A 112,175-nucleotide genomic window follows, 5' to 3' on the forward strand; every position below is an offset into this window, starting at 1 on the left:
TAAGAATCAGATATCATTCACATGAGTTTTACTTTGAATGAATGGTAATAAATTGTACTCACATGGAACACTGTCACCCTCACTGGTATACACCGATGTTTCGCCTTAAGACACTTGCCCTAAGGCTCTTCAGTACCAAATTGGATAACATAATAGAAAATACACACATGATCTACACATTCATGTATAGAGTTTCAAATTGATTGCTTTCTTCCTTTCTTTGGAAGATTCTCTCATCCCTTTCTTTTTGTATCAGATGGAGTAGTAGAAAGCCAAAAACTTTCTTTCCCAAAAAATTAATCACTCCTAAAAATATAACCCCTTCAATTCAAATGATGATATTGATTATTTAATAATTTCGATTCTAAATTTCATTCATTTGCAACTCCTTCTCGTCTCTTCCAAACTAATATTAAGAAGGGAAAATATTTGTATTATCGTGTTTGTTTGTTACGAATGAACTCAAATATTACTTGATATTTTCCCCAATTTTTTTCATGTATCGAAAGCTACATTTTCAGCGAGAAACATGGGCTGTATTATTTTCCAAACAAATTATAGGTCCCAATAAAAATTACAAAAAAAATGTCTACAAAATGATTACAGATGAGTCAAAATAATTACTTTTTATTCAAACGAGTTGTGGTGACCTTTCATCAGTTCGGACTTCCATTGTCTAATATAATATAAATTGATTTGAAAACCCTGAAAAAACAATTGAAAAATTAATAAGATTAACCGAAAATAACAATTTTATCAAACGAAAAACTGAAATTACAAAGAAATAACATACAAGTAACAACCAAACAAATAAAAATTGAAATATTAATGAAAGCTGAAAAATAAAAATTAAAAATTTTTATTAACAAAAATGAAAAATGAAAATTAAAAGATTTCAAACTAAGTTATGTCATGACGTTTCGATTGTTAGTATCCACAAACGTCTTCGGGTGATAACTGGACTTATTCCTCCGAAATCTGACTATTTATAGGTCATTCGAGTGCTTTCACCTAATCCCTCTTCACTTTTTCCGCTTCATTGGTTTTTAGTGGGAGATGACCGTTTGGCGGGATTTGGTCGTTTTTCGCTTGATTAGAGGTTTCCATATGTTATGTATCTCTACGCTAGCTTGACTAAATGCGTTGTTGGACAAAATATACGCCGCTTCTTTGAGTTTTCTACAAAACCAGTGTTCCTCTTTGTGGATGATTTCAGCTTGAGCCCACTTGATGTTATGTTGATGAATCCAAACATGCTCTGCTATTCCGGATTTGCTGGTTTCTTCTCGCTATGTGTGCTTCTTGTCCGCGTTTGGTGGCCTGGTTTTTGTAAGACTGCTACGGATAGTGTTCCTAGATCTGAAGCAGGTCCTGATGTTGTACTTGGACCCAATCCTTCTTATCCTTTCCGATACTCCTCTGATGTAGGGAAGTACAAATACTGGTTGTGGCGGCTTCTCTTCCTTTTGGAGTTCTTGCTGTCTTCTAGCTAAGGCCTGTTCTACCATCACTCTGGAGTAACCATTCCGTTGTAGGTCATTACAAAAACCAGGCCACCAAACGCGGACTGCGATTCCAAGAATTGCATTTACTGGGTACCCTACGAGTGCGGAGAAACATACATCGGTGAAACTAAGAGGCCATTGAAAGTTCGCATTGCTGAGTACAAGAAACACACACAGCGAGGAGAAACCAGCAAATCCGGAATAGCAGTGCATGTTTGGACTCATCAACATAACATCAAGTGGGCTCAAGCTGAAATCATCCACAAAGAGGAACACTGGTTTAGGAGAAAAATTCAAAGAAGCCTCGTATATTTTGTCCAACAACACATTTAGTCAAGCTAGCATAGAGATACGTAACATATGGAAACCTCTAATCAAGCGAAAAACGACCAAATCCCGCCAACACCAACATTTTTAATAAAATCAAGAAATAATTCCATAATTGGTGCCCCCGATTTTTTTTCCAAAATGGTCAAGATGTTCTTGCAGAATTTGAATAAACAGCAGCTGACGGCACTTTAATCAAGAAACGGGAGGAACTTTAGCTGACCTGAAACTTAAACTAGAATGCTCATAGTTTTAATTTCACTGATCTCCTTAAGGAAATTAAACAGGAAAAAATTAACCGGTGATGCAAACTCAATACGTGAACTTAAAAAAGAACAGAAATGTCCACCCCAATCTACCACTTGGTATGAGGCTGGACATAGCAGATCACCTCGTGATCACCATCAGGAATGTTCCTGCAGTGTTGTTTTTTACAAAGATGAATGACATAAATGAGAAATACTCTGAATATTTCAAAGATAACAAGTCTCTTTGAGAGTTTGCACTCACTTCTTCACCATCAAAGCGGTCTTCTTCCTCAAATTTATTCATTCACTAAGTAAAAGATAACGAGGAAATCCTATATATCCACCTTGAAATAGGGATTTTAATTTCTTTTAAAATTAATTACGGAAGCGGCGTGAACAGGATTCAATGACATCATCGTTTTTGGATGATGTGACTCACCTTGCTACATTTTTTCTGAATATAGATCATTTGATTTCATCGTCATGGAACTAGTTTCATACTTGATTATCAATTCAAATTTTATGAATTCCTTCGTGAACTTACTGTTTCTGGTTTCTCTTGAAGAATTGAAAAGAACGAAAGTTGCAATTACAGAAATTATCATTTATATCAGACTATTATAACAATATTTATTATAAATAATTACTTTGCAAGCGGCCCGCACACTGCTTATACAACATGTAATACAAACGAGTTTTTAATTTGTTGCCTACTAGTGAGTATTTGATGAATTTAATAGTTTCTAATACAGAAGAATTCTTTATGCGAGTTCATGAGAATATTTATTAGTGGTATATTGCAATAAGAGATGGAAATACTTGTTCATTCATCAATCTCCAGCTACTTACTTGAGTAATATACGAACCAGTCAAACTTTTAGCTACCTTCCATTGAATAAAATTTTATTTTTGGTCGCTGGAATTGCAAATGCTGTTTCTCAAAAGTTTGGAACACTCTTCCGAACCAGAAAACTATACACACCTCAGCAACTTCTGATGCTTTATAAAGCTCAGATCAGATCATCTTTGGAGTATTATTTTCATGTATGGAGTTCTGCCCCCAAACATACCCTGAAGCAGAGCCGGATTAACCCTGTATGGGTCTGTAGGCAATACAATATTCGGGCCCCTTTTCTTCACGTACTCTGACTGACTAAATCATGTGATGTATTTTTTTGCTTTCTACCAACATTCCTGAATACAATTCCCGATATAGGCATGGATGACGTCCTAAGGGCGGGTTCAGACATACGCAGGCTCTATGCGTGCTCAACGCCGGTTGGCTGCGTGTTAATACAGAGTCACCCGCGCAGACCACGCGTAGAGTATGCGTACGTTTGATTCCGCCCTGAGTCTAGGTGTTTTCTATGTATACATAAAAAATTAAACGCGACTCAGTTATTTTATATACAGTGTGACCCATTTTTAATGGAAACACCCCCCTAAAATGTGAAGTTGTAAACCGAATTCAATAATTTTTTTTTCTAAATGTCAAGTACTAAAAGGTCTACCTTGGGACAAAATTTGAAATGTTTATTAAAGTTTCATGGCATACTACGATATTTTTTCTTAGTCGAAAATCGGGATTTTATATTAGCGATTTTCTTATTGAAAAAATCACTACGCCACTGGATTCACAGTGCCTCTAAACAGGTGTGACCAAAATTTCATGAAAAAATATTCATTATTAACAAAGTTATGACAACTTAAAAATTCGAAAACTCACACAGCTAACAGTCACAAAAAACACCCTATATCAACAGATAAAGCCATGAGAATATTTTTTTTATGATTTCAACAATAAAGTGCCTCCAGATGAAAAAAAAAACAAATAGCGTAAATATTTTTAATGAAAATAACGGAATTACATTCAAGTTTTCACGCAAATTAACTAAAACTAAGACCTAATATTTCAATTTAAATCTTAGTTGCCATGGAAATGATATAACAGTTTGAAAGATTCAAGTGTACTATTGTCAACAATATTCACCTTATACTTCTTTGAATTATTTTGTGTCATGGCTGCAAGATTGAACGTAAGAGAGAAAATTGAAATTGTACGCCTTTCGGGAGATGACGTTAGAAGTGCTAGAGAGGTTTGTAGAGTATTTAATGAGAGACATCCAGATCGTCCTCGTATTAGCTGCGGTACGGTAAATAAAATAAATAAAATATATTTAATGAAACTGGTGCAGTATCAAAAATGATGTTAAAAAGTAATCCTGTACAAAGACGAAACAGGAATGACAGGAATGATCAAATCATTTTAGATTATTTCGAAAATAATCCTAATGCCAGTATAAGGAATGCCACTTTAGATTTGAATATTGCACGAGAAACTATTCGGAGATGTCTCAAGGCGAAGAATATTAAACCTTTCAAGCCAAAATTTTCACACACACTTCAAGAAGGCGACGAAGCAAGACGCCTGGAATATTGTTTATGGGCCCAAGGTGAATATTTAAACAATAGAAATTTCCTAAAAAATATTTTATATACCGACGAAGCCACTTTCACTACAAGTGGAGTAGTGTCATCACAGAATTGTCGCTATTGGGCAGCGGATAATCCGAACTGGGTAATAAACTGTAAAAGCCAGTATTCCCAAAAAATCAACGTCTGGTGTGGGATATTGAACGAATCAATTATTGGTCCTTTCTTTTTTGAGGAAAACATTAATGCGCAGAGGTTTCTAGAATTTTCAAACACAGAGTTTTGGAATGCTATTCACGAGCTGCCAATCAATGAACGATCAAATTTAATTGTCCAGTTAAATGGGTGTTCAGTTCATTATGCCAGAGCTGTGAGGCAATTGCTTAACGAATATTTTCCAAACTGATGGATAGGCCGTGGTAGTCCGTTTATAGAGTGGCCACCCAGATCTCCAGACCTCACAGTTTTGGACTTTTTTCTCTGGGGACGTCACACAAAAGGTTTACAAAAACCGCTCAAGAGATAGGAATGAACTTTGTGCAAGAATTCGACAGGTATGTGCAGATATTAGCCCTCAAGAACTAAGGAACGTAATCAGAAACATTCGTAAGCGCTACGACACATGTATCGAAATACGTGGTGGATTAGTAAAGGCTACTAGAATATGAGTTAGAATTATTTGTTGCACTGAATCGAAACATTTCAATAATTAGTTATTAGTTACGTTTATTAAAATTTCTTGCTTCATTGTTAGTTGACTTGTGTGAATGTAATTCCGTTATTTTCATTAAAAATATTCACGCTATTTGTTTTTTTTTTCATCAGGCGGCACTTTATTGTTGAAATCATAAAAAAAAGATATATTGTGACTGTTAGCTGTGTGAGTTTTCGAATTTTTGAGTTGTCATAACTTTGTTAATAATGAATATTTTTTCATGAAATTTCGGTCACACCTATTTAGAGGCACTCTGAATCCAGTGGCGTAGTGATTTTTTCAATAAAAAAATCGCTAATAAAAAATCCCGATTTTCGACTAAGAAAAAATGTAGTAGTATGCTCTGAAACTTTAATAAACATTTCAAATTTTGTCCCAAGGTGGACCGTTTAGTACTTGACATTAAAAAAAAATTATTAAAATCGATTTTCAACTTAAAATTTTAGGGGGGTGTTTCCATTGAAAATGGGTCACACTGTATATTCAACCAAACGCAATAAACAAAAGAAAAAGTGAAGTAATTTCAGTACCTTCTGTTAATTTAAATATGGACTTTTCTAACTTTTTTAGAAATAAAATCTTTTACGACTTCTTCAATGTGGACCTTTTCCAATACATTTCCAATGGCATTTTCAATTGCCATTATCGACAGTGAATTTAAGCGATGTTGAGACATTGTTGCTCGAAGAGAAATTTTTAACAATTTCAATTTTGAAAAATTTCGTTCTCCTATCGCCTTTGTTATCATCAAACTTCTATAAATTTGCAATGCTATCATAAAATTTGGGAAAGTTGATTGAACCATATTATTAAGGATCAATTTATACGATTATTCAGCAGCTAGTACCATCTCGTTTATAAATTCATGCTCAATGTCCTCGGAATAATGCTCACAAAATTTTGTACAAGCCTCTTTGATTTGATCCTCCGACTTTATTAAGAAATCTGTTAAAAATCCAAATAGAGAATTAACTTCCTGATAGCTTTCTAGTCGTCGTGTCAATTCTGAATGCAGCACGTCTAGTACTGGTAAATAAGTTTCGATTTTCAACTTCTCTCTTCCCCTGAAAGCAGTTCTTCTGCAGGCCCGTCATCATGATGCCTTTTCCTTCTTCGTACGGGCTGATTTTCATCACTGTTACTAGTATCACTTATCTCAGATGCCTTCAACTCGTAGTCGTCAAATGAATCTCGTTGCGAAAGCAAAAAATCTAAAAGCGATTTTAAAAGATCAACGGCCGTTCTTTCAAGACGAAGATTCAATCTTCCTCTTGAAGATGATTACTTGGTGATCGAAACACGTGTCGAGGTGTTGAAAATAACGATTTGATGTTGGGAAAGAAACTCCAGTAATATTCATTACTACACCAAAGGTTCCAAACAGTACATCATAAGATTTATTCTCTCGTTGAGTTTTCAAGACAGTGTTCATAAAAAGAACGAATACTCTACTCTTATTCAGAGTAAACACAAAGCATAAAGTCTTTTTCAATTCACTGTCGTAAAACGCTCCTGATAGCATCCTACGAATCGGGGATTTCCTCAACGTAAAACGACATAAACAGTCCGCCTACTCGCTGCGTTCCGAATTTTTAATATATTTTTGGTGTATGTGAAAATCGTGAGTCTTCAAACAAGGAGCACACTAAAACTTTTTTTAATTTACCTTACAATCGCAAAACTCACATATTGTAATTAACGTATTTCGAGAGTTTCGGAATTATTACGCTACAAATTATTATCACGCTACGGAAGCTTACCGAACGCACCCAACGTATCGGGGATACCCCCAACGTGAATGAAGTCCAGATGCGTTCCGAAGGATTATATTAGTTCTAATATTAGATACTAGATGGTTCTGTATGTATAAAGTGTAACATGCGTTGAAAAAAAAAGGATAGTATTGTTGATTATCATTGCTGCAGTGGGCCTCTGTCGATCCTGGGCCCCTGTCGCTCCTGGGCTCCTAGGAAGTTGCCTACTCTGCCTTAAGGTTAATCCGGCTCTGCCCTGAAGTTGCTGGATTCCATCCAGAAAAGAGTCATCCGCCTGATTGAAGACGCGAACATCATGTGCAACCTTGATAGCCTGGAATATAGAAGAAAGGTTGGAGATTTGTCTCTATTTCATATGACTTTTACATGAAAGAAGTGTTTTTTACTTATTTCCATTAGTTGTTTAGTTATGGCATGTTTATTTTCAACTGTCCTCTGTAGGATTAGCACATATTATTAGAAAGGAACTCTGCTCCAAAAATATCTCGAGGCTGTTAGATTCTGTGTAAAAAGAGATCCTTTTTCTAAATTGCGTTCAGTTTATCTTCGTTGATTATTCACAATAAGAAAGCTAATAAATCAAAATATCAAGTAACATATGACAAAACGTCGTATATATTCAGATCAGAAAACTGATAAATAATTCAATTGTTGAAAACCAATTAACTCCTCACAACATTGATTTATTGATTCATGAATGCAAACATATGAAAGTGTCTCTACAGTAGTACTTGCTTATATAATTATTGTTCGCGAAGTGGGTGACCCAATTTCAAAATATGTATTTTAGGTGTATTTATAATTTCGCTTCATTGCGTTGTAGATATTCTCATTGAATTATTCTCTCACATTGAAAAATTGGAAAATTCCTGATTCACGAGTATATACTGTGTCCAAGATAAGAATGAACAGCATGGGGATATCGGAAACGCTAAGTGATACGGGGTCGGTTGAATGGGGAATGTTCCTCAATTTGGGTTATTACAGCAAATGCAAGTTTGAACAAAATGAAGTTGAGTTTGATTCATGAGGTTTTCAAATTCACTTCGAAAAGTATTCAAATTTATGATTCAAATGTTGTGTTTTAATTTTTAAAGGAATTTGTTTCCAATTCACATATTGGCAACAGCGCCTATATCAAGTTGAAATAATTTATACGTACCTAGATATTCTAGTTTAAAAAAGGAAAATTATCTTTATAAATCAACAATTATGGCAAATATAAATTATAGATCAAAACCACTCCACAAGCCACATAAACAACACTTTTGTTTTTATTTATATAGAGGAAGATAGGTTAGGTGCACGAAATGTCATATGTCACAGAATGTCTCGGAACTCGGAACATAAGTAAACAGAACAGCACGCCTCTGAAATATGTCATCTTTGTTTGTCTCATACAGGTAACAGATTCATTGTCCTTTATTAGCTATAACCGATGTTGCCAAATGGTGAAATAGAAACGAATCCCTTCAAATGTTGAATGCATTATTTCATTTCTCTTTTTCGAGTATTTAAATGATTTTTTAAAGAAAAAGGTTGAAATGATAAGTTTAAAATGCGTTGTTTTAGAGCTCTTTTATGAAAACTACTTGATTTTCGTCGGGAGGAACATTTCCCATTGGAGAACAGTAGCACATTTATGTGCCTAATAATATGCCATTTAGAAAGTTTCGAGTAGTTCCGGAGATATCCGAGAAAAACCGAAATTTGAGAATTTCATTTAATTGTTAAAAAAAAGCACTCTGCCATGGCCACTTTTTCAAGACTACACGATAACGTAAGCAGAATTTTCCTGCATCGTTTCGTCTTTTAGAAAACATCGACACCTTTGTATTTTTATATGGGCCGCAACTACAGTTTACGACTCCATTTTTCATTGTGAATACAGCAACGTATCACATACTATGATTTCATAACCATTTCTTGAGCAAAATGAAAAGTGATTACTTAACCTGCTTTTTTCAATTTTAGATAGTTCGCGCTGGAAAACATTACATAATTCATTTATAGATTTATTGAGAAAATACATCCAACAGGTCATGAGACCCAATTACAGGAGTACATGATACAAAATGAAAAGCTATATTCTGTTGTCATAAAAATACTGTTAGTCGGTAGAATTTTTGACATATTACCGTTCCTGCTTTTACATCTCATTACCTACCTGATTTGTGTTAAAAATGAAAAACGGCGGCTTTTCGAGTACTGAAAAATTTGATATGTGGTCAAGTTACATTTTGTGCCAAAGAAATTGTGTTGATGCTGTTATATTAGCAATATATCCACACTCCAAATAACAGAATATTCTTGAATAACAGAAAAGAAAAATATTCCACAGTTTTGAAAATCTTGGATTAAGAATCGTCGAAGTTTCAAATATAGCCATTCCTAAAAATTACTTATCACAAATTTGAAAAGACACGGTGGCTGGAAGTCTACCAATGTCGCCGAAGGATATATAGACATTTTATTTACGAACAAAATCTAAATTGACAAGACCATTCAAAAATTATCAGATGAAAACGGTCCTCGTTCTAACTTCGAAAAAAGGCATTTAAAATCACCAGACATTTCAAACGAATTGAATCCCTTCATTTTTAGCTATTATTGAATTTTCATATAAATAATAATCTAAATAAGAATTAGAATGTTTCTGTTGGCACCTATCTTCTGTGTGAATTTCAATATTCAATGCAAATACGAATTAGATTGTTCAAAATTGTGTTCAAAGAAATATAATTGAAAATGAATGGATGAATGAATGAATGAATGAATGAATGAATGAAGACATGTGTCTCATTGATTTTTGAATATACACGTTTGTCGAAAAAATGGTGTACGCAACACGTCCAAAAAAAGTATTTTCCGGACTTGTGATGTAAATTACTATACTTTTTGTAAGTGAAATTACAGTCTTCAAATTCATTTTGATGTATCATTGTTCTTAAGGAATTTAAATTCTTGAAGGCATTCGTTATCCTATTTCAACGACATTGTGTAGACATGTTGAAATATGATAATTTGCGGATAAACTTGCATAAGTCGAATTCTAAACTTGCCCTATTAGAAAATGATAAATGCGATGGGATAAAAACATGCATTCAATTAACACTGAACGCCGTCGAAGTGAACCCGTAAAGTATAATAAATGTGTTAATTAACGGAAATGGCGTTACTACCGAACAAAACACATCGACAAATGTTATGATCGGTTGGGAATTTGAACTTCAGAAATAATTGAATACAAAATAGAGAGATACTGAAAATATTCTAAGAATTATTACACTCTCGAACATTAATATAGGAGCAGAAAAAACCCCTTCTATAAAGAGTCTGCAGTACACTGGTGCAAAAGCTGAATGGTGCATTTTTGAAAACGATGACATTTACCTCATCATGACCAGAATCTTGGGCAATGCTTCAGTATTCGTCCAATGATACACTCTCGAACATTAATTCAGGAGCAGAAAAATCCTCTTTAAAGAGTCTACAGTACAGTTGTGCAAGATGAATGGTGCATTTTTGAGATCGATGACATTCACCTCATCATGAGCAGCATCTTGGAAAATGCTTCAGTATTCGTCCACTGATATACCCTCAAGAATTGATTCAGAGGCAGAAAAACCCTCTTTAAAGTATCTACAGAGCACTTGTGCGAGACGAATATGGTGCAATTTTGAGAACGATAACATTTACCTCATCATACCAGAATCTTGGGCAACGATGCACTCTCGAAAATCAATACAGGAGTAGGAATAACCCCTTTTTTGAATAGTCCATAGTACAGTGGTGCTTGGTGTCCAGAATCTTTGGCAATGCTTCAGAATTCGTCTAATAATACATTCTCAAAAATGAATTCAGTTGGAAGAAAACTCCCTTCCATAAAAGAGTCTGCAGTACACTGGTGCAAAGTGACTGGTACATTTTCCAGTACGATGATAGATATTTCATACACTTCACAAAATTGATTTCTCGTATTGTGGATTGTAGAGTTGAGAGAGTGGATAATATTTTTTCCTGAAGGTGAACTAAGAACTGAGATAAACGTTGTGCTACAAGTAAATTAGCTTTGTCTATCGCTGATATTGCTTTTGAACCATCTTCGTGTGTTGATGAGGATAATGTAGGTCGTGTTCAGTCACTTTCCACCCAAAACTGTTGGGAACTGGTTGACAAACCTAATACTAATTCTTGACACTGTTATTTTTGTGCCACTATCGGCAGACGACATATTGAGAGGCTGAAAAGTTTGTCGTTAGAAGTTTGCATGTACGCATCAATGCCCCACTGGTTGAAAACAGAGAGAAAAATTGTCCTGAGGATAATTTTATTCAACAGATCAGCAGCCCAACCTTGTCTCTTTTTGAAATTTACTGAAATAAGTTGTGATGAAATGACCCTAAAGAAAATTTTACGGCGAATACGTGAAGTTCAGGAATGGTTCGAAGCTGTTGAACTGTCTGAAATATAAAATTGAATACTCAGTCTTTATATTCTCGAACATAGATTAGAACTCAGCTCTAATGGAAATTGGTGGTCATACAGGAATCGAAGTTATCTGCATTCTCAGTTTGGTGGCAATGGATGGTGCAACTTCTGCTTGATAAATTCATTTCAATCCATGAATAAGTACTCATCAGCCCCTATTTCATTTTTCTGGTATTGATGTGGAATTTTGATGGTTCAAATGGTATTTTCACTTGCCTCTATCATGTTGATACTTGCTTAAAACGTTGCAACACTCCAAATGTATTGATCTTTTCGTCTTAGGAGTATTCCTTTTATGAGTGAGCATCACCTTTTGTTAAGTAATACCGATAATACCAAAACTGTCATTGTGAAAGTGTTCAATATCAAAGATGAAGTAGTTACTTGCAACTCGAAGGACTTATGTATCGGATCAATATCGAGGTTCAAAACAACTGAACAATTGAAATATTCTAATTGGTAGGCAATCAAGATTTTATTGCCAATAAATATTTAATGTTCAATAAACATACTTTTTACCGAAGGAAATGCATAATGCAAACTTTTGTCGACGCGTATGTTATTGGTACAGTATCTGCGAATGCCGGAATGTTTGCCCCGCGAAGTGGTCAGCATTGAACTGGGCGCGCCGGTATATAAAGATTGTCTATACTTGGTGTTATTTTAGTTGTCGCCTACTCACTTGGGGTTGGCTAAAAAGTGGCTAGACAGTGATCTACTGACACATCGCAGAGATGTCTTCTTCAACTACAATTTTAATGGCAAGTTCAAAATTTTTACTCCTTTTGTCATACCATCATTTTTTTATGAATCGATAGTGAATCTACATATACGGAATATATTGTTGATTTGTCTTTTCAAAATAAGGAACATTTTTCATCAACGGCTCTGAATCTTGTGTTTTTCTTCAATTTTTACTATAAAAGCAAGGTTTTCATGAAATTTCATTATTATTACAGTAAACCCCTTTTTGTCAAACGAGTCGAATTCATCACATTCAATACTGATGACTTGTTTATTCAGAGCAGTTTGGGAATAATACAAAATAAATATTTAGGAATTTTTTGAATTATAGTACCTATCTGAATTATTTCCATCAATTTATTTTGTCTTTCAACAACAAAAATTGAAAGCAAGGTGCTGATTGTCCATGTCAAAGGTACTGAGGCAACTCGTGTAGAATTTACCATACAATATCATCAAATATTTTTCGGGTAAAATTCATCATAAGAATTCCAAATTTATTTTTTCAAATTATGAAACTACTATTTATTACTTATACACACATTCATTTCTGTTTCTTCGTCTTGGTTAGTCCTAGGAAGCTAGAATTTGGTATTTAGGTGCTTCTTATGACTTAGAATCTCACTAAGAGTTGGCAAAAAACAAACATAAATTCAAAGAATAAAATAAAAAATGCATCTGCGGCTGAATACCTGAATTTAAAAAAAAAATATTAATTTTATTACAGAAGTGTATAATGGCTGTATATAATGTCAAAAAATAGTTCAAACAAAAATTAAAGCATATCTAATGTTTATTCTAGTACAAATACACTGAGTACGCAATTATTTCAGAAAGTTTCATCCATGTGGATTTTTCTACGGAGAAATTTTGGTATCAACCTTTTGACATAATCTGTCAGTTATGATTGCAAATTACATATACCAAGACTTTTTGCTGCATGATTTCGTGTAACATGTACATAGCTTCAAAATGAAAATATGTATTTAAAACTGAAGAAACTGATTACAGGTTTGAAAAATATCTATCTATCTCTTTTCATCATATTGAAAATCAAAGCACTTCGTTTACAGTTTTAATTTTCTCAGTAACGAATTGAATCGAATCAAACTGAAAACAATAAATCAATTTCTGAATTAGGACATGACATGAATAATCAGGATATTTCATCAAGGCTTGGCAATAAATTTGGATATTGATTCATCGAAATAGTGAAGAGAAATGATTCAAGAAAGTTTTCAATGTTACTACCGAAAATAAGTTGATCAAGGTTAATTGCCCATCTATCAATGAAACCAGATAAAATTTATTATATTACCAAATCTGGTATACAATAAACTTCAGTTCAGAAAATAAACATGGTTCACTGAATAGAAAGAACTTTTGTTATTATCATTTGAAACAATTATAGAAGTGCACTTTTCTTCTAGTTCCTAACGTATTTTTATAATTCTCAGATTTAGCAAACCGGCGTTTCTATTTTTGATCAAACAACAACCAGAATTAATTCCAGCAGCTCAAAACAGTCATACTGTAGTTTTTCACAACCTAATATTCAAAAGAGTAGGTACTGACATAAAATGTCTTGCTTGCTTCCTTTCTTGGCATATTTCCCACATTTTTTTCAACGATAGACAAGTGGAAAGCTAAAATATTTTTTTTCCAAAAAACTGTACTTTAAAAATATTGCCTCTTCAATTCAAATTTTACTTCTGTTGTGGAAAAAAGATAATTCATTTCATAATGGAGATCTAGGAGCCTTCACTGAAAAGTGAAGTGACCTCTCCAAGAAAAAACAGTCAGCCACGGATGCTCGCAAAAATGTTTGGTGATATTAACAGGAGAACCAAAATTACCCAATTTCTTGGTGTAGATCAGCAATATTTCACTGTGAGACGTTAGAAATATCACCCAGGCAACATCATGCAATATTTTTTTTATATTTCACTTGTGATTATGCTGATTCATGTGAGGAGGATGCCGCCAAATATACCTACTTTAAGGTGTTCTGATTCCACCAGGAGAAGACCAAATCGTTTGATTGGTAAACCATTCATTGACAATGGTTGAATAATTGCTGCTCAGAAATGCTTCGCCAATGATAGTATGATCATAGCCCTTTCAATAGGGGAGTTTTATTTGGAGAGCAAATAATTTGCTTGAATGATCCTTAGGGAACCTCGTTCATCATTTACATTCGGGGTTAGTCTATCCGTTAGATGGCATGTATGGAAAAACGCCAAATGGGAAGATAGTCGCAATGTCCTACTCGTTTATGTTGAGGTTGATATGAAAATGCTGGGCTCCGATATCATCTAGTTGTGTGCTTATAATGAAAACTGCAGAGTTAAACAGAAGAAAAATCTCGTTCAACGGTCAATAAGAAAGATGTAGAGTTTTCCATCTGTAGAAGAGATACAGTTTTTGTAAGTTAAAATGCTATTGCCTTTTCCTACTCAGAGTTGTTTTTGTTAAAAACCCACTGATGGGTTTTTAACCCATTAGTACCACTGATGAGAACTATAGTACGATACGCATAGAAAGGAAGTACTATTGAAAAGTTCAAAATTTTTTTTTTGGGTCTTTGATATAATTACCAACATCAAGTAATATGATATCCACTTTTGTTCCGCTCGAACCCCTATTAAACAATGTATTCACAATCTGCTATGTAGTTTTTGTTGGCTTCTCTGAATTATCGATTTGATTCTGAAAGAATTATTTTTTTGTTGAGATGCTTGATTTGGCATGTTTTTGTTCAGAGAATACATATAATTCACTCAGAGATGAGTACATTTCATCCTATACAAGTGTTAATAAACTCATATATTCATAATTCTAATAACGTTTATTTCGCCATCTTTTCTTGATACAACAATTCTTCTTCTCTTTTTCTATATACGTTTTTCATCCTCACCGACCAAACTGATCGGGAGCGTTCCAAAGAGAGCACGATATAAATGTACAGTATTCCAACAACAAGTCTTTGAGGTTTCGACTTGATCTCCTAAACTCATCTGTAAACCAGTTCTTTTATTTTCAGAATAATTCTTGTACTTTGTGAGAAAATGGAATCTAAAATGATGAGAAAATATTTTCCATTATTTCTCATGCCTCATTTATGACGATGAAACGTTATCATTCGTAAATGATATGAAGAAAATACAAGGAAGTTGTGTATAGGATCTTCTCAGAGTCTTGCAATGAGATTAGAAATATAGAGATAGATCTGACCAAGAATATTACATAATATATCAAACGTATAGAATCAAAAAATGAAAACCATAAACACGGGATGAAGAAATTATTAAAAATAAGAAGAAATCAAATGTATACATCACCGAAAAGTTCAGGGACCACTGATTTACTATCATAGTGTACCATACAAGCAAACAAATGTCAAAGTGATGTCAATTCAATATGTAAACTATTTGTTAAAATTTGTTTTTCCATCAACTAATTGTTGCCCCATACGAACAACAACTCTCAGAAGTTGAAACTTGTGCGAGGTCTTACTTTTCAACGTGTGATTCCTAACACGGTACACATTGTAACCCTACTGGAAAACCTCATTTCCAAATCTCCTGATTTCAAATACTTAAATTCAATACATTCGTCTGTGAGATGGGGAAGGACAAGATATTTATGGTCAATCACGAAAAAAAATCGCCTCGCGAGATCTATTCAAAGCAGTCGTGCCTGAACGGTGAACTTTGCGTGCAGATTTTTTTCTACAATTGAGAAATGGCATTTGTTTGTGTGCCAAGAATAATAATAAGCCACGATTTCCTTATTGGGTGTATAATTTATAAGGTTCCCAGACGGTAATCAATGTATACGTGTTGTCTGAGTTATGTACGATCAGCGATGAAAAATTATAACTTGTTTCGAAGTAGTTTTCGACTTTTTTCTATGTTCAAGAACAAGGAATCAACCTGATGAAAAATAACGATAATTTATGATGTTGATATTTATGTTGTTATGATTTCAATGATGATAGTGATCTGTTTTTCCACAAATGAAAAATGATGATAGTAATCAGGAATCACCAAGTAATTGATTACACATATCTGTGTTTCCACAAAACAGTAAAACGTGTTTCACTATACAGTACCTACTATAAATAAATAGGATTTTTTTGAATTTCCGGAACAGATAGAAATTTGATTTGGATTTTTTTAAAAATAATAATTCGATATACATGGTAACTTATCTTTGAATAAATACGTCATCATTGATCTTTTCGAATCTAATACTTTATTTGTTTTCAATTTTCTGAAGTTATTTTGCTGAGTTGATGTCAAAAATCTGTCATGAGTATATAAATATAAATATCAGAGTAAGAATGAACCTTTATGTATGATGGAATTGGCCTATAATTGATGAAAATCCATAATTAAAGTATTTAAAAAACACTTTATTGTGAGATTTTCACAGAACAATTTTACAAAAATGCATCACTTGTTTCGTCAAACAAGGGTTCTTCCGGGTTTATCTTTACTGACTATATTCTACATATTCAATGCTTTATATACCTTATTTTACAATTTGAAGTACCAAAGTTTGTAATGAATTACCTGATCTAATATGCCGCTTTCCACATTTGAAAAAATATTTAGTAACGGGGAGTTATTCAATTCTAATTGATCATTCTATAAATCACCCAAATTCTTGAATCTACTGATTTCTAAACATTCTAGAAGATTGAGTTTCAAACTCTTCTCTTCTAAATGTAACACATCGTATTCATGATTGAACTCATGCCCTTCTGCTAAAAGGTAGTATGTAACTGTGGAATTGGTCTCTCTATTTACAAAACTACTTCAATTATCTTTAATTCTTTGGGAAAATGTCCCTGTTTGGCTAATATACAGTTTTGGACAGGTGCCATAAGTCAGCTTATATACTCTTGATCTTTTAGTACGTAATTCACTACAAAAACTACAAAAAAACTACTGTGTTAATGAAACATGTGATTTTTTTTTTATAAAAAGATCTGTCTAGAATCTGTTTCTCTGTCGAAACTTGTGCGAGCTGAGGATTACCGAGGTCTCACTTTTTGACGTGAGATTTCTAAATAAAGCTTGTGTGAAATTAAATAGTAATGTGTAGTCTATGAAATTACTATGGATCTTCATCAAGTACCGGCCGTGTCAATTAGAAAAAAAAGATAAATGATTATTAATATGATAACTTCAATTATTTATTTACTTTTCAGCAAGTTTTTGAAACTCTGGTTGATAAAAATATTGTTTATTGCTGAAGATGTTTGTATTAGATTTTTTTTTATATTTCTTTGAAGTTCCCTCATGTCGACCCTGATTATATTGTAGTAATATTTCTGTATACTTTATTCACACATACAATAATTTATACTCCATTTATCTACCGTATTGAAGAGATTATTTTTGAGCTGATAACATGTCAATCTACAGTAATGAAGTCGATAAAATAATGCTGTGATTCAGCTCAATTACTTATATCGTGATCCTGTTGAGAAACGTCTATTAAGTCATATTTCATAATATTCATTGTGGAAAATGAATAATGATGCACGTTTCCATTTTACCGCTAGATATGAATAACTGCATATATTGCATATGAATAGCCTCTCAATAACTACTCAGCATACCTCATAATAAAGAACGAGCTCGCTGTTTAATGGAATAATAATTCAAAACACATTATTTTGCTTCATTAACTCTGAAAGAATTTTAGTTATAGTATTATGAAATATGTTTAATATTTAGAAAAATACGAATAATTTCTATGAAAGGGCGATAATGTGGCTACAAGTAATGTCCTCGTCAAGGATATTGCTTTTTGCGTTTATGTTTCGAGTAATTGAATTTCTTCATCAACTGTTTGCTGAATTTATATCAGTCTGTATTAGTTTGATTATCGAAATCAGATTACCAGTTAATACTTGACTTCGGGTTGTCTCAAGGTTCAGTTTTGAGACCTCTTCCGTTTCCCATCTATTTTTTAGATTTTCATGTTTATGTGTTTGTTGAGGTTTTCCCTGAATTTCATCAGTTCGGACTTCCATTGTCTGATATTATATAAAATGATAAGAAATCCCTGAAAGAACTATTCATTTTTAATTCTATTTTTTATTTTTTTTTGGTTCTTTCAGGGATTTAAAATTATTTTATATAATATCAGGCATTGGTAGTCCGAACTAATGGAATTCATCACGAAACATTGTATATCATCTTCAAACAAACGAGGTTTTCCCTGTTTATGAAAGTATATGTGGTCAACTTCATTAGGTATATACATGTAACCGTGGAAATATTATTTTTAAAGGTGTCTCTGCAGGAGGTTTGGTAGAAAAGATTGTAAACGCGCCGTATGATTCTGTTTTGGAAAATGAAATTCACCTTTTCTTGTTCGCGGGAAATTTAAGAATCATTTGATTTTCAAATCTGTTGAAAACAAATCTTTTTTCCGCTAACGATAAGTTTTAGAAGTGGAAACTTGTACAAGCTAAGAATAACGGGGTCATACTTTTTAACGTACAATACCTAACACGGTTTTCAAAATTTCCCAATAAGATTCCAAAACCAATTTGGGAATTGAGTGAAAAAAGCAAAGATTGTTTTCAAAGTATCAAACACATAGTCTTTTATAACTCCATAGTCAGTAATATATGAGAGGACTCTTTAAAAGCCAGTATAGTTAGAAAAGTTTAGAAAGTACCGAAGATTTTGTTTCTCAGTTGCTCAATTCAACCAACTTAGTTCAACATCAACTTTTGATATTCAATTTCTGACAGGAATCAAACAATTGTCAAAGAAAAACCAGTCATCTTAACAGCTCAGCCAATCTAAGAAACCTGACTTAATTTCCCGTTTTGAAACAAATGATAATTATATGCTTTTAAAAAGCCGCTAATCGCTCAAATTGAGACCCCCTTGAGAAAAAACTTCAACTAATGGAGCATTAAGATATAAATAACGTTAATTGGCTGATAGAAGTGATATGTTCTCGCTGCATATTGCAACAGTGACCTTGCCTAGGCCCCTGTAAATGTTAACGCATGAGAGATTAATGATACAGTTTCTTCTTGTATTTTTCAGGCGTTTGCATGGACTGTATTCAGCGTTCAACTTGTAGCATCTCAACATCCCCCACAGTCCAGACATAATTCGTACGCTAGTATTCTACAGGATTCCAGGAATGAACCTACTCCCGATGGTATTTGAAATTTTTTTGGTAGCCCATATTTTCATTTCTTTTCTCCTTTTTAATAATTGATTCAATAATAATTTCCAGTTGCTAGTTGTAACTAGTTTATAAGTTCTAAGCAAAATATATTCAAGTGTGCAAGTGTGTCCGTTCCAATAATTGAAAATCGATTCAGGCATTTGTATCGCAGGAATTACTTCTGTGAAGAATCCTGCACTGACACCTGTCCGATATAATCCAACGCCTTTCGTGGTATTAGGCAGGGGAGTGGTTGATGTCTGATAGGTTTCTGTACATCAAGCTGTTACGTTTTCCACGTAGGTTTGACATTAATTGAGTACACTGTAGACTTGAACTCAACATTATTTCACTAGCAACACTAACAACACAACACAAACACTTTAACTGAAATTTCAGATCTCTAGTGCCTCATTAGAACACTTTGTATCGCATTTCCAACCTAAACTTCCCGATCTGCGTATTGGTAGTGTTCATACATTGCAATGGAAGTCTCTGGAAGCCGATAGGAAGGTTGGTGGAAGTCTTTCGAAGCGTCTTTCGATCGCGAAGCGCAAGTCGAGTTATGGCACGACCTTGGTCAAGGTAAAATCGACAGACGACGACCAGCGGCGCCAGCGTTGGTTTTTCGGGGGATGATTTACAACTCTACCTCCTTTTCTGGACTGCTGGTACATTGGTGATCCTTATGTTGGAAATGAGGTGAGATTTAGGTTTCTCAGGAATTCTGTCGAGTTGTGGCGCGACCTTGGCCAAGTCACAATCGACTGACGACGACCAGCGGCGCCGGTGTTATATTTTTCGAGGGATGATTTACAACTCTATTCCTTTTTCCGGACAACTGGTGCATTGGCGATCCTAGTGTTGGAAATGAGGTGGAGTTTGGGTTTCTCAGGATTTCTGTTATGTAACACTGAGAATGAAACCACGAAACATGTGAAAACAAAAACACTTTTGATGTTATGATGAAACTATTGTGAGACGTCAGCCAGACCCGTTTGTAGTTTTCCCGTTTCAGGGTTGATGCGAATTCCGAAAGCTGTACCAAATAAGGAATTTCCTAATAGTAACTCTTGTATCTGTAGAGTAGGGGGAGAGTGAGTGTAGGTCCACAGAATTTAGGCCTTATGTGACCCATTGTACATCCTCCCAAGGAGTTGTCCTCCTAGGCTATCGTCTATCCTGTCCTTTCCAGGAAGGTGGACAGGATTCTGGGAGACATCTCCTTTATATCAGCAGTTGTAGCCAAAACTCGCCAAACACACACTCTCTCAGACGATAATTCCGGACATTTGCCTAGGACATACCTGACAGATTCATCTTCCTGTTCACACATCCTGCATAGAGGTGTGTCCACTAGCCCCATATCGTGGAGGTGTTTCCTCAGTTGACAGTGGCCAGTCAGAAATCCTACTGTTAGGCGTAGATTTTTCGTAGATCATCCACATATATTTCTTCGGCGCCAGCTTTCCAAGGGTGATCCTGGCAAGATTGCATACTTTGATCTCATCCCATCTCTTCTGGGATTAAGCATGGGTGTGACGTTCGGCTAGTTCCGCAATTGTCGAAGTCATCAGGCCATAAGTATTTAGTCCAACCGCTTCCTTGGCTAAAGAGTCGGCGATTACCTTTACTATGATCGTGCCCTTTAATCCACTTCAGGATAATGTTACTATCTATCGAGGCTTTGGCTAAATCTTGGTGGCACTCTATTACTAGCTCTGAGGTAACACAGTGTCTGTTCAAGGCCAATAGGGCTACTCTCGGTGCAGATTGTTATGTTTTTGCCAGAAATTATATTCCTGGTTATTTCGTTTGTGTCGATTGAGATAACAGCCAGTTCTTTTTGAAACACGCGGGTATTTTTTCCCATTCTCCACTTAATCCTTAGGCTTAGTGATCTGGAGTACACTCCTAATTTCGAGCCTTCTTTGGTTTTCGAACCGTCTGTATGAATGCGTATTGCATTTGTAGCATCTGACTCTGTGTTCTATTTTATTTGTATTTTGTAGGGTTTATTAAACACAAACCTGGGTTCAATTGCATGGCGCTTCTCGCCATAGTGACTCTTGCATATGCTTATGCACCTCATCACCTCCACTTACCATCGTAGATGCTTCTGAGTCTGGAGTTGTTTTGGAGATGACATCGTTTCCATAAGGAAAGCATCTTTGGTGTTATTTCCCTCTACCCCTGCTCAGATTCTTCGATTTCAAGTTGAGGTGTATTTATAACTATAGCCAATGTATTAAACTCATAACATAATTTTTGAATGTCAGGTACTTTCGGTTACCACTACAAGACAGAAGATGGCATCACAAGTGTGGCTCGCGGAGATCCCAGCGGGGTTATTCACGGTACTTTCTCATATACGGATCCAACCGGACTGAAAGTCAATTACAATTACAACGCTGGTGCCAGGAATACTCCTGCTTCAGCTCCTGCATCAGGTCCAGCTCCTGCTCGCGCTGCAGCCCCAGCTCCAAAATATTACAACAACCCAGCACCAGTCCCAAGAGGAAGAGCTTCGCAACCAGTCTACAGGGAGGAACCACAGTACTACAGGTATACAGACTATTATATTTGGTTGAGAAAAAGTATTGTGTTTATTCTTCCAAGTCTTAGAACTGGTAAACCATTAAAATCCACAATGAAACAGATACAATATACCCTTCAGTGGACACTTCTGATGAACAGTTTGCTTGGTGTTCTTTACGGAAGGGAGACAAAACTGTAAGCTTATGCAGACAACCTTGTTATTTTGGTGAAGACCATGCCAGGGAGGGGTTTGCAAGCCTCAAAAGCATTGTGCTAGTTTCCTGTACCAGGTGGAGGAACCAAGATGATTCAACTCCACTTTCCTGAAATAATGAGGTTGTTTCACTTGATTAATGTTCTACACAATGCATTACAATATTTATGCTGAAGGATCTGTAGAAAATCTGTTTTCGAGATCAATGATTGGTATAGAGCAAATGTTTGGTGGCCGAAATCATTACGGCAAACAGTGCATATGAAGTTTCCTATCATACAAAATCAGGTTTGCCCGGCTACCTCTGGTGCCTTCAGCAAACCTATCTCCTGGTGAAAACTAACCTTAAAAAGTAATCCTTTGAAATATGTTTGCCAAGCAAATAACTCTGGAAGACTATGGAAGTGCTTGGCTTCTACCAGGTGGGTATTGATTTGTAAAAACTCTTTAATGAGGAGACTTAACAACTTGTTTTTTCCTGGCTATACTGTTCCAGAAAGCAATGAATCTGCTGACTCCCATGAGAGAGCACTGCAAACGGTTTCATTGAATCGAAATCTGCCAGAATATTTGCTTCAGCTCCTGTCAAATACTAGGAACTACATTGTTCGAAAAATTTTGGACTTATGGCTCACCAACTTATTAATGCATTTTATTCAGAAACTCAAAACACAACTCATTTCTGTCTTTCAATAGTAGACATACTTTTTTCTAGATATTTCCGTTGATACTTATATTTCCCTTTAAAACAATTGACTGCAGGGTGGTGGATATGTCGGTGTATTAGGTCTTTCGACCTAATGAAAATATGCTCACTAGTATATACTATTTTTTAGTGAACCTTCTCAAGATCAGTATGATGAACCAGTTCCACAGTACAGATCAAGAGCAAGACCTGTCTACAGCGAACCTGAGGATGCTTATCAATCAAGAAGAGGAAGACCTATTGCCAGGGAAAATGATATTTATGATGACTATAACTACAGGGGATAGATAATAATTAAAAGGGGTTTTCTATAAGTATGTTCATTGTGCCAAATTCTGACAGTGGAAACTAGTTTTGATTTTTAATGTACTTCATATTCATAAAAGGATGATTTTTTAGGACTTGACAATGTTCTGATTCCAAATGGAATTCAGTATATAGTGTTGAATGTATATTTGTATATTATACTGTTTTGAAATATTTTTGTACAGTTTTTGGATTTGTTTTCGAGTTCACGAAGATTGAACTCCATTAGTATGTAGAATGATTATATACTTCACTTTGTTAGGTCAGGTTTCCACTCTTTGTATAGAATTGAAAATAGTTTGAATATATTTCAAATTATCTATATAATTTTTTTTGTTTACCTTCAAAATGTGTTCATCAATTTGTAAGAGGCACTTTCTTCATTTGTGAATTTATGAAATGAAGTCAAACTTGACAAAAAAGTGTACCCCATCCAAAATACTCATTTCGAATTCAAGTTAAATCAGGAAATGAAATGTCCAGAAAAAAAATGTGTTTTGATCTGAACATCGCATTTCAAATATGAAATGACTGGAAAAAATGTTTCAATTCTTCGTTTTTCTATAAGTAATATTGGGATATCGCGTGTATATCTTACTTCTTCTATTTATGAAAAAAATCGTTGCCCAAAATTAGTTAACGAAATTCATAATACACTCAACAACCCGTTTTGTGAACTTCATCAGGAAGTTTCAAAGACAACGAAAAAATATAAAAGAAGGTGATCATTCCAAACGGTAAAAATTTTAAATTTCCAGGATATTTGAAACAGAGTAATTATGGATTTAATCTCATACCGATAATTGAATGTTAAAAACTCAAATATGAGACTCTTTCAAAACTGTTTCATATAATAGGTACTAACAAAAAACAGTCAGAACTCTAGCTATTTCTCAGTCCAGCTGTAATTCAATATATGCCGCGGTATTAGCCACAGAAATACTTGTTTTGATAAACATTCAATAATTCAATTTCTGTATGACTTTCATGTACGTGTACATATGATTAAAATTTTGAATGTAATTCGTAATATAGTCCTTTATGGTGTATAATTTTTTAAATGAATATTTTCATTGTCAAAAAATGGAGTGTGATAAAAACATCGTTTATTGGGGTATTAATTCCATCAATGGTAGGCAAAAAAATAATTTCGAATATTCCATACCAAACAAGCAAGGCTTTTTGCACAAAGAAGGTAAAATTCTGTATATAATTTGGTTACGATATTTTTTCTTATTTGTGTATCAATCAGTGTATGTCATATTTGAGAATTTAACTTTCTTTTATCCTTATTTCCAACTGCTCGAAAAGCTGTTAATATATCCAACCCATTCAACCATGCGTTTACATTTCCGAAATTTTTGGCTTATTGCAAAATCTTTTCAATACTGGGTAGAATATTCAACGTACCATAAAATCACTGTTATCTCTCGAAATCACATTTCTCAAAAATGAAAAAAGGGTGTTTGCTAAGTTTAAATACAGATATAAACACAGGAGGTGACAATTCAGGTTTGACTTTTGAGTATAATTCAAAAGAACTCAAACAGGTAGATTCTTTATGCTTTATTCAAATCAATACATCGTTATTACTTTCAGCAACAGAACACCCCTTGTTAGTGGGTGGTAAATAAGCAGATTACACAGTCGAAGAGATATTAGAAGATATTGACAAATATAAAAAATAATGAGAGATTAGAGAATAACTGAAAAGTTCGTTATTGAAGGCCACAGAAAAAAGTATATTGTTTTTAATATTATAAGATACTGTGATATTTTTTTAAACAATGTTGAATATCCTCAATTTTGAATTAGAGAAAATTTTCTCCTTACAAATGGCGAAGATGAAAAAAACTGGTTAGAATTGATATCACAGAAACATTAAAATATCTGTAATTTAAAAAGTTTTGTCCGTTTTTGTGGATCAAATTAATTCCTGCTGTGACAAAACTCTTCAGAATTGGATAAAGAAACTGGGATTGAAATTTAAAATAATAAACAAACGTCAAGCAGTTATGGAGGGCAGAAGAATAGTGGAATTGTGTAACAAATACTTAAAACAAATAACTAAATATGGACAAGAACAACGGCAAATTTTCTATCTGGACGAAACTTGGTATAACACTCCTGACACAGTTACGGAACGGTGAACTGATGGTTCGAAAATTTGTACGCCTAACATACCTGCTAACAAAGAATCGCGACTAATCATTGGGCATTGCGAAAGAAGTGAAGGATTGGTTCCGAATTCTTTGAAATCATGGGAAAAAACTTGGGGACTATCATAGGAACATGGAAGCTAGTCTAATGTAGTAGTTTCAATTATCATCCTGTTGTTTGAAGCCCTATTTTCCCAATCACATGAATAAACGAAATATTCATTGTATGTATTATTATATATATTTTTAGTATACATATAAGTATATACTGGGTGTTCCTTAAACATATGCTAATATTTAAGGCGGTAATTCTTAGACCCATTTTAAGGAAAAAACGTCCTATGGACGTATGTCCTAAACGCCTTGATTTTTGAGATACAGGGTGGCAAAGTTTTCAAAAATAATCAGTTTTTTAATAATAACTGAGATAATTTTGTAGACATCTTTGGCATATTTGGTACATATGTTCCATGTCTCAAGGCGCATTTTCTGAAGTACAATTTTCTTAATTTTCTCTGCCAGTGGCGTACGTACGAGTTTTGAAATGTATATTTTTGGCGAAAAAAATACTACGCCACTGCTTTATCTTGAATTTTTGAGCACATTTGAGTTGCTGGGTTTTCTTTGTCCGACGCATGGTTTTCGCTCAAAAAATTAAAAATCGCTTTACTTAAGGATAAATTCCTTAAAAATCTGATGCGGTATCGTGCATCGACTGAAAGCAAAGTGAGAGATCAGATTTGTTGCAAAATAATTGAGGATCTAAAAGGTATTTGTTTGTTGTCAGATGCACTGTTCTCAATTAAAATTACGTCATAACGCAGCACCGCCTAATAATTTTTGAAAACATAAATTTAGTTATCCTGGAATAAATGACGTGTAGCAGAATTTATTGGAAATATGGAGTTTGTCGATATGTGATTTCTTTTAAAGATTAAAAGCAGAAAAGACAGCGTACCCACCATAGCAATAAAAAACGAATTATCTGTATGTACAAACGTCAGTGGCTAATATATTGATGTTGGTTTAAAGTAAGGTGTTGGTGTTAAAAACTGTCACAGCGCGTTTTGATTGATTTTGAAGTGTTATTGAAGTTATTTTGGTAGTCTGCTGTTTTTCTGAATATCAGTAAATATGGTAAATTATACGAATGCGGAAATAGCGCAAATGCATTACGTATATGGCCTTGCCGATGGTAATGCAACAGAAGTCAGGCGCATTTATCAGGAAAGATATCCTAATCGTTCCTTACCAGATAGCCGAACCTTTTCAGATATTCATCGTCGACTTGGGGAAACTGGTAGTTTCAAGAAAGGGACTCCGGAAGGTAGACCTCGTGTAGTAAGAACTCCTGAAATTGAGGAAGCGGTGCTGCAAGAAATTGAGGAACATCCTGAGACGAGTACGAGGAAGATCGCTAGAACTCTGGATATCTGTCATCAAATAGTTTGGCGTATTTTGGTTGATTTTTTTGTTATACCCATACCAAATTTCAAGAGTGCAGGCATTATTCCCCAGAGATTTTCCACAGCGTGTGAACTTCAGTCAGAGGTATCTACAAAGTATTGCACTAAATCCGCAGTTTGAGACACAAATTTTGTTCACAGACGAAGCAAATTTTCCCGCAATGCCATTCAAAATTTCCATAACAATCATGTGTGAGCTGAAGAAAATCCCCATGCAATAACCGAAACCCATTTCCAACACCAATTTTCGGTTAATGTAAGGGCAGGAATTATAGGTGATCATCTAATAGGCCCATTTTTTCTATCAGGACGCCTTGATGGTCGTTCTTATTTACACTTTCTCGAAGAAGACTTACCTGGGTTATTGGAAGATGTGCCACTTTCGTTAAGGAATCGAATATGGTACATGCACGATGGCGCCCCTGCTCATTTCAGTGTAATTGTCCGAAACCATTTAAATACAGTTTATCCTAATCGTTGGATAGGTCGCGGAGGACCTCAGCAATGGCCAACAAAATCCCCCGATCTCAACAGTTTAGATTTTTTTATGGGGTCACCTTAAAACTCTTGTGTATAAAACTCCCGTTAATACTTTAGAAGATTTAAGAGAGCGAATAGTTGCCTCGTGTGAAACTATACGAAATACGCCGGGAATATTTGAACGGGTGCGTAATTCCATGCGTAGAAGGGCGGAAGCATGCATACTAAGTGCAGGTGGCCATTTCCAACAATTTTTATAATCAGTTTTGGTATTATTACTAATTAACAAATTTGTGCTATTCGTTTAGACTTACTGTCACAAAATAAAATAAAACTCGTTTTTGTGAAAAATTTATTTTTTTGCAGATGTTTTCAAATATTATTAGGGAATTGGTAATGCGTTATGAAGCAATTTTCAGATTCTCATTCATTTTAGAATTGATCTAATTTCTTAATTTGCTTTCTGTCGATTTTTATTTTTTTTGAGTGAAAATCATGCGTCGGACAAAGAAATACCAAGAGATCAAATTTTCTCAAAAATAAATGAGGATTTTAAAAATGATTTTATTATGAATAGAAAGCATTGGCGTAGTACCTTTTCCCCAAAAATATTCAATGCGTAACCCGTAGGGATGCCACTGTTTGAAAAAATACAAATTTGTGTACATCAGAAAATGCGCCTTGAGGCATGGAACATATGTGACAAATATGCCAAAGATGTCTACAAAATTATCTCAGTTATCATTAAAAAACTGATTATTTTTGAAAACTTTGCCACCCTGTATCTCAAAAGTTAAGGCGTTTAGGACATACGTCCATAGAAAGTTTTTTGTAGGTATATTATACAGTTAATGTGATTTTTATATAATCAAAAATGATAATTGAATAACGAAATTAGTTATCTCCCTAACTATATTATTGAAGGAGAGCTGTTGAAAGGTAGGTTGCACTATATCGGTTACTTGATAGTTCAAGTTAATTAAGGTTAATTGGCTTCTCATTCTACTCGAAACGTTATATGCTAATAAAGACAAGAATGATATGATTCTCCGCGGCCGAGCTCGCAAAATACGTATTTCCCGGACCAGGCCAAAAAACCAATGGTGAGTTACAGAAACACTTTTCTAGTATTTGTTTATTTTTCCGGCACGTTGCAAAATCACAATTTCACACATCAATTAGCAAAAATAATAATTTCTACCACCGCTCGACCAACCCTCGAGCAAACCCCTTCGATTAAACCATCAAAGACCCGAATTGGAAACAAATTAAAACAAAGGCTTCGAGTGTTCTTCGAAGTTGGTAACATTGAGAGCCGCAATGATTATTTTAAACGGGGTTGACGATCAAGAGATCATTGTGGTGTGGCAAAAGTTTTGCATTGTTTGGAGGTAACAAAGCGAAAAATTCATAACGTATGGGTCGCAGTTATCCAAGTCTCTATAGTCAATTGTTTGTGTCGGGTAATGGTACTTGTCTGCGAACTCATGAGGACAGCTGATTTTCTGAGAGGTTTTCTAAATATCGATATTGAAGTAGGCAAATTTGCATGAGGATATTGTGGGAAAATAGTGTGACAAGTTTATTGCAATGCGTTGTCACAAACGTTCACGAGGCGAATTTATCTTCATGAAAATTGATTTTTTAAGAAAAACTATACAAAAAAAAGTTTTTCTAGGTGATCAAAAAAGTGGGGTATTTCATTAAGCCCTTTCTTTGTTTAAATGTGAATAAAACAAAGTTTACTGCTACCAGACTGAGTCATGGTCGGTGGGAGAAGTCGTGAATTTCAATAATTCCGACTTCCATATTGTCTAATATTATATAAAATGATTTGAAATCTCTGAAAGGAGCAATAAAAAAAATAAGAAAATAATAGGTAAGTAGCTGAAAATAACAATTATATCAAGCAACAAAAACCTGAAATGAAATTCAAGTAATAATAAAAGAATTGAACAAAACATAAAAATAGAAAAATTAGGAGATTCCATTGTGCTCGCCGTTGTCGGTGATATCCTGACGCCGACAGTACACATTCAATTCAAGAAAATTATAAACAGAGAGACTTGTTATCAAAGCTTTTTGCACTTTTCACTCACGTATAGTCCGGTCAAATTAGACCAAAAAATAAGAGTAAAGCTTTCTAAACTCCCACCAAGCTGAAAATCAGTAAAATCTTTTAAAATATGATTGAAAATGAAATTTGAAAGTTCCCCATCTTTTCCTTGTATAGAAAAAATGTTATTCAAGGTCAAAGGTCAAAAAAATTAGTTTATCGCGGTTTTCAGCAAAACGGTGAGTTTTATCATAAAAATACTTCGGAGAAAAATTGTAGATCATAAAATTATCTTCAGTTCAATTCAATTCAATTCATTCTTTGGTTTTACAGAATACAGTAACAGTCACAAATTACATATTGACATTTCACATTTGAAACTGACAATTCCAAAAGTAGAGTAAGTAAATTAAAATAAATTATTGAATGAAAGTATCCAATTAGCTGGAATAAAATTCTTCAATATTATAAAACATTTTTGACAACAGAAAAGTTTTGAGATACTTTCTGAATTTGAATTTAGTAGTTTCCTTTTTAATGGATTCCGGGAGCTTACTGTAAATTCTTACGCCATCGGAGATATATAGGTCCCCTGAGAGTTACATTCAAATTATTTCGAGGTCTTTCAAGATGTTGGTTAAATCTAGTTGAATAACTGTGATCATTACTATGAGTGCTAATGCTTTTTTTATTTTAAAAAATGTAGCAAAATATTTCTAGAATATTCAAGCAAGAAAGAGGAAGTATTTTCATATTGGCAAATAATGGTCTGCATGCTTCCCTCTGACTTTTATTTAATAAAGTTCTAAGGCATTTTTTCTGCAGTACAAATAATTTCTGAGCTGCTGATTATGAATCCCATAATAAGATTCCGTATGTGAGTCGTGACTGAATTTCAGCATAATAATTTTTTTTTAGTACGGACAAGTTGAGAACTCTTCTTTTCAGTTGGTATATTTTGCTGTTAAGTTTGTACATTTTTTCTCTGATATGGAATTTCTAATCTAATTGTATCTGAGATTTTATGTTTCCGCATTGTTTTGATTTTACTCCTCCCATTTTAATTTCTATGTTTTCAATCCTCTTTTGTCTAGAGTGAAATATTGAAAAATTTGTTTTACCAGAATTGACATAAAATTTGTTTGTTGAGAACCAAAGTATAATTCTTGTCATTAAATAATTACAGTTTTGTTTGATGGCTTCTAAGGATCTCTACTGCTACTAGGATCGACAGATCATCTGAGAAAAGTGTTAGTTTGTATTCATCTAGGTATTTAACAATAGCTGCTATATATAAAGAGAAAAATATATGTGCAAGGAGACTTCCCTGCGATACCCCTACACTAATTGATGTCATATCTGAGCAGTGTATGCTGTTTTGCTCATCATCCTCAAAGTGAGATATCTGTACATATTGTTTTCTACCATCAAGATAAGACCGAAACCATTGATGTGTATTTCCTCTGATCCCATAAATCCAAAGCTTTTTTAACAATTGATCATGTGGAACACAATCAAACGCTTTGCTCAGATCGCAGTATATTCCAATTGGACATATTTTTTTGTCTTATTCTTTTAATATGTCTATATTTGTTTCTGTTGTTGCTGTTGTGGTTGATTTGGATTTTATGAATCCATGTTGTTCATCTGGTATCACATTAAATCTCACAATGAAGGAGGTCAACCTCTCTAACATACAATACTCAAACAGTTCCGCAAACACTGATATAAGAGACAATGGTCTATAGTTCAACTATAGTAGTTCAACTCGACGAGAAATTATCACTAACGGCATTCGCTTTATTCTTTCTGTGTATGGAGCTCCTGAAAAAACTACCTGCTTAGTTTCGTTTCGCATGTTTCGTTAAAAGTACCTAAAATAAAAAACAAGTACAATTACCTGGTCTTCCTTCAACCTCAGTTGCTGCTCATCAACATCTTTTTCGGGTATAGTACCAAGTTGTCGCGACATGCGATACATCGCTATTCACTCAGTTGAAATGTACTCAAGATGAAGACTAAGAAGAACAAGAAGAAGAAGAAGAACAAGGAGATCAAGAAGAAGAAGAAAAAGAAGAAGAATTGAAAGAAGAAATGAAAGTTACGACTCGGACGATTCAATTTCACTACTTTCTAACTGAAATTCCTTTAATCTTTTCAATCTCTGCTAATATTCATCATTTTGCAATAGTTTCTAAACAAACAAGATCACAACTGGCTCGTGAAATAGACATATTGGGGAAACCACGTTAAAAAAACGCGCTTAATGCACTACCTCATAGATGGCGTGGAAACGTGTGCATATTATGATGACTACAACTTTTTGAATCGTTATATCTCAGAAATGGTGGCTCGTAGAAAAAAAGTTTAGATGAATATTTTACAGATAATTTTATGATCTACAATTTTTGGCTGAAGTATTTTTAAAATAAAACCTGCCATTTTGCTGAAAATCGCGATTTTTTCCATACAGAGAAAAGATGGTGAACCTCCGAATTTTATTTTTAATCATGTTTTAAACAATCATACTGGTTTTCAGCTTGGTGGGAATGTAGGTAGCTTGGAATGTCTAAATTGACCGGACTAGTATAGGATATTTTAATGGGTGGTTCTCGTTAAATAAAAGCGCTTCATCAGAAGTGTATTTGGCCTGCGATTATTATCGTCATTCCTTTAGGGCTATCGAAAATGATAGATAAAAAATCAATCAAATTATATATTTCTAATGCTCCCCTCACTCAGATGAGAAAGGGTGAATCTTAATCACACAGAAATTATACAACCACCAACTTGATCAAGTCGTCATTCAAAAATCGTGTTTTAACAACAATGTAAATTACTGGAAGAAAAAAGCCGCTACTTCCTCGAGGAATATTTTGAGGATCAACTCCATTTTCCACTCCATTTTTATTTCATTAAAACTATTGTAATGTAATTGCGTCTTCTACTACGTCTTTTATTTCATCTCTCATTTATATGTCAACTGCATTAGTATAGTTTTGGGTAAATTGAAAAAATCAATACCTGTTAACGCAAGTTTAAAGATGATTTGATTTGAAAAAACCTAAAATTTGTGGAAAAGAGTACGCTAATGGTATTGAAAGAGAGTGTTCAATTTGAAAAAAATTATCGAGAAAATTAAGAAGAATATTGCCAGAGAAAGCCGACACAAGTTGTAGCTGCAACAGAATTGGAAGCAAACAAAAGTATATGGGATATATAGAGGCAGCCGTTCAACTCACAATATTTTTTAAGAAGGAAACATAATCCTCTCGGCTGGATTGAGCTTTTCAAAAAAGGCAATGAAGGAGTGGACTTCTGCCTTTGCGGCAGAGTTTGAAGAACGCTATTTTCGCTTAAGCGACTTTTAAGTGTAACTCATTTCAAAGAGATATTGTTTGCCGCAAAAGAGATATATCTGCGGGGAAATCGTTCGATAATTTATTGGTAATTGTCGGTAACAATGTGGTTGGTTGTACTGTATCGGTTTAAAGTGGAAAGGTGCGTGGTTTTATATTATTGCGATGTATCGATATGCTGCTTCCTTCCTGTGGAATTACTTCAAAGTCGGCGAATACCTGAAATAATAGCTAGGGTTGATTCCTTGAACAAGCAGCGTTTATTCATAGATGAAATGAGACAATATAAAAATATCTTGAAGCTACCATGGTGGGATATAATCTAGTGGAATTGTATATACACTGAACAATCAAACGAAATTATAATGTATTGTTTCTAACACGGAACATTTTTGAAATTGACGAAAATATACCAAGAGGACCTGAGTTTCATTTTTTGACTGCCTGTTGACACCATTTGTGAAAATTATATTTTTTTCAGGTGTGGAAAACTGATGAAACCTCGAAATAATAACGGGTCTTTCATTAACAAATGATAAAATAGTAATTTTATCATAGGTAAGTAACCATCTACCTAAAGACAACACAGAACAAAAATGCAACCATAACTTTTGAAGTGATCCACTACGTGAAACAAAACCAACGCAATTGCTACCTTTCTTCGTCACTCGATCGATAGGTTCAATTTCTGAATATTTTGAATTCAAACGGATTTATTTCACATATCAACGAACCTACAAGAATGAGTTCAACTAGTAAGTCAGCTATTGATCATATATTTATTAGACAAAAAAAAATAGTTTTTCAGAAAATATTATTGAACCCATTCTTTTTAGAACACATATAACAGATCATTTTACACCTTTCGTACAAATCAAAATTCTTGAATATGACAAAACTAAAAATACAACCTCTCAGGTAATTGCAAAAATAAATCATAAAAAACTAAATTTGTACCTGTCAAAGGAACATTAGGACGACACTCTTGCTATTAACGAAACACAACAAGCTAGTAATTCTTTCATTATTAAATTAAAAAACCACATAAGCTCTGCAACAAAAATTACTCCAAATACAGTGAGAAGTAAAAAGAAACTGAAACCAGGGAAAACTATAGCATTAATCAACTCCATAAAGCATAGAGATATGTTGAAAAAAAGATTATTATAACACTATTCATTTGAGTTGGAAAATCAGTATAAATCTTATAGAAATAAACTTAATGACCTACTGAGGAAAACCAAAAATTACTTTTATAAAGACAAAATTCATGAAGCAAAAGGAAACTATAAAAAATATGGGAAGTAATAAATGAAATAACTCAAAATGAACCTAAGAAAAACCAAATTGAAAATAATATATTTACTGACGTGAATTCATAATCATCACAGAAAATAATACAAAAGCAGCTCTTCTCAACAATTTCTTCACTAATGTGGGTAAAAAAATGTCAGAAAAAATTGTAAAAAGTAATTTACCTGGGGAATTTTCAAATGATATTGCAGTGGAATCCACTTTGTTTCTAGAGCCCGTGACTGTGAATGAAATAATTTGCTTAATCTCACAACTGAAAAATAAGTGTTTTCCCGGTCCAGACCAAATATCTTCTGAAACCATAAAGGCCATAAGAAACCACATTTTGGAAGCTTTAGTAAATATTATAAATTTATGCTACTCAACAGGTAATATTCCACAGCAATGGAAAGAGTATAGTTACACCTATTTTCAAATCAGGCAACCCTAGTTTACTACATAATTACAGACCAATATCTCAAATTATTAATTTTGCAAAACTATTTGAACAATCACTCAAAAAAAGACTCATCTAATTTTTTGAGAAAAATAACATTACTAACGACAGACGATTTGGATTTATTAAAAATTCCAATACTGAAATTGCTATGAATGACCTCCTACAAAAAATTACCGACATGGACAGATCTTCCAAATGTCTGGCAATATTTCTATACATAGCGAAGGCCTTTGACACAATATCACATAATATACTAATAGAGAAACTCCAGAACTACGGTATAAGAGGGCAGGCACTGGACCTAATTGTGAACTATCTCTCCAACAGATCGCAGAAAGTTAAAGTAGGAGATGCAGTAAGTGAATCACTCAATATCACTGTTGGTGTTCCACAGGGGACTGTACTGGGTCCAATACTGTTCCTAGTGTACATCAACAACTTAGCTAGGATTCAAGATTTTCAAGGACATCTTGTTTGCTATGCTGATGATACGGTTATAGTTTTAACAGAGAAATCTTGGGACCAAGCTTACCATACTGCTGAAAACGGCATCAAAAAGTTATAAAGTGGATGGACTATCATCTCTTAAGCCTAAACATAAAGAAAACTAAATATATGGCATTCTTTCCAACCGATCTCGTTCAACCAACTACAGGGGTTCTGAAGTTACATAATCACGTATGTATGGAACCACTAGTTTGCACATGCCCATCTCTAGAGAGAACTGAATCTAATAAATACCTTGGAGTCATTGTTGACAAACACCTTAGACGGCACGAACATATTACTTACGTCACAAAAAAGGTAAGATCACTCATGAATAGATTCTACACTCTTCGAAATATATTAAACAAATTTAATAACTCTTTATACTTCTATGGTAGAATCGGATATAAGATACTGCATTCTCTCTTGGGGAGGTATTTTTAATTCAACAATAAAAACTTTACAAAATTCACAAAACACAATTTTAAAAATAGTTTTGAAGGGAAACAGAAACTACTCTATCAATCTTTTGTATAAGGAAACAAATATATTCAATGTAAGATCTCTTTACATTCATCGTTGTTTAATGTGGTCCCAAACAAACTGTCAAAAAATTGTACTACAAAATTCCCGAACAAAAAGAGGTGATACAAATACACAATTTACAGTTCCCTTAATGCATAAAACGTTGACTCAAAAATCAGTTTATTTTTATGGGCCCAAATTATATAACCTTCTCCCAAATAATATAAAAGCCTAAGATGTGTATGAAACAAGTAAATCGGACACATTCTATGTATAACAAATCTTATCTCTGCTACACGATATATTGTTACAATAGGAATATGATCCTTCAAAGATAACTTTCAGAAGACAGGCATTAAGTTGCCTAACTGAAACTATCACTGGAGGAATCATATTGATCAAAATGTAAAAATGTATTTCCAGTTATCTGAATTGAATAAAATTCAAAATTGAATTGTATGATATAAATGGCAATCATAATATGCATGGATTGCTCAAGGTAAGCAATGTGTTTACTTGGTGAGGGTCAATATCCTAAAAAGCTTTTCAAATACCACATTATATATGACCTTAATTTTCAATATTGAAATGTACGTAGTAGACTTATAAAAGAAGAATAATATGTACCGAATTGTTTTTATTATATCCCAAACGAATAATAATAATAATAATAATAATAATAATAATAATAATAATAATAGCAACCCAACCACGTTAAAAAAATCATTACGATAGTAAAATGAAATAAAAATAAATACTGATCAATTCAATTTTAAGTTCAATATTGAATAGCGACAGTGACTTTTTCAGAGATCCACTGAATGAATCATACATTGTTACAGTATGATACTGTAATAATGTATCATAGATAGTGCTGTTATGATTCGGAATGTCAAAATTATTATTAAATCTAAGATGTATCTGATGTCTAGAAACTAAATGTGGATTGTTGATTTTATATCAGTTTGTTAACAAAACATTGACTATTTTAATAAATACGTTGCATTACGCCCTTCTGTTATCAATCATCAACGTTTTTTTCTGAAAAACTCAAATTATAAATGCAGTGCCAACCCAGTTGGTATAAACACGTTTGGGAAAATACCCTCTACCATTGCTGAGTTTGTGAACCTCCCAGAACCAAAGGAGGATACATGTCACTGTTTTAGAAGGTCTTCTGCTTCTTTGCTAGCAGAATCAGGAGCATGGAGGATGGAAGTCTACAACAGTAGCTGAGTTACATCAATCAATCTATTTCTTATGAAAAGGCTATAACTGAAAGAATAATCCCAACAGCTAGCTCCGGCGTTACAGCATCGTCATCGTCAAATATATTACAAGGCTCTTCAACATCGCAATGTATTAATATAAGCAGTTGTTCTAATTGAAGTTTTCATATTAATAATCATAAATAATAATAATAATGTAATTAATGTGTATAATACATTTGTAACATAATTTAATTGTATATATATATATATATATATATATATATATATATATATATATGTCACCGATACTTATTAAACTTTTGAGTGGCAGACAGTTTTCAACTTTTTCTGACACCTCAATGAAATGAAACAGACGACTCGTAGCTCGAATTGGGTAATTTCAATGTTTCATTTTAATCGATTGAAAAGTTACTGTGATGTATCCTAAAGTATCTGTTAATACATTTGAATTCACAAACTGAATTATGAACCTAACAGCAAAGTTTTTGAAAACAAACGTTCTGTCTCTAACCTCCCCTCATAAATTGCATTAAACAAGATCTCATTGCCCCATCCACTTAATTTAGACATTTTGTCACTGCGGTCATAAGCACTAAGATGGCGGCTTTGTATTAATTGAATCTCCTCCCTTAGAATGTAACAGTCCTCCCAGACGACCCATTCCTAAAAAGACCAGTCTAATTTCGGGTTTTGGTGACATCGAGAATAATGTACGGCTTAATAATACAGTGTTGAAAAGGCAGGTCACTTCTGTACCAAACTTCATTATTTTATTTGATCCTGTCACAGGGATCTCTAACAATCGGAGGTTACAGTGAGATAGAGGTGAAACCTGTTGTAGTCCTAGACTATTGGGGTGAAATTTCATCGTGGAAGAAGGGTGGTAAAGCACAGCTGTGAGCTTTAAGCTCGCTATTGAAGCTCTGTGTGCATATGTCAGTCCGCGTATGTTATATCGGATCTTTTGTGCGGCGATTTGTTGCTATTTATTTTGTAAATAAATGTAAAATGTATGGCATTTAGCTAAAATGTTGATGTCACGGTTTTCTTGGGGTTTCATTCTTCTGGCAATCTTATTTACCCAGTTTCTTCCAGCTGAATAGAATAAGTATTCCATCTTTGTGTTATTCTTGTACCGTTGACGAATTTTTGTGGGAGTATTCCTTGAAAACTTTCTGAGAACTTGTTCTGGAATGTTTTGTGAATGAAATAAATGGAGTCAAAAAAATCTGACCAACAAAAAAAGAATAATGCACTACATTATTCTCACATCTGCTTATATCGGTGGAAGTGAACAAAAAAATCCCCGAACCAATCATGTATGAATATAATGATGAATTTATTGTCAGTTCAAATTTATCAGCGATGAATCTGATTGGGTGAAATCAAAATCCAGAAGAGGTGAGAGGTGGCGAATGACTGATCAACATTTTTACATTATTTCTTCAGATTAAATTTTGTAAAAAAGCAAGTGGCCTAGAAAGAATGGGTGAATTTGTCGTAGAATGATTTCATCACATCTCATAACGAAAAAAAAATGAATTTGAGGAATTCATTCAACACATCACTATCCAGTATATTTATGTGATTCACATCACCCAAAATTTATCAAAAGCATTTCTACTACATCAGAAGTGGGCTCAAACGAAGCTCTCTGGCTTACAGAGACAGGCTTGTCTGGCCATCAGTGGTGCCATCAGTATCACACCGTCAGCGGTCATGGAGATCCTTCTAGATCTACCTCTTCTCCACATTTTTCTGGAGATAGAGACTAGATGGACAACATATATACTTGTGCACAGCCAATTGCACAAATCAATTCAATGCAGAGTGCACCAGACTGTTGGTTAACACTGGAAGTTACAGCATTCTGAAAATGGCCTCTGACCTTATGTCTCCAACTATCAACTACGAACTGCCTCATAAAGAACTGTTCCCAAGTAGAGAGGACTGGATCTTCCGGGTGAAGGAAATATTAAGAGCAGATAGTTGTTGGTTCACAGATGGATCAAAAACATTTTCCGGTTCTGGTGCAGGTGTGTTCAGTCGCAGTCCCAGGACAGAGATATCAACCTGCCTAGGAACCTATGCGACTGTATTTCAAGCGGAAATTTACGCTATTATATTGTGTGCGTAGATATTGGAAGAATCCAACCTCATACACAAGTCAATTAAAATATTCTTGGACAGTCAAGCAGCTTTGGAAGCTCTTGGTTCCTACGGAGCAACTTCTAAATTGTTAGCAGATTACCAAATGCTACTCTTCTCGACACGAAGACTCAACAGATTGTCTCTGGTCTGGATTCCTGGTCATACTGGCCTGGAAGGCAATAAGCCTGCTGACTCCCTTGTAAAGGAGCGTGCTGCAAAAGGCTTCATTGGACTAGAACCTGTCATTGACATCGCTTCAGGCTTTGCCAAACAAAAATTGAACACCTTGATCGCAAGAAGATTCACAGACTTCTTGTAGAATCTTTCAGGATTGACTCACTCCAAGGTGTTTATTCACTCTTATATCGGCCTCTGTTTGGAAAATGATGAAACAGCAGAGTACATATTTTGTGCCTGCCCCACTGGGACCCAATTAGTTTCATAGAGTTCGGAAAATCACTCACCATAAAAACTAATCGGCTTCGTAAAGGAGCTGGGTTTATTTGGTCGAGTTTGAATATGTGTGAGCCACAATAAACCCTTGCGGGTTGCGGTGAAGTATCGAATAGACCTAACCTAACCTTACATTAGTAGTGGGGTGAAAATTCAAGATCAGATGAATGCAGTGAAGTTCAATTCCTAAATTAGCTACTCTTTTCATAAAATTGAAGAAAAATATGGATGTGTCTACTTATATTTGTCTTATGTGTGCATAGTAAGACGTTTAATTTTATGGACAACATAATAAGCAGGTTTCAACACGGTTTTTGGCCGGGTAAGTCGACTGAAAGTGCTTTAAACGAGTTTTTTGATTATGTCTATGATGCCCTTGATAAGAAAAAGTACGTGGGTGCTCTTTTTTCGACCTATTCAAGTCATTTGATATCATCAATCATGATGATATCAAATGTACTTTCATGGCTGGAGTCATATTTGACTCTCAGAAAGATGTGTGTGAAATATGAAGACTGATAATCACAATCATACAGTAATGAATATGGAGGACCTCAGGGATCCATTTTGGGACCTCTGATGTTCCCACTTTTCACCGATGATATGCCAAAACATGTGAATACAAACCGAATAATTTTATATGCAGACGACACACTTGCTGCAGATGCTGAAAGCCCGTAGGAACTCCAAGTTAAACTCAATGAGCTGTCTGTCGCATTTACAGATTGGTGCCGCAGAAACTCCTTGCTTGTAAACCACAGTAAGAATGTTTTAATGCAGTTCTACTCTAGAACTGTCAGGAAAATTACCGATTTTCGAGTCAGAGTAAGTAGCCGTGATGTGATTTCGTCAGACAATACTAAATTCTTTGGTACCTATGTTGATAGTAACATGACTTGGGAGTCAGCTGTGAGTCAGGTCAGGAAGAAAGTAAACTGTGGTTATTATGTTATACGGCAACTTTCATCCACACTCAGTACTGATCAGCTTTTGAATGTTTATTATGTCGTAATTTATTCTCACTTCTCATACAATATCGCTGTATGGGGTTGCTCCACATCTATAAATAACATTTTTGTTGGCCAAAAGAGAGTATTGCGTTTGATTCACAATTTAGATACCAGGGAATCTTGTAGACCGCGTTTTATCAGAAATAAAATTTTGCCTGTACCCTGCATATATATAACAATAGGATATTTTTGAGAGGGCAAAAAATCAGAAATACAAAGTTTAAGTCAAATTTACAATTATATTTTAACTTTTGATCAATGAAATTAAACAAATAATTTCAATAGAAAAAATTATATACCACTTACATCATTAAAATCTCACTGTATTTGCTAATATCTTAATAATCACATTTTCTCTGGTGCTGTGACAAAATTTCAACGTCAAATTTGCATTTGACTTTTCGGCTTTTCTATGTTTGTATTTATATGCCGATTTATATTTTAAACTAACTTTGGTGAGTCCTTTCTTGATATTTCATTACTGTATAATGTTTGCATCATACTTTTTGTAGATATTCTTGATAAAGGAAAAAATACATTTCCGAAAGCTTGAAAAGCAGAAAATAGTGTTTCTATAGCCCACAGAGATTTGACTGAAATACCCACTCAAAAATAACCTATTGTTATATAAGCCAGTCAAATAAACTTGATCTTTCAATATATATTGAAATGACTGAAATCAAAATTAAATAAAACAATATCAACAAAAAGACAGACATCGACAACCTCAGCAAAATTTATTCATTTTTACTAACAAAAAATATAAATCTGAATACATCCTGTAATATTAACAAAGTATAAATCACCATGATGAACGACAATTAAAAAGTAGAAAAAGTATTTCACATTATTCAATGTCAAAAAGTTGTCATTTTGATGTTGAAGATTTCTTTCAAAATTGAAATTTCCAAATTAAATATCCTCACATAGCACAGGTATGCTGTTTTATCCGTTATTATGTTTTATATATATTTATCATGTCCTTTATATATTACAGCCCTCGATAAAGCTAATAAACATTAGCGAAAGCTCGGGCAGCTAAAAAGAGTAATATTTATTCTAATCAGACCGAATCCCCGAAAAACTACTCTTCTATATATATATATATATATATATATATATATATATATATATATATATATATATATATATATATATATGATGTGTTGTTTTTCCGGGTGTTCATCCGTTGTGTACTATTCGATAGTCGACGTTTCGCCATCATCTCAGATGGCATTATCAAGACGAGTTACTGCTTCGCTTCGAGAGGTGTATATATATATATATATGTATATATATATATACAAAATTATTTGTATATATATATATATATATATATATATATATATATATATGACTAAAGTTCATTTCCAAGACTTTTCCTGCTAACTAATGGCTAGTTCCAAGACTTTTGTATAGTTCCAGGACGGTCTTGGGAGAGTTTTATGTTTAATGTAGACTACCGGTACCTCAATGTATAGTTCCAGGACGGTCTTGGAAAAATAATAGTCTTGGAACCCATGTTACCAATATAAATAACTCATGTGAAGCTGGCGCACAAAGTCGGCGCCAGCTTCATATGAGTGCAAAAACACATTTTTTGGAATTCTGGGTCGATTTGATAGAGTTCTGGAGTTCCTAATATAAATATTGAATAGTTTCAGCAAATTGTGTATTTCAATAAGAGAAAGTAGTGGCGCTTACTTCACACGGTGCCAACTTTTTCGAAAAACTTAGTTCTGGTGGTATTTTTCGATGAAGACGAAGAAGGATAGTTCTGGAGTTCTTGACCATTCTGGAATATAGCTCAGCCGAAATAAAAAAGTTATTGAAGAAGAAAATCTATTTTTGACTTATGAAAATTATCATTTTGGAAAAAAAATCAAGAGATATTTCAGTTCTGGCAAGTTCTATAAAATATGTCAATCGAATTTTATAAAAAAATCGAAACTTCAATTTATTGGCCATCATAAGGTGAGCAATTCTAAAAACCAACATTTTGAATAATGACAGAAATGAATCTCAGAACAGTTCTGATGGAAGTTCTGAATAGCACTCGGCGAGTTATACAGAATATGTCATTAGACTTTTATCGAAAAATCTAAACTTTTCAATTTATTTATGCGAAACTCGAAAAACCAAAATTTCGAATGACAGAAAGGAATCTCAGAGCAGTTCTGATGGGAGTTTTGAGTAGCATTCGGCGAGATCGACAAAATATGTTGATCGAGTTTTAGGGAAAAATGTGTTTTTGCAAAAAGTCGGCACCAGCTTCAGATGGTGTATATAATGTATAATTTAATATTTTTACAAGCACGTTGATATCAATTTTGTGAGATTCCATGTTACCCCAGAGAATTCTCAATATATGAAGGTAAAAGAACAAATATGTTTTGTGAGGTTCTATTTAAGAAGCAATATTACAATGAAAAATCACAGTCAATCGGTCATGTTGTGGATGGCATTGTAAGTACACACTTTTTGTGTTTTCACCGAGCCACTATGTGAATTCACATATTGAAATCGCAATCAATTTACTTTGACATCACAAGAACTGTGGTAGAATCCAATATCCTGTGATTTGAAAATCACTCTTCATTTTAACTTACGGGAATTTTGAATTTGCATTCTGATTATGAATTCATGTTGTGATATTCATTTTAATTTCGATATTATCTACACTTCAGGCTACTTTTTTTTAGTGATCTCATGTAAATGCAACTGACGATTATGAAAAGGCAAGAAAATTCTATTTACTGTGAAAAAAGGTGCTTTTATATTGAAAATGACACAATTGATGAAAAATATTCAAATGATATTCAGTAGTACCGTGCCTATTGATTTTTTGCTCTCCTGCAGACATTGTCAAGAGCCTTTGACAATATTTCTTTATATTTCAGTTGTATGGATTGATTCGATAGTCCTGAAATATTTCAATAGAGATTATTGGCAATTTATCTAGCGTGTAAATTACCTATGATCTTTTTGGAAATCGCAGTAAAATTGTTATTTGATAAAAATTATTGGAAACTCTTCACATAAACGCTGAATTTAAAAAATAAAGAGACCTAATCGTGAACCAAATGAGATATCGTGGTGTGATTTATTCAACGTATTCAATGTGTACCTTGTATATTTGCTGTATCCGAAGTGGAATGGTCCCATTGAATATTTCAAAGTGGTTGGTTTTTCAGAGGTTGTTACACGAAAACTGTAATCAATAGTATATGGTGGAGAGAACATGGATACTGATAATACAGATTTATATCTAAGATATAACTTTATCAATGTCCAAATCCATCCTGTTTCGACGAATAAATCTACTGCAACGAAGAAAACATTTTTACATTCACCTGAATGTTATGTTTTGTATATTCAATTTCATCTCGAGCATTGAATTGAATTCGTGTATATTTCGAGAAAAGGTTTTTCGAAAAAGTATTGTTCAATGGTCGATGTTACTCATCACCAAAATAAAAAAGTGCACATGAACATGGGACTGTATAGTTTTTGAGATACAAGGTGTTGAACATTTTCTAAAAATGTTTTTTTTTTCAATATTCTGTATCACGCCACGAGAAAATATATAGTTCTATTAGTTTTTTGCTAGACTTATTTTAGAGAAATAAAATGTTTTTTTCTCAATATTCTGTATCACGACACGAGAAAATATATAGTTCTATTAGTTTTTTGCTTAGACTTATTATAGAGAAATTCAATGTTACCCAAATAATTGATGAATAAATGATATCTTCGAATCCACTATCAAGCGTTAGCTCATTTTTGCCATAGTATTTTGTTTTAAAATTTCCCTCATTTCATATGATTGAAATGAATCTGGGCCAAAATTAGATGTACTCACTTATACAGGGTGTTAGTGAATAAGTGCGACAAACTTCCGGAGATGATTCTGCATAAAAAAATTATGACAGTTTGCTCTCTAGCTTTTGTCCGCGAATTCTTCGTATTTGTGGATACCAGATGTTAAGGTTTTCTTAAAAACTGACTATTCATTTATTGCTCTGAAACCAGTCGAGGTATGCAAATGAAATTTGCTGGGCTTCAAGGGGTAGTTATTGCACATTTTCTTACATGCAATTGAGAATTTTGTTCATCAGTGGCGGGCGTACGGGTAATGATCTCATTTTTTTTAAAGAAAAACTGGTACGTCAGATACGTATGTGAGATATTTGAAACTAACAATAATTTTTGAATTCTGCGTTCAATTTGTGACAGAAAATCTCTCTTACCTTTTTTTCATCTGGAGGGCCGTTTTTATGCAAAAAAAAATATCTTAACGCATACTTTTCATTTCTTCAATACACTATTAGGAACTTTCTAATTCAATTACATCAAACCAGAATAACAACAGAAAATAACACTCATAAATAAATAGGCGCATAGCTATAACAAATGTTCAAAATGATCTCTCTCAGACGTTATACAAGATTCAACTCTTCCTTCATTGATTGTCGTATTCGCGTAAATATTCCTGATGTATTTCTTATTGCCTCACGGCCGGCTATAATTCGTTTCCTCAGGTCTTCTACATTTTCGATGAGAGAGGAATAAACCAACGACTTGAGAAAATCCGAATGCAAATATGTAGAAGATTTAAATCCGACGATCGAGCAGGCCGATGTTCCGTACCTCCCCTACCTATCCAACGATTTGGATATTATGTATCTAAGTGAATACGTACATTATTGCTAAAATGGGCTGGTGCACCATCATGAATCAACCATAAGTGCTGTCTCAGCTGTAGAGAGATTTCTTCAAAAAGAACAGGTAACTCTTCATGTAGAAAATGAAGGTAAAAGTCGCTAGAGATAATCATCAATTACCCCAAGCCATACATTTACTGAAAATTGATGATGAAAATGAGCTTCAAATATTCCACGTGGATTTTTCTCAGTCCAGAAGTGATATGGAAATTTCATATACATTATCGTCCAGAATTAGCTTCGTAAGTAAACAAAACGCCATTTGAAAAATTAAGAATGTGAGCAATTTTATGAAAAATCCAATGGCAAAAACTACGTGAGGAAAAAAGTCTCTAGGTAGTGGAGCTTGCACACGTTAAATATGAAACGGATACAATTGCTGTTCTGTAAGAATTTTGAATATAGTGAAGTTGCTTACATTCAATATGTTGGCAATTTTTCGATTATGTGTTGCAGGTTACTCTATGGACAAAATGCATCTCTGACAATTCCACATTTTTATAATTTTTCAGTCTTTCCGATAAAAGAAAAAATTAATTACTCATTGATATTTATATTATATACCAAACTGGAAGCTTAATAATGATGAAACGTTAATTTGATATTTCGTTGAATTATTCGTTTTTGAGAATGTTGACAGTAGCCTACTAGCTTCGCACAAGTCTCTCGAAGACTTCTGAGGGTTGCTGTAAGGGAGCAGCCGGTTGACAGAGAAAAAACAATTTCAGAACAATTTCAGAACAGTTTTAGAATAACAATGACAAATACGCGTGAAAATGTTTTATTTATTTATATAAAAACGGCGCCCATACAAAAAAAGTCAAGGGGGAAATTTTTGTCACAAATTGAACGAGTAATTCAGAAATGATTCTTAGTTTGAGCTCATTACCTGTATGCGCGCCAATGATGAACATAACATTTTTATTTGCATGTCAGAAAATGCGCAATAACTAACTACCTCTCCAAATTTAATTTGCATAGCTTGACCGGTTCCAGAACAATAAATAAATAGTCAGTTTTTAAGTAAAACTTTAACAACCTGTATATCGGAAAACTAAGTATTTGAGGATAAAAGTTATACAGTAAAATGTCATTATTTTTTCATATAGAATCACACTCTGGAGTTTATTTCACTTATTCACTAAATACCCTGTGTATGAATGTTTTTCATGATGCACTGTTTGGAACCTTTGGTGCAGTAATGAATATTACTGGAGTTTTTTCCCAACACCGAATCATTATTTTTAACACCTCGACACGTGTTTTGATCACCAAGTGATCATCTTCAAAGAGAAAGATAAACTCTAATCTATCTTAAAAGGTGTTAAAAATAACGATTTGGTGTTGGAAAAAAATCCAGTAATATTTATGAATGTTTTGACAAATCAGATCTAAAAACGATGATGCCAAGACGTCTAGAGTGGTGAAAAAGTGGAAATTGTAGAAAATTTCCATGGACTATGAATGAAGTGAAGTTTCGAAAATTCGATCACCTGTTTTTTTTTGCTGATGTTTTCATTAGATTCCCCATGACGGATATAATATAATAATTCTAGGTATGATTGGGTAATGTTGGGATTCTAAGATTAAAGAATAATCAATGCACCACCTTACGGAAAAGAGTCAATATTGTTTTGACAAGACAAATACCATGTCATAGTTTTTTTACTTATAGACGTCAGGAAATTGAAAAAGATTGATATATTCATAATAATATATAATTTGAATTATCGGATTATTATAATTATTACTTTTCAGTAATCACTACAATGGTGAAATCGATAATGTCACAATATCTTTCAGACTGATATCCCTATCAAATAGAAGAGAGGTTTTGGATATATTGTTATTACATAAAATCACGAACAACACCATAGACAACTCTAACCTTTTTAAATTAAATTGAAATTAATGTTCCTGATCGGCATTCAAGAAAAACAATGTATTTCACATACTCTTCAAGCAAACAAATTCGTCGCAGAAATCTCTTTTATGTAGAATTGTTCAGAAAATGTTCAATTATCTAATCGATATCTTTCGTTCATCTTAATAAAAAATTACACATACTCTAAAATATTTTTTCCTACAGTGAACACAACGTTTTTTTTACGAAGTGTGTTTCAAATCATTATTTCAAATGATTTTCATAATATTCTAATTTTGGTATCTCATCTGCTTATACGTATATTTTTCTTATTAACAATGTCACGTATACTGTATAAATGTAAACATTCAGCACCACCGCTTCCACAACACAGCTGTGTGTCTAGGTTTTTTATGTATTCTATGAAATCGAAAATAAAGCAGTCTTCTCGCAATTGTGATATTATTAACATCAAAACAAACTTATTTCATCACAATGAAAATGTCAACATTATATGTTACATAATCATTGAAACGAAGAGAAACACGGAATATAAGTTGAAGTAAGGATTCCGTAGGAGGTACGAATTGTCTAGTGTTCGTTCCTCGTACTTGACCTCTGTTATTGATTAACCAAAGGAAGATTTTTCAATTTTCTTCATATTTATAACAGTGCATTGAAGAAATTTATCACAAATATGAATTCAGGAAAATATTAAAAACTATTAATTTTTTCCCAAGTCCATTTGACAAACGTCAAAACACATCAAAATAAGTAAATAAGTACAAATATTGAATCATGGATATTACTTTTCATTTCAAAAATTATCAGTGATTCTCAACAGTACAACAGTCCATCTGCATCTTATATCGTTATCTATTTTTCATAGACAATTTGAAAGGAAGTCTTGGTATTATACGGTTTGTACAAAAATTGATATATAAAAAAGACTGACATGAGTATACATATCCATTTTATGAATGGCATCTGTTGAGTGAACTCATATATCACAAAAAACCTAGATACACTTTGGTATAATTCTTTCTCAAATGTACAAAATGTCCTTGTACTCGCTGTTAGTCATATAAAATTCTAGGTACAGTAAATAGCAATCCAAACTACTTGAATCCATATGAATATGCTCTATGCAGTCGGAATACCCAGTCATCGGAGACAAAATCAAGATGGATGAGTCTCTGAAGAAGCTATCCATTTGCGCCAGCGGAACGTCAGTAAGAATCTTCAAAAAACGTAGGCCTTCAAATCCGAATAGAAGTAGTGATACTGAAAACCTCGGCCGCGAAAGTCTTAACCATTTTGTCTAGCAGGGAAACATGTTTCTAGTCGTGTAGGAAATAAGATTTGATCCGATGTAGAACTCAAGATGTAATTAGAGTAAAAACGAAAACAACGAAAAGAAACACGGAATATAAATTGAAGTGAGGATTCCGTAACTGGTACGAATGATCTAGTGTTCGTTCCTCGAACTTGACATCTGTTATTGATTAACCACAGGAAGATTTTTCAATTTTCTTGATATTTCTAATAGTGAATCGAAGAAATTGATCACAAATATGAATTCAGGGAAATATTAAAAACTATTAATTTTTTCCCAAGTCCATTTGACAAACGTCAAAACACATCAAAAGAAGTAAATAAGTAAAAATATTGCATCATTGATGTTACTTTTCATTTTAGAAAGTATCAGCCATTCCCAACAGTACAACAGTCCATCTGCATCTCATATCGTAATCTATTTTTCATAGACAATTTGAAAGGAAGTCCTGGTATTATACGGTTTATACAAAAATTGATATATAAAAAAAGACGGACATGAGTATATCCATTTTGTGAATAGCATCTGTTAAGTGAACTCATATATCACAAAAATAACCTATATACACTTTGGTATAAATATTTTTCCAAATGTACAAAATGTCCCTGTACTCGCTGTTAGTCATATATATATATATATATATATATATATATATATATATATATATATATACAAAATTATTCTGAATTTTAGAAAACATTTACACAATCATCTCCGCAATTCAGATTTTCATACATATCCAACAAGAAATGGTAACTTCATTACATTGGAAAAACATTCAACTAATTTATATGTGAACAGTCTACGTAGGAGTAAAGCTTTTTAATAATCTTCCCGATTACATAAATAGGGAAAATAAAGAAATGAGTTTCAAACAAACCCTGAAAAAATTCTTAATCAACAGTTCTTTTTACAATGTTGCTGAATATCCAAGTCGAGTGTATTGTATAAATATTTAATATACTTTTTTTCTTTTTTTTTTTCCTTGTGTTTGTGTGACACTTTCATGTATTTATTTGTTGTAGTTGTATCTCACGTTTGGTAAATATTTTTATGTATGTATGATGTCGACGTATCCTATATCAACTTGTGATCATGAAGAATTTAATGAATTATTGTTATTATTATTGACAGCAATCAGAGATTCAGAAATATACTGCTTGCCAATCACAACAGTAATATCCCTCAAGAACATAACATTGGCGATAGCACCAAAAAAAAATTGTACCAAAGGAAGAAGGGTTAAGTGGAAGAATATTTTGTGCCTTGTTTATACAACACAATCAATTCATAAATGTGCTCAGACTTGATTTTTGACATTGCTAAGTAATAAAAGTTGGCACTAAAACGAAGACTCATTCATGAAATGTGGACTCGGATATCTACTCAATTACATAATAATAATTCCAATTGTCCGGAAGATATATATCAATGCGAGTAAATACATGCATATTTATAAGGGTGTTATTATTTCAAATGGGTCACACTGTATATACAAAGTCACCCTTCGCCCCAAGCGACGGTACAGCCAAGTATGGCTTATAATTTATAATAAGCAGAGGGTTGTCTAAGTGCAGCAGTTTAGTTGAGGATTATCTTTGCAGAATGAGTGACTGTTGAATAGCATTCGAATCCATCCCTAAAATCCCTGCCCTAGCTTTACAGTTCGCGCCTCTGGCGTTGCAACTTTTTTTTTGAACAATCAAGTCGGCTGTGGTTTGATATTTTGATTTACTGAACCGCCGTTGTGAGGCGGCGTGGAAGTTAAATCTTCGAAAAAAATGATATAGACAAAATGGTTTAGACTTTGGCGGCTGAGGTTTTCAGTGTCCTTGTTTTTCGAGTTTGAAAGCCGTGGATTTTTGGAATTTCTTCCTGACGTTTCCCTGGCGTTTCCCTGTTGTCCGATGACTACCTTTTAGGCTTCGTGAAGCGTATTTATGCCTTGTCAGGTAATCAGTTGTATTTGTACCTGCATAAGTACCTGCATTTGTACCTGTACTTGTACCTGCACCTGAACCTGGAACATTAACAATCGTGCTGCCTGTTTTCCTGTTCGTTATTCTCGAATTCCTTAAAATGGGGTTCCAAATTTTCCGTGTGTTTGTGGATCTCTATTGCCTCCCGTACCAGTCAGCTTTGGTATCCCTGGTTGGGGGCAATTAATTCTGTGTTTTCAAAGAAAATTATGTGTTCTCCTTCACTAAGTGCGTGTTCTGCCACAGCTGACTTTCTGTTTAGCCTAGTCTGCAGTTCCTTTTATGCTCTTTCAGTCTTGTAGTGTCTTTGTAGAGATCCATAAACACACGGAAAATTTCAACAGAAAAGAAGAAGCGGTGAACCTCAATCGAATATGGAACCCCATTTTAAGGAATTCGAGAATAACGAACAGAATGACAACAGACAGCGAGATTGTTAATGTTCCAGGTTCAAAAACAGGTACAGGTACAAGTACAGATAGATAGATAGATAGATAGATAAATATTCTTTATTCGTTCATGTGTACAATACATAATACCCAAACGGGTGTAGAATACGTCAATAATAAAAATAAGTTTGAAAATAAAATAAAAGAGTGGATGAGAAAACTCGTAGGTGGAAATATAATAGCTTATAAACTAAACTTACATATTAAAAGGATGTTTTTACCTATGGAGAAAAACATTTTATAAGTTGTACAATTATATAGGACTGTCTTCTGTATTAATACAGACTGTCTTTTGTATTAATAACTGCTTAAGTTGATGCTTCACTTTATTAATTGGCATTTTCTTCAGATTATCAGACACATTATTGAAAATGTTTATGGTTTATGGTTCGCATAGGTTCTTAGGCAGATTGATATCTCTGTCTTGGGCCTTCGACTGAAAGCATCTGCACCAGAACCGGAAGGTGTACCAACAATTATCTGCTTTCAATATGTCCTTCTCCTTTTTAGGTAGCTCAGCCTTTAAAAATGCTTATTCTCAATTCGATGTATAAAATTATCAAAATATGTGATTACCTGGATGAGAATTACGATTGTTATTATCTTAATTATACATCCAAGTGGTTATAGCATTTGAAAGATGAAGTTCTGATGCGTAATAATAGTCCTGTTTATTTTGCTTATCCCTTCATGCGTTCAAATCAGTATTGATTGTGATAGAAATATCTCTTACAAAAATAACGAAGCTTTAAGGGAGGGAATTTTGCTTTCAAAACATCGTTACACCTTTGTTGAAAACTATTATTAGCACAAAACCAACAAAAAACAGAAAAATCTTTATCTTTTTCAGAAAACTGTTTGTGTTTATATCAGTATGTTGAGATAAAAATCGACTATGTTGTAGAAATGTTCTGTTATCAGGCATCGACAACCTTTACGTTGAGCTGATGAACATGATGACGACGTAGTCAAAAATGTGTTTGGTTAAAATCGGGCGTCAACTTATAAGTCACAAAATGAATAATTGCAAACTCAAACTGTTATTCTTGTTTATGGTTTGTTTTGTGGTTGGTGTTATATATTGTACGAGAATTGGGTTTAACCGAGGTGAGTTGGATAGCATCATGGAAGCTAGTGAGTATCTAATATCTACATTTTAAGGTCCAGAATGTAATAATTGATTTTTTAAATACAAATTTTTGATGAGACGTACTGAATGAATGAAAAAAATGGAATGTTTTTCTGAGATAACGCATTAATCAGGACTAGATATGTGGGTGATATCCTCGTTGGGTTTGACGGTTTGACGAGATAGTAAATCAATTCCTGAACTTTTCACGATAAAATAAAATTCACAAAAGAAATTGAATTGAACAATATCATTAACGTTCTCGAACTCATTATTACCAAAATCAATGATGAAGTTTAATTTTTGATTTTTAACGCGCTTTTATTAGCATCACTTGTATGTTTGTACTTTGGCTGATGACTTTTAATAAGTTTGAAATTAGAATGAATCTATTCACAAAAAAATTAATTTTGTTGTTTTATTAGATCCACTTAGTAACTAACAGCTACATCCACCAATTTATAGTAAGAATAATTCACGGAACATGTTATTCAAAGCAAAACCCAGAAGAGATAAATGGAAAAAATCAGGAATATATAGACTAGAATGAGTATATATTTCATGGCTCATAGTCACGTATACTGGTTGGAGTGGGGCCCTACGAACACCAGAGAGATTATCCAAATTAGATTCCTGAAGTTGATTTTAGAAAAACCCCACCGATATCCTACAAATATTTTATTCAAAGAATGTGAGATATTGGATCTCAGGCAACTATATTTTTTGAATGTTATATTAAAATATCAAAGACACCATTATGCTGTTCCATAGATTAGCAAATCTGTTTGTCAGCGATCATTTTTTTATATAACACCGCGGGCGTTCAATTTCATTCCTGACCATATTAAAGAAATAGTGAACACGTTTGAAAATAAGGTAAAACGATTCATATACGAAACACAAAGAGCCAAATGTAATGAGATCGTTGAACCAAATTTCTCCAACTGATCCATTTTATTTTATTTATACACGCCTTTTTGATTTTTCATGCACGGTTCAATTTTTATTTTCATAACTATATCTTATTCAAAAATGTTTGTACTTTTGAAATGATCTTATTAATGTGTTTGCCTTTTTTTTAAGTATTCTGCTATTGCCATTTTTTAGCGTATTCCTTTATTTGTGGTGTTCTTTTATTGGACTGAATATTTTTTCTTTTTATGAAGTTAAAGTCATTTCATCTCGAAAGAAGTGTTTGCTCACTTATCGAGTAGGTATCATTTATGAAATAAGAATGTATTTTATGTATACATTCTCTCTCTTTTCATTAATAAATGACATTATTATTATTTTCCTGTTCTGTTTCCTGTTCAGGACTCGAATATGAAACATTCCGTCTCGATCTTGTATAGAGATTGTTACTGTATATCAATAACCATACAGCTGATAGGAAAACAAAACTATATAGTCCATGTAGAGAAATCATTTATCAATCCAGTGCTCCGAGAGAATCATCAAATAAAAAGAAATGTGTCATGTGTTATTCAAAATTTAATTATCAGTCGTTGGAAAGCTGAACCGATAAAGATATGTACGAGATTAACGCAGCCAAAAATGTATTAGATATCAGAAGACAACTTAGAAACCACACATTACGTATTTGAAGTCAGAAGATGTTGCAACTTCTGCCATATTCTCTTCTGTATCTTTTCATACTTGGTTTTGTGTTTGGTGTTGGAGCATATACGGAAATCAACCCCAACCAAGGCGAAAGTGATGATAATATTGAAGAACCTAGTGAGTATTTTACACATATCGAATCCCAGAGGATAACTGCGGATTCGCATCTTAGTCGTGGGGATTCATCCTTCATTGAATTTGATTACAAAATAAATATAAACTAGTTATCTCATACCAGTGAGTGGAAATTCTACCTTGATCAATTTCTTATCATTTGTTTGCGTATTAATATATCATTATTGAGCTTATATCAGTGTCCGTATCACACATCAGTGTATCAATATAGATTCATAACAATATAACATATATTTATAAAAGTAAGCATATGTACATCCCTTCATCTATGATATTATACAATAAACATGCAATCTTTAACAAATATGGCCAATTCATTGAAGGTATATTTAAAAAGGTTAGTAAAAATTGAAAATTTAACATTTCCACATCAATAGTGATGACCACTTCATCCTTGTCGTATGGTGAAACCATAATTGAATTGTAATTAGTCTGTGCAGTTACGCTCACTTCCAAAAATGAATCCAAAGTAGTATTTACTACTGATGATAATCAATTTTTTTTAAATGCATTTTCCGTTATCATATTTCTTCAACATTGTGATATCTTATATAGTTTTTTCATTTGTTAAGACCGGTTTCGATTTGTTAAGCCATTTTCAAGTAAACAGCTTGAACTTGAAAAAGCTCTTACAAATTGAAACCGTTCGTAACAAATAAAAGACAGTAAAAATCGGACAAAAGTTAATTTCTTCATCCTATGTTCAATATGAAATTCTACAAAATAAATAGGTCATCAATCAAACAACTGATATCTAATCTTTTAGTTCAGACTTGGAAAGTTCAAATGTAATGAATAGTTCAATCTTGATAGAATAGAACGTCATTTTTAGTGGAGTTCATAAAAATCAACGGGTTCAATACAGAATTATTAAGAATTGGTGAGACCAAGTCAACGAAAAGCAGACGCTTTTTATTACACGCTTTATATTATCTTCACCTGTATGTATGTATGTTTGTTTGTATGTATGTTTGTTTGTAACTCTCAAGCTTGGGATCTGTATTGACAGAATTATCGGCATTATTGCTTGATCTATTCGGGGGCAGATGGCGCTGTAGGTAACTCCATTGATATTTCTTGATCTATTCACGGGCAGATGACGCTGTACGTAATTATCAATTATTGCTTGAGTTATTCGCGGGCAGATGGCGCTGTACGTAATTATCAATTACTGCTTGAGCTATTCTCGGGCAGATGCCGCTATACGTAACCTCGTTGATAGGTTGTTCAAAAGAAAATCAAAATGAAAAACATATTTTAAGAATCATAAGTGTTAGCGGAATTTTGTACTACAGATGAAGTATTTAAATATTGAAAATTACCCGTGATTCAGTACAGAGAAAGGTTTTGAACGAAACAGAAGATACATTTTAAAATCTAATTCGATTATTTGAAAGGAAACCAGAATATGGATTTCAACAATGAAAACTTTATCGTAAATTGTACACCTAAAAATTCAGTTACTCAAATATTTCAAAAAATCGAAAAATAAGAATTAAGGTGCTTGACATAAATATCAAATCAAAAGATTGATTTGAAAAATAAAATTATTCACTGAAAACATATTTTTAGTCCATTAATATTTTGAATGATCATTTATGGTATTAGTATATGATGATGATGTTCCGGTAGACACGTATTATTTTGTCCAAAACTCATAAAATTTCTGAGGGTGTGCCAAATTTTATTTGTCTGGGAGGTACTCAGTTTGTTTGAAAAATAAGCCTTTTTATCTCTTTTCATAGCTAAGGTTACCATATTCCTCATTTGCTTGTAATGATTAAAATCAGTTGATATTCCTGATTTTTTGAACAACATTTATCCCTTATCTCTATTCTTCATCATGAGTTCAGTTGTATCTGTGAGCCAAGGAGCATATGGTTTGGTGATTCTGTAAGTAACAAATGGTGCATGTATATCTAAGAGTTTGGTGATGTTATCGACAAAAAAATCAACTTTGTTGTCTATATCATTCAGTTCATAAATTATTTTCCATGGTATTGATTTCAGATGTGAATGAAATAAAGGATAGTTCAAATGTTTGAAGTCTCTAGTAGTAACGAAACATGATGTGGAAAATCTAGTTTTCAATTTTATTGTAGCAAAAACAAGTTCATGATCACTCACCTCTGGTACATGTTTCACTCCTATATCCGCTGCAATATCTTCATCACTTGCTAGTACATAGTCTATTGATGTCGGTTTTTCTATCATTTGTTTTAGCCCCAGAAATGTAAAGGTATCGTTTGCAATCTCTGAGCTTCTGCTATTACAATCAAGCAGATCGATATTAAAATCACCCAGACAAAAAACTTCATCAACAGTTGTAATGAATATTGAGTCTTCAGTTTCAAATTTGTTAAAAAAATCCGAATAATTTTGTTGTGGAGGTCTGTATATGACTCCAATACCAAAAATATTCAACTTCAGTTTGACTTTGATCCGAATTTGCTCAATGTCATTCGATGTTTGAATTATTGATGTTTCCAATCCGTCTCTAACGTAAATATCAACTTTCCCACCCCAGCATGGAAAAATTTAAACCCATAAATATTGACATTGTCATTGGTAATAGACCTATTCAGCCAAGTTTCACGAACACCAAGAATATCGATGCCAGCCAATAACATCAGATTACTCAAATTATTGATGTGTGGAAGAAGAGATCTTACATTCAAATGAGCACATTTGATTTTTTTATCGAACATAACAATTAAGAAAATGTAATATTTCGACCTATTTAATATAGACAAGCGATGAAAATGGTATCAATCACAATAAATCATTTAGAATTTAAAAGAGTGTAATTCCAGTAATGTTCTTCAACAAAAAAATAAAAATAGAAAGAAAATTCAATTTGAGTTCCCACAAAAAAATTAAAATATTATATACCCTGTATTTTGAGATGCAGTTCACTGTAACAAGTTCAAACAGAAATTATTGATTTTATTTAAAGAAATTTTTCCGTAATATAATCACGAAAGAGAAGAAAAAAAAAAGTCTTCTGTATTAGCCGCTCCCTAGAAAGTCTTATAACTATAATTCATGTGCGTTGATTGGCATAGCTTACTGCTTGTTCAGGGCCTACACTTGGAAGGTCATCTTCACTTGTGATTAGTGACCTTATATTATTGATATTGGCATAGACATTACCTCTCCAAGTCCAGCAATTTTTCACACTTGCACTTTCACTTTCTCGCACTTTATTAAGTAAATCACGATTTTCCGGAAAAAGCATTTCACTCATTGAGATACCCCGGATGTCAACTATATCACTTCAAGGTATGACTTTCACGGTTATAATATATTCATTCAATTTTCCACTCATTCCAATCACTTACTTCAATAGTTAATGGGCCAACGATGTTTGAACAAACTCATTACTAATAACAAAAAATAATTATTAGTTACTTTGTCTAAAATATTTTCAGTATTTCAGATTCATATTGGACTTATCAGTGCAGCAACTCTGTATGCCACAGAAGTAGAGTTGAAGCCAAAATAATGACTCTGGAAACATGTAACATGATGTGTGGTACGCCTTCCCTGTGGCCCTTGCCCAGATCAATGAATATCACGAGCAAAACTTCATCCACGATTGATATAAACAAGATGGTAACTAGATTCCATGCTCCGGTTGCAGTGAAAACGGATCTGAAAAAGGCATTCAGAATATTCAAACGCAATTTGATATGTCTGAAAAACAATTATATTGAAGCTCCAGCTAGAGAGGTTCAGGTTATAATATTTGTTGCAAATGACGTAAGGAAATTGAAACTCTCAACAGATGAAAGCTACAGTCTCAAAGTGAAATACGATGGCGAGGATAGCATTTTGGCAAATATCTCTGCTTCAACCTACTTTGGTGCCAGACATGCCCTGGAAACCTTGAGCCAACTAATTTGGTTGGATACCGATAACGACCATCTCAAAATCCTCCATGATGTTGATATCGAAGACGGGCCAGAATTCCCATACAGAGGTATCATGATCGACACAGCGAGAAACTATTTTGCTATCGACAGCCTTCGGAAGGTTGTAGATGGGATGGCTGCTACGAAACTGAACGTTCTCCATTTGCATTTGACAGACGCTGTTAGTTTTCCAATAGTTCTTCCTACCATTCCGGAATTGGCGAAGTATGGGGCCTATGGACCGGATAAGATTTATACTGCGGAAGATATAAAAGGTGAGAATCCGGCAAAAAATATCGTAACGTTACCTTTAATAAATCTGAATAGATACTTCTCCTAAAAAAATATTACATGTTATCAAAATCTCATAATAAGAAGGATTCATTACCTGGATTCTCTATTGAAGACCTATTAATTTTGTGTGTCACAAATATTGGTGTTACACCCAAATTCACTTGACTGCATTAACATTTCCGGATTTTATATCATTTCTACAAACATCTGGATTCTTCTTTCGATATCATTTCAAGAGAGCTTCCCAAATTTCTGCTAATGCGGTAGTTGGTTTTGGAAACTGGTCAATCCACCATCGCATCCATAAAAACTTGGCAAGCAAACCACCAACAGCTGGTTCCACTTATGTTTCGCTTGCTTTCACGCAGTGATTGTCATTGAGTATTTCTCTTGGTTTTTTACAGTGTATAAACGGCTAAGCGCTCCATGCGCACGTTGACAGACATGAATATCTTGTGCTGGAACCAGATGAGCCTACGTATTATCGCGGGCAGACTAAGCCTGACGTACTAGACATCGCGCTCCTCAGAAACGTCTCTCTGACTAGCGAAATTTACATTCTGTCGGAGCTGGATTCCGATCATAATCCAGTAATTCTGCTATTGGGCGATGACCTCCCTTCCCCTGATTATCGCATGAAATATAAGACGAACTGGGGTACTCGACTCTCCCGACGAACTCGACGCAGCAGTCGATCGTTTCAAGCTTTCCGTGAATGATGCGTTTCGAGCGGCCACCTCCAGGGAGAAGTGTCCGCTGAGGAGCTATAATGAGTTTCCCCCTCTTATCAAAGCCTTGATACGAGAGAGAAATCGCCTGAGAAGGCTCTACCAGCGAACCCTTTTCCCAGGGGATAAAATTGCGGCAAATAAGATGGCCAACCAAGTCAAACAGGCCATCACTGATCATCGAAACGAAAGGTGGGAAGAGTTTTTGGAATTCTTCGAACCTGGGAGTGACGAGCTTTGGCGAGTCACTCGCAGGCTCAAGAGGAAGAAGACTGCTCTCTCACCCATTCACGGAGAGGGCGGAGTGTGCTACTCCCCCGCCAACAAAGCGTTAGCCTTTGCTGATACAATGGAACGTCAGTTTCAGCTTAACGTTGACGACGACATCGACCGCGATATGCTGTTGGAAGACCGGGTTCACCGAATCCTCAGGGAAGATGATGACGACGACATCCGTCCAGCGTCTAAGGAAGAGCAAACGCCAAGAAAGCCCCGGGGATCGACTCAATAACTAACAAGTTGTTGAAGAGGCTCCCAGACAATTGCGTCGAATGCTTACTAAATATCATAAATAGTTCGTTGGCCCTCAGACACTTCACCACAAGGTGGAAGCATGCGATCGTCGTCATGATCTCAAAACAGGGTCAGAACCCGCTGTTCCCACAGAACTATCGCCCGATCAGTCTATTCTCGTCGGCGGCTAAGATGGCTGAAAGAGTTGTTCTCCAAAGGCTCAACGAAGAGTTGAGGACCGAAATGTTCTGCATGATGAACAATTTGGCTTTAGGAGAGAATACTCCACTGAGTTACAGGCTCTAAGGCTGGTCGAAAACAACACCAAAGAGCCTAATTCCAACAAAAAAGTACACATTGTGCTACTTGACATCTCGAAGGCCTTCGACCGTGTTTGGCACGAAGGTCTTCTGCACAAAGTAAACGAGTTCGACCTGCTTCGGGGCCTCATCTGGTAGATTGGGTCTTTCCTGAAAGACAGGACATTCCACGTTAGAGTAGAGGGATCTCTGTCTGATTACAGAAAGATCCTTGCTGGAGTGCCACAGGGGGTCGTGCTCTCTCCGACGTTACACTTTACACCAGTGACCTTCCAAGGCCCTAGCGTGTGAATATATCTCTGTACGACGATGACACGGCTCTCCTCTCATCTTCCATGGGTCGACAGCTCGGCATCGTCTACATGCAACGTGCATTGGACGACCTCGAGCGCTGGTACCTTGATTGGAAGATCCGAGTGAACCCGGAAAAGACTCAGGCGATAACCATCTGAAGACTGAAATCTTCTCCGGCCTAAATGTGACAATCTCTGGAAGGGAGATTGACTGGCAATCTCTCTTCCGAACATAATGAGCGTCAAATCGAAGATCGAGGGTCGGATAGCTAGTCTGTACCCTCTGATCAACAGGAAATCAAAAATGAGTTTAAAGAACGAAATTGCCATCTACAATACAATGTTCAAGCCTGTTAGCATGTATGCTTCAGGCGTCTAGGGACAAGCGGCTACGAATAATATCTCCACCCTGGAGAGATTACAAAACCAGTTAATGAGGATGATTGTGAATGCTCCTTGGTTCGTGCGGAATGAAGCCATCCGCAAAGATTTGCAGCTGCCTTCCATTCGGCAGTTCATTTAGTCGAGGAATCGGCGAGTTTTTGGTAGCGCGGAAACTCACGAAAATCCGTTAGTTAGGGAAGCTATAGATTATGCTGTCGACGTCCCCTCTCGATATAGAAGGCCCCGACACTTTGTCGAATGAAGCCCTAATTTCCCCCGTTAACGGACGAATAGATTTTTCATCCATCCCACCCCAGCCAGGTAGGGGTACCCCGTGAAGGGTGGTGATGTGTGAGGACATCATCCCGCCAACATCCCCTCAGTCATGAACCCATTTGTCACAAGTCATTGAGATCCTCACTTGGCACCATCATACACAAAATGAAAAACCAGTGACCTCCGAACTTTATATCATTTGTATATTGAAACCATTGATGCAATACATTGAATATGAGTGGCTAAAAGAGCAATATTAGATTATCTGATGTTTTGACACAATTATGTCGCTGGAATTACAAAAGCTGCTTCTCATAACCTTGGAAAACTGTTCCAAACCAGAAAACTGTACACACCTCAACAACAACTTGCTCCACAAACCTCAGATCAGCCCTTCTTTGGATTATTGTTCTCATGTATGGAACTTCGCCTTTAAGCATACCCTGAAGATGCTGGATTCCATCCAGAAAAGAGTCATTCGCCTGATTGGAGACGCGAACATCATTTAAAACCTTGATAGTCAGAAACATCGAAGAAAGGTTGGAGTTTTGTCTCTATATTATAGATTTATTCACTGTTTAAGAACTCTTCTATCTGGAGAACTGCGTTAATGTTGAATAAACTTCCTGAAAAGGTTTTTCCAAATGAATTTGATATCCAGCGATTCAAATCCAACGTGAATTGCTACTTTCGCACAGGCACAGCGCCTAAATATTCCTATAGTGCTTGGGTATTGTGATTGAAAAAAAAAACTTGACGAAAACATCATTAACATACCTTCACCATATCTTTGGATCCTGATAACCTTCCTTTCCTTAGGTCGAACAAATGTTTGTTTCTGATATTGTCTATTGCTTTCAGATCTGATAGAATATGCGAGAATAAGGGGAATCAGAACAATTCTAGAAGTGGATGCACCAGGTCATGTTAACGAAGGTTGGAATCGGCTCAACAAAAGAAACGGAAAGCTAATAATATGCGGAGAAACCGAGGTCACCAGTGGCCAACTCAATCCTGACAACCCAAACACACTGAAAATATTACGAACCATTTACGAAGACCTCTTTGAACTTGGTACCGATGCCGAAATGTTCCATATTGGTGGAGATGAAGTAGATATGAACTGTTACGCACAGACAGAGGCTGCTAAAAAGTTCAAAGACATTAATCAGTTCTGGATGAATCTCACGAAAGACATCTTCGAAGCAGTGGTTGAGGCACATGCCGATGGGACTCTACAAAACTTGATAATATGGTCCAGCCCCTTGACTGATCAATACCTGAGTCAGTTGAACTACAGCAAAAATGTCGTGGTACAGTTTTGGTATGGTAACCCTTACTCTATGATACAGAATGGGAACAAAATTATTTTCTCAACAGTTGGAAATTGGTACCTAGACTGTGGATTTGGATCATGGAGACCCCAAAGCCAAGATGGATCCTGTGATCCATACACTCCGTGGCAGACTTTCTACAAGTACAGACCCTGGTGGCTATATGCTGTTCCTGAAGGTTAATCCACATATAACTTGATTCGAACTACTGGTTTCAAAATTGTAGATCGAAAGACATTTCAACCTTGTCATTTCAACCACACGAAATTTCTACCAAGGATACTACAACCGAAATTCTTCAACCGCTCAAAATGCAATTACAGAAAGTAATGACTTCGAAAACACTATTATAACACTCGTATGTATATAGTAGGGAGGGTGGGTGTATACCCTCATCAGCACTTAGGCCACATGTGACCCATTTTACATCCTTCCGAGGAGTACATCCTATCGTCCACCCTGTCCTTTTCAGGAAGGTGGACAGGTTACTAGGAAACTCGCCGAACACACACTCTCATTGGTAACCTTGAGGTATCTCACGGCGGCTCCGCGTAGGTTTTGGAAGGTGCAGCGACAATACTGTCCTTGCGCGGCTTTATCAACCTCCCTGGGGTTCCCCTAATGGAGGTTTTCAAGTGAGGGCGCTTTCCTGCAGGGGCAGCCGGTTCCCTGCCTTTATTCACGGCGGAGATCTTGGCGCCTTTGCTGTTGGAGGTGGAGTGGGGGAAGAGGAGGGTGCACGTATAGTTGCTGAGACTCCTACCTCTTTCGCACTCTTTCTCCTTTTGGCCACGGCGCCGCAAATGCGCCGCCTTGGTGTTGGACCACAAGGTGATCTGCTATGTCCAGCCTCATTCCGAGCGGTAGATCGGGGTGGACACCGCCATAGATTGAGGTGAGTACTTCTGTCCAGCCTCGGGATTGGTTTTTGTTGTGCCTGTTTGTTTGTTTCATATATGTGTGTCTCCACGAGTAACAAGGGAATAGTTGGTAACCTCTGGCAGCGCCCCGCATTACCAGAGGAAGGCTGATTACAATGAGGTTTCGCCCAGTTTCCCAAGGGGATCATTCTTAACCGCATATCACCCCGCGGTCATTCAGCTGTCGGCACGATTCCTTACACCTTAGCTTGGGTAGGCTGGTCCACGGTGGGATGTTTCGCAAAGGCTTCTGGAGAGTTTAAGTTTTCATCAGCCTACTTATTTCTGCCATTGACCAGGAGTCTGGCAATCCCGTCCGTAAGGTCACATATTGGCTTCCCGGACAGGGCCCCCAGTCCCCCTGGCCGTTCCCCTATCAGTCACCTGGGGACGCGCCCAATAGATAGATAGATACTATAATACTTATTGAAAATTTAAGTGAAATCCCTGATGCCGGATATATTAAATATTTGAGTTTTTGTACATTTTTCTACGTTTGCCAACAATATTCAACTCAGTATTCAATTATGTTATTGTTGTTTCCGTAATAACTGCTCAATTTTCATAACATTCAGAAAACGGGCTACTGAAGTATGATAAACACGGATTTTTCCATTGAAGGCATTATGTCAACTCTCCAATCCAATGTTTGTCCATACTAGCCTACCCAGGATATCCGAATAACAGTACCTCCATCTATGTCCTCTCTGCGTAATGAAGCAAAGGTTCCAATTCAACTTCATGTTCTTCATAAAATTGAGATTTTACCAATTCATCAAACGACTGATGAACATCATGGACAGGTACAAAGGCAAGTACCATTAACATCCTGGCCAGAAAGGTCAGAAACCAAAATATTTTATAATATAGTATTTCCAATACCAATTGGAACAGCACAGAGAAGGAATTCCCGCCTCGACATAAGTGTCGGTTCATCTTCAAAGAGGAAGATCCTCTTCCTCTTTGAAGATGATCACTTGGTGATCGAAACACGTGTCGAGGTGTTAAAAATGACGATTTGGTGTTGGAAAAAAAATTCCAGTAATATTAATTACTACACCAAAGGTTCCAAACAGTGCGTCATAAGCATTACTTTTGATAACTGTTTGTAGTGAAACGACTAACGTTATCGATCACCAATAAACAATATAAGCGCGGGAAATTCAAAAACTAGGAAGGCACCACGTAGACTATAAGTTGAACTGCCGAGGTTGGTCGAAATGTCGGTTGAACTGTCGTCGGCTGAATTGACAAGGTTGAACTGACGATATTGTAATCCCCGCGGTTGACAAGTCGTGTCACCTATCTTTGGTATTATAGCAAAATAAAAACTATCTCGCGATAAAATGAATTCAAGCGACCTCACAAACCTTACATAATCAATGAATTCATTCTCGATGCATTTGTTGCTCACTGTCAGTCCTAACATGTAACATTCACAAAGAAACATTGCTATCCACATTCAAGCAAACTAATATTATTATAATTGTTATAGAACAGACTTTAGGGGGAGAAGCGTGTTTGTGGACGGAACAAGTGGATGAAGCTACTTTAGAAACAAGACTTTGGCCCAGAGCTGCAGCCTTTGCTGAACGAGTCTGGAGTGATCCTGCCGGTATTGAGTTTGACAGCTACGACGTTTCGACAAGAATATCCGCCCATAGAGATCGGCTGATATCGAGAGGATTCGAAGTCGCCGCGATATGGCCCTTGTGGTGTACACAAAATCCAGGACGATGTTAGCTCTCAGATTTGGAATACGTTCTTTTTTGAGTTTTATGTTCGGGTTATCGATTGAGCTGTTTGTAGTCAGTAGAAAAAAGAGAGAGAGAGAGATAGAAAGAAAGAAATATATTACTTTTGGCAGAGTAACGATTTGATTCTCTGAGTTATTGGTTATTGCTGAAAAAAAATTATGATAATTTGATTCGAAAAATTAGGATTTTATTGGTGATTTTGTTTTTGAATTTCTGCTATTGAAAACTACAAAAATATCTATGAGAAAAGGTAATCTACTCATATGAATTTATTCAAAATAAATCATTCAAGGAGTTTTTTTAGTTTTTTAATGTCAATGGAATTTTTTAAGCACAATCACTACAGAAAAATTCTCAAGGTACTCTAAGAGCGGTGCCTATGCGTAAACAGCGATTCACATTGGATTTGTATCGCTGGAGATTGAATCTATTTGGAAAGGCGATCTCAAGAAGTTCATTCCACATAAACGCAGCAGTTCTCCAAATGCAAGAGTTCTCAAACAGTGAAGTTAGAGGTGTACTGAGTTGAACCTCAAAACAATGAGCAGCCACATTCCGTCACGTATTTTAGATTGGTGGAATCAAATGTGCCAAGTCACTTGAACACCTTCTGTGAAAGTACTCTTCTTGGCTCAAAGGAAATGTAAGCAGTCTATATAGTTCTGCCATTTTTCGTTGTGGGCAATGATCGGAGCTGCCAGGTGTATGACTATCAGTTCCCTCACACCCCCATACGACTGAGATAAATGATATTTGAATTGGCTAACCCAATAACCTGCACGTCTTCTTGAGTTCATTCAGGTTGAAGCCCAGCTCCCTTACCCTTTTGGCTGATTTTTGTCGAAGAAGGACAAATTAACCCAATAACCATTGAAGGTTATTCGGATATACATCCAGTGGGGCCAATGACTGATGGACCTGCCAGGAATATACTTGAAAGTGCTCATATTCTTTCTATATACATTAAACTATCAAACTGCAGATCCTCATCGACATTTATAGTAATTAGTACATCCAGAAATGGTAGTTCTTCGTCATTTTCATACTTGAATGTCATACTTGCAAATCTGTTGTTGATGCAAATAACAAAATCCTCTACCTTACTTCTATTCGTATCAAAAATGGAATGACATACAACTCTTCCCTTGCTTCCATTTCAAATCTGCTCATGAACAGATTAACCATGAAAGGAGATAACGGGTTTCCCATTGCGGTACCATCATGTTGCCCATAAAAACAGTTGGCGAACTGGTAGCAATTTTGTTCGATAGTAATTTTGGCGGGCCGGATGTACCCTACTTCACCACTCATTTCATTAACATGGACCATCACTCACAAAAAACAATATCGTCCCATTTGACCCCGTACTCAATAAATATCCAATTGACAGAAAGAATCTATTATTCACTAACGTATGTGATTTGCAATGACGCAACACGTGTTTCGTCATTGTTTGGCGCCATTATATGGCGCCATACAATGGTGTTTTTAGAATAAGTTAGTTATGGATTTTCATCAAGTATTGGCCGATTCCATCATATATATTATTCACCAGTCAAGATTATTTTACAAATATGACAATCATAATATGTCAAGTAACGACAACCCAAGCTAAGCTGTAAGGAATCGTGCCGACAGCTGAATGGCGAATGGGTGAAACCACATTGTAATCAGCCTACCTCTGGTAATGCGGGGCACCTTCTCTTCTCTTCTCTGCCCCTGCAGGAAAGCTCCCTCACTTGTCCACCTCCACGGAGGGAAACCCAAGAAGGTTGAAGAAGCCGCGCAACGACAGTAATGTCTCTGCATCTTATAAAACCTTCACGGAGGCCACCGTGAGACACCCCAAGGTTGCCAAAGAGGGTGTGTGTTCGGCGAGTCTTGGCGTACACCTGTCAATATGAAGAAGATGTCTCCTAGTGACCTGTCCACTTTCCTGGAAAGAAAAGGATGGAAGACGACCTAGGAGGACAACTCCTCGGGAGGATGTACTGAGTGATATGGGTCTACACTCACCCTCCCTACTCCACAGATACAGAGATGTCTTTCTAACGACAACTTGCTCGTTTTTTGCGATAACCTCACTCATTTGTTACTGAGAAATAATAATACTATTAGCAACATCATTCATCAAGGACTAATTGATGACTGGAATGAATGGAAATATCAACAATTGGCACCATCTTAGGGCAACGTCGGAACTACCCCATTTGGTCTAAAATACCACCAGATAACATGTTTAATTCTACTAATATAATTTTCATCATGTTCCCTTGTCTTGCCCCGTGCGAAAATTCGGAACTCTCTCGTCATATCCGCTGTCATAGGCATCCTCATTTTACATAATATAAAGGATTAAATGACATTCAAAAGGCGGTTGTCCTGCAATTGCAGTTGTTATTATCATTTAGATTTTTTGGCCGCCACCCCTAGATTTATGATTATGACGTGGCTTTTGTCCTTTATGACGAGATGGGAGTTTAAAACGATAACAACAAAATTAAAATGGGGGATGTGACGTGGTTAGGGGTGACAAGGAGGAAGATTGAATATTTTATTTCTATGTGTTTTGAAAAATGAGTGTACGCAATTCAATTGAATGTGGTTTCAAGTTTCTTGGAGCTGCTGATGAAATATTTCATTTCAGGATGAGGGTTTGAATGCAATTCAAATTCAATATTAATCTGTAAAACTTTTTTCTGAGAGTATCCAACAGAAATTTCAGGACCAGCTGAACTTCAGCAATGTTTTATGTTTATAGACAGACAAATTCGTTTATACAGACTGTGTCGAAACCAAATGGAATAAATTCATTATTTTGGTTACTGTACATATTTGAAAAAATCCCGAAACACGTCAAATTTAAATTATAATATAATATAACGTAAAAATGCCACCCTCACCTTCAACCCCCTTCGAATGACAGGTACAAGCCCCAATTTTTTTAATGGGAAGTATAGGTTTGTGATATATTGTTTGAGAGGTGTAATGCAAATCGTTATGAAATGTACGAAAAAGAACTATGGATGTTAACGAAGTTGAGTAACTTAAACTCAAATACTGACAACTAATGTTGTAACATACAAAACAAGTCGACAAGGCATTTTAAACTAACGTTGCCATGAAAAATATTTACAGTTTTCAAACACCTAAAAAAAACATTGCTATGGTTTCTGCTTGCTTTCTTATTATCAATACCTCAACATGAAATGGGTTTTGAGTATCACCACTTGATTTTAATTTATTTCATCTTAGTTGTTACAACAAACTTGAAAACAATAACAGTTTTGAATACAGAATGAAGAGACTTTTTAAACGATATATCACAAGCCTATACTTTCCATTTCAAAAATTGGGGGTTGTACCTATCATTCGATGAGGGTTGAAGGTAGGGGTAGCATTTTTTCGTTGAGGTATGTCTAATTATAATTTAAATTTGAAGTGTTTTGGGATTTTGTTAAAATATGTAGATACCGTAACCGGCTTTTACACACTGTATAATTGGGTGAGTTTTTTATAGTACAGTTCAAAAACTGGAAAAAAGTTCTTCATGTCACATCTTGAACAGTGGGCTACTAAAAAATTTTCAAGTGAAAATGAAAACTTTAGGGAAATAATAGTTCTGGCTTCTCCATCTCTATAAAAAGAAGTGGGAACTAAACATCTTTGTATTGAATTCATTTTGAAATGAATTTCATTCTTTCTTTCTTTGGAAGATCCCCATATTTTTTTCGTATAAAGATGGAGAAGCAGGAGAATTTCAACAAGATTTCTATGACTAGAATTGAATCAAATAAGCAAATGAATGTTATTACGCACAGTCATTGATGACATGAGTAGATCTAAATCATTAGTGGCATAACGTCGTAATTTTCTGAAGCTCTTCATTCATTGTCTATAGTCGTTTACCTTCAGTTCTTGGGTCAAAGTTCGGAAGTCTCTGTTGGGAGATCCTGTTGTGTACCAATCCTGTGAATGATATCTGATTCCATAACCAATGTCCGGAGTACAAACTGAATAGGAAGAAGTATTTTTGTATAATGTTCACATAAAAGTTGTAGTTTCATTTTCGATATAACTGTTTACCAAGTCAATATATTCTACTGATCTATACAGATATCCAACCTTTTATAAAAATTCAGTAATAATACTGACATTTTTCAAAACCGCTACTTCTGTAACCAAATATGTTTGGGCTACAACATCGAATATGTTCAATACGTTCGACCAATATATTTTTATTTCAATGATTCCATTAGGTCCACATTCTGTCCAACATTTTCTTTGAAGTTTATGAAGTTTTGAGGGATAGTTTTTGAAATACGCGCTCTTAGGGACCTTTAGTGGTGGAAATAAAGGTTTCGGCTCCTAATTTGTCGGAATCTTCCAATGAAAGAAAGAAATCATTCGATTTCCAGAAATTAACTCTACAACGATAGTTGCTTCATGTAACATAGAATAGTTTAGTTTATTAACTACGTTACATTTTCATGTTTGTAGCAAGCCAAGTGTATAGGCTTTCTCATATAAACATAAATTGTAAAAATGTAAAAATATCAAGCAACGCAGGAGTTGCCTACGTACAGATATATCTGTATGTTGATGCCAAGATAAAGTACTGTCGAGGGTAATGCCAAGTAATTTTACAGTTTTGTAAGCTGAACCTACAGTGCTGAATTCAAGATTTTGAGTTTTGTCACTATTCAACATCAATTTATCCGATAGAAAGCAAGTATTGGCTTGATTTTCAACTTCTTCCATTACTTGTAGATGATGATTGATCGCTATGTATTGAAGTTGTGTCATCTGCATAGAGAATGGACTTGGAGACATGAAATTACAGGTCATTATTATAAATAACAAAGAGCAGGAGCCCAAGTATTGAACCTTGTGGAGCACAGTGCTCAACAGGTTCAAAATTTGATATAGCACATTAACGTTTTGCTAATGAAATCATATCAAAATTATAGAGAATGTGTTTTCCGCTCTCTAATATGTAACAGTACAAACGGTCAATACAAATAATTCAATGCAGAACGCCTCTGTTCCGAGAAGATGATGACCCAAAACATTTCTCAAACATGAAAGGATTCATGTTTTGTGCCCATCGAAGAAAGGTACCAATTTGTCAACAAGAATTTCACGCTTGAATGTAGTCTATTACCGAAAGTTAATACAGGGATGAAGTGTTTTGTTCGGGACATCACAAGTTCCGACTTCTGTTTGGCGAAAGCGAACAATGCTCATTAGTGATGGCTTTTCTGGCTTTACTTACCTGACATTAGGAGGACAATGGCGAGATTTCATCTCGACGAAATCTTTTACTTTTTCAGTTTCCGATATCGGATTAACATTTGAAAAAGATCGGATGTGTCTGCTGCTACTGGATTTGATTTGGTTCTAGGAAAATAATATGCGTGTAGCTTAGATTTGGTGTGGAGATATGAGATGCTATTGGGGAGGCTTGCTGTGGAGTTGGTTATTCTGTTTCTTCTGTTTTCTCAATTGCAAATATATAAATATTGTAACATTCCAATTTTTCCCTTTTCATTTTACATTCTTTGTGCGACAATCTGAACATAAAGAAACCCTCTTTGTCAATTTTGAATTATAGATTGTAAGATACTAACACGTATTAGTTATCTCAGTAAAAGTTTTTGAAATCAACTATAAGAATAAATTACATCTTTGGAAGTATTAATAGATTACAAGTTGTAGCCCGCCGCTTTGCCTGCATAGTGTAGCTTCGAGAATAAAAAAATGGTACTTTTAAAGAATATCGAGCCAGAGAAACATTTGCAAATGTACGTCAAGAGTTTGAAAATAGATTCTATTATTGTTTCGAAAAGAATAGAAATCATTTTGAATATTTCTTATTCATCCGCATATTCATATTCCTTCAATTTTATATGTTTATTTCCGTGTTAGGAATCACACGTTAAAAAGTAAGACCTCGTTAATCCTTGGCTCGCACAAGTTTCGACATCTGAGGGTTGTTGTTCGTAGGGGTGCGACAGCTGGTTAACGGAAAAGCAGATTTTAAACAGATTTTTTTTTAAACAGACAGATATACATTTAAAGTTTCAACATATAAAATTTCATATTTTCACATCTTCAAATATTAACATTCTACAATTATATATTTAAATAAAGTAGCTTTGTAGGTTACTATTGAAGAGCATTTCTCAAGAGCTTTTTGATAAGGTACCATAAGTAGGGGGTTGCCATTCAAGAATATTAAGTTGTGATGAATGGAGGCGGGGGGGTTGGCGAAAACAAGTTAGGTAATACATCATTTTGTTTCCCCCTCCCTATTATGGAAGTTGCTCTCAGCGATTTCTTATATTTTATTTGGTTGCTCAGATATAGCCGTTGTAAGTTTCCGAATTGTAATGATAATAATCTTTATTTGAAATAGGAAAATCCTAATTTACATACATTTCTAATATTTTTGTCACATATTTGTTACAAATTGGAATGATTTGAATTATATGACAAACATTAAATGAATATATTCTAAAGTTGATCAATAAGATAGGCATGATAATATCTCAAGAAAGAAAATTGTAGCTTCAGGCAAAAAACACATAATACATATCATATTTGTACATTGAAAACAAATTTCTTCAGTTCGTTTTTGAACATGCTCAGAAATGGGCTATTTTTAATTACATTTGGTAATTTGTTCAATCGATCAAAACACTTGAAAAACAAAGAATTCATAGTGTTTTTGTTTTTTGTTCTGTTTTTATATAAATTATTATTATTTCGAGTAAAATGATGGTGAATATCATGATGAAAGACAATGCACTGTTGGAAAGATGGTCCTGAATTGTTCATTATTTTGTATATGAAAATCATTGAACAATTATAGTCTTTGGGAAATGGATTGCTAATTAAAATCATCATGCATAATAGTAATAGGGGTATCTCTACGGTACTTCAAAATGATTCTCATGCCACGATTCTGAAGTTTTTGGAGTTGAATATTGTATTATGATTGAATAGATATAGGATAGAGGAACAGTAGTCAAAGTGTGGCTGAAAAATTGACATGTGAACTGTGACACTTGACTCGGTTGAAAAATTATTGACAATTCTAGAAGAATTTTTTTTTTAATTTTGTATCCATCAGGAATTCTAGATATTTACTTGATTTTACTACTTCAATTCTTTCATCAATGCTGAGGTTAATAACTTTAGAGTCTATTTGGCTATATTCAAATTGTCACCCTGTATGAAGAATTGATTTTGTAGATTTAAGTTAGTACAGACACGCCTGAAAAAACTATTGTTTAGCGAAACAAGTGTTGCGTTTTTGTGAAACTGTTTCGTTAAAATCTCACAATAAAGTGTATATTGAATATATTCAATAAAATAAAATATATTGAATCAATTTGAAGCGGGTGTGTGATGAAATAACATATTCTCACATATTCCTCTCTGAGCGTACCGACAAAACCAAATTTTTCACACCAAACTTCCTCCAGCAACAATTGTTCAACTGCTCTCTCGAACATCCGCCTATCATCCACTTCCTGAATAGCTTTTCAAAAAATTAAACAGAATTCTTGATTCAAGCATCTTGTAATCAATAATACTCTCTCTAAACCGTTATGTATCCAGTGGGTAAGCCTTGTTTGGATGTACACCACACGCGGAGTTGAAGTGTTACTTTTAGGCACTTCAACGTGCTTGAGTTTTGCGGAAACCCGCATTGTTTGCGGGGAGATAACCTGGATATTCCCGTGAGACCGAGATTCCGTAGACAACGTGCGAATTGGGAACGCCAGAAGCTAGGTGCGATATCTAATAATGATAATAATAATTCTAAAGAAAGTAATATTGAGAATTATAGACCAATCGCTTTACCAAGCATTTTTTCTAAACTGATAGAGGAAGTAATGGCCAATAGAATCACAAATTTTCTCAACACATATAAGGTTTTATGTGACAACCAGTATGGATTCCGTAATGGTTTATCAACTGAAACAAGCACGATTCATTTTGTTCAATATGTCAACAACAAAATGGACTCTTTCATATCTGATAAATTGAATAACCTTGGTGTCAACGGCCCAATCAATGAGTGAATCGTGTCCTTCTTTGAACGAAGAAAGTTCATTGTTAAGATTGATGACGTCATCTCGGAGGAATTTGAAACAGATATTGGTACACCCCAGGGAAGCGTACTCGGTCCTCTAGTTTTTCTCATTTTCATTAACGACCTTCCCATTTACATATCTCAAGGAAGGGTGCTTATGTATGCAGATGATACTTGCATTACTTCATCTGTAAGACTATCTGAGAAGGTCAACACAATCCTAAGAGAGTTCAAGGACTGGTGCTTTAAAAATAAACTTATGATTGATCATAATAAGACGGAATATATAGAGTTTTGTAGCAAACATAGAACACCTCTGCATTTAGCGCTCTCATTTGAAGGAGTGTCAATTGAGCCATCTATAATGGTGAAGTTCTTAGAAACACAATTCGACTGCAACCTATCATGGAACTCGCATAAAGATGTAGTTTGTGGCAAGCTAAACAAATGTTTTTATGTGGTCACCACACTCCAAAACATGCTGGAACGAGATTGTCTGCTCGAAGTTCAACATGCACTGGGGTACTCCGCTATTTCATATTGTATCGTTGTCTGGGGTCAAGCGACCGAACAACAAAGAGTGTTTGTGTGGCAAAACGTATTATTAGACGTATTTTCTGCTTATCTTATAGAACATCATGCAGAGACACCTTCAAAAGTAATAAAATTCTCACGGTGCCTTGTATTTATTTATTAAAACTTTTGACTCACATTTTCAAGAACCTAAGCAGTTTTAGAAGGCATTGCGATATTCACATGTATGACACCAGAAACAAAAGAAATATCCTACCGAAGAAAATTTGTCACTCCATGCAAAGAAAGTTCCAGTGACTACTGGAATTCGTCTATTCAACCTTCTGCTCCTCGAATTGAGAGAGAGCAGAAGTCCAGATATATTCAAACGCAAATTAAAGTACTGTAAAACTATGAAACTATAAAAACATTCACTGTTTTCATGTTTTTGGAAATTCTGATTTCTCCTCTAGTGGGTTATATTTCTACCTATTTGTTCCTGAAGGAAATATATTAAATAATTTCAAGCTGAGTAGGGTAATAACATAAAAACATTTCTGAAGTAATTAGAGGAAGCAAAGACAGTTTCTCTTAGACATTCACATGTCTGAGAGAAAATAAAATTTCATTTAGACAAAATAAGCACTTATTTAAAACAAGATTGAATATATGTTCAAAACAAGAGATTGGCGAATTTGAATCAACGTGGAGGACTTTTCAGTTCAAATTAATATACACTTGCATAGCTCGGCAAATGTAATAATGCATGTGTGAAAAATTACGAAGCATTGATATAATTTTCGCAAAATTGGGGCAAAATTAAGAGTTGCTGTCAAAGTTTACCACTTCCTCTTCGGTACTACGTATACTGATATAGTGGAGTTTCTTTCTCAAGTAACCCAATTATAATACTCACCCATGAAAATATCTTCCAACTGGGTAAGACCCCAGTCTTGTTAAATCTGTTCCATTAGGGTAGATACAAAATAATCGGAAAAGAATTGCACTACCTACAGACACATAAAACACTTCCTCCTTAAAATCACAACACAATCTCCTTAGAATATAACCCGTTCAATTCGAACAAGATTTAACTCTTTCGATTAATGACTTATTTATTTTGTAGAAATTCATGTTGAATATAGAATAAAGAAAATACTTTTGTAACGGTTTTGGACATTTTCAAGTAACTGATTTACTTGAAAATGGCCTTATAAGCCGAAACCGGTCGTAACGAATAAATAAACACAGTAGAAACTAGACAAAAGTATTTTCTTTATTCTATATTGAACAAGATTCCTATGGGACCTGGGACCTGGGACTTAATCAAATGAGCGATTGAATGTCATTTCGTACTGGTTTCAATGACATGAGTCGATTGAACTCATTCGTGACATAAAGTCGTAATGTTATGAATGTGTGTTAGGTAAGGAATCATACGTTAAGAGGTGAGGCCTCGTTAACCCTTAGCTCGCACAAGTTTCGACTTCTCAGGATTGTCGTTCGTAGGGGTGTGACAGCTGGTTGACGGAAAACAGATTTTGAACAGATTTTTTTAAATTCAGGGTGTTTTCTTATAATGCCACCCACATTTGCTACTGAAGAATTGATAAGGCAAGTATCTAACGACGAAACATCGGATGTCCAGCAGTGAAGATGACAGTGTTGAATGTCAGTGAAATTTCACCTCTTTCATTTACTATATTTTGTAGTAGTCCTGTGAATGATATTTGATTCAATTCCATAATCAACGTTTGGAATACAACCTATACGTCTTTGTAGGGAGTTTATTTTGAAATGAATTGCATTTTTTTTTATAAAAAAATTTCTGTTTATTCCAAATCCAATAAGTGTAGTGTACATTTATCAAGTCAATTCAAACAGAACATCGAATTTTTTGGGATGACTCATTACAAATATTTTTATGTCTTGCTTGTATTTATTAATTTATTTTGAAGACTTCAGTTCAACTGGAAGGGCATTGTATAATTTAGGTGTGAAATGGAAGAACGATCTTTGAGTAATTGTTTTTTTGAAAAGTTGTGAATAGATAGTTTGGTTACATTTTGATCTGGTTATTCCACTGTTATGACTTTCAAAAGCGTTATTTTGAAAAAACATCTTTTTAAGGCACTGTTATTCGTAGAGCTAACGATATTTCATGACATTCACCTCTTTGTATTATGAAACAGTGAAATAAGTCTATTTTTTTTGAAGATCAATTTCAGTAACATATTTTGAGCAGTTTGAAGATTTTGAAGTGTAGATTTAACGTTCTACCCCAAGCTGTTATGCAATATGTTACAATTGATTCGGCTAATGCATTATACAAGGTGTAACTGCAATGAAGTTTCTTTATATGAAAGATCCTATCTTTTTTTCGATGAGGAATCATCTCCTTAAATGTTTTACACTTATTCAGTTACACCCTGTATAACATCCTAAGCATTTTATTCGTAAGAATATATCTCAAGCAACAGAATTTATGAAATAATATTCGAATTATTTTTGTAATACATGTAACGTGATCATTCCATCTTAAATGTTTGTCTATAATAACACCTAAATATTTTATATTATTTTTTTTTAATATTTGTACATTTATGATTCATATTATTACATTGTATATTCTGTTATCTTTGAACGAGTTCTGAAGATTGATCAACAATAGTTGAAGAGAGTGTTAAGCATTTTGTTCTAGGTAGGTTTAGGCTCAGTTAATCATCATTCAACCACAGTCGCACCTTGTCCAAATCAGTTCCTGCAAAACTTTTGACTTCACTCCAATTTTTACCGGTGAAGATCAAAGCGGTATCGTCGGCATAACAAATAAGGTGTCCCTTGAGGTGTCTGATTTTTGACAAACTGTTTATATAAATAAGGAACAGTATTGGGCCTAATACTGTCCCTTGTGGTAATCTAATCTCTACAATAAGTTCATTGCTTAAAATTCGACCTATTTTGATTGATCCCTTTTTTGGATGATTCCCACTTTTTTGTATGAAGGTAAGAAGAAAGCCAAAACGTTTATTTCCCAAAAATTATTCTGTTCAAAAATATATCTCCTTCAATTCAAAGGAATATTAATGATTTTTACAACAACTGTGATGAATTTCATATGGATTGGGTTGTTCACGAAGAGAAATCCAAATATTATGAAAAATAAAACAACTGTATGAAATATATATTGTATTTACAAAAATTCTCAAACATCCTAGTTTTTCCTAAGATTTATTATATACAAGACAGAGAAAAAACTTTACTCTAATTTCTACTAAGATATTAATTTGTTACGGCCGGTTTCAGTTTGTTAAACCATTGTAAAGTAAACTGGCATATATAATAGATATTTTACAGAAATAATAATCCTGTGATTTATATATACAGTTTCACACACTTTTAGCTCGTTTCCATTTTGAAAATAACAATTATTTTCTTAAGTAGATGATGATTACAGAAAAATGATTCCTCTCAGTGGAATGAAGAACTACCCCTGATGATTGGCTGTTTTAGGATGTAAACTGAAAGAAATAATAATGTTAGTAAAGTACAGAATCTCTTTGATGATGTTCACATAAATTATGTTCCTCATTAGGAATGTATTAGAATAGGCAGTATAATCTAAATTTCCCAGTTAGATATTGAACTGAATAGTGAGCCTTCGTTACTTGAAGTATAGTTTTGGATAGAACAGACTGATATGGATGAAATCCATATTGATTCCATCAGTTGCTCAATGAATTTAAGAATGTCTTCCAACAACAATCTTACATTAAATGAAAATCTTGAGAATGATCGACATAATTGTTTATATGAATCCATCAGAATAAATAATTTCAAACAAAATTCAAGAAACTTACAAACATCCTACGACTGCACCAATATCATGCTCTAAGGTCTTCTTCGAACACCAACAGTTTGGTTTCTTCCTCTACGGTATCTCTTTTCCTTTTGAAATAGATTGACACGGTTTGTATGTTTGTTCTTTGTAGAACGTAGCCTTATTCATTATATCACAGGTAATTTATTTGGCATGTGTATGCAATGTTTTTCCTGGTGTCTCCTTCTCAGTGCTGAACAAAAATCAGCTCAGAATAACCCATCAATAAGACTATTGATACGAATTCTTTGTAGAATTCGATATTTCTAATATCACAGTCAGTCGTGGTGTACCACAAATCTCCACACAAATACTATGCAGAGAGGATCTTCTTGGCATATGTATGCTCGTTCTTCTAACTCTTCTGGAGTCTCTTTCACGCTGAAAAATTCAGCGAGGCTTGTAAGTCGCAGGAATCCTTTGTAGAATTCCTAGTTATATTCGTACCACTGATCAGCGCATATGTATGCACTCTGATCAAATGCTTCTTCTGCATATGTATGCAATGTTATGGTTTAGACGACATTCTCTGCTAGTCATAATCCGAACTGAGTTTTATACATGTCGGATATAATCTTGACTATCGGAATATTACCAATCGTCTTCCTGAAGAATAGCTCCTCGATGGTTTCCCCAGGTACTGTCCTCAAATTGGGAATCATCAGCATCATCTTGCCGAATCTGAGGGGCTCCTCTGGGTGGGTTGTGCTGATATATTTATTAAGAGTGAGTTGAGATTCATCCTGTACAGCTGATATTCTGGCAGGGTCCGACAGAACGTGTGTCGGGGAAGGAGAAGAAGAGTGTCCAATCTTATCGAAAGACGTCTTGAAAAGAACTATCGCTCGCAAGCAAGCGTATTCATGCGGGTCCGCCTGGAACTGCCTGATGCTGATAATCAACTCCTGGAAGTACTGGACATTCTGCATGAATGACTCAGGACGTTCTGATCGCTCCAAGGCCCCGGAATCTGGTATCAGCTGCGCTAAATAAGTAATCGGGAGGAACTGAGCTGCTCCGAGAATGAAGAGTTCCTTCCAGCTCTCTTCCAGAAGCACTAGTTGGTCAGCAAACGGAAGGGATGTCAACGAGGGCATGCTCTTCGTCCACTGAACGTTCATGAAGAGTAACCTGGCAGCTGCTTCGCAAACAAAGGACGGATGAGGGACTAGAGGGGGGTTGATTGATGGTATCGGTATTGGAAGCTGTAACAAAGTTCACTGTTAAAATCGTTCATAATATTTAGAGGGCATACATGAGCTTTGTTGGCATAGAAAAAGTTCGAGGGACAGTTACTGGAGGAAATTTCATATAAAGTCATTTTAGGTTTTGTAGCGACAGTCGATGGAATAAAGAAACAGCAGTTCAGACGAAGATAAAAAAACGGAATCAAGACACCTGCTATAGATCACAATCTGGATGTTGCTGGAGCAAAGAAATAGAAGATGATCTAGACAAAGACGTGATCCGTTCCCAGGCTCAAAACATTCCACAATAGTGAAAAATGTGTTCAGTTGGAACAGATTTATAGTGAAACAATCATTTATTAATCATCAAAGTGTCAGTTTTGTCAAAAATGCCATTTTTCCTCATAGATGGCAGGGAACAATTCAATATTATTTCCATTGGTATAATAACTATGGAGTCACCGCCACAAAATACCATCAGCAAAAATTTTGATAACGCTATCAAGCCATTGAATAATCACATATAAAATTGATGTGTTATATATCTCGGTGAAAATGTCCTTGAAAAAATTATAACAAACAAGATGAAAGATGTGACTTTCAAATGAACGATTAAGTCGAGAACGTAATAAAATCCTAATTATACTCGTTAACGACGACGTCATTTTTATTTTTATTTAAATTGACTCATATGATAATAATCATAATATCAATAATGATCAACTTTATTATTTTCAAAAAATATGTAAAAAACAAGATTGAGGAAATACACCAACAGAAAATTTTTGAAAATAAAGGGCGAAGTTCAGTTCAGTTCCTGAATAAATTCAACAACTAAACTGTCCCACTTAACCCTAAAAAATACCTCTCTATTGAATTTTCTTCAATTAATACAAAAACAAAGGAAAAATATACAGATTTGTCCACACTACGGCAAGTAAGTTTACAGAATTAGGAGCAAAACGATGTGAAGTTCTAAAATCATATCACTGACGTGTATTGAAAAAATGGATAAATAGATTATACTTGAATTTTTGGAACCCAGCTGTACGTAATTCGAGGTCATTCATCACATGGCATATTTGATAACTGAAACACCTGCGGAAAAATTCAGTTGTAAAGGAAGGTGGAGTAAGTGTTCCCCTGAACCTGATATTGACGTTATGAATATCCGTTCGAAAAGACATTTTTCTATGAAGATAAGCAAGCTTTCTGGTGAGAATAATTTTATGAAATAGGTTGGTGGCATACATGGTTCTTCTGTTATTCATATTTAACCAACAGGCATCTTTGAGCTTATGAGAAATTCTCTGAGAACGTCTTATTCCATAAATAAGTCTCATGCAAAAATCATTTACATCTAGAGGGGGAAAACTATAATAAATTTGGGTGTCATCCGCATAAAAGTGCACTTTGCAGTGATTCAAATTTTTGATTGGAGGAGTCAAGAGCAGATAGGATCGACCCAAGTATAGAGCCTTGTGGCACTCCGCGTTGAAGAGATGAAAAAGCTCCATCAAACGTAACTCTTTGACTTCTTCCATTAAGATAATTGGCAAGCAAGGTGATAGCTGATGTTGACAGACCAACGTAATGTAAAATTGATATCAATAAATCGTGGTTTATGGTATCAAAGGCTCTGCTGAAGTCAAGAAGTACTAGAGCTGTACAATGTCCTCTATCTGAAGCTCTGACAATGTCATCTACAACATGCAGCAATGCTGTAGTGCAACTGAATCCCTTCTGAAACCCAGACTGAACCGATGGTAAAAATGTTGAATTCTGCAATGTGCTTTAGAAATATGCTACTCAGTTATTCGGTCAACTATATTGAAAATAAAACTTCAATATTTTCCAGTGAGACAGATGACATACAAGACGCAATAAAAAATGGAGGCTTGAAATACGAACATGACTCGCACTCGACCCCCCACCGCAACCCGCAAGGGTTTTTCTGTGTCTCACACCTAGCTTCTTGACGAAGCCGATCAAGTTATATGGTAATTCATCTTTCAGGTCAGACGATAGAAGTGTGGTTCTGATTCTGGTTCTGAAAATCTGAATCGGTTTGCAGCGAGGCAGGCACAAAATATATGCTCTGCTGTTTCATCAATTTCCAAACACAAGCAACACACACTGTCTTCCCAAATAGTCCGAGTATCTGCATATGATGATTCAGATGACAGTGACCTGTTTGAAGGCCTGTTCATCCTTACTGTAGTCCAACAGCAGTTTGCTTTCTAGATTTGAAGGGTGACTGAACGCCATGGAGTATGCCAGTCCTGTAAGTCTTTGAATCTTCTTGTCATCCAGGTGTTCAAAGTCTGTTTGGCAAAACCAAAACAATGCCAGTAGCAGGTTCTGGTCCGATGAAGCTACTTGCAGCACCCTCCTTTGCAAGGGAGTCAGTAGCCTCGTTGCCTTCCAGGCCAATGTGGCCAGGAATCCAGACCAGAGATAATTTGTTGAATCTACCTATTGAGGAAAGTCCTTTTTGTCAATTTGCTACCAACTTAGACGTTGCTCGGTAGGAGCCAAGAGCTTCCAACGCCACTTGAGTGTCCGAGGAAATTTTTGTTGACTTGTCTCTGGGCAGGTTGATATATCTTTCTTGCAACTGAAAACACCTTCAGCAGAGCCGGAAGGTATTTTCTATCCATCTGTGAACCAACAAGTATCTGCTCTAAAAATGTCTTTCCCCCGGAAGAGTCACATGTAAGTGTTAATGCTTTTCTGCACTATACTGGTGACTTCACCATTTCAGTACTTTGTCGTATCATTAAAGTTAAGTGTACACACTATCTTGAATCGAAATTCTTTTGACTTTCAGACTAATCACAACTGTAAACCATCCATAATGAAATGAAATATAAACTGATTAAATTGTTTCAAATGAATTGACAAAAAGATAGTTAACGAATATAAAAAATAGGTAGTGTTTGAAACCAATCTCTGAAAATTGTCTGGTTTCTTTTCACTACATTTTATAATTTTCCTCTATTCATCAGAATCACTTTTGGGAATTTCATGTCCGACACCGTCATTATACATTTGTGAAAATATTCCTCGGTTAGAACTTTCAATTCCGTTAGCGTATAATCTCCTGATTTGTATATTAGGAAAGATAGCAGAGACCAGTGTATGGATATCCTACATTTCATGAATGATTTTTCAAAGTAAATCAACCCAGAGAAAGGCTCTATGCGATATTCAAATGTCTACGGTGAAATATCTAGCGATAAATGATAGGTTTTCCTTGAATTTCGGAAAAAGCTCCATTTCACAAGCAGCTTCCATTGTCTACACAAAAATAATAACTTCCGACAGCAGACAAATACTTAAATTCAAAATGAAAATCAGTTGAAAGGTAACCTGGCAACTAAAAACCATCGTCTCATCGATCCAGGTTTACCGAACGTTTTTGGAGCTTCGAAGCCTAATTTTACAGTGAAGATATATTCGTGTAGGCCATACTCTTCAGGCAGTCTGAACCTTGCGGAAAAAATTACACAGGTGTACAAAATCAATCAGATTCAGGCTGTGCGTTTATTGGCAATGGTAGAAAAAGGAAATTTTCACATTACCTTTGGCAAACTGATGTACCCATTGCACCAAAAACCTGGATGAGATAATGCAAAAGGGTTTTCCGAGGTACGCTGCAGATTTGGCTTCGGTATAGCGAGATCCAGGGCCCCACCACAAGGTGGCGACACCATCATCCGTTCTCTAGCATCACTGAAGAAGTTGGACATCTGTTGCCTCCTCAGGGTGGAGTTGCGAGGACCTCTTTCATGTTGAACAGCTGAAACAAAAGATATAATTTTCAAACTTATGACTGGGTGATGGGTCCGTTTGAACTCCTACTGCAACCCAGGATGGTTCAACAACAAAATTACTAGAGCAACATTTGGATCAGTTGCTTTTATATGGAGAGTAAGGCACGGGTAATTCTCTCGTTTGCACTTAGTTCTTCTACAATGACGGTTTACAAAGGAAGAACCATGGCATATGTTAAAATCTTGATTATGCTAACGATATCAACGAATTATCTTTCATGATATCATAATAAGTTAAATAACATCTTGTAAATATTCAACGAAAGTATTGTTTTTGTGGAGGGAAATCAGATTTTTACGCAGTAACTTATCGGGGTAAACTAAAAAGTTTGCCCTTCTACACTTGTATAAAGTTCTCCATTATAATTTTTATATATTTTTCAGATTGTGGAAGGTAACAAATACCCAAGAAAGGTCGAAAAAATCTTGTAAATTTTATTCATCACGCTTCAAACTCCTTCTATTCAGATTAATATACTTCTTTTGACATAATGCCTGTTTTTTGTGTATATTTATTTCCTCAGAAGAGCAAGAAGTTGGCTCAATATTCGATCTTCGTCTCAATAGCATTTTTAGATTTTTGGGAAAGGTTTTGGATTTTCTACCGCTCCATATATATACTTAAAAAACTAATCTCTTCTGATGATATCACCCCTTTTCAATTTATTTGTATATTTATATTCGTGTATGATTTAATTATGCTTCACGTCTCCACGTCTGTTCATACAGTGCATTTCTTTAATGTGCCTCCCCTTTTTATTTTTTGAACGTGTCAACTCAAAAAATTGAAATTTGGGATAATGAAATTATTGCATGAATACTTTAATTCCAAGTGAAATTGACAGATGCAACTTTCAAGATGGCGACTGGGGTCGCCATCTTGAGGGTTGTCGTTCGTAGGGGTGCGACAGCTGGTTAACGGAAAAACAGATTTTAAACAGATTTCTTTCCGTCATTTTGTAGTAGGTGAAGATATTGACTTCTTATTCTATATCGTCATTATATTCAACTGAAAACTTGGAAATTCTGAATTTAAAAGTTATAAGTCGGAAAAATATAATCGCGAGTTGAAAGTTGGACTTTCAGGAACTATAGTTGCTTCTGTATATAAATGAAGTTTACTGAGAGTTAGCGCATCACATTCTTTGAAGTGAAACAATAAGATTAACAGCATTTAAATTATTTTGGTGATAGTTGTGAAAACAATAATTCTTCCACCTTGAATTTCATGTACAAGAGCTAGAGCCAGCATCCAAATTATCAATGATAAATTTGTTCAGGATCTTCAAAAACTCGAATCCAATAAAGTCGATTCCAGAATTGAAAATTAATTAATTTCAAATAGGTACTTAGGGCTCGAGATAAAATAATAATAATAATAAATGAATTTATTGACAGCTGAAATAACATGATACAATATGGAGAAAACAAAATACAAATTTGTCAATAGGATACAAGATTGAACAGAGTTCATTCTTCATCTTGCTCTTAATGAAATAATGTTCAAAATTCAATACCGCGGAGCAACTCTGACTCAAGTGGATGTCGACGATTCAAAGTTCGAAATAAATTCCCCGTTTTGATAAAATTCAAGAGAAATTAGTAATCCTACATTATTTCCATTCATACTTCTACTTAACGTTATCTTCTTAACAGAAATATTTATGGAATGGAAAGATATAAAACGGTTGATGGAAAAAACACTCCTATACCTATTTCGATCTGTGATAGCACAATGAACTACTTTTCATAGGATGAATAACAGTGAGATGTGTAACAAACTGAAGACTCAAATAATAATAATAATAATAATAATGAATTTATTCAGGCAAAGACATAACATAAACTGTTACAGGCACGAATAATATGTAAAACACATTGATACGATACATTGGTTACAATGATCCTAATTTATTTTGAACAAATTCAAGAAACCCACAAAGGAAATCCTGTGCGTGGGTATACATATCTTCTCAACTTTGATTTCTCATAATCGTTTCAAAATCGATGGATTGATGCTGTACCTACCTATGTAATTGAAATAAATATAAATATGTATATATAAATGATTTAGAAATATGTTAATGTTTAATAATTATTGAAAAAAAAATAAGAAGAATAATATTACGTTTAATTGTGTCCTAATATTGTAAATAATGCAATGTTAGTTATTTTTCAGGTCAATAAGACTATGGATTGCATTGCGCGGTTTACTCATTAACCATTTCCGTACTTTAGACTTGAATAGAGATACCGAGTTGAGTATTTTAAATGAGTATGGCAAAATATTATAAATTTTTGGTGCAAGATATAAATGACATCTCTGTCCTATTGTTTTCCGCATACGGGGTATACTTAGGGAACATTCTTTGTATCTAGTCGGATAACTATGTTCAATGTTTTTGCTGTTATATGCATTTCTGTGTTGGTATAATGCCAGATACAGAACAAATAACTGATGAATATCTAGTACTTCAGCATCTTTAAAAAGCTGATCACTAGAATATCTGTAACCGTTTCCAGTGATCACCTTTAAAATCCATTTTTGTGTGATTTCCAAGTTTCTCATATATAAATTCGTGGCTCCACCCCATACTATGATACCATAAATCAAATGAGTTTGTATTAAGGCATAGTACATTATTTTCAAATGTTTAATATCAAAAAAATTTTTTAAATATCGAAATTTGGGTAAGCAGTATCTTATTTTTTTTATAACATTTTCAATTTGATCGTTCCATTTTAGGTGGCAATCAAGATATATTCCTAGAAACTTAACTTTCTTATCTGATTTAATCAATATCATCTCAATAGCCAACAAAGTTCCCAGATTTCACACCAAGAGACATTTTTTGTGGCATCTGAAGATTGTAAAGTATCAAACCTAGCAAACGATTCTGTATTTATGTTTCAGGATTGGTTAGGTTAGTTCTTTAAGTTATATTATTATTATATTCAAAATACCAAGGGTTGGGTACCTTCAGGTGAACTAACCCTTGGGATTTCTAAGTAGTAGCATAAGGCGAATAACATGTAACATTAAATTTTTTATTGCAAGAAAAGACATTATTATTAATATGATTATACATGACACTAGACTTCTCGATGCATAACTTTATATATTTGTGAATCACTGAAATAGTTTCTGAGACGTCGTATGATTTGTGAATTGAAATAAACTGTACTGTAACCTTCTTGAAATAACATTTAACGAATCCTAATTCTTAACCCTCCAAAACAACAAATAGGGTGATATTTCGGCAGCTATTCACGATGGACTGCTGTGCAAATAAAATTACCAGCAACTACCGAGCACTTGAATACAAAACCCCAGAAGAAAAACAAATTTGTTACTATTGTCACACCTGGTGCCTTTAACTCGAGAGGTCCATTGAAGTAAAAGTTACTTTATGTGGAGGATGCTTTGTTTTTATTGCCAAAGAGAGTTTAAATTGTGCCACATAAATAAAGCCATCTCAAGCAAAAAGTTAAGAATTTTAGAACCAAGAAGACGTTGGGGTGAATAATAATCAGTGAATGTGGTGGTACTTCAACTTTTTGAGCATAGACTTGATTTGATCTTTTGAAAATCACGCGTTAAGTTTATGAAAACTAGCGTACGGAAGAGAGATTTTCGACAATTCTAAGAAAATCGTCGGATCGTCGGAAACACACTTTGAATGTTTCAAACTGAATTTCACGTAACTCTCCTTTTCGTAATAATGTCGATTTACTTCATTTTGTTCGGTTTTTCTTATCAAATTCAATGGAATGTTCAGGATCTTGAAAATGTTTTTCACACTTGACATATTTCAATGATAAGAATATTAAAGTCAGCGAATGATTCAGTATATTTTTTGAAGTTAGATAACGATATCAATGATTTTTGACTGTTCATAACAAGGTATGAAGTGGATGTACTAGCTCACCGTCTTATTGCATTCACCTCTCTTTCAAATGGAACTAAACCTTCAAAAGAAAGCTGTTGAAGTGTCATGATATTCTACTTTGGTTGTTTTCAAAACGATGGATCAAAAACAATTTCGTGTTTTGATTTCACATTGCTTGGTGGGAAAAAGTACCGTTCTAGCGAAGCAATGGCTCGAAAACTGTTATAAAGACTCCGCTCTATCAGAAACAATTAAACGTTGGTTTGCTGACTTCAAACATCGTAAAACATAAAAAAAGCCATAAAATCGGTTTAAATGATCGAAAAGTGAAGTTGCGAGAGACAGCTGACTTTGTAAAGATATCAAAAAAACGTGTTGGCCTTATATTGCATGAGCATTTGACTATGAGAACGCTCTATTCAAAGTGGGTGTCGCGCGACCTCATCGTTGACCAAAAACAAGAACGTCTTGATTATTTTGAGCAGTGTTTGGCCATGTTAAAACATAAAAAACTGGAATTTTTGCGTCGATATATGATAATAGATGAAACATGGATCATCACTTCAATCTGGAATCAAAACGATCGTCATCTTGGTGGAGAACAACTGGTAAACCTTTATACATCTGACTTGTTTGTTCTTTGTTGACGATGTCAGATGCTTGTTGTTTGTTCCTCTCAATGTGGACTTGTAGGCCGTTGGATGTAAAAAAATCTTCTGTTTCTGTCTTTCTTCTGTCTTTCAAGTTTACCAATTCAGTATTTCCTGATTTTATTTTTTTGTGAATGGTGAAAGATTTGTCAACATGAATATCAGTATTCTGAAACTCAGACGAGCAGACGGAAGTTTTTTTGAATCATTTGTGTCACGAAAATTATTTTTATACATGACAAACTATCCATACAACTAACTAGCAAAGAGTGCAAATTGTTACTGAATTGACATTGTGTCATATTACTATTTTTCATGGCAAGTAGCGAAAATTTAGTAGTGTCTTCATTTTGAATGTACACATTGTATTGAAAAAGTTAAAAAATGTCTTCGAAATATTCATTTGGAGTATCAATATATTTTGAAAAACTAGAAAATATAACTAAGGTTGTCTTGACTGTTTTGAATAATGAGTTTCTTTTGGATATTCTTCAGGCGGTAAACAGGTAGCAATACGAATATAAACAAATCAATAAATAAGCAACTCAATTGTTCGATCGATTCGTATATATCGTATCATGCACATATATATATTTCCATTGGAAGAAATTGATGTTTTCAGCTTTGGTTTATTATTATTTGATAATTTCGGACATCGATAATACTGAATGGAAAAAATAGCATCGTCCTAAAAACGATCATTTCCAAAATAACGAGTAAGAGAATTGAATTACAATTATACTCTGTAACCTAATAGAAAAGAGTAATGAATGCTCATTGTAAAAGCAAAACGTTAAGAGATTGCTCAAACGAAAGTTTGTGATATCACGATTTGCCACAGCTGGTATACGCCGGTTTATAATACATTACCAGGACAACCCTATTGTTGTATCGCAAAAAGGTTGCAAACAAAATACTATACGAGCTTTCAGGTCGTGTTATCACCTGCAGTGGTGTGCGATTGAGTATTTAACCATAAATACTTGTTAAAACTAATAATTGTGTTTATTTATATCTGTTTTTTTTAAATCTGTTTTTTCGTTAATCAGCTGTCACACCGATACGAACGGCAACTCTCAGAAGTTGAGAAACTTGTGCGAGCTAAGAACTAACGAGGTCTTACATTTCAACGTGTGATCCCTAATACAATCAATATCGTTATAACATTTAAATAGGAAATATTCACATAATGACGAATAGGTATATAAGTAGTGAAAAAACATAGCACCTATGCCTTATTTCTCATTTTTCATAATGAAGTGGTCTCAAATTAATCGCGTGGAATGGAATAATTAACGGAAGGAAAATTGACAGCAGAATCCTAAATTGAAATCAACGCACCTGGCTTGTACCTACGCCCTCAACGAATAATCAAGCAGTAGTCACTCAAGATCATCATAACAGCTCTTTGTTATAGAATCCGAGTTATGACTACCAAAAAACATCAATTGAGAGAGTACAAAGGAAGTTCCTAAAATACTTATGTCTAAAAGTTGATGGTTAATACCCCACGAGAGGCATTGATCATAACATTTTGTTGACACGATTTAATATGACATCTTTGGAAAATAGGAGAGTTATCCTTGGTATAAAATTCCTGCATAAATTACTAAACAACAATATTGACAGTACGGTTCTGTTACCCGAAATCAAATTCTCAGTACCAAGAAGTGAAGGTCGACACAATCTGAAATTCTATTGCGAAGCATCACGTACAAATGTTATGCTACGATCACCATTGAATTTTATGTGCAGTAGCTTCAATAAAATATGTGAACACTGCGATATTCATTTTGATTCTATGAACGACTTGGTATCTTGTATCCATTGCATGATTTGTAACTTTTCGTGTTATATACTCAATTTTTCATTTCTCTTTGGAATTTTACTTACACGAATATTTTATATATACTTTGTTTTAGCATTTACTTTTATACATTTCTATATTACATTATTTTTAATATTCATTCCATATAATAGCATTTCCTGTAACTGGGTACTCCTGTTGGAAATAAATCGCTTCTTTTTTTATTATAATCCCTTACCGTCTTTGTTCATTCCTGCTTCCTGACATCTCGTCAATCTGCAAGCCCGACACTGATTCCTGTGGGTCTTGTCAACAATACAGGAGCCTTCTTCCTTGGCCTTGCAGACGTACTGCCGGTTTCTGCGGATTGATCTCTTGAAGAATCCAGCGCAACCATCACAGGCAAAGATATTATAATGTTTGCCCGAGGAAAAATCACCACAAACTTTGCACGGTATATCCAGAATCCTGCCTGGAAATGAAAACATAATTTTAATCTTAGTCGGCATACGTTGCCATTGATTTTAGCAGGAGATTTCAATGATAAATTTTATCGTCCAAAGATGGTCAACTTTGTAGAAGATAAATTAGAACTACGAATGAATACTAACCGAAATGAGCCAACCATAAGACATATGGAACAACAATCGATGCAGTTTTCTCTAAATATCTTTCTAACTTTCCTAAATATGTATCTATGCTTAGAAATTGAAATGATGCAATCTGAATATTTGACACTGAAATCAGGGATACCTCAGGGCTCCATCCTGGGCCCGTTGCCTTTTTCTATATACACTCTCTCAATTTGGTAAAATCTATGAAATTATGTAAGATTAACGTCTATGCAGATGCCACTAGTGGATAATGCGTGTGAAACTATAAATCAAGAATTAGTGACCTTCATTGATTCAGCTTCTGATCACTGATTATTGATCAACTCTACTGAATCAAAACTAATGTTGTTTGGTTACGCATATAATCGTGCTAAAACGCAGCAAATCAACGTTAAAATCGAATTAAAAAAATAAATGAAGCTAAAAATTTAGGAGTCATATTAGACATAGATCTAAGATTCGAAAAACATATCAATGAGTTAATTCAACGTGTATATACCTCATTAAAATTGATTCATGGAAACCGGCAATTTTTTCCAAGAAGTGTTAAAATAAAATTATGTGAAACATTAGTTTTGTCAAATTTTAATTATGCGGGTTCGTTATATGGTCCAAATCTGACTACTGTTTACAGTAAAAAAATCCAGAAAGTACAAAACTCTTGTTTGAGATTGATATATGGCATCAAAAAGTTTCAAAGAACATCACACAGATTGCTTGAATCGGATGGTTGGATATGGAACTTAGAAGAATTCACCATGCAAATTCATTATAGGTATCATCAAATTATCCTAACAAAAACTCCTAAATATCTCTATTGAAAAAGCACATTTAGATTCGGAGGTTTATTGTCTCCACCGGTATTTAAAATGGAAACATTCAGACGTTCCTTTACATATCAAATTTATAAGTTGTGCAAATCCGTTCCTAAATCCTTGCAAAATCTCAGTATTACAAGTTTTAAGTCAATTTATAAAAATTTCCTACTTGAAAAATTAAAGTCAGTTTTATTATAACTTGCTCTCCTGTGTTTCACTAGTTCGGACTTCCATTGTCTACTATATAAAATGATTTGAAATTGTCTTCGGGTGATCACCCGAAGACGATTGTAGATACCAACAATCGAAACGTCGTGAACTAACGTGACTTGGAATCTCTACACTTTTTATTTTTATTATTTCCTTTTTTCATTCCTTTAATTTTTATTTATTCAATTATTATATTTTTACTTGTAGGTTATTTCACTATCATTTCATTTCAGGTTTATTGTTGCTTAATATAATTGTTATTTTCAACTATTCTTTTTTAATTATTCTTTTTTACTTGTTTCAGGGATTTCAAATCATTTTATATAGTAGACAATGGAAGTCCGAACTAGTGAAATTCATCACGAAACATTGTCAATCACCTTCAAACAAACATTGCTCTCCTGTGTTCTCTTGCAACTTTAATAATATAGCTATTAATGAAACTTATGTATTCTATATATATTGTCTATACTCACTACCTCACTGAAGTAAGTTGTTTTAAAAACATTTTTTAATATAGATGTACTCTATGTGGAAAATAATAAAGACGTATAATTTTCATATTTCCGATATATTCCGATAATGAAAATAATAAATTAAAAAAACTATTCAAAATGTTAATTCATCAATTTAAATATTCGTAGAAAATAAAACATTTTCAACTTTTGTTGTGATATTTGACAGGACCGTCTTCAGCTCAAAAATCAGTGTGAGAATGAAAAATTGTTGAGCAATTGAGATAATAAATATAGTTGACTTCCTTCGTATGAAAAACATGCTACAAAAAGTGAGATCATACAGTATTTATTTGGAATACAAAATAGCTGGACCAAAATTCAGAAGAATTTCTCGATATGATACCTGAAAACTATCAATTCTTAACAAACCAGAATTTCGTCTGTGTTCAGAGCGAATATTTTTTTTACTAGGCTGTTTCGAAAAGGAATTTTTTCCAGTTTTCGTCTGAAAGTTACTTGGAAGTTTCCCACATTTTTTTGTATAAAAATGTGGGAAAGTAGAAAGCTCAAACCTTCCTTTCATAAGAAGGAAATCGGAAATAAATTCCCATGCAAGGACGAAATACTACCTAAACTTCCGAGAATTTAATCCTGGCAGGACTATTGATTACTTTACCTAAATTTGGTAAATCTGCGAAATACGGTCTTTTGTAGATATTAAATTTCAAATATTGAATTCCATCCCTGGTTTTACTTGATGTCATGATTTTTGTAACAATTGATTCAAAAATAGGAATTTTGAAAGGATAACTTTTGAATTACGATATATGTCATTCACTTTGGAAATATATATTCAATAGCGACAATTTATGCTCGAGAAAGCTATTGTATAGCGAAACACGTGTCGCGGTTTTTGTAAAACCCTTTATAGTGAAAATCATACAATAAAATGTATTAATTAGTTTTAATAGCAACATGTCAATATCATAATATATGATGAGAAATAGAATATTCTATAGGTTTTCCTATGAATAATATTGAAATAAAAATATTCGCAACCACATGAATTTAAAGAAGCTATGAAGATTTTCCCACTTGTTAAAAAATACTAATTGCACATTGGAACAGCAACAAGAATATTGAATTTTGGACAATCCTCTTCAAATCATGATCATTTTTATGATTCAAGACTTACTGGACGATGATGGAGATTGTGGCTTGAGCACCATTTGATGGTCCATAGCCATATGCTGCTCCATCTGCATGGGTTGATCCAAATGCATCATTTTCACACACTGTTATTCTCGACTAAAGCACAGAAACTCACTAACACGAAAACTGAACTTATTAACCTGGCAATCAGCGACTGTTTGAACTTGTTTCAGATCCTCCACGACTTTTAAACTTCGAAAAATCGTCCTGCAACCTGTCAGAGCTTCAATGTTTTGACTTAGTCAGAACTCTTCGCTGCTATTGGCTGTAGCAACCCCCGTCAAACGGAGGGTCCTTTCGGCACGCCCTTTGCAATAGAATTTCCTTCTACCCTCGGTAGGAGGGACCAAGGCTGTCGACAGGATTGGCAATTTCATGTTGGGTTTATTCCACTCTGATGTGTTTCACACCAACAGATAATAGATTTAATGAAATCAATTAATAACCTAACGAAGGTAACGAAATTTGGCCAAGAAGTCGCATTTAGATCTCTTAGATTGCATGTTCTCGGGAAGGCATTGATTGATAATTCATCAAATAACTTGGATTTTGTATCATGCATTTAGTTTTGAAGAGCAACTCAAAAGAATTAATGTGATAATGATAATTTTGGGATAAATGTCTATCTACCTATCCATCCGCATGCATAAATAAAGATAATTAAGTTCAAAAATTAGCTCCTTATGAAGACTTACGACTTCAAACTTAAGATTCCGATTTCAATATGAAAATTTCGACTTGGAACTGGAAATTTCGACATTTTGAGGTTAAGGTCGAAATTTTTATGGAATTTTGGTGGAATTTCCAAGGAACGAATAATAAAAATATGTGCCCCTTTTGCAATTTTGTAAAAAATAGATGTCTGTTCGAAATGTTTATTTGTGATGCAAATTAAGCGCCGAATAGTGTTTTAACCGAATACAGCTTTTAAACCGAACACTATTCGATTTAACCTTTACCGAATCCGATATTTGGCCAAATTATTCAGTTCAAATATTGACCTGAGGTAAAAAAATGAATTTTGATATAGGCTTTGAAAATAAATGTGAATTTGGTTGAGGTTTGACAAAAATGTTGATTGAAGTTCAAAAATGAATGTTGGTTCAATTGAAGTTTGAAAATAAATAATGTTTTGATTCAAGGTCCAGAAATGAAAGTTGATTTGAAGTTTAATTGCTTTATTTTATCAGTATTTTCCATAGTATTTCTTTGACTTATAATATAATATAAATCTCACATAAGAAGTTTTGTCTTTCAGTTTCATACCATGTTGTGTATATTCAGAAAAAAAATAGAAATATTCGGCAACAAAACCGAATAACGAATTCCAAACGAATATTCGGTGAAGTCCTATATTAAACATGCATCTCAAACAAGAATTTTGGAATTTCAAAATCTATTTTTTGCTGTTGTATGAGATTTTGGCCAAACAGCGAGTCGGAAAGATTTTTCTGATGAATGATTGGAATTCAAGATGATTACACCGTTGTATTTTGTTCATTTTTGAAAGCAGAGATTTAATTTTTGGTACAGGCGTAGACCTTCAAATCGATATTGACCCTACAAACCGATTTTCAATCCAAAATTCGAAGTTAGAATTTTTCTCTAATTTTCATATTCCGATTCCAAAGTCCAATTTTCAATTAATGGTCCCGAATAAGAAGTCTATCTAGCCCGTCAATTTTGAGGATTTTTTCAATTTCCTGTTGAATATGATTGGTCGCGAACTTGCCTACTTTCAGATGGAAAATCATCATTCTCAATGTTTCAAATCAGACTCATATTTTTGTTTCAACAGTTTTCAATATATGCTATAGTGTCATGGACATAAATGAACTATTTACACCCCAAATGTCGGTTTGAATGCCTCAAAAACACTAACAAAATGCCCAATTTACGAGAAAAAATCGAAATAATAGTGGCAGAAGTGGCAGAAAAGTTGCTCAAGAATTCAACAAAAGACATCCGAAACGAAATCGTATTCGAAATGGCACAGGCACCCCTCTTTGAAAGCCTTAAGGATTTTTCTGTAGTGCTTGTGTTTTGTTCTTAAAAAAATTGGACCGGCAGCCTCCGTGAATAAACATTTTACTCAAAACGTTGAAAAGTGTCCAGCTATTGACAATTCAACTTGAAATCGAAAATATCATGATGATGATAATGTCTCAGCTTCATCACTGCTTTTGGGCCAAGGATTTTTTTAAATAATAGAAATTTCCTGAGAAAATGGAATAGTATCCGCTCAAAATTGCTACTGAAAATCCCCACTCGGTTATAAACTGTAAGGATCAACACTCTCAAGAAGTTAATGAATGGTGTGGTATTTTCGGCGATAGATTAATTTGTTAATTTTCCTTCAGTATTACTATTAATACCAAACGACTATTGATTTTTTTGATAAACAATTATGTGTGCAACACGAGATGTTCTCTCAGTTAGGTGAGTTTCCTTTCATAATTTTTAGATGGTTCGAGAGCGGTTAAACGAATATTTTCCATTACGTTGGACTGGTAGAAATAACCCATAAGAACAATAGCCTTCTGGCTCTCCTGACGTAACTCCAATGGATTTTCTGTTCTGAGGAACTGTCAAAAATAGGATTTACAAGTCTAGGCCACGAAAATAAAAACTTTGTGAGAGAACTCAGAAGAGTGGTCAATAATACTAGAAAATGATGAAGAATGTATCAGAATTGTGGGCGAGCCAGTTGAGAGAGACAATATTTGGACTTGACTTCTAACATTGGTGTGTATTTCTTTTCCTGTTGAATTCGCTTCATCAATTGTCATTTAATTTCGACCGATGTCTGTGTGGCTTTTTAGTTATTACCATTCAAAATTTGATTTTTTTTATAATGACTGAGGTTTTTTATTCTTATCAAGGACTCATTATTTCACAATGGTGTGAAGATGTATAATCATCTTGATAACCATATTGATTACTAAAGTCAACAAGATTTTTCTTCGAACAATAAAGTATATAAATCAGTCATTCAATTATCCCTTCATTATAACGAATTTATTATTTTCATAGTTGCTTATTTAGGACCATTAATTCAAAATCGGATTTGACCATAAAAATTACAAAAGAAAAATCAAATTTCGAATGAAAGTCTATGCCCGTAGCAAAAATCAATTATCTGCTTTCAAAAATTACTAAAATTTAGAGTTGTCTTCATCTTGTATAAATATAAAACATAGTTGTGAAAATTAAGTTTATATATTTGCTTAAAACTCATCTAAAAACTATCATTATTTGCAAATTTCATGGAAATGAATAAAACCTCACTTTGAAAGGGTTTTAAATAGTTTGATACTATTAATAATGAAAAATAGGGTTATTTTTGATCCTTGAAGTGAAATTTCCAAAAGTTTAGTAGAGAAAACTTGTGTGTCAAACTTATAGTTTTGAGGAAGGGCCTTATGAAATCCAATTTCATTACACATTACAAAAAAAAGGTGATACTCAACTCACGTTCAACTGTCTAAAAATTGTTTTCTACTCAGTGTGTAGGTGAATATGTTTCAAAATATTTATCAAAACTATTGTATTTATCAAGATAATTGTTTTATCAGTTGTCAGATAAAATATTTAACCTTTCTCGTCATGGCAAATATCTCCGTTTTTGTGTTCAATAATGAGAATAATTTGAGATTGCTTCAAAAAGTGGAAATTTGGAATTTGGAAAAGATTCTTGGTCTCATAATTTTACCCAATGAGAAAAAATTTCGAGTAGTTGAGTAAAAAACCTATTGCTATCTTTTCTTTTTTCGTAATCAAGTAACATTTTATTTCCATTGATCCATTTTTAGATTTTCCTTCAAAACAATAACTGGTATTTCACTTCAAATTTGTATAGAGTTTGGTACATCTCTATATGTTTTTGATGCTATAAAAACACATAAAATGTGTTGCAAACTCTGGAAAGAGTCAAAGGACAGGTCAGTATTCAATAAATTTCGTTGGAGAAGTGTTTGTATACTGAGAAATTTTGCCTCTGACAAGATTAGGAAAGGATTTGTCAGGTACACGTTCACAGACAAAACTCTCTGAAATAGTTTGTACTGAACTGAGTTTAAAATCATAATTCAATAGTCCAGTCGATAAAAATGTTGTAGACAGCATGAAATATCAGATAGTTTTGACTTCAGGGCTTCATCAGGACCGGACCAGAACAATCCCTCAATGCGCTTTACGCTCACCAAGTTGACAGATTTGAATGATTCAAACTTTTCTGTCAATAGCGCTGATTTGGATAGGGAAACACAATATTATCTTGGTGTGAGAATAGTGTTTTCAACAGATATACTTTTATGACGTTTTTTGAAAAAACGGTTTTGGCTTTCTACCTTTTTATCTGTATACAAAAAAGGGGGAATTTTCCAAATAAACTGAAAATATTAATCAGATTGGTGCTAAAGACGCATTGAGATAACTGTCTCATTTCGAAACATTAGATGTCCGCCATTGAGAATGTGGGTGTTTCATGTAAGTGACAATTCACATCTTTCTCATACCATATTGTGTAGCAATCCTGTGGATAATATCTGATTCAATTCCATATCGAAAATTTGGACTACAAACTGAATAGAATTTTTTTGAAATTTGATTTGCATTGAATAGTAGTTGTTTCTAGAGGTCTATGCATGATCTGCATATCTTTATAAAGTTACTTTCTCCCTTCTTTGTGAAGATTTCCCCATTTTTTTGTACAAAGATGGAGAAGTAGAAAGTCAAAAATCTTTCTTTACCAAAAATTAATCTCTTTCAGCAATATGTCCAATATACCCCATTTGGAAGTATAAAAATTACTGAAGTAAATTAAATTTTGCTCTATAGTGTGGCCCAAATGAAATGAAAGCATCCCCATGAAACATATATTTTAAACCGTTTGCAATAATTTCTTAAAATCGGTAGATATTGTACAAGTTGGAATATCAACCGTCTTCAGGGCCATCTATTATCACTTTTCAATGTCAGAAATCGACAAACATTATTGTTTCTTGAACTATGACAACGCCACAGCGTTTATGTAGTTTTTGAATTATTTAACGCAAAATTACTTCGGAAAATCCATAAGATAAGGTAAAGTTTGATGAATGTACCATTTAATTATCCCACCAATTTAATTTCAGAACTGTCATCACAATTCTGAGTGCTTCACCAGATTTATCAGATTTTGGTTCACCACACATTCAACCAATTCCATCGAAATTTGTTCATTTTTGAAAAAGTTATATGTGAATATTGAATAATATTATAACATGGTATCAATTCTCTCATATTTTTTTTTCATGACGATCAGATGTTGATGGAAATTCGGACAGTCATGAAACACGACCTGCCAATCTAGCGATTCCGTGTTTATCTCCTTAATCGTCGCAAAACGCCACCCTTCCATGGGTGTCTTCAATATTGGGAACAGAAAAAGTCTCAGGGGGCTGAATGTGGTGAATACGGTGGCTGGGGTAGCTGAGCAAAACCTTGACAATTGATGAAACTTGACGTGCTTTTCTGGTCTTGGCTGTCCTGGGTTCTTCAATTGGGACGATTGGACTTTAGTTTCAATGGCATAACCACCCAGAAACTATATACAGAAATCAAAATATAGTCTGAAAACTGGTGGATGAGAAATGAATATTTTGAAATGCAATCTCCAAAAATGCATCACTCTCAACGTACCTACACAAAGAGTTCTCATATATGCTTGCCGGAAAACAACTACATTACTACAATGGAAATTGAATCATATCCGACAGACAGATAGGTTAGTTTTGGAGATGTTTTTTGTTCAGCAGTAACTTTTACTTCTCATAAGTGCAGGAAAGATCCGACCTCAGTCTGCGTGTATCTGGGTTTAATAGTGTTTATCTCAAAAACCGATGAAAATTTGAAAAATATGAAGGGAAACAATTTTATAGGAGATTTAACTGTCTTTCATTATTGCTGTGACTATATTTTTGTGAAGTCCGCCGTTTCCAACGCATAATTGAACTGGAAAATGAGAAATTCACCCTACCCCCAATTTAGGCTCACCTCGTAGTGGTAGCGACTTTCAGTATGTTCGCCTAGTAAGTTCTGAAAACAAAAACTCGCATTCCACAAAATATTTTGACTGGACTAAAAAAAGCGCACCCGTTTCACTTCCTTTTTCGCCTCATCCCAGTTATCGCAGTGTTGACCCTGCAATAAAATTTCTTTGCCTACCTGTTATTCCAAACTAATTGTTGGCTATTTTACTTATGAATCTTGTTAAAAGTACAATGCGAATAATTGTTACCGGCAATAAAATTATTGATAATTTGTGAGGGAGATTTCATTTATGAGGGGTTGTTGCATTTTGCTGTCATAAAATTCTAGTGGCATTTTTACTTGTCTGTCGTAATGCAGTGAGATTAAAATTAGACGTTATTAACAGATAAGTTATTACAATGCATTTGTTGTTGAAACTAGTCAGCAAAAATTCACCTATTTTACGATTTGAATTCTTACAGGGAAGCGTAGAGCATGTTGGTCAAAATTCAGTAATTTTGGAACGAACTTTGCTGTCATAGACTTCATGCCCAAAATTTTCGAATAATTTGCGTGGTATCAGCCAACCTACATATATGCCTACATCCTCAGCAACTTATCTAATTGTGATTCGATGACTCTCCATAACACTTTTCTTCACTTCATCAATATTTTCATCGGCAGAAAATCACCAAACACGCAAAAGAACATTAACCTAATTTTTTGAACAGCTCTCATATAATTTGATTCCAGTCAAGGAATTATTACGATGTCATCTTGGCAGCCAAAATTTCAACAATCTTAGCCAAATCAGCCCAATTTTACTATGTTTCAGGTTGACAGTGATCACCTCGAGATTCTCAAAAAGTTCATGGTTCTTGTGAATCCGAAATAGTAGACTGCGCCTTGTCGACTTCAGATTTCGATCATTCACACAAAAAATATCCAGTGGAGTCGAATCGGGGGATATAGGTGGTCAGTCTGTAGATCCTCTCCTTCCAACCCATCAAAAAAGTTATTATCTAGAAACTGAATATTACTGGAGTTTTATTCCAACACCAAGAGGAAGATTAAACTTAATATTCCTTACCAAATTCCTCACCACATATTTAGTTATCGAGGATATTTGGTCAGAATTTGGCGTGCCATATTGAGATTTGAATCACTATAGTATCGGCAATGGTGACGGTTTACGCAAATCGAAAGGTTCTCTTCTGTCAAAATCTCTGTTCAATTCATAAATCATTTTCATTGTGGAAGAGTGGAATTTGTGTCGAAAAACAATCTGAAAACGTTTGTACTGCTCATTTCAACCTAAAGTTGAGGTGCTTCACGATTTTTCTGCAGTCTCAGTATCAAATGTTTTATACAGGGGGACTTATTTCAACTGGTCGGCGCTGTATCGAAGAAAAACTGTGTTGGAAAAATGTGACCCGACTGAGATTTGAACCCGATTCCCCTGTTTTTTTAGACAGGCGTATTTACGAACTGTGTTATCATAGTCACTGAGCAAAATGACAGCCGAATCATATCTTAAGTGGAGATTTAATATTTCCTTTACATTTATGGCAACAAGGGAGAGGGTGACATTCATGTCCAACACTTCTGTTGAATTTTTGGTTTTCAAAGCTCCATTTCGACACTTACACGAAAAGTTATGTCCTTTAGAAAATTATCAAATTTAGGATATACCTCATATCGAATAGTCTAGTAGCATCAAAGAAAACAGTAACCTTTCGCTTGTAGTCCGGTCAAATTAGATAAAAAAATTCAAAAAATAAGAGTAAAGCTACCTAAATTTCCACCAAGCTGAAAATCAGTAATATTGTTCAAAATTTTATTAAAAATGAAATTTTAAAGTTTTCCATGTTTCCCCTGTATGAAAAACATTTTATTCAAGGTCACAGGCTAAAAAAATGAGTTTTTCGCGAATTTCAGGAAAACAGAGAGTTTAATCATAAAAATACTCTGGACAAGAATTGGAGACCATAAAGTTATCTACAAAATATATATCAATACTTTTTTCTACCAGCTACCATTTTTGAGATATATCGATTCAAAAAGTTGTAAAAGTGTAATCGTCATAATGTGCATGAGTATGCCACGTATAAACATGTCTGTACAATTACCTTGTCTTACTCCAACCTCAGTTGATGGTCATCAACATATTTTTCGGGTATATTACCAAGTTCAAGTGTGGCTTGGTTATCAGCTAGACCCTACAGATTGGGGTTGGAAGTTGGTCAACAATTTATTAGAACCAGTCCAAACTTCACTTCCACCTGAGCCGGAAAAACTATTGCAAAAAGGGGTGCATTGCTAAATATGGTTCTCTGGCATGTACACATTGTCAAGGCCAGTCATACTCTAATATTGAATCACCTCCAACAGTGGAGGATCCGTTTAAGTCCAACGAGGCGACATGAGATTCATCGCTATTAACGCAGTTTATATGTACCTACTCAGGATGAAGATGGAGAAGAACAAGAAGAAGAAGAACAAGATGACCAAGAACAAGAAGATCAATTAGAAGAACAGGAAGGAGAATTTGAAAGTTGCGACTCAGACGATTGAATTTCACTACTTTTTTTAACCTAAATTGCTTTTATCGTCTCAATCTCTGTAATATCCATTATTTTGCAATAGTTTCAAATTAAACAGGATCACAACTGACCCGTGAAATAGGCCTACTGGGGAAACCACGTTGAAAAGTATACAACCTCATAGGTGGCGTGGAACCGTGTGCATATCATGACGATTACAACTTTCACAACTTTTTGAATCGTTGTAACCCAAAAACGGTGGCTCATTGGAAAAAAAGTATCGATACATTTTTTGTAGATGATTTTATGGTCTACAATTTTTGTCTGCAGTATTTTTGTGATGAAACTTACCGTTTCGCTGAAAATCGCGAAAAACTCATTTTTTTTTACTTTGACTTCGAATACATTTTTTTCCATACAGGGGAACAATGGGGAACTATCAAATTTCATTTTTGGTCATATTTCAAACAATCTTACTGATTTTCACCTTGGTGGGGATTCAGGTAGATTCGAATGTCTAAATTGACCGGACTAGATGTGATTCGACTGTTATTCTACTTGACTCCGATGGCGCAGTTGGTAAATGTGCCTGTCTGAAGAACAAGAACCCGGCTTCAAATCTCAGTCGGGTCACATTTTCCCAGTTCAGCATACCGCAAACATACTCTCCAGATGTTTATTTCTCATGTTTTTCATTTCGCTTTATCTGAAGTGAATACTCATTTTAAAATATTGGAAAACTCACCCATATTGACGATTATGACATCAACAAAACTTTTTGACTTCCTGCTCTCGGAATCGGTTTTGCCAAACTGATTAAATGAAAGCGGTAGCGTTGAAGATAAACGAAAAATGATTATTTATTCAAGACGATCGGTGAATATAGATAATCGCTCATTTCAAGTAGCTCCTTCGAAGTGATCCCAGAAAAATCAATCCAATCATTTGCTTATTGAGTTGAAACTGTATTGGCAGCACGCGATTCTGTTTTGGAAAGTTCATAATCTGAAGATTAATGTGATATCGCAGACAAAAATGTTGGTTTGGGAATTCGAAAAATGAGATGAGAAATTATCTGTGACTAAAACTGATTTGATAACATATTAATTTTTTTAATAAAGAAAATTGAAGCTATCCATGATGATACTTATAGAATTTTGACAATACTTTTTATTTTAAACTCGTTTCGCTATACGGTAACGCTTCACCAGTTACTGATGAAGCTACCGAGCAGCAAAACGCATTTAAAATCAAGTTCATTGTGGAAATTTGATGAATATTAGCATGTATAGTGTATTTTCATGAACTACAACTCACGATTTGATCTCCACAAACTTCATTTGAAATAATAATATATACCTCTTCAATTATGATCACCCGAAGCATATAACCTCACATCCACATCAATTATAATTTTTTCTCGGTTTTTAAGAAAACAAGTTCAATAATGGTGATCTATTCAAATCTAGTTGGTTATTCATTGGAATGTTTGAATTTTTAAGTTTATTAATTTCCATTGCTTCCAAATGATTCAGTTTCAAACCTTTATTTTTTTGTGAAAAATTTCGAACTGTTCGTTAAAGATATGACTTTCTTCTAGAAGATGATTTGAATGTGTTGAATTTGTTATTTACTTAGCTCATATGATGTTCCTGGATTCTATTCTTAACTGTTCTGCCAATTTGACCAATATATAGCTTAGGACACGTTCCACACATTCATTTACCTCCGATTTCTTGAATTTGGATGTTTTGTCTTTATTATTTTCAACTAACTTTTCTAACGTATTATTATTATTATTATTAGATCAAGATCTTCAGATGATGGGGTGCTGCAGGTTTTTCCGGGTTTTCCTGCAGCTGAAAAAGCAAATGCGCCATTGGAATCAATGAAGTCGCCCCGGAGCGCCAATCAATTTTTATTGTTGTTTTTATTTTATTTTTATCGTTGTTTTAATAAAATGTACGTATTACTTGTTTTATAGGCAATTTTAATATTTCCTTTCCTCAAAGATGAGGGCACTTTTTCCGTTGTTTGTCCAAAATACGTTGAAGCTCTATAATTTTGATTATCTACCTTATTAATAGAAAAAACGTCTCGAATTGCTTTTGCGAAGACTGAATGTCTTCATCAGTCCAAATCAATTCATAATAATTCAATACCTAAAAATGGGAGTTCAAAGAAGATCCTGAAGTTCTGTTTTTTGTGTAACCTTCACGGGAAACCAAATCAAAACAAATCCTTCATTTCTCTGTTTGACAATTTCATAAGTTATTGTATTAGGAATAGTCATTCAATGCTAAATCACAAATATAAAAATGAATTACAGTCCACTACACCAGGAGCGGATCTAGGAAAAATTTTCCAATTTGGGGCGATACAAATCCACAAAAGCGTCCAGTGTAATCCAAAATAATAATAATAATGATAAGATGTGTAACGCAGGACTCGATGCAATATAAGCGTAACCTCTCTATGACCAGAAGGGGTGTATTTCAGGATGATTCCGTCAGTGTCCTTCTCTTGTGCATCTCACAATTGCCATTATCCGTTGCGCTCAGAAATAATCGAGGGTATACATAGATAGATAGATTTATTAAAGCTTTCAATTCAGACAATTGATAAAACTCAAGTAATAAAAATGATTACTATGTATATATAACTGTATGTATATATACTGTGTATATATAACTGTGGCACTCCCGGAAACCGGAGGCATAAGGTCACCCATATGCCTCTGGAGAGAAGGACCTCCATCTTTCCTTGAGGGTGGTGGAAGAATACACGCATGCTATCGGTATGAAATTCGGGATAGACAAATGTGCAATGGTCCATCTCAAAAGATGACGAGGCGGGGACTACGGAGAGGATGTGCAGCTCGTAGATGGAAGCATCCTACACTATCTGGATGCCGGAGAGACGTATACTTACCTCGGGGTGGAGCAACGCCTCTCACAAGAGGTAACAGCAGTGAAAAACTCTCTCCACGGCAAGAATCAGCACAAACTTTGACAGATCTGATCATCGGAAATGTCGGGGAACAAAGTTGCTGCAACAAATATGCTTGCCGTTGCAATCTTACTCTACTCGTTTATAGTAGTGAAGTGGACTCGGGAGGAGCTGTATCAACTCGACGTGAAGACCCGAAAACTGATGCACCTTTATAGGAGTTTGCATCCTAAATCGTCCGTTCCACGGTTGTACTTCCCCCGACCACAGGGAGGCCGTGAACTTTTGAGTTTGGAGTGTCTACATGACAGAATGGTACTGCATGGTTCGTGGCCATGAGAGAGCAAGAATTGGAGCATTTCTCTTTAAGGCAGCTGCCCTAGCAGCTGATGAACTCGGTATAGTTTTCGACTCTGAACTAGGTGACCACAACTCTGTCACCAAGTTGGAACCCGTTCCGCAAAAAGCTCAAATAAAAGCTGCAGAGATCACTTTACTTCTGCGGAGACACGAGGATAAGCCAATGCATGAGGTCTTCTTCAATAACATTGGAGACCTTGGCTTATCAAAGCGCCTGACGTTTGCTTTTCTCAGGTCGAGTGGGCTGAAGTCGGAAACTGCGGGGTTCATCATGGCTTGCCAGGATGGTAGACTAAGGTGTTTTCAACACCTTAGTCTACCGCAGCCGCCTGATGATATAGGGGTTCCTGACACAAGGTGCAGGGCCTGCCGCGAGGCGCCCGAGACCCTAATGCACTATCATCATGTCCAGCATATGCCGTCTCGGCCTATATCCATTGACATAACGCGGCCGTAAGAGTGTTGCCCTACGCTCCGGGGGATATTGAATCCGTTGTGAGGAACGAGAAGTGCCAAATTTATTGGAACTATTCGTTCCACACCATCAGGCTCATACAAGCTAATAAGCATACAAGCTAACAAGCTAATAATGTAGTGTGACTGTGATAAAATTGAATGTCGTCCCCATAAAGATGTATATTACAGGTTTCAAGTTTTCTCAGCAAGGTTGACGAGTAAGTAGTAAAAGGCAATGGACCCAAAACTCATCCTTGTGGTACTCCTGCCTTCAGTTCCAGATCATTCGACACTTGAGAATCTAACCAAACGTGCTGCTTCCTACCTTCCAGATAATTGCCCATGAAATGGGCTTATGAAATACCTTCATATATTAGTGAAATGAGTAAGTAATAAAGAATGCATATTTCACATGAGAGTATTCACAAGTTCTGTTTCGTACTGATATTTCATAGTCACCCACCTGAAATGACACCCAAAATAACGTAAAGATTTTCTGATTCAATAAAAAAAAAGGAATTCGAAATATTAATATTTCAACCTGGAATTGCTCACATAAACATTTTTGTTTAGGATATATCACATTCGCTCCCTCTGATATAAGGTGAATAACGTTAATATCAAAATATTTTTAATAAAGGGTAACATACCCCGCTTGTTATTAGTAGGGTTCTTATTGACTACGGAAGTATATTACCGAATATTAATAAATGCATTCCACTTGGAGCATTTGGAGTTTTACAACCCTCGATTTGTATGCCAATGCTGCTTGATATTAATTTGATAACACAAATACTGGGTGTCTCAAATTTACTCAATAAAAGTGGATATATTCAAGTAATACTGTAACCTTCAACCTACCCAATGACCTGATTTTAAATATAACTGATTGATTAATTATTGAAATGAAAGAGAGGAAAAGCCATACATATACAATTTGATAAAAAGTCAGAAAGGATTACCCAAATTTTTTCGTGTTTCTTTTTTATTTATATAATTACATATTAAAATTGTTCCTAACTCGCATTTTCTTGAGGTTCATTAGTGGTAGATTCGGATACCTTTCTATAGAAATACTAATAATAGTATGATTTATTATCATAAGACATAGTCTTGTAGACAAAGCTTGGGTAGTGAATACTTAAAAAAATGCAATACATACCAAATAAAATCAAAATGAAAATGGTGCATGGGTACAAACTATGTTGAAATGGTGGATAATAAAATATATGTACATATGAAAGAGTAAATGTCAAGTTTATAAAAGAGTAGACATAAAAAGTAACAACTTAGGAGCCTCCTAATAAGTAAAGATAAAAAATATGAGTAGGTTTGTTAAAAGCTATCGTTAAAATATTCATTCAAAGTATAATAGAGGCAGAATTGTTTGACTAACTTCCCGAATTGGAAGTCATTTATATTGGCAGATCTTATGTCCATAGGCAAACGATTGTACATTTTTCCACCGTTGTAAAATATGGAGTCTCTGGTAATGTTTTTAGTTGGCACAGTGAGTTTCAGACTGTGTCTGCTGTTTCGGGTGTTACAATAATGAAAAGGGATGCTTATTTATTGAACGGTATTCCGTAGTGTGAGAGAGACTCTATGAGTGCATATTATGCCATCTTTGCATTGCTGAAACACAAAGAATCAGAATCAACGAATTTAGGCGTACGCAGCGTTATAGAACAGTGCTTTTAAAAAATTGTTCTACAGCTCCATCTAGTGGCGAGTTACAGAAAAATTGATAGCCTAAAAACCTTCTCTATGAAAAATTACTTATACATGTCAAGTTTCATCACGATCGGTTGAGCGATGTAGAAGTTTATGAAAGTAGATGAAAAGAATGGGACCTTACACAGAACCTTGTGGAACTCCAGAATTTATTTCCTTTTTTTGAAAGTTGAGTTGTTTTGACCATTTGTGTCCGTCCCATTGAGTAGGAATCGAACCATTTGTGAGTTACTCCTTTGCATTCATAACGTTGGAGCTTTCTCAGCAGTGTTTTATGATCAACGCAGTTAAATGTCTTTGACAGGTCACAAAATACTGCGGCAGTCTTTACACCGACATTTATATGAGAATAAACTTTCGTTGAAATTTCTGCATGTTCTGCTGATAATTTAACACACTGTCAAAAACAATGAACAAATTCATAAGAACTATTTTTTAATAGTTTTCTTCCATCGTTTTGTAGGTATTTGGAACTTCTGAAGTGACGAAAATGCCAATATAATTAAGGGAATGTCACAACGTTACTGTCAAATAGTAATCATGGCCTGCTTACAAAATACCGAATGTAAATACCATTCTGAAGGAACAATTTAATTAGGTATAAGCATGATATGTATAGAAAGGGTGCGAATTTTAACACCTTTTTGAATTTGTAATAATACACAGATTGTTCCATGCGAAATAATCAACTTTCAGTCACATTTTTAAGCAAACGAAAAAACTGTATTTTTTACCACCCTGTATTGAAGTAACGGAGATAACTCTAAAGTTTCTGTAGCCTCCAAGTATCACCTAACTGAAAAAAAAATTATGGTACCTTAGTATTCCTTAACTCAAAGATATCAGCATATTTAGAGGTCATGTGTTACCGTTTCCGAGATTCCAAAAATGATATTATATACAGAGTGTTCTATTTGCAAAATCGAAGCTGCTACCTACTACACTATAAAAAATACTAATTTTTTGCACTATCATAGAAAAAAACATTTCATCATCATCATTTTCTCAGAGAAGAAAATTTTGTGCATTTTTCATTTGTTCAATAATGTCTCTGCTCTGTACCATTTGTTTCAAATATCAAAAAGCAATATAAATTAACAAATGCATTTTTGGGAAACAAAAAATGTTTTTCAAAACGATTATTTTTATCAAAAAAATCGAATACTTTCTGAACGTTGTAAATATTCATGACAATTTAAAAAAAAAATGGGAGTAAAAATTATATCAAAGCGGTATTCGACGATTAGCTCGATTGCTCGTTTCATCTTTTTCATTTTTTCAAACTTTAAATTATTTATAAAATGGGGTGATTCTGATTCATGTTACGGGATTCCTTCTAAAGCCTTTCAACAATAAACTCAAAAATCTTCAGGTTTATAGTTTAGAAAATCTCAGTTTTTATGTATATTTTCAATATGAAGAAATATCTTGTTGGACAAAAGCATAACCAATGAAATTATTGTGCAAAATTTCTTGAGATTTTTGCTAAAAATCAAACCCCGTATTTACATTTTCAGTATCTGTTTTTAACTTTTGCAATTTCAACTTCAAATTAAAATTCCTCAGTAAGTTTCTAGAAGGCAATTCGAATCTGATGACAACTTTACCATTATTTTCGGCCTAGGCGGGCTTAATACCGAAAAAGGAACTTGTTGCTTTGACTATAAAATCTAGCAATCTTAACAACAGCCTAATTCAATAAATCAAGGACATCCGGTATGGTAATGAGATATATTGCTTTCTCCGAAAATTATCCTTGCACTTTCATTCATAAATTTCATGAATGAACTTACCTTCCAACTTTATGAATGAATCCTTTTACTATATTTCTGCGAAATTTTAATTGCATTTATGTTAGTAGTACACAAATTAGATAGTCGGTAAGGAAGTGAAAGGAAATCTACCTGTTGAGTTAGTTTTAATTTTGTAAATGGATAATATTAGTAATCCAATTCGATTTCAGGAGAACTGCAAAATATTCATAATGAAAACAATTATTTACTCAATAAGATATTAGCAGTACATTGTGTAGTTATTATCTTATTGATTGAATTACTTTTTCAAATTCATCATTTTGTGAGTATCGTCAGGAATTTTATCAGATAATTCATCTTATTGATGAAATAATTCAGCAAAAAACTTTGGAAGCAGATAAATTCAAAAGATAAGGGCTCAATATGGGAAAAAAATCTGAAAATTTCATTTTTATTTGTATCATCAGCAGAGATGTTAGGAATCTGTTTATAAAGTTTCAAAAGAAAAAACCGTTTCGAATTCTTCATTATTATATTCAGACAGTTGGATTGCGAATCACAAAATTTGCCTGACAAAAATAATTTATACTACTTACTCAGGTGATGTGAAGAAAACCACTTTTTTGTTTGACTGTCGTTATTAGAGATATCCGGATATCCAATTAGAGATATCCAATATGATACTACTATGATTTCCAATCTAAGATTATTTTTCAGTTATTTCTTACTTCGTGACCATGTTCATTTTGTGTTATTTCATTATTTTTATTGTATTTTCATTTCACGTTTCATCGTTTGATATAACTGATATTTCAGCTATTCATTCTAATTTTATTTTTTCTTTCATAGATTTCAAATATTAGTAGAATCATATTAGCGTGTACAGAAAATAAATTGAAAAAATCTCCAGATAAATTCCATATCTGAAAACTCAAAATTTGATGGATATCAATTGTAAAAAGATTCATTTATTGTACCACCACTCAAAAAGCTTTTTTTGTTACTACCTAATACTGCCTTTTCGATTCGCAAACTTTTCTGTTGTACACCCACGGTACAAATGAGTTCATTATAAACGAATTAGAAAATTATTTATTCACTAATGAACTTTTTTCAACATAATTGTTTTGTGAAGTGAAATATTTGTAATTTTTCAAAAAATAAACACTTCGAATTATAAATATTCAAAAATGAACTTTTCTAACCCATTTTAATTAGTCAAGGACATCAGACAGGATTTCCTACGGAAAAACCACTTTTACGTCAATGGTCCTAAGTTCATTCATAATGAGTAGGTAATCGGATTACTAGTTTTATCGTAGTAGTAGAAGGTTCATTCATGAAAGAGTCTATCTACTACCTATATTTGTGTGACAAGGAGTAAATTTAATTGCATTACCATGATTATCGTAATATCCTTAAAGTTGAGAAGGAAGTAAGTCATTAGAATATTCGAATTTGTGGAAATTTTAACCCTGTAACGTGGTTTTGGAAATTGTATTGTAATAATATTGATGTCATGGAAATTATTAAAAAACAAGTATAAAGGATCATAAAAGCAGGAATTTTCAGATGTGATTATGGATATCGACATCAAATAACGTCTGTTCTATACATTTTCGATAGCATTAAAAACAGTTTTGTGTGAGTGTAAAATATTGATGATACGATATAGTTTGATAATTTTTGCTAGAATATATTTTGGAACGTCCAATTTGTGCGCTGCTTGGAAATTATGACATGGTAGAAAAATGGAATGAATTTGAGAATGAATTTGATACCATGATGGATGTTGAACCCAAATTTCACATTCTAGCTCAAAGTTTTCCAGTAGGAGTAGGCTAGAAAACATCGATGTTGAACCCAAATTACATATTCCAGCTCAAATTGAATGTCATACGATTCAACCTCAAACTACACATTCTAGCTAAAATCGAATAACACATTTTTGATTTTGAACCCAAATTACACATTCTAGTTCAAATTGAATATCACGTGATTCATGTTGAACCCAAATTACACATTATAGCCCAAATTTTATATCACATGATTGATGCTGAACCCAAATTTCACATTCTAGCTCAAAGTTTTCGAGTGGGAGTAGGCTAGAAAACATCGATGTTGAACCCAAATTACATATTCCAGCTCAAATTGAATGTCATACGATTCAACCTCAAACTACACATTTTAGCTCAAATTGAATAACACATTTTTGATTTTGAACCCAAATTACACATTCCAGTTTGAATTGAATATCACATGATTAATGTTGTACCCAAGTTACATATTCTAGTCCAAATATAATATCACGTGATTCATGTTGAACCCAAATTACACATTATAGACCAAATTTTATATCACATGATTGATGCTGAACCCAAATTTCACATTCTAGCTCAAAGTTTTCGAGTGGGAGTAGGCTAGAAAACATCGATGTTGAACCCAAATTACATATTCCAGCTCAAATTGAATTTCATACGATTCAACCTCAAACTACACATTCTACCTCAAATTGAATAACACATTTTTGATTTTGAACCCAAATTACACATTCCAGTTTGAATTGAATATCACATGATTGATGTTGTACCCAAATTATATATTCTAGTCCAAATATAATATCACGTGATTCATGTTGAACCCAAATTACACATTATAGACCAAATTTTATATCACATGATTGATGTCGAACCCAAATTACACATTTTAGCTTAAATTGAATATCACAAGATTGATGTTGAACCCAAATTACACATTCTAACTCAAAGTTTTCGAGTAGGAGTAGGCTAGAAAACATCGATGTTGAACCCAAATCACATATTCTAGCTCAAATTGAATGTCATACGATTCAACCTCAAAGTACACATTCTAGCTCAAATTGAATAACACATCATTGATTTTGAACCCAAATTACAAATTCTAGTTTAAATAGAATATCACATGATTGATGTTGTACCCAAATTACATATTTTAGCCCAAATTGAATATCACATGATTCATGTTGAACCCAAATTACACATTATAGCCCAAATTTTATATCACAAGATTGATGTTGAACCCAAATTTCACATTCTAGCTCAAAGTTTTCGAGTAGGAGTAAGCTAGAAACATCGATGTTGAACCCAAATTACATATTCTAGCTCAAATTGAATATCATACGATTCAACCTCAAACTTTTCGAGTAGGAGTTGCTAGAAAACATTGATGTTGCACCCATAGTTTTTGAAAAGGTATACAACTGATTTTTATAATAATCTGTTTGGATAAAAATAAATAAACAAATGATCATTTACGTTAAAGAAAAGTTTGTTCTGATAGAAATCTATATAATTTTACAAAACAAGATATTCGTATCAATTGGTGTGAATGAATACCAAAAAATACAATGGTTTCACTTCAAATGGCATAGGAATGCAACAATGGTGGGTTGTGAATTCTTGCGTGTTAGCTGGAAGGTAACCATTAGTTGAATGTACAAACAAAATTTCGTTGCACACTTCAATAAAAGTCGTTACAGAGACAGGGCACAAAACCACTTGTTTGTCAGAAGTTTTCGGTGAAATAAGGAAAATTAACAAGCTATATGAGGCAATTCTTCATCAAAACAATGCGGGACCTACACATTTCATATAACAACTGCCTGTTAGAAAGTACAGAACATTGAGTTTATGAGTCATCCACCGTACAGTCCCGATTTGGTATCTAATGACTTCTTTCTATTCCTGAGCGTCAAGAATACATTCTGTGGACAATGATTTTCGTCAGCAGCAGTAGCTGTGGATGCGTTCGAAAAGCATGTTTTAAAGATATTTTGAGCGGTGTGGTAGATATGTTGTGAGCAGGAGTTTAGTGATCATAAAGGAGAATATTTTGAAAAATATTTGAGTGACTGGCAATGAGAGTTTTTGATAAGCTCCAAAGATGTCATATCGCATAACTGGTTACTTAAATGCGAAATTGAACGAAAATACAAAAAGTAATTCGGAGGTATCTTTAACGAAAAAATATTATTCCGCCAACTTCATCGATCAATTACAGAAACAACGTGATTTAGATTTCTCATGCCTTTTGCAGTACCATAGAAAAATTAGTTGACTAGATTATATTGGTTTTCATTCAAATTCGAATAAAACTGAAAATTTTCAAGCTAAAATGACTAACAAGATCCCAACACATGTTTTGACTTTTAACCCGAAAGGTTATTCCAAATATTTGGAAAATATTGTTTTTGGAAAAACCATATTATTCGAAACAAACGTTGATTAGGAAATTCCAAATGAAATGATCAAGTGATTATACAACGAAATAAAATATTTGTAAGTTTTCCAATGATGGTGGTTTGTATCTGATTTTTGAAGTGCGATGGGGGGATCAAGGGGGATTGATCTCTCCCTGAAAGTTCTACAAACAACGGCCATCCAAAAATTATATCAAATACAACGATTGGCTTGTTTGAACATCACAGGAGCCATGAGAATAACGTCAACCGCGGCAATGGAATTAATTACTGGTCTGTCCCCTCTGGACCTGTACGTTAAGGAGGTTGCGTTAATAGCCATGTTACGACTGCGCACGGCTGGTGAAAACCTCGAAGTAGGAATGGGTCAATTGAGGCTGAGCCTATGGAGAGAAGCGCTCACTGCGCAACCTCTACTGCAGGCAACCAGTGATGCACTTGTATCCAGGTTGGTGTTTAATAAACCCTACAAAATACAAATAAAACAGAACACAGAGGCAGATGCTACAAATGCAATACGCATATATACAGACGGTTCAAAACCTAAGGAAGGCTCAGGATGTGGAGTGTACTCCAGATCACTAAGCCTAAGGGTTTAGTGGGGAATGGGAAAAAATACCAGCGTGGTTCAAACATCATCT

The 112,175-nt window shown here is 34.4% G+C and overlaps 3 protein-coding genes across 10 annotated transcripts; 2 read left to right on the top strand and 1 right to left on the bottom strand.

The window, feature by feature from the left end:
- The first annotated feature begins 12,110 nt into the window (after window positions 1–12,110).
- Window positions 12,111–23,385, top strand: LOC111511027 (uncharacterized). The gene is made up of 4 exons (XM_023167041.2): window positions 12,111–12,255; window positions 19,321–19,438; window positions 21,727–22,012; window positions 23,036–23,385. Exons 1-4 carry the CDS (start codon window positions 12,229–12,231, stop codon window positions 23,190–23,192), a joined length of 588 nt encoding a protein of 195 aa, XP_023022809.2. The 5' UTR covers window positions 12,111–12,228; the 3' UTR covers window positions 23,193–23,385.
- Window positions 23,386–51,598: 28,213 nt separating this feature from the next.
- On the top strand, window positions 51,599–64,605 carry Nag3 (beta-N-acetylglucosaminidase NAG3). 7 transcript variants are annotated; one of them, XM_023167049.2, is made up of 4 exons: window positions 51,599–51,827; window positions 57,017–57,766; window positions 61,161–61,811; window positions 64,049–64,605. In XM_023167049.2, exons 1-4 carry the CDS (start codon window positions 51,668–51,670, stop codon window positions 64,294–64,296), a joined length of 1,809 nt encoding a protein of 602 aa, XP_023022817.2. In that variant the 5' UTR covers window positions 51,599–51,667; the 3' UTR covers window positions 64,297–64,605. The 7 variants fall into 7 exon arrangements, with proteins under 7 accessions (XP_023022817.2, XP_023022824.2, XP_023022843.2 ...); XM_023167056.2 differs by having other exon boundaries at window positions 51,599–51,800; XM_023167075.2 differs by having other exon boundaries at window positions 51,600–51,827; window positions 57,009–57,766.
- Window positions 64,606–76,103: 11,498 nt separating this feature from the next.
- Window positions 76,104–100,985, bottom strand: tll (nuclear receptor subfamily 2 group E member tailless). 2 transcript variants are annotated; one of them, XM_074169267.1, is made up of 5 exons: window positions 100,790–100,985; window positions 88,416–88,649; window positions 81,579–81,796; window positions 76,788–78,012; window positions 76,104–76,448 (listed from the first exon to the last, which is right to left on the bottom strand). In XM_074169267.1, the coding sequence occupies exons 1-4, from the start codon at window positions 100,791–100,793 to the stop codon at window positions 77,344–77,346; spliced, it is 1,125 nt and encodes a 374-aa protein (XP_074025368.1). In that variant the 5' UTR covers window positions 100,794–100,985; the 3' UTR covers window positions 76,104–76,448; window positions 76,788–77,343. The 2 variants fall into 2 exon arrangements, with proteins under 2 accessions (XP_074025368.1, XP_074025367.1); XM_074169266.1 differs by lacking the exon at window positions 100,790–100,985 and adding an exon at window positions 91,473–95,595.
- Window positions 100,986–112,175: the final 11,190 nt, after the last annotated feature.

This window comes from Leptinotarsa decemlineata, unplaced genomic scaffold (assembly GCF_025532065.1).
Source record: "Leptinotarsa decemlineata unplaced genomic scaffold, Ldec_3_MD MMD2_P_RNA_scaffold_5, whole genome shotgun sequence".
Taxonomy (NCBI): Eukaryota; Metazoa; Arthropoda; class Insecta; order Coleoptera; family Chrysomelidae; genus Leptinotarsa; species Leptinotarsa decemlineata.

Coding starts and splice junctions, on each gene's coding strand:
- LOC111511027 (XM_023167041.2), top strand. CDS start 12,229: ATGTCTTCTTCAACTACAATTTTAATG. Junction 19,439..21,726: donor GAATGAACCTACTCCCGATG/GTATTTGAAATT, acceptor TTTGAATGTCAG/GTACTTTCGGTTACCACTAC. Junction 22,013..23,035: donor GAGGAACCACAGTACTACAG/GTATACAGACTA, acceptor ACTATTTTTTAG/TGAACCTTCTCAAGATCAGT.
- Nag3 (XM_023167049.2), top strand. CDS start 51,668: ATGTGTTTGGTTAAAATCGGGCGTCAACTTATAAGTCACAAAATGAAT. Junction 57,767..61,160: donor TACTGCGGAAGATATAAAAG/GTGAGAATCCGG, acceptor TATTGCTTTCAG/ATCTGATAGAATATGCGAGA. Junction 61,812..64,048: donor GCTATATGCTGTTCCTGAAG/GTTAATCCACAT, acceptor TAATTGTTATAG/AACAGACTTTAGGGGGAGAA.
- tll (XM_074169266.1), bottom strand. CDS start 91,563: ATGATGCATTTGGATCAACCCATGCAGATGGAGCAGCATATGGCTATG. Junction 81,797..88,415: donor AGCAGGAATGAACAAAGACG/GTAAGGGATTAT, acceptor CTTTTGTTTCAG/CTGTTCAACATGAAAGAGGT. Junction 78,013..81,578: donor GGTACATCAGTTTGCCAAAG/GTAATGTGAAAA, acceptor ACTTTGTTACAG/CTTCCAATACCGATACCATC.